The sequence below is a fragment of the Oncorhynchus nerka genome, linkage group LG4, assembly GCF_034236695.1.
Source record: "Oncorhynchus nerka isolate Pitt River linkage group LG4, Oner_Uvic_2.0, whole genome shotgun sequence".
NCBI classification, from domain to species: Eukaryota; Metazoa; Chordata; class Actinopteri; order Salmoniformes; family Salmonidae; genus Oncorhynchus; species Oncorhynchus nerka.
Window position 1 is genome coordinate 61,128,928 of NC_088399.1, and position 141,297 is coordinate 61,270,224.

The 141,297-nt window shown below is 43.5% G+C and overlaps 10 protein-coding genes and 1 pseudogene across 12 annotated transcripts in view; 10 read left to right on the plus strand and 1 right to left on the minus strand.

Annotated features, from left to right (window-relative positions):
* The first annotated feature begins 19,678 nt into the window (after nucleotides 1-19,678).
* LOC115128317 (elongation factor 1-alpha, oocyte form) lies at nucleotides 19,679-23,206 on the plus strand. Its single transcript, XM_029658055.2, has 8 exons — nucleotides 19,679-19,786; nucleotides 20,529-20,690; nucleotides 21,210-21,389; nucleotides 21,481-21,777; nucleotides 21,875-22,025; nucleotides 22,114-22,370; nucleotides 22,458-22,692; nucleotides 22,793-23,206. The coding sequence occupies exons 2-8, from the start codon at nucleotides 20,547-20,549 to the stop codon at nucleotides 22,912-22,914; spliced, it is 1,386 nt and encodes a 461-aa protein (XP_029513915.1). The 5' UTR covers nucleotides 19,679-19,786; nucleotides 20,529-20,546; the 3' UTR covers nucleotides 22,915-23,206.
* Nucleotides 23,207-23,449: 243 nt separating this feature from the next.
* Nucleotides 23,450-27,301, plus strand: LOC115128316 (elongation factor 1-alpha). The gene is made up of 8 exons (XM_029658054.2): nucleotides 23,450-23,558; nucleotides 24,144-24,293; nucleotides 24,815-24,994; nucleotides 25,104-25,400; nucleotides 25,582-25,732; nucleotides 25,833-26,089; nucleotides 26,275-26,509; nucleotides 26,825-27,301. The coding sequence occupies exons 2-8, from the start codon at nucleotides 24,150-24,152 to the stop codon at nucleotides 26,947-26,949; spliced, it is 1,389 nt and encodes a 462-aa protein (XP_029513914.1). The 5' UTR covers nucleotides 23,450-23,558; nucleotides 24,144-24,149; the 3' UTR covers nucleotides 26,950-27,301.
* Nucleotides 27,302-27,724: 423 nt separating this feature from the next.
* On the plus strand, nucleotides 27,725-32,231 carry LOC115128993 (cyclic GMP-AMP synthase-like; annotated as a pseudogene).
* An 875-nt stretch (nucleotides 32,232-33,106) lies between these two features.
* On the plus strand, nucleotides 33,107-35,552 carry LOC115128318 (large ribosomal subunit protein uL5). The gene is made up of 6 exons (XM_029658056.1): nucleotides 33,107-33,169; nucleotides 33,453-33,603; nucleotides 33,736-33,842; nucleotides 34,348-34,479; nucleotides 34,597-34,707; nucleotides 35,475-35,552. Exons 1-6 carry the CDS (start codon nucleotides 33,122-33,124, stop codon nucleotides 35,502-35,504), a joined length of 579 nt encoding a protein of 192 aa, XP_029513916.1. The 5' UTR covers nucleotides 33,107-33,121; the 3' UTR covers nucleotides 35,505-35,552.
* Nucleotides 35,553-38,309: 2,757 nt separating this feature from the next.
* On the minus strand, nucleotides 38,310-55,054 carry LOC115128320 (kelch-like protein 31). The gene is made up of 6 exons (XM_029658061.2): nucleotides 54,895-55,054; nucleotides 41,507-42,280; nucleotides 40,960-41,306; nucleotides 40,305-40,604; nucleotides 39,901-40,076; nucleotides 38,310-39,772 (listed from the first exon to the last, which is right to left on the minus strand). The coding sequence occupies exons 2-6, from the start codon at nucleotides 41,946-41,948 to the stop codon at nucleotides 38,992-38,994; spliced, it is 2,046 nt and encodes a 681-aa protein (XP_029513921.1). The 5' UTR covers nucleotides 41,949-42,280; nucleotides 54,895-55,054; the 3' UTR covers nucleotides 38,310-38,991.
* A 3,300-nt stretch (nucleotides 55,055-58,354) lies between these two features.
* LOC115128319 (elongin-A-like) lies at nucleotides 58,355-67,710 on the plus strand. Its single transcript, XM_029658059.2, is given in 13 exon segments — nucleotides 58,355-59,002; nucleotides 60,273-60,329; nucleotides 60,815-60,930; nucleotides 61,041-61,474; nucleotides 61,477-61,584; nucleotides 61,905-62,236; nucleotides 62,455-62,566; nucleotides 62,813-62,968; nucleotides 63,465-63,562; nucleotides 63,847-64,027; nucleotides 64,173-64,302; nucleotides 65,306-65,451; nucleotides 65,637-67,710. Coding segments are annotated over 13 exon segments (2,067 nt in total). The 5' UTR covers nucleotides 58,355-58,867; the 3' UTR covers nucleotides 65,699-67,710.
* Nucleotides 67,711-68,300: 590 nt separating this feature from the next.
* On the plus strand, nucleotides 68,301-71,391 carry LOC115128321 (PITH (C-terminal proteasome-interacting domain of thioredoxin-like) domain containing 1). The gene is made up of 6 exons (XM_029658062.2): nucleotides 68,301-68,630; nucleotides 69,225-69,268; nucleotides 69,386-69,463; nucleotides 69,914-70,018; nucleotides 70,208-70,316; nucleotides 70,514-71,391. Exons 1-6 carry the CDS (start codon nucleotides 68,439-68,441, stop codon nucleotides 70,613-70,615), a joined length of 630 nt encoding a protein of 209 aa, XP_029513922.1. The 5' UTR covers nucleotides 68,301-68,438; the 3' UTR covers nucleotides 70,616-71,391.
* Nucleotides 71,392-71,570: 179 nt separating this feature from the next.
* On the plus strand, nucleotides 71,571-83,670 carry LOC115128322 (acyl-protein thioesterase 2-like). The gene is made up of 10 exons (XM_029658063.2): nucleotides 71,571-71,665; nucleotides 73,921-74,013; nucleotides 76,386-76,417; nucleotides 77,042-77,107; nucleotides 77,294-77,341; nucleotides 79,081-79,151; nucleotides 80,736-80,809; nucleotides 80,998-81,099; nucleotides 81,348-81,524; nucleotides 81,662-83,670. The coding sequence occupies exons 2-10, from the start codon at nucleotides 73,936-73,938 to the stop codon at nucleotides 81,710-81,712; spliced, it is 699 nt and encodes a 232-aa protein (XP_029513923.1). The 5' UTR covers nucleotides 71,571-71,665; nucleotides 73,921-73,935; the 3' UTR covers nucleotides 81,713-83,670.
* Nucleotides 83,671-92,486: 8,816 nt separating this feature from the next.
* LOC115128323 (splicing factor, proline- and glutamine-rich-like) lies at nucleotides 92,487-121,309 on the plus strand. 3 transcript variants are annotated; one of them, XM_065017696.1, is made up of 12 exons: nucleotides 92,487-93,310; nucleotides 98,448-98,636; nucleotides 98,840-99,141; nucleotides 99,251-99,346; nucleotides 102,202-102,398; nucleotides 102,492-102,576; nucleotides 102,655-102,769; nucleotides 102,850-102,892; nucleotides 103,070-103,164; nucleotides 120,110-120,161; nucleotides 120,447-120,541; nucleotides 121,173-121,309. In XM_065017696.1, exons 1-10 carry the CDS (start codon nucleotides 92,609-92,611, stop codon nucleotides 120,134-120,136), a joined length of 1,851 nt encoding a protein of 616 aa, XP_064873768.1. In that variant the 5' UTR covers nucleotides 92,487-92,608; the 3' UTR covers nucleotides 120,137-120,161; nucleotides 120,447-120,541; nucleotides 121,173-121,309. The 3 variants fall into 3 exon arrangements, with proteins under 3 accessions (XP_064873768.1, XP_029513927.1, XP_029513925.1); XM_029658065.2 differs by having other exon boundaries at nucleotides 92,489-93,310; nucleotides 109,059-120,161; XM_029658067.1 differs by lacking the exons at nucleotides 120,110-120,161; nucleotides 120,447-120,541; nucleotides 121,173-121,309 and adding an exon at nucleotides 105,018-105,503.
* A 1,454-nt stretch (nucleotides 121,310-122,763) lies between these two features.
* Nucleotides 122,764-125,055, plus strand: LOC115128994 (uncharacterized). Its single transcript, XM_029659134.2, has 2 exons — nucleotides 122,764-123,072; nucleotides 123,441-125,055. Exons 1-2 carry the CDS (start codon nucleotides 122,849-122,851, stop codon nucleotides 123,985-123,987), a joined length of 771 nt encoding a protein of 256 aa, XP_029514994.1. The 5' UTR covers nucleotides 122,764-122,848; the 3' UTR covers nucleotides 123,988-125,055.
* A 1,253-nt stretch (nucleotides 125,056-126,308) lies between these two features.
* LOC115128324 (zinc finger MYM-type protein 4) overlaps nucleotides 126,309-141,297 on the plus strand; it is a 25,117-nt gene continuing 10,128 nt past the window's right edge. Inside the window, 19 exon segments of the mRNA XM_065017697.1 lie at nucleotides 126,309-126,736; nucleotides 127,089-128,314; nucleotides 128,316-128,917; nucleotides 129,964-130,113; nucleotides 130,308-130,369; nucleotides 130,559-130,711; nucleotides 132,535-132,586; nucleotides 133,368-133,623; nucleotides 133,816-134,002; nucleotides 134,260-134,463; nucleotides 134,680-134,830; nucleotides 134,979-135,094; nucleotides 135,282-135,452; nucleotides 135,648-135,798; nucleotides 137,002-137,174; nucleotides 137,511-137,661; nucleotides 138,587-138,721; nucleotides 138,978-139,015; nucleotides 141,241-141,297. The exon segment at nucleotides 141,241-141,297 is cut by the window's right edge and continues 79 nt beyond it. Of these exon segments, the coding sequence (XP_064873769.1) occupies nucleotides 126,704-126,736; nucleotides 127,089-128,314; nucleotides 128,316-128,917; nucleotides 129,964-130,113; nucleotides 130,308-130,369; nucleotides 130,559-130,711; nucleotides 132,535-132,586; nucleotides 133,368-133,623; nucleotides 133,816-134,002; nucleotides 134,260-134,463; nucleotides 134,680-134,830; nucleotides 134,979-135,094; nucleotides 135,282-135,452; nucleotides 135,648-135,798; nucleotides 137,002-137,174; nucleotides 137,511-137,661; nucleotides 138,587-138,721; nucleotides 138,978-139,015; nucleotides 141,241-141,297 (4,068 nt within the window). The 5' untranslated portion in view covers nucleotides 126,309-126,703.

The window sequence follows — 141,297 nt, forward strand, 5'->3', positions numbered from 1 at the left end:
AACGAGTGCTTCCTTTACATTTTCAGACTGCAGGGCAATAACATTTTTGTACGTTGTTTTTTTGCGGGGAGGCAGTTTTCGGGAATACTCCAACTACTAAAAAGGCACCACCTTAACCCTGAATAGAGACATTTTAAGAAGGCTATACGAAAACGCGCCGCTGAGGCTCATGAAATGCCCCCAATATTGAAGACGATTTAGATTAAAGCAGTGAATCTGAGCCTGACAGTGATGTATTTTGGACTAAACTTCGTGAATGTTCCACTGGTAGTGAGGACAGTGAGATAGAAGCGCCATTAACCGAGAAACCTCGGCTGAAGAACCCAGTCACTTCAACAGGAAAACAGGTTCCTCCAACAGAAAATGGGGATCATGAGACTGACAAAGATGGTACCGTTCGGCGAGGGTTAAATCCCATTGGAGAGGCAGTGGGCCAGAGAGCAACATGTTTTCATGGTCGCTCCAGGGCCAGCAAAAAGCGACATAGACAGCAGCCCACTCAGCGCCTTTCATTGCCTGTTTGACATCAACATGTTGCTCCACATCAAAGAATGTACAGTTGAAGAAGAGCGCAGATGCACTGATGACAGTTTTTATGATATGTCTTTGGATGAGCTTCAAGCCTTCATTGCGCTCCTTTACGTTCGTGTGGCAATTGCGCGAAGATGGAGAGCTTTTGGAATGACCAGTGTGGGGTGATTCTATTTGGACAAACAATGCCAAGGAACAGATTTAGAGACATCATGCGATATTTATGTTTTGGCCAAAAATAAATAAAGAGTGAAAGTGTTGAAAATGACAAATGTTCCCCCTTGTCACACGTTTTGAACAGTTTTGTCAAAAATAGCATCACCTGCTACAACACAGGGCCGAATATTGCTGTTGATTCGCAGTTGTTTCCTACAAAAGCACAGGGCGTTTTCTCGCACTTCATGGGAAACGAGCTCGACCGTTATGGAATCAAGTTCTGGCTGGCAGTGGATGCTGACTCCAAATACATCGTGAATGGTTTCCCGAACATGGGGAAAGAAGATGACTTCCAGACAACTGGACAGCACCAGTGTGGTGCTGAAGCTGATGGAACCTTATCTTGACAAAGGAAGGAATGTGACCACTTCAGTTCAACTGGCAAATAAATTGCCACATGACGCGAAGCTGTGTACATGTGTAAGCCAATGAAGACCATCAGTGTTCTCAGCACCCTGCACCTGTCTGTTGGCACTAGTACATGCAGAAAGAAAACCCCAGAATCTCTGCCTTTCAACAACTCCACTAAAGTCGGGGTGAATGTGTTGGATAGGCAGGCGCGCACGTAGTGTGAAGGGTGGCTCCCAGTGTTGGCCGAAGGCGGTCTTCTACAACGTCCTGGACTTGGCAGCCATCAATGCCTATGTGCTTTACAAAGAGTGCATGTGGGACACTGCGATATACCCGGAAAGAGTTTATCCTGAACATAGCATCAGCGCTTCGGGCAAACTATGTGATGCTAAAAGGAGCTATAAAGTCAGATCCCGATCCCCGCCCTGCCAACGAGGTAGTGAAAAGAAAGAGTTGTCAAGGGGCTAGTACTCAATGTAGGAACGTAACTCTTGAGGGATGTTCAGAATGCAGGAGATATGTTTGTGGGAAGTGCGCGAAGACTGTAAAGAAAATCATTCTCTGTCACAGATGCTTGTCGCAGGACACTTGACAAAATCCCCAAATTTGCGGCATGTGGTAAAGCGGGCGACCACGAACTGTGAAGACATATGTTAATGCGTTGGCTGCATTTTCATCGACATACTACCTACCTCAACATGACTTCAGCATATACATTTGGCAACGCGTCATGAATATAAAAATACAGTATAGGCTACAGTGTTTGATGGAAGAAGTTATGTGTTCATGGTTTACATTGAATTTACAACCAAGTACTGACTGTAATTTGTAACCAAAACGAGTTAACAAAATGTATTTGATTCCATTAAGGTTACGCATTTAAAATTAAAGGTGTTGTAGATTACTTTTGACTAATGTTCATATTTTAATCTCTCCCCCCCAAAAAAGAGATTAAAGAGCTGACACCAAAAAAATGAAATAGTTGAATCTCTGACGAACTGCACATTATAAAATAAAGATACATTTTTGAGTAATCAAGAAATAAGATATGCTCAAGGTGGGCTGCAAGGCTTCTGTCTTTCCCAATTCAAAAGTGTGTGTAATTTTGAGATGGTTAGTGCTATTCGGGACTCTACCCTAAACCTTAACCATAACCCTTACCTAACAATGTTAAATGTCTACTTCAATGGGGTGACGTCAGAGTTGCGACAGTTGCTAAAACTCAAGAGGGCTATGAATAAATACATTTCTATGGCTGTGCATCAGGCACTTGCCTCAGATTTAGTGTGAATGATCTGGATGTACATTGCGGTAAACTTCACTGAGCTATAATTCAGCAATAAGGCCAGAGGTGTGGTATATACCAATATAACACGGCTAGGGCTATTCTTACGCATGATGCAATGCGGAGTGCCTGGATACAGCCATTAAATGCGCTGCATGGTCAATCCGATGTCTGCAGTGCCCATACAGCATTTTCTGCCATACAACCTCTGCAGAAGTCAGGGCATTCAGACTTGTTGAGTTTCGCATAGCAGAGCTGTTATGAAGGAAGTTGTCAAGGAAGTGAGTTTGTGTTTATACTGGACCCCCGCCCCCACCTACCGTCAACCAATCATGGCAATGCAGAGAGTTATATGGAGCCATCCACATTGTTACAAATAAATTGGGCGGTGCCCATGCAGTACAGAGCTCAATTTGGCCTCTGCATGCCTCCAGAGGCTTCACACCATCCATATGGCACATTCAACCACATTTTGATCAAGCATAAATGGTCTTTTAACCATTGGTATATTGGCCATATACCACAAACCCCAAGGCTCCTTATTGCTATTAGAAACTGGTTACCAACGTAATTAGAAAAGTCAACCATTTTTGTTTTTGTCATACCCCTGGTATATGGTCTGATATACCACTGCTTTCAGCCATTTAGCATTCAGGGCTTAACCCACCCAGTTTATAATCATAAGAAAAAATGCATAAGCTATTCGTATTATATTGACAAGACAGTGGAGTGACCGCTCTAACAATGAAAATACAGTGCCTTTTGAAAGTATTCAAAACCATTGAGTTTTTCCACATTTTGTTACATTACAGCCTTAACATAAAATGTATTAAATAAAACCAAATCATTAGCAATCTATACACAATACCCCATAATTTACAAAGAGAAAACAGGTTTTTAGAAATATTTGTAAATTCATTTTTTTAAATTAAAACAGAAATACCTTTTTTACGTAAGTATTCAGACCCATTGCTCGAAATTGTGCTCAGGTGCATCTTGTTTCCATTGATCATCCTTGAGATGTTTCTACTTGATTGGAGTCCACCTGTGGTAAATTCAATTGATAGGACATGATTTGGAAAGGCACACACCTGTCTATATAAGGTCCCACAGTTGACAATGCATGTCAGAGTATAAACCAAGCCTTGAGGTTGAAGGAATTGTCCGTAGAGCCCCGAGACAGGATTGTGTCGAGGCACAGATCTGGGGAAGGGTACCAAAATATTTCTGCATCATTTAAAAAAAAAAACTTTTAACTAGGCAAGTCAGTTAAGAACAAATTCTTATTTACAACAACTGCCTACACCGGTCAAACCCGGACGACACTGGGTCAGTTGTGTGCCACCCTATGGGACTCCCAATCACGGCCGGTTGTGATAAGCCTGGAAGCAGTAGAGAATGTGAGGTGCTGGTACTCCGCTCCGGTGAGCTCCTGCCCATGTCAAGCACTGCCTGTCACGTATTAAACCAGATTCACACTACAGGCAAATAGTTACATGGATGTCATCAATAATAACGGAGAATGTGACTGCACTTCCTGATTTGGCATGGTTTTAGTTCTGGTCAGAGAGGAAGAGTTGACACACGAGAGAATTTATTCTGCCAAAATTTGTCTGCGTGAGAAAAGCCCTTTTTTTTGTATGGAAGTCGATAAATTAGTGCCGAATTACGTGAGGTTTACTTGATCGAGTATAAGTTTTGTAATGTTTAGGCTGTTACAAATGTACTGTTAAGTGTATGCATGTTGCATTCTGGCATTTTGAGAAATAACTTAGTTGTGCCTGTTATTCACACGCGTATCAACCCTCTCATTGACTAGAAATTGTCCCACCTGACCTCACTTGCTTTTGCTGATTGAGGACATGTATTTCCATTGTTGGAGCGGTCATTCGGCAAGATTGGCAATATAATAGATCATCTTTGATTTGGTTCATTAGGAAATGCTCCTTCATTCCGACATACCATTTTTTCCTATCATCTCACAAATCTCCGCTTTGAACCCAGCCGCAAGCTGCCCAGTGACACGAGCCTACCAGATTAGATAAATGCCCTCTATGCTCGCTTCGAGGAGAGCAACACTGAACCATGCATGAGAGCACCAGCTGTTCCGGATGACTGTTCACACTTTCCTTAGCTGATGTGAGTAAGACCGTTAAACAGGTTAACATTCACAAGGCCGCAGGGCCAGACAGATTGTAGGATGCGTACTCTGACATTTTCTTTTCTTTTTCTCCCCAATTTTGTGGTATCCAATTGTTAGTCTTGTCTGCAACTCGCTGGCACTCCTGTGTGGACTGGGGAGAGAAGGTCGAGAGCTGTGCGTCCTCCGAAACACAACCCTGCCAAGCCGCACTGCGTCATGACACAATGCCCACTTAACCCGGAAGCCAGCCACACCAATGTGTCAGAGGAAACACCGTACACCTGACGACCGTGTAAGCGTGCACTGCGCCCAGTCCACCACAGGAGTCGCTAGTGCGCGATGGGACAAGGACATCCCTGCCGGCCAAACCCTCCCCTAACCCGGATGACGCTGGGCCAATTGTGCGCCGCCCCATGGATCTCCCGGTCGCAGCCGACTGCGACAGAGCCTGGACTCGAACCCAGAATCTTCAGTGGCACAGCTAGCGCTGCGATGCAGTGACATTTTCAACCTCTCCCTTACCCAGTCTGTAATACCTACAGGTTTCAAGTAGACTGCCATATTCCCTGTGCCCTAGAACGCAAAGGTAACCTTAAAACCATAGTGCGTTCAAAGCTCTTTATTAAACTAAGGACTCTGGGATTAAACAGGTCCCTCAGCAGCTGGATCCTGGATTTCCTGATGGGCCGCCTCCAGGGGATGAGGGTAGGCAACAACATCTCCACCACGCCTACACTCAACACAGGGGCCCCTCAGGGGTGCATGCTTAGTCCCCTCCTATATTCTGTGTTCACCCACTCCAACACCATCATTAAGTTTGCTCACAACATAATGGTGGTAGTCCTGATCACCGACGATGATGAGACAGCCTACAGGGAAGAGGTCAGTGACCTGGCAGTGTTGTGCCAGTACAAAAACCTCTCCCCCGATGTAAGCAAGACAAAGGAGCTGATTGTGGACTGCAGGAAATGGAGGCCTGAGCACGCCCACATTCACATTGACGGGGCTGTATTGGAGCGGGTTGAGAGCTTCAAGTTCCTCTGTGTCCACATCACTAAGGACCTATCATGATTCAAACACACCAACACTGTCGTGAAGAAGGCATGACAACGTTTCTTCCCACTCAGGAGGCTGAAAATATTTGGCATGGGCCCTCAGGTCCTCAAAAAGCACACTGACTTGGTACCCGCACTCATTGTTTATAGCCTCATTTAAAAATATACAGTTGAAGTCGGAAGTTGACATCACTTAAGTTGGAGTCATTAACTTGTTTTTCAACCACTCCACACATTTCTTGCGAACAAACTATAGTTTTGGCAAGTCTGTTAGGACATCTACTTTCTGCATGACACAAGTCATTTTTCCAACAATTGTTTACAGACAGATTATTTCACTTATAATTTACTATCAAAATTCCAGTGGTTCAGAAGTTTACATACACTAAGTTGACTGTGCCTTTAAACAGCTTGGAAAATATCTGAAAATTATGTCATGGCTTTAGAAGCTTCTGATAGGCTAATTGACATCATTTGAATGGTTTGCAACTGCACATGGGGACAAAGATCGTACTTTTTGGAGAAATATCCTCTGGTCTGAAACAAAAATAGAACTGTTTGGCCATAATGACCATCGTTATGTTTGGAGGAAAAAGGGGGAGGCTTGCAAGCTGAAGAACACCATCCCAACCGTGAAGCACGGGGTGGCAGCCTCATGTTGTGGGGGTCCTTTGCTGCAGGAGGGACTGGTGCACTTAATAGATGGCATCATGAGGCAGGAAAATTATGTGGATATATTGAAGCAACATCTCAAGACATCAGTCAGGAAGTCTTGGGTCTTCCAAATGGACAATGACCACAAACATACTTCCAAAGTTGTGGCAAAATGGCTTAATGACAACAAAATCAAGGTATTGGAGTGGCCATCACAAAGCCCTGACCTCAATCAAATAGAAAATTTGTGGGCAGAACAAGAGCGTGAAAAAGAGCGTGTGAGCAAGGAGGCCTACAAACCTGACTCAGTTACACTAGCTCTGTCAGGAAGAATGGGCCAAAATTTTCTCAACTTATTGAGCTTGTGGAAGGCTACGCAAAACAATTTAAAGGCAATGCTACCAAATACTAATTAAGTGTATATAGACTTCTGACCCACTGGGAATGTGATGAAAGAAAAAAAAGCTGAAAGAAATCATTCTCTCTACTATTATTCTGACATTTCACATTCTTAAAATAGTGGTGATCCTAACTGAACTAAGACAGTGACATTTTATGAGGATTAAATGTAATAAAAAAAAAATAAGAGTTAAACAAATCAAAATATATTTTAGAATTTATATTCTTCAAAGTAGCCACCCTTTGCCTTGTTGACAGCTTTGCACACTCTTGGCATTCTCTCAACCAGCTTCATGAGGTAGTCACCTCAATCATTTCAATTAACAGGTGTGCCTTCTTAAAATTACATTTGTGGGATTTCTTTCTTTAAAGCATTTGAGGCATTCAATTGTGTTGTGACAAGGTAGAGGTGGTATACAGAAGATAGCCCTATTTGGTAAAATACCAAGTCCAAATTATGGCAAGAACAGCTCAAATAAGCAAAGAGAAACAACAGTCCATCATTACTTAGACATGAAGGTCAGTCAATCTGGAAAATTTCTATAACTTTCAAGTGCAGTCACAAAAACCATCAAGCACTACGATGAAACTGGCTCTCATGAAGACCGCCACAGGAAAAGAAGACCCACAGTTACCTCTGCTGCAGAGGATTAGAGTTACCAGCCTCAGAAAGTGCAGCCTAAGTAAATGCTTCACCGAGTTCAAGTAAGACACATTTCATTAACTGTTCAGAGGAGGCTGCGTGAATCAGGCCTTCATGGTCGAATTGCTGCAAAGAAACCCCCTACTAAAGGACACCAATAATAAGAAGAGACTTGCTTGGGCCAAGAAACATGAGCAATTGACATTAGACCGGTGGAAATCTGTCTTTTGGTCTGATGATTACTAGTTTGACATTTTTGGGTCCAGCCGCTGTGTCTTTTTGAGATGCAGAGTAGGTGAACGGATGATTTCCACATGTGTGTTCCCACCGTGAGGCATGGAGGAGGTGTGGGGGTGCTTTGCTGGTGACGCTGTCAGTGATTTATGTAGAATTCAAGGCACACTTAACCAGCATGGGTACCGCAGCGATACGCCATCTCATCTGGTTTGCACTTAGTCCCAGTATAATTTGTTTTTCAACAGGACAATGACCAAACATACCTCCAAGGCTGTGTAAGGGCTATTTAAATATGCTCCGCATATTTGGGAATTCCTTCAAGACGGATGGAAAAGCATTCCTCATGAAGCTGGTTGAGAGAATGCCAAGAGTGTGCAAAGCTGTCCTCATGGCAAAGAATGGCTACTTTGAAGAATCTAAAAAAAAAAAAAAATTGTATAATTTTGTTTTAATGCTTTTTTTTGGTTACTACATGATTCCATATGTGTTATTTCATAGTTTAGATGTCTTCACTATTATTCTACAATGTAGAAAATAGTAAAAAAATAAAGAAACCCTCGAATGAGTAGTTGTGTCCAAACTTTGTCTACTTTACACAAAAATACTAAAACAAGCGTATACTTACAGACACATGCAAACAATGGCTACATTTCTTCTGCCCAGACCTGCATGCTCACACCCCCATCCCTAGTGCCTGCATTATAGATTGCCACTTGGTCTTAAATTGTAACGTAAAATGTTTAAATAATACATCATTAGATTTTTCCATTGTGTCAATGATGGCGGATTGATTGACTTCCAAGTATTTTGTATACGTTTTTTCGTAATGAGAAAATAATTGTCCAGCCTCCTGGGTATCTCACTCCACCCCCATATGTCATGTCTTGAAATATGCAGACAGACGAACTGAAAGTTTACATTGCAATACTTCTATTTATTGAGTCATTCTTTTTTTACTTGAGAAATGACTGCAGTCATGCTGTGGAATTTGTGAATTTTGTGTCTTGTATAATAAATTCTATACATTTGTTTATACTGGATCAAACATCCTTTTTTTTCTCTTAAAAAAGACAACTAATTTCATTAGTTATGCTCTAACTTTCCCTCCATCTTGTGCCAACATCAGCACAACTCTGCATTGTTGGGAAAGGGCTCGTAAGTAAGCATTTCATGGTTAAGTCTACACCTGATGTATTTGGCGCCTGTGACAAATTTGATTTGACTGACTTCATGACCAAAATATATCCTATTTACACTTTGTAGTCAATTTTGACCTGTTTCGGATGTATACATTTTTCTGACTCATGTCTGTCACGTAGGCCATTTTCAAAACAAGAAGTTGCTTTTTAGGAGCAGTCATTCTAAGAGTACAGTTACATGAAGGCTATGAATGAGTGTCTTTAATGTCCTTTTATTCTTCACTTCTTGTGACAACCTTTTTTATTATGCATAAAATCATAGTGAAAAGATCATAGGCTATTGATTTATTTTCATCAAGAAAGGTATGCAAAACAGGACATTGACATAACTTGTTTAGATAATAGGCCTACCTAATTTGTGGGAGTTTTTTTGCATGTTGATGAAATTATATTCTTCTCTTGGCAGACATCTCATAGTTAGATAATATTCAAATATTTTCTCATGGTCAGTAGATTCATCCTTCTGATACTTTGCTCAGACACTTCCCACTGGACAAAAATGTGTTTTGTGTCATTTCAACAACATGAAATCTAATGTGATGACATTGAATTAATGTGGAAAGCTGTTTGGATTTGCAAAAGGTCCTCAAATTCCTTTTTTTCTCCAACCAATTTGTAACCTAAATCCAATGTCATGGTGACATATAATGTCATGGTGACATATAAAAAAATACATTTATAAAATATTGCATTTACTTGTACACAGTATAGGCCATTTTATACATGTTACCCAGTCATCTTCAACTAGGCAAACTTGACATATTTGCTATTTTAATTGGATATTTAAAAATGGGTATTTGAGACAAATGTCCAGATATGATTTTCTAATAATCCTCACATTTTATTCAGTTCCATTTAAATTCCAATGTGTCCCCCCCCCCTAGTCTTTCACTCACATTTGAAACACATGTGAAGGTGTTCTATTGAGCTCACCTCTTCCCAAATGTGCAATCAAGACATGGGACAACTGGAGCCCAGAGTCATATGCATCTGTTTAGACTTTCCCCCTTTCTCACTTGGCCTGAGGCCAAACCAAAGAAAAGGCTGACCAAAAGGACTTTGTTTACAAGTGTGAACCAACTACTTTAGATTGCCAGAGGGTGACAGGAAATCACTGTCTTGCAAAATATGCTATTTGCATTAGCAACTAGCCCCCTGAAGGTAGAATGACACTGAGTACCTTACACATACAGTATATTTAAGATATCAATCATTTCATTTTGTGGCTTTATCAGTAGGCTATAAAAAGAACATGACTTATTTCACTGACCATTTTGTGCTGACACAATTTTTCACTTTTCATGCCCCAGTTTTGTCATGACTAATGTTTATCTTCCTTTAGAGATTGGAATCTACACTAAACCAAAATATAAACTCAAAATGCAACTATTTCAAAGATTTTACTGAGTTACAGTTCATATAAGGAAATCTATCAATTGAAATAAATAAATTAGGCCCTAATCTATGGATTTCACATGACTGGGAATACAGATATGTGTCTGTTGGTCACAGATACCGAAAAAGTAGGGGCGTGGATCAGAAAACCAGTCAGTATCTGGTGTGGCCACCATTTGCCTCGTGCAGCACAACACATCTCCTTCATATGGTTGATCAGGCTGTTGATTGTGGCCTTTGGAATGTTGTCCCACTCTTTAATGGCTGTGCGAAGTTGCTGGTACCCTCAAAGCTTATCACTAAGCTAAGGATCCTGGGACTAAACACCTCCCTCTGCAACTGGATCCTGGACTTCCTGATGGGCCGCCTCCAGGAGGTGAGGGTTGGTAGCAACACATCTGCCACGCTGATCCTCAACACTGGGGCTCCCCAGGGGTGCGTGCTCAGTCCCCTCCTGTACTCCCTGTTCACCCACGACTGCATGGCCAGGCACGACTCCAACATCATCATTATTATTATTTGCAGACGACACAACAGTGGTAGGCCTGATCAACGACGAGACAGCCTATTGGGAGGAAGTCAGAGACCTTGCCGGGTGGTGCCAGAATAACAACCTATCCCTCAACGTAACCAAAACTATGGAGATTATTGTGGACTATAGGAAAAGGAGGACCGAGCATGCCACCGTTCTCATCGACGGGGCTGTAGTGGAGCAGGTTGAGAGCTTCAAGTTCCTTGGTGTCCACATCAACAACAAACTAGAAGGGTCCAAACACACCAAGACAGTCATGAAGAGGGCATGACAAAGCCTATTCCCCCTCAGGAAACTAAAAATATTTGGCATGGGTCCTGAGATCCTCAAAAGGTTCTACAGCTGCAACATCGAGAGCATTGTATCACTGCCTGGTACGGCAACTGCTCGGCCTCTGACCGCAAGGCACTACAGAGTGTAGTGCGTACGGCCCAGTACATCACTGGGGCTAAGCTGACTGCCATCCAGGACCTCTACAGCAGGCGGTGTCAGAGGAAGACCCTAAAAATTGTCAAAGACCCCATCCACCCAAGTCATAGACTGTTCTCTCTACTACCGCATGGCAAGCGGTACTGGAGTGCCAGGACAAAAAGGCTTCTCAACAGTTTTTACCCCCAAGCCATAAGACTCCTGAACAGATAATCAAATGGCTCCCCGGACTATTTGCATTGCCATCGATAAAATGAAATTGTTTGTTGTCTGTAGCTTATGCCTGCCCATACCATAACCCCGCCGCCTCCATGGGGCACTATGTTCACAACATTGACATGAGCAAACTGCTCACCCATATGATGTCATCTGCCCGGTACAGTTGAAACCGGGATTCATCTGTGAAAAGCACACTTCTCCAGCGTGCCAGTGGCCATTGAAGGGGAGCATTTGCCCACTGAAGACGGTTACAAGGCTGAACTACAGTCAAGATCCTGGTGAGGATTACAAGCTTGCAGATGAGCTTCCCTGAGACTGTTTCTGACAATTTGTGCAGAAATTCTTCAGTTGTGCAAACTCACAGTGCAAACCCAGCTGTCTGGGTGGCTGTTCTCAGACAATCCAGCAGGTGAAGAAGCCTGATGTGGAGGTCCTGGGCTGGCATGGTGACAAAACTGCACATTTTAGTGTCCCCAGCACAAGGTGCACCTGTGTAATGATCATGCTGTTTAATCAGCTTCTTGATATGCCACACCTGTCAGGTGGATGGATTATCTTGACAAAGGTGAAATGCTCATTAACAGGGATGTAAAAAAAAAAAGGTGCACAACATTTTGGGAGAAATACGTTTTTTGTGCATATGGATCATTTTTTATATTTTATATCAGCTCATGAAACATGGGACCATCACTTCACATGTTAGGTTTATATATTTGTTCAGTATATACTGTCTTTTGCTTATTGAGACACACTCATATAAAAACAAGACTGTTGCCGGTGGTCACAATCTTAACTGCCTGTTAAGCCATCAGGAAGATTCAGAACTGATATGAGCGGACAACCAGCACCATGACACTCTGCCAGACACAGCCCACTCTCTCTTCCCGAGTTAGTGTGTGAAATAAGACTTCAGCTGTTGCTTGTTGTAGCTGTGTGTGCTGCTGACATTAAATCAAATCACAACTTCAGCACTGAATGGGAATCACTGTCTGAGGTTGACTTATCTGTCTCTTAGTCTGTGCCGCTCTGACATTGCTCGTCCATATATTCTTATTCATCATTCCTTTACTTAGATTTGTGTGTACTGGGTATATGTTGTGAAATTGTTAGATATTACTGCACTGTCAGAGCTAGAAACAAGTGTTTCGCTACACCCACAGTAACATCTGCTAAACATGTGACCAATCGAATTTGATTTGATGTATAATAGCGCGACCACTGTGAGGCAATCTGAATGTCATGAGATCCTCATCTACAGTGGCTACCGACGGGGAACAAAGGTTGTGTGATATATTTATATGCTGGTGTGAGCCACTCTGGGACATGGTGAGTAATTGGTGAGTGTAAGTATGTGTCTAGGAATGGGGAGGGGTGTGTGGGTTAGATAGCCAGCCACACGGACAGCTGCAGTTATTTCTTTCAACTGCCTCCAATCTCCCTGAGTCAAGTTATCCGCGGCATTTCAGTGTGTGTGAGTGTGTGTCGTTGTAGATGACTGTGTGTTTTATGTACGTGTTCTTTATCTGGGTGTCACTGAGTGAAGAGGTAGGGTTTCAGATGTTTACAGAAGAGGTTGGACTGGGCTGAACGGGAGCTGCCCTCCTGTAGGGCTATAGGAGGGCCAAGAGACCAGAGGTGACAGAACGGAGTGTTTGAGCATAGCCTGAATGTACGGAGGGGCAGTTCTTCTGGCTCCTGTAGGAAAGTACCATGGTCTTGTAGTGGATGCAAGCTTTGACTGGAAGCCAGTGGAGTGTGCAGAAGAGCGGTGTGACATGGAGAACTTGGGACGGTTGAACACCAGGCGGTTGCAGTATTCTGGATAAGTTGCAGGGGTTTGATGGCATAAGCGGGGAGCCCAGCCAACAGCGAGTTGCAGTAGCCCAGACGGGAGATGACAAATGCCTGGATTAGGACCTGTGCCGCATCCTGTGTGAGGTAGGGTTGTACTCTACACATGTTGTAGAGCAACCTTCCCCGGGAGGAAGTGCAGCTCCGTCTTGCAGAGGTTGAGCTTGAGGTGGTGGGCCGACATCCAAGCTGAGGTATTGGCAAGGCACGCAGAGATGCGTGTCACCATCTGGGTGTCAGAAGGGGAGAGGTAGTGGAGTGTCATCCGCATAGCAATGATAGGAGAGACCATGTGAGGATATGACGGAGCCAAGTGACTTGGTGTATAGAGAGACGAGAGGGTCTAGAACCGAGCCCTGTGGGATACCAGTAGTGAGAGCACAGTGCAGACACAGACCCTCTCCACGCCACCTGGTAGGAGCGGCCTGCCAGGTGGATGCAATCCATGAGTGTGCAGAGCCTGAGCCGCCCAGCCCTGAGAGGGTGGAGAGGAGGATCTGATGGTTCAGGGTCGAAGGCAGCGGATAGATCTAGGAGGATGAGAACAGCGGAGAGAGAGTCAGCTTTGGCAGTGCGGAAACAGCACGCTGAAGTGTTTTGCAAAGAAATACCAGGATACCGGTCTGTCGTTTTTGATGTCAGAGGGGTCTTTTTTTTTTACTTAAAAAAAAAGTTTTACCCTGGCCATTTTAAAGTCAGAGGGAACGCAGCCAATGGTCAGGGATGAGGGAAATTAGGAATGGGAGAAGGTCTCCAGTGATGGTCTGGAGGAGGGGATGGGGTTGTCGGGCAGCCGGACATACATTTACATTTACATTTAAGTCATTTAGCAGACGCTCTTATCCAGAGCGACTTACAAATTGGTGCATTCACCTTATGACATCCAGTGGAACAGTAGTGCATCTAAATCTTTTAAGGGGGGGGGGGGGGGGTGAGAGGGATTACTTTATCCTATCCTAGGTATTCCTTAAAGAGGTGGGGTTTCAGGTGTCTCCGGAAGGTGGTGATTGACTCCGCTGTCCTGGCGTCGTGAGGGAGTTTGTTCCACCATTGGGGGGCCAGAGCAGCGAACAGTTTTGACTGGGCTGAGCGGGAACTGTACTTCCTCAGTGGTAGGGAGGCGAGCAGGCCAGAGGTGGATGAACACAGTGCCCTTGTTTGGGTGTAGGGCCTGATCAGAGCCTGGAGGTACTGAGGTGCCGTTCCCCTCACAGCTCCGTAGGCAAGCACCATGGTAACTAGTTGCAGGATTTCATCTGGAGAGAGAGGGGAGAAAGAGATCAAGGCATAGGGTAGTTCTGTGTGAGTGGGATCAGTGGACACAATAGGCTGAGTTAATGAGGAGCAAATGTTGTCAACCTTCTTTTCAAAGTGATTGATAAAGTTGTCCGTAGAGGGAGAGTTTCCTAGGGTTAGAGGCAGAGGCTTGACATTTTGAATGATAGAGGCTGGCTTTAGCAGCAGCCCCAGAGGAACATAAGGTAGAGAGGAAGGACGGAAAGGATGATAGGTCCTCCAGAATTTTTTGCTCAGCTGCCTGTAGCCCTATTCTGTAAGCTTGCAATGAGTCACTCAGACTCGCTCTTGCTGCTGGTGAGTCTCTGATCCACCTCTACGCAGACGACACCATTCTGTATACTTCCGGCCCTTCTTTGGACACTGTGTTAACAACCCTCCAGGCAAGCTTCAATGCCATACAACTCTCCTTCCGTGGCCTCCAATTGCTCTTAAATACAAGTAAAACTAAATGCATGCTCTTCAACCGATCGCTACCTGCACCTACCCGCCTGTCCAACATCACTACTCTGGACGGCTCTGACTTAGAATACGTGGACAACTACAAATACTTAGGTGTCTGGTTAGACTGTAAACTCTCCTTCCAGACCCATATCAAACATCTCCAATCCAAAGTTAAATCTAGAATTGGCTTCCTATTTCGCAACAAAGCATCCTTCACTCATGCTGCCAAACATACCCTTGTAAAACTGACCATCCTACCAATCCTCGACTTTGGCGATGTCATTTACAAAATAGCCTCCAATACCCTATTCAACAAATTGGATGCAGTCTATCACAGTGCAATCCGTTTTGTCACCAAAGCCCCATATACTACCCACCATTGCGACCTGTACGCTCTCGTTGGCTGGCCCTCGCTTCATACTCGTCGCCAAACCCACTGGCTCCATGTCATCTACAAGACCCTGCTAGGTAAAGTCCCCCCTTATCTCAGCTCGCTGGTCACCATAGCATCTCCCACCTGTAGCACACGCTCCAGCAGGTATATCTCTCTAGTCACCCCCAAAACCAATTCTTTCTTTGGCCGCCTCTCCTTCCAGTTCTCTGCTGCCAATGACTGGAACGAACTACAAAAATCTCTGAAACTGGAAACACTAATCTCCCTCACTAGCTTTAAGCACCAACTGTCAGAGCAGCTCACAGATTACTGCACCTGTACATAGCCCACCTATAATTTAGCCCAAACAACTACCTCTTTCCCAACTGTATTTAATTAATTTATTTATTTTGCTCCTTTGCACCCCATTATTTTTATTTCTACTTTGCACATTCTTCCATTGCAAAACTACCATTCCAGTGTTTTACTTGCTATATTGTATTTACTTTGCCACCATGGCCTTTTTTGCCTTTACCTCCCTTCTCACCTCATTTGCTCACATTGTATATATACTTGTTTATACTGTATTATTGACAGTATGTTTGTTTTACTCCATGTGTAACTCTGTGTCGTTGTATCTGTCAAACTGCTTTGCTTTATCTTGGCCAGGTCGCAATTGTAAATGAGAACTTGTTCTCAACTTGCCTACCTGGTTAAATAAAGGTGAACTAAATTTAAAAAAAGACACTGAACAGAAGGGGAGGGGAGTAGGCTCCATGGGGGGAAACCTGTAATTAATGTGGCACTCCAGTCTCCTTTTCACCTCCATTTAACACCTCCTTTACTTAACAAAAGGTGGTACAGGTAAAGTCATCTGCATATGCTTCAGTCCTAACCCGGCTAGCCGAACTGCATACTCCCTTAAAATACCTTCACTTGAAAAACAAGAAAAAAGCGACAATTGTACTGTCTGTCACTTAATAGTCAGAATTAATCTAAGATCACCCAGGAAATCTGTCATAAATTGGAGGGAGGCTGATGACATCGACTTCCCATCAAACCAACTCCTTGATTGCCATACTCATTGAAGTTTGCTGTTGTGTCTGAAAGAAAAGAAAAAAAACGTTCTCAAAACGCTATTTAATTATTTATTTATTTGACCCTTTTGTGTGTGTGCTTTAATGTATTTATACTTGGGATATTGCTTTTCAACAGTAAAAGTTAAAAAGTCACTGGAGGATGTCTTACAGCATAGTTTTCTCCTAGTCCCTCTTTGTCAGTCATACCTGCTCTTATCCCCTTCCCCTTTCTGGTGGACTGCATTTATTCAGTCCTTTAGCCTGTAATCATAGCACTACAGTGAATGCTCAAGCACCTCCTAACTACTTCCCACTTTGTTTCACCTACTTGTAAAATAAACTTAGCTGAATATTCATAACACAACATATGATTGTCATATTTTATATGTCACATTTTAAAGCTGAATGCTTATTGTTGTCACTGCGTCCCTATTCAAAACGGGAATAGATCTAGGAACCGAGAGTGTCTCTTCATAACATTGTTGGGTGTGGTTTAGCAATGGTTTCATTTTTCAAGTTTGGGTAGCATTGGGCGTCAGCAAGCCAACCCAAGGGTGTAGATTCAACAAATTGTCCTTTTGTGAAGACTGTAGTTAAGTTCCATTCGCCTGCTCTTCTGGTTTTAGTGCTGAAACCACCCTTTACTTGTTGGCCTTTTTTACTGTGTTATTCTGTACTAGATCCTTCCTCATTCTTAAAGGAAGACACAGTACTGTATCATCTTTGGGGATTTTTTATTTATTTATTTTTATTTATTTTTTAGGATTTTTTTTTTAGGATTAGGGACAACCAGGGCACATTTCCTGTGATTAGTTCATTTATGACAAATGTGCTAACATTTTTGACATGTAAAACCCAGCCAAATATGTGGGCCAAAGTAATGGAATGGGGAAACGTTAATGGAATAAAACATTTGTCCTGTTTTCTGATATATCAGGCCAACACTTCTTAAAAGATCCTCCTGAACCTTCTGAGGAAGGCGATGGACACGCTGAAATGTAAGCCTATTAGTTTGTCCTGAATAAACCTAAAGATCCATGCAGCTTTCTGAGTGCCCCTCTTTCTTCTTTGGGATTGTCAACTTATAGCTGGCAGGGTAAGATGTTTTTTTTTCTGGTCCCCTGAAATCCTGTTCCTGGCCAATGCATCTGCGCTTCCATTCACCTTTGCTTCCCCCTGTTTTTTTTTTCAACCTCTTCCGGCTTCCCATCCTATGTCTCCTCTCTTCCTCGGACACTATCTGTGCATTCGCCCACTATCTGTAACGTGGTTTGTGAGTACCCTTCTCTCTCGCACTCACTCTCTCACCCACTCTCTCTTTCCCCCTCTCACTTGTGCTGTGAGCTGATTGAAAGCAGCAGCTGAGCTCTGTGACTGTTACCTGAACTGAGGAAAAGATAGTCGGGGAGTGCCGTCACCACGTCAAGGGATGTCAGCTGTTCTATGCCAGGCATTCAACGGTGATGGGGACAGTACGGAGATTGCAGGGCCCTGAGTCGGACCTCTGTGACCTCTCCACAGCACCCAAAACACAGAATGGATTTCCACAGCATCCTTTGGAATAGGCTCAATAGATCAGAATATATTGATCATATATTGGGCAAATGTCAATATCCACATCATCAAATCTTTGTGGTGCTGGGAATGAAATAAATCAATGTTTATATTGTAGTTTGTTTGTTTTTTGGAAAAGGTTGACTGAAATCTAAAAACATGTATTTTCCTCAATAATATGTATCATAAAACACACTCACTGACTAGGCTATGGGGAAAAGGAACTGTAGAATGTAGAACTGCAATCAGGTACATCACCCAACTTTGATCCAGTGTTATAGAATTTAACATTACTTGTGGACTGGGTGGGCAACTCAACAGAGGTTTAACATGGCGAGGTTTAACATGGCTTTTGCTATATTTATTGGAGAATTGGCTTGATATGATCATTATGGAAAGCACTCAGTGTTAGCATTATACTCTGTGAATGTGAGTGGAGAATCTAGCAGGACTCCCTCACACTCATTGATCACTGTAGTCACTCATCTTGGCCTTGTCTGAACGTCTTTAGAATCTGAATGTGTGTGAGATGGGGTGGAGGTGCCCTCCAGGCCATTGAAACAATGAGCCTGGCTTTCCCTTTTCAGTGCACTGTTTGAGCGAAAATCTCTGGATTTGTTATGCTGATTGGGTCACCTAGAGTCAATACAGGTGGATGGTGATAATGAGAAACTCAAGGGCATTTATTTTCTGTCTAGTGTAGCCTGCTCCTGAGGCAATAATCCAAGAAATGTGATTCTCTTCATTGACAGTTTATGGTCCACAGAGGAAAAATGTATCATTTAAATTTGATATGACAATTGTGTAAACACTATGTAATAATGTTGAAAAAAATGTATGAAATAATAGATTTTCCTTTCTAGAAAACAGGCTTTGATCATCTCACTCAGGTTTATGAGACAGAGTGGGGATTGGTTTGTTGAGATAACTAATCACATTCAACATACAGTGGGGAGATTCATTTTCAGATTACAGTTTAACTCTGTCAGTTGAGTTATTGAATGAATCTCTGGTTTATTGTTCATGTTTTTCTAATGCCAATAAAGAGTGTGTTTGAACAGTGTTATAGGGAAAAAGACAGAGACAACATATTAGATTGTATACAAATAATTATAAAATTCAAAACATTTGAGGTGAAGTAGAATGGTTTGTATTGACAATATTTGTTTCGTTGTAGAAGAAAAGCCAGAGTGAGGCTGACAATTAGGATGGTAATGCAGCAATGTATCAAGTAGCCCCTTATGGGAATCATCAATGTTCTCAAACCTCCAGCATCATCATTGAATATGATAGATTTTCAAGAAGAAGCAGACATCCAGAAAATAAAAATATTTGAGGTCCAATGATAAGCAAGTCTTGACCACTTGGGGTTATTTAATCAATTTATCAATTACCAAGCTATGTTCTTTTTAGATTATTTGATTGAATCAGAAAGGATTACTTTCAAAATTGAAAAGATTTTAAATCATGACATATTAAGACAGGCGAGGATCGTTTTTCTGGTTTCGGCTAGAAGGGAGACAGTTTATGTATGATCAGATATTACTTTTGTAGAAGGTTATGAGAATTTACGCAGCAGGTTATGAGAATTAACGTGGTAAATTCTGAGAATTAGGTAAAGGTTCGGAAAGGGGTTAGCGAAGAGCTAAAAAGAAGACAGAAAATCAACTTTTGATGTAAACTTGAAATAACCTGTATTCCCTCTATCCTTGACCAGTTTTTCGCTGAATTGTGTGTGATTTGCGGATTCGAATAGGGAGGGGAAAGGAAGCGGGGGTGCAACCCAATCTGGCCACCTCCCCGTGTATAAAACTCCAACTCAACCATCATTCTTTCTCTTTCTGTTACCTGGTTAAGGGCAACAGCAGTGGTAGTAGCAGTGTGATTTCGTAGTGACACCGGTAAGCGCGTTTATCATCAAGTGCTTTCAAAAAATGGGCCTAATCTGTTCTTGAATTTACAAGTGGTTATGTTTTTACATTTTTTTTTTCATAGCTAACCCGTATTGCGAAAATGTACTATAGCGAATACATTTGTTAGCCTTCTTTCTGTCTGTCGTTTCAATTAACCTGTGGAATTGATGGTGTAACGTCAAGGATACTGTGATTAGTTACTTTATATAAATGGCCATAATGTTGTCTTTACTGAAGTTTTTAGTTTGTCAGAAAATTACACTTTTCGGTTGGGGGAGGGGAAACTGGGGGGGAGAACAAAGGATACTAAAGCAGTGGTCTGTGTGGCTGAGTAGCTAAATGGAATGTCTGTCTTCCATTAGTGAATTGCACGGTAGCCCAGGCGACAGTTGTCGAGTTGTGATAGCTAAATTCCTCTCGGATATTTGGAAATCTTTCTGTAACTTAACACGACGTGGCCCAGAAGTAACACGTGTCTCGTTTGCCCCATGGCGGACTAAGGCCTACGTGGTCATGGCTCATTCACCCTTTGTCAAATGGCATCGGATGAGTTAACATTGTCGAGTGGGGACTTTTTTTAAAAACATTTTTTATGGGGTCCTATTCTTAATGGGATATGTATTATATTTTTGGACCATCGACAAAAGATTGTTAGTGACCTGCGTTTTATTTGCAGCCATATTCCAAGAGGCAATGTGGCTTAGCTAAGTGGTTTCTCATTTTATTTCAGAAACTTAAGTAAGCGACCATGGGAAAGGAAAAGATCCACATCAACATCGTGGTCATTGGCCATGTCGACTCCGGGAAGTCCACCACCACCGGCCATCTGATCTACAAATGCGGAGGTATTGACAAGAGAACCATTGAGAAGTTCGAGAAGGAGGCTGCTGAGGTAAGCATTTCCTAAACTCGTTGGGTACAATACTTTGGATTAAATGGCGACGCCAGCATGGTCTTTGAACGGCGAAGCCGGTAGGGTGTGTAACGAGTACGCGCATGTGGGGTGGCGCTTGCGCGCGGGCCTAGCGTCCGGGTGATGACGATGCACTTTGTGTAATGGTGGCTGAGGCCTTCGTGGCTAGAAGGGTACAACATGTGTGTGTGTGTATATATATTTTTTTTAGCTAATAACTTACTGAACACCGGCTACGGAAAGCCAACTCTAAGAAGTTGTCCGATCTCTAGTTCACAGCCTCTATTTCCACTTCATAAAATGCATAAATTACGTTTCTGAAAGTAGACTGAACAATCCATTTATATATATTTTTTTAGTGTAACTTATTGGCTTAGTTTCCCATAACATTCTAGGCTTGACCCTGAATGTTGTAGTTGCTCACAATGCAATTTAACATGTAGCTTGATCACATTGATGTGATTTAATGTAATAATTATTTTAACTTCCCATTTTTAGATGGGTAAGGGCTCTTTCAAGTATGCCTGGGTGCTGGACAAGCTGAAGGCTGAGCGAGAGCGTGGTATCACCATCGACATTTCCCTGTGGAAGTTCGAGACCGGCAGGTACTACGTCACCATCATTGATGCCCCTGGGCACAGAGACTTCATCAAGAACATGATCACCGGTACATCTCAGGTAAGTGGGGCCCACTGCAATTGGGCTGTACTGTTAATCTACAGCCTATTAGTTTAAAGTGGTGGGCTGACAACCTTAATCCCCCCCCCAGGCTGATTGCGCTGTGCTGGTCGTTGCTGGTGGTGTTGGTGAGTTTGAGGCCGGTATCTCAAAGAACGGGCAGACTCGTGAGCACGCTCTCCTTGCTTTCACTCTGGGAGTGAAGCAGCTCATCGTTGGCGTCAACAAGATGGACTCCACAGAGCCCCCCTACAGCCAGAAGCGTTTTGAGGAGATCCAGAAGGAGGTCAGCACCTACATCAAGAAGATCGGCTATAACCCTGCCACCGTTGCCTTTGTGCCCATCTCTGGATGGCATGGGGACAACATGCTGGAAGCCAGCGCCAACGTGAGTAGTCCATCCCAACAGTACACTACTGTGAAATAGTTTTGCCTGTCATTTGCATACATATTACTGTTTCTAAACGCTTCTTCTCTTATTCCAGATGGGCTGGTTCAAGGGATGGAAGGTCGAGCGCAAGGATGGTAACGCCAATGGTGTGACTCTGCTGGAGGCCCTGGACAGCATCCTGCCCCCATCCCGCCCCACAGACAAGCCCCTTCGTCTGCCCCTCCAGGATGTTTACAAAATCGGTGGTAAGAGTCTGTTAAACTTCATGAAAGTGACTGACACGCAAAGGTTTGGTTCTGCTCGTTGGTTAATCTACTCCCCTGGTTTCCTCAGGTATTGGAACTGTACCTGTGGGCCGTGTGGAGACAGGCACCCTGAAGGCCGGTATGATCGTCACCTTCGCCCCCGCTAACGTCACCACTGAAGTCAAGTCTGTGGAGATGCACCACGAGACCCTGGAATCGGCTATGCCCGGTGACAATGTCGGATTCAACGTCAAGAACGTGTCCGTCAAGGATATCCGTCGTGGCAACGTAGCTGGAGACAGCAAGAATGACCCTCCAATGGAGGCTGGCACTTTCACCGCTCAAGTAGGCATACTGTTTGTAGTTGGGCGGGGCAGGTTACTTCCCATGACAATTGTTCTTGTGCTAATTGACCACGCCTTGTTTTTCCAGGTAATCATCCTGAACCACCCTGGCCAGATCTCCCAGGGCTATGCCCCTGTGCTGGATTGCCATACTGCTCACATCGCCTGCAAGTTCAGTGAGCTCAAGGAGAAGATCGACCGTCGGTCCGGCAAGAAGCTTGAAGATGCCCCCAAGTTCCTGAAGTCTGGAGATGCTGCTATCGTTGACATGATCCCCGGCAAGCCCATGTGTGTGGAGAGTTTCCAGGAATACCCCCCTCTTGGTAAGTTATCCACATGCTCTCATCACCAAAACATTGATAATCCTTAAGGTCCTCTATGCTTCTGGCAAAATAGTAACGCTGCCTTTTCAATCTCCTGCAGGTCGTTTTGCTGTGCGTGACATGAGACAGACAGTCGCTGTCGGTGTCATCAAGGCTGTTGACAAGAAGGCTGCCTCAAGCGGCAAGGTCACAAAGTCTGCCGTTAAGGCCGGTAAAAAGTGAATTCCCCTCCCACAGGACGTCCCTCAGGTAGCGGGGTCTGCTGCCCTACATCCTGCGGCGTCTCAAAACCTAAGCTCTATACTTAAGGACTGGTTAATGCTGATTAAAACTCATCGTAAAAGTTTCCGCAGGAAAGGAACCCAACGTGGAGACACTTGTGGATTCTTCATTACAGGCGGTGCCTCTTTCAGTTAAATTGTGTAAATGGTTGAACGGAACCTGTTATGATTCTATTAAATTGGAAGGAAACTGCTGATAACTAATAAAGGTCTTTAAATGTCTTGACCAAAAATCCTGCTGTCGTTTTCCTTAATCCTTTGTCCTTCGTGTGCTTGTAGTTCAGTAGGAGCTACTCCATAGGGTAGGACAAGTGCAATGCTGTATGTAACTGGTCTTTGCAGCTGTTTTGACACATCCTATCCCTGACAGCTGCAGGGCTGTGCCCAGTGCTGGGTTTTTGCAGTCCAATCACCTTGGTGGGTTACACTGGTGCAGCCAATAGCACCCTATTTTATTGATGACAGCAGTGCTTTAGCATTTGCTGTTCTCCCGCCCCTCACCGCACCAGTATAAATAGAAATGTGAGATCAAATTCTTCCCTTTTTCTCCGGTCTAAAGCAGGGATAACTGTAAACCTATCGCAGGTTAGTGGAACAGAATGCTTATTTCAGGATATACTGGTCGTTAAATGGCTTGTGGCTAAGCTACTCTTAACACTGTTCGCTTAAAATTGTGATAATGGGATGGTCATGAGTCGTGCTAGCCTAACAAGTATCATCTTCACGAGCATGATTAAGGACCGGTCTAATTGTACTAGAGATGGGTGTTTCTAACTGCTCTCTCTCATTTTGATTCATAAATGGTCATGAGTCCACTGCTCGGTCCAACACAGTTGACCGCATCATGTTCAGTGGTTAACTAGCTACCAGCGAACTATTCGCCTGAACTAAAAGGCTAGCTAATGGGTTAGACGTGTGGACTAACTCCACAACTAGGCGGGGTGTATGACTTTGTGGTAACTAGTGACGATCCAACATGGCCGGCTCGCTAGTCCCCCGATTTAACATGGAGGACGATTTGCGGATAGCACATGGTGCATGAGTCAGTGGTGCCGCTGGGCGTCAAAGGCATCAACATTGTATGCATCTCCTGCTACCATGTTATTTGCATGCGTATTTTGTGTAAACGTATTTGTGCATCGGTAGTTACGTCATTTTCCTTTCAATCAGTAAATCATGGGAAAGGAAAAGATCCACATCAACATCGTGGTCATTGGCCATGTCGACTCTGGGAAGTCCACCACCACTGGCCATCTTATCTACAAATGCGGAGGCATTGACAAGCGAACCATTGAGAAGTTCGAGAAGGAGGCTGCTGAGGTAGGTTTGGGCGCCCTGACATTTCTCGATTTTTTTTTTGTTTGTCTGCAGCTATGAATAGCGACATAACGGGCGTGGTTACAGCTGAAAATCATTGGAAAGATTGCTTTGACACAAGCGACACCTACTGTACGAAAGTGTGTATCGCTGTCAGTTGTGGCCAGTCATTCTGCGGTAACTAAATGCAAAAATGCCTTCTAAAAATGGTTTTGAGTCATTGAACTGCAACTCGTTTAGTCAGGGAAAAAGAACTCAAAATGAAGATATGCAAATGATCTGGTGGTCAAACGTATTTGGGCATCGGGAAATTGCTGGGAAAAAACTTGCTCAACTAGCAGAATAATCTTATTAATCTGATTTGGCAGTCATTTTGTGTTATGGATTTAAATGACAAAACTGCCAAAAAATTATATGCATTTGTAGTAGGCCTAATTGGGTAGATATGATCTAAAAAATATTACAACTGTGTAGGCAATAGACTTAAGTGAAATAAACGCAAACTTGATTCTCTGCTTGTGTAGATGGGCAAAGGCTCTTTCAAGTATGCCTGGGTGCTGGACAAGCTGAAGGCTGAGCGAGAGCGTGGTATCACCATCGACATTTCCCTGTGGAAGTTTGAGACCGCCAAGTACTACGTCACAATCATAGATGCCCCCGGACACAGAGACTTCATCAAGAACATGATCACCGGTACCTCTCAGGTAAAGAAAAGCTTTAATAACCATTGCTGGTTTCCTGTTTCCTAATTATGAAATGATCAGTAGTGGCATTTTACCATGACGTTTGAAGTGTGTCATGTCTTTGTCTCAGGCTGATTGCGCTGTGCTGGTCGTTGCTGGTGGTGTTGGTGAGTTTGAGGCCGGTATCTCAAAGAACGGGCAGACTCGTGAGCACGCTCTCCTGGCCTACACTCTGGGAGTGAAGCAGCTCATCGTTGGCGTCAACAAGATGGACTCCACAGAGCCCCCTTACAGCCAGAAGCGTTTTGAGGAGATCCAGAAGGAGGTCAGCACCTACATCAAGAAGATCGGCTATAACCCTGCCACCGTCGCCTTTGTGCCCATCTCTGGATGGCATGGGGACAACATGCTGGAAGCCAGCCCTAACGTGAGTAGTCCATCCCCACAGTCCACTCCTCCGCAGCAGTGTAGTTTTATAGGTGGTCATATGCCTAAATGATTAGGGCTGGAACATTATAGAAGGTAAAGCACTGACAGGTCAGCAAGCCTCATCCGAATTTTGATCCACACAAGAGCAGTAACATTGTTTCTTCTGTTTCCCATTGCAGATGGGCTGGTTCAAGGGATGGAAGGTTGAGCGTAAGGAGGGTGGCGCTAATGGTGTGACCCTTCTGGAGGCTCTGGACTCTATCCTGCCCCCCTCCCGCCCCACCAACAAGCCTCTCCGTCTGCCCCTGCAGGACGTCTACAAAATTGGAGGTAAGAACCAGTTATAGATCAATATGTTTCAATATACTGGTTATTTCCTTTAGACATGACGAGGTTTGGCTCTTGTGGGTAAATACTTGTTTCCCTTTAGGTATTGGAACAGTGCCCGTGGGCCGTGTGGAGACTGGAACCCTGAAGGCCGGTATGATTGTCACCTTCGCCCCCGCTAACGTCACCACTGAAGTCAAGTCTGTGGAGATGCACCACGAGACCCTGGAAGCGGCTCTCCCCGGTGACAACGTCGGATTCAACGTCAAGAACGTGTCCGTCAAGGATATCCGTCGTGGCAACGTGGCTGGAGACAGCAAGAACGACCCTCCAATGGAGGCCGGCAACTTCACCGCTCAGGTGAGAGATGGGACAGATTTTAAATATTTCCAAGTCTACTTTCCTTCATGTCTCGTTTCTTCTGGCCAAACATTTGCACTTTCATTAAACGTTTTTCTAAATTCAGTTTACCCACATTTCAACCCCCTGTCAATGTAGTTGTAGATTCTATCCCATCCTTACCCAACCTTTACCCCAATCCTCAGGTCATCATCCTGAACCACCCGGGAACCATCTCCCAGGGCTATGCCCCCGTGCTGGATTGCCACACCGCTCACATCGCCTGCAAGTTCAGCGAGCTCAAGGAGAAGATCGACCGTCGTTCCGGCAAGAAGCTTGAGGACAACCCCAAGGCCCTGAAGTCTGGAGACGCCGCCATCATCGTCATGGTGCCAGGAAAGCCCATGTGTGTGGAGAGCTTCGCCGCCTACCCTCCCCTCGGTGAGTCACACACCAATTCCTTATGATGACGATTATGGGTCTTATTTATGCAGTGCTATTGAAAAACTGAATGTTTACGTGGGGGGGGGGGTTATCATCACTGTATAGGACCCATCTGGGTAATGTAGCCGTTTGGTGTTGAAAGAACTCGCCAAACATTTACTGTTGATTGCTTGTAAGAAGGTGAAGAGATCTTACTCGCCTCAATACCTTACAACGTGACTTACAAAAACTCTTTAGGAACTACAATGACTTCTGGAATATTCTGACACTCCATTCCAGTAACCATATCTCTTTGTTGCTGCATCGTTGCAGGTCGTTTTGCCGTGCGTGACATGAGGCAGACCGTGGCTGTTGGTGTCATCAAGGCCGTCGACAAGAAGGCTGCCAGCACTGGCAAGGTGACCAAGTCCGCCGTTAAGGCTGCCAAAGCTAAATGAATTCCTGCTCCAGACATCCAGCAACAACAAAGCGTGTCACCGGCATCCCATCCTGCAGTGTCTCAGAACCTGAGCTCTCTACTCAAGGACTGGCTAATGCTAATAAAAACCCATCGCAAAAATTTTCGCAGGAAAGGAAAGCAAATGTTCGAAGAATAATGCTTTAGGGAAAATTATGATAAAATAAAAAACCATGAACATGAACCGCCAAAACGCTGCTGTTTTCTTGATTCTCATAAAGCCAAAACGCTGAATCAGTTACTGTTGGATCCATACTGCTATCTACCATGAAATGATATGTTGTGTTAGAATATTAAAATAAAGTCTGGTTTCTGTTGCTGTGAAACATTGAGCTAATTGTCAAATTTTGGATTGATTTGCTGAATACACTCCATTGGTTTACAATATTGGCTACAAACAGAAAATAATAACAACTTAGATATCATTCACTGCCTCCATTTTAAGCATTCTCTCCTTTGAGTTACATCAGAAATGTACGTGAGAAATGTAAGTGCAGTTGGTCAACATGTCAGTACTGTTGATTCCTATTTTCAGAGAAGAGTGATTTCTCAATAGGGGAAATTGTACCCCGGTAAATGTCAGCTACTGTCAAGGTAAGGGGTTCTGACAGAAGGAGAAACTAATTGCGTGGTTTTTATATTCACAAGCCAGGTAGAGCATAACAAATCTTTATGGAATGGCGTCACACGGGTGAAACCTCTTCCTTACTGTGTCCCTAGCAACACCGCACCTAGAATTCAGTTGTGCAATCCATGATCCACTGCTACAGAGACAGAGGGAGAAACGATCTATTATCTTTAAGTGATATGTGACATCACAGTTTGGAAATAGAAAGGGAATAGTGTCCGGAACCAGAAATACTTCAGCTGACACAGAGAGGAGCAATGGAGACGTTTCAATGTCCCCCTAGCAAGCTGCAATTTGTGTCAACGACTGGGCAATAGGTAAGTCTTAACAACCCCTGTAAAATGTCACAATGGTTGAATGATTCTCTAACAATCAGTCTGGGATTATGAAGAAATGGTTGCAAGCGAAGTTGTCGAGAGTAACATGTAGCCTGGTTTAGGTAAGGTCTAGGAAATCACAATTACATTCATTCCTCTGGGCAGGGCCTCTGCATTTCAGTCATTGTACATTGTATGTACCGTGCTTAAAATGACATAGAACTTAGTAACATGATCTCTGATACTACGTTACTATGAAGCCACTAAAGACTGAGCAAGGTTGTTTTTGTTATTGCGCAGTCCCGTCCCATATACTTTCAACCTAAAAGGAAGAGGATATTCAAATTCCATTTATGTCATTCTCCTTTCTCTGAATCGATTGATGTGTTTGTGTGCGTGTGTTGATCACAGTAGAAAGATGAACAGAACCACACCTCAGAGGAAGTCATCCTCCAGGAGACAGACCTCAGTTCCATCCACACCCCCTAGAGAGCCCCAGACAATTCCTCAATCATGGGCCCTCGCCAGGACCTCGTCCACCCCCGTCGACCTCCAACCTAGCCTGGGCAGAGAGGCAGAGGAGGGTGAGTATCTGGACAGACAAGATGGAGATGGAGGTAGCCCCATAGAGGACTCTCAGACTGGGGCATCGTTGGGTCAGGAGACTGATGGAAACTCCAGTACCCCAGCCACACACAACTCACCCCTCCCTAGGCAGAGACCACACCTGACAGGTAATAGCACGGTCAACCTGCTCGCTTCAATGGTATTGTTGATTGTCCTCATCTGATGTGGGTATCATTGTATGTCAAAGACGCTAAGACAATCAATCAGTAACATGTTACATTCATTCATCTTGCCAGAATCCATATTCTGGGTTGAGTGACTTTTTGCATCTGCAATGTTTTGGAGGCAGGACACCCATGAGGCAGCGCACAATTGGCCCAGTGTCGTTTGCGTTAGGGGGGGTTTGGCCGGCTGGGATGTCCTTGTCAACTAGCGCTCTTGCAACTCCTTGTGGTGGGCCAAGTGCATGCACGCTGACTTCGGTTGCCAGTTGTATAGTGTTTCCTTCCTCCGCGAGCACCGGCTTGGTAGGGTCGTGTTTCGGGGGAACGCGTGGCTCTCGACCTTCAACTCTCCCGAGTTCGTACGGGAGTTGCAGCGATTGGACAAGACTGTAACTACCAATTGGGTTGAAAAGGGGGTACAAAGTACAAAAAAAGATTTGTTTTGGAGATGAAGTTCATGTGTGCATAATCCTGTAAAATGGGGCGAGAATTGCACCATTCATGCTTCTTTTTTATTAGTCAGATTCAGAAAACTTTAATGTCCTCAGAGGCAATTAATCTTGCAGCAGTCATAAAACATACAACATCTAAAAATGTAAAATAAATCCCAAAGGATATTTTACAAACAAATAGGCAGGGCGTTTGCCATATTCTGAATGCCCAACCAGGCCGACCCGAGAGTCTCCCTGTAATATTATCTGTTGCACCTTATTCTTGTACTGGCATCTCACCTTTTTAAAAATCTCTTTGTTCACTCTCTGTGCCTCTTGTCCACTTGTTTCTTCTTATTAAGCACCACTTTCAATTCTTTGGTCACCCATGGTTTGTTGTCAGGAAATATGCTCATCTGAGACAGTCCTGCCAATACTTCGATCTGTCCACAGCCCAGAACCCCACACCAGGGTACGAGCTGGCCCCTATCACCCCAGAGCTGGCCCGCTGGATCAGGCTTCGGTCACAGAACCTCAAGCTCCGCCAGAGTGACCGCCAGTGGGCCGTGGACTTGGTCAACCATCTCCGGGACAGCCTGCTGGTCTTCCTCAAGAACAGTGACGAGCAGCCCTACTTCCAGTCAGCCTCTGTGCTTAACAGTGGTTCATACTACGAGATGGTTAAGGTAACTCACACCATGAGACGGGAATTGTCTCTGGCTGGCGGCTCAATTAAAACCCATGAACACAAAATAATTACTGGCAGCAAATGATCCACATTTTCACTAAAGGTGTGTTTTGATAAACATGGATGAACATTGAGCGACTGATTAGGCAGTATCTATGAGTCAATACTGAAGCTTATCTCTGACATACTGTACATAATAGGAAACATGACATGCAAACATGGAGGTTGTTGTTCTTCTTGTGTTGAATGCTAAGTGTTGCTGTTTGTAAGTCTTCTGGACTTACAAATCTGGGTCTGTCAAACCTGCCTTTAGCATTAAGTGAGTATACTTTACTGTTATTAGAATCCTGTGAACGAAACGAAATAGCATGTAAATAATGCATAGTACCTTTTACCATTGTGTGCCAACAGATACACAACCCAAATGAGTTTGACATGATGCTGAAGCTCCAGTCTCCTTCCCGCCTCAAAATGACTGAGCTGGACCAATACCACGGCCTGTTTTATGAAGTCGCCCTATCCCGACCGACGCGTGCCCACATACGGTCTTTCCTATTGGAAGATGGGCTCACCATCTCAGCCAGCAAGATCATAAGGGAAATGCACCGTCTGGTCCGAAAGTTCATCAGCACCTACAAAGGTGTGGTAACCGGTCTATATTCACCTGATTGTTTGGAAATGCAGTCATACAAGTGCTCACCTACCCATACTGTGTGTTTATATGCTGTATGTTGTCCGACTGGTTTATCTGTGGATGCTATGTTGTTGAGGGGTCAATATGAATCCTTGAGTCCTTGAGAGGTCAGTGGTCGGTGTCCACATCTCCAGCCACCTATATATATATATTAGTAATATAAACTGTTTGTCTAAATATGACGTGGCACATACCTGTAGGCTTTTGTGTGTTCTTTGATCAGCAGTGCCTGGAAATAGCTGGCGTTAGGTTGTGAAGAGGAAGCGTCCAAACTCCCCAGCGGTGACCCTTTCCCTGTTGGAGGTGGATAATGGGAAAGAGGAACTACTTTCTGTGGATGTGGTGCCCGCCTTGGAAGTGCCCTCCTCACAGAGCTGGCCTCTGGCTGCCCGCGCAGGCCCAGATGTGAACAACTGGCTGGGGAAGAAGACCCAGCGCTCTCTCACCCACCAAACTTGCTTCTTTGTGCCCAAGAAACCGCCAGGGCGTAACCTCAGTGACGCAGCTAAAGGTGTGTGTAAAATTACATTGTTCTTGTGCCAGAGCCATAGATGTATGTGGATAGATTTAGTCACGATTGATACAGTGAATGTGAATGCTATTTTTCCTTTTATTGAAAATGATTCCCTTTTATTTGTGGCTGCTTGTCTGCTGCAGAGAGTTGGAGGATTTCCTTTTCTCACATAGAAAAGGAACTAATCAAGACTCACGGGAACAAGAGGACCTGCTGTGAGAGCTCTGAAACCAAGTGCTGCCGGTCAGAATTCACTCTACTACAGCATTTACCAGCACCTGTGACTCATTTATCCCTAATACTGAACAAATACCTTTATCTGAAGTCATCAACATCATGAACAATACCTCTCTTTCTCTCCTCCTCTTCTTTAGTAAGCAGTGCTTTAAGCTCCTCAAGTGTCTGATCGAGGGACTGAAGAAACGCTACCCTCAGGAGCTGGATGATCTGTGCTCCTAACATGGGAAGACAGTCTTTCTACACACTCTTTCCATCAGGGCCCAGGACTCCCTGTGGACACCGCATCATCTGCCTGCCTGCTTCATGCACCTCCTAGGGGCCCTGGAGGGCCACGCAAGGAGTGGCCTGCTACCCCACTTCTTTGTCCCCAGCTCCAACCTCTTCGACCTTCCCACACAAAGCTCTGGTGTTTCTGACTGAGGCTCTGGAGGAGCAGAGGAGACAGGGGCTTCCCCTTTTAATGCCCCCGGCTCCTGCCCCACCACTGGCAGTACACTCCCCCAGTAACTCCCAGTCCCAGCCATCCATTGTTGTATAGCAGACTCATGTTATCCAGTCTACTATTATTCAGCCAGCCAAAGTTATTGAGACAAAAGCTTTAGTGAAAATGTTCAACATTTTAGCTTTGGTTGTGGCTTTGGTCTGTGTTGTTTGTTACCTCTGCCCATCAGTGGTAGGAAGGTAGCAGAGACAGTCCAATCTACAGCAGAGGGCGCTAAAATGTTATGCAGATGTAGAGAATGATAAGCCATTTTTAAACAGATTTTTATTTATCTCTAAATGATGTCTTTGCTCTTAATAATAAACACAATGAAAAAAGTAACATTTCTGTATTTGTATGTAAATGCTAAATATATGCAAATGACCAAGAATATAGTAGCTATACAATGTATTGTTTACTACTTCTGTCCACTACCCCAATGTACCCCAAACTTTTAAATAAAATATATTATTTATCAATGAAATACTTGTCCATCATGTATGATCCTATATGATTTATTATAGTGTGTGTGTGTGCGTGCATGCGTGCGTGCATGTATAAAATCCTTGTGCGTTGCAGTCCTTCTATAACAGAGTTGCTGGTCTGTTTTGAAGTCTTTATTAGGGCAGGACCTTCCAAAATCTGTATGGAAGGAAAGGTGATGGCAATTCTTTAAATCAAAACTAATGTAATGACATAACTGAGATGGATGACTAACTGATGGACGTCCTAACTGATTACATTACAATTTTACATATTTTTTCTTTAATAAAGATTTTGAATTCTTGAATCTAAATATTATTATATAAGCCTAATTTAATACTGATAGATACAGTTTTACTGTACTTTATTATTGACTTTGGGCGCTTATGGAACCGTCCTTCAAATTCAGTATGTTACGTAGGGCCCATTTATTCGAACACTTCCCTATAAATGTGCTGCGCCGGAAACGTCTCGTCCTCTTCTAGTGATTAAACATGGCGGTAAGTACAGCGTTTACACATAAAATGGCGAGATTTCGCGGTTTACATGTTCAATCCACAATCATCAGCGTGATATGGCCAACATCTCAATGTTTTTATAGCCAGATATGAGTAGATTCATGTGCAGCATTGGAATGACGTTGTATTACGGCCAAGATGTTATGGACCACTGATTTAATTGAAGCATCAGTAAGGGCTAGCGACATAGCTGTTGAAGTTGAGGTCTCTCCCCGAATACGTCTTTTCAATGCTTTGTTAGTTAGCGCTAAATAGGTAACTGGAACGTCCGTATGCGAACCGTGCGAAAATATTGTAAATATTCTGTAAGCAGTTGTGACGTTTGATTCCGCAACATTTGAATAGCTGTCTATTAGCAGTCGGGGATATGCACGGGCATGTCCGTGTGGCAGGTTTTAGTGGTTCACTTAGGAAGGTAAATAACACATTGAATCACGTTTTTGAATGGATTTAAGTCGGTGTGAACACGTATGGCTTTTTGGGAACAGCTTAAAGATGGACTGTTGTCTATTGACCAGGATTTATTAGCTAGCTAACTAACGTTAACAGTAGTTAGCAACATGTTGCTAGTTCGGCTGCTAGTTAACTTAACCAGCCTGCATAACAGGCAGCTGATGTATCCAAACAGAAGTTTCATTATTGGCTACAGTGTGTAAATGTCAACCTTCCAGCCTCATGATATCTGTATATTTCAACAGGAACAGGGCGAGAAAAAGGAGAACCCCATGCGTGAGCTTCGCATCCGCAAGCTCTGTATGAACATCTGTGTTGGGGAGAGTGGTGACCGACTGACCCGTGCTGCTAAGGTGCTTGAGCAGCTGACAGGACAGACGCCTGTCTTCTCCAAGGGTAGGTAAAACTGTCTTGATTCTGTGCTTTTAATCAGTGGCAGGGTGTTTGACTGTTAGGTAACAGACTGACACGTTCTGTTTGTCAGTGAAATGTGTTTTGATTACAATTTCTTTCACCTGTCCCCCTCAGCCCGCTACACTGTGCGATCCTTCGGCATCCGCAGAAATGAAAAGATTGCTGTCCACTGTACCGTACGTGGAGCTAAGGCTGAGGAGATCCTGGAGAAGGGACTCAAGGTGCGCTTTCAATATTGCTTATTTATTAGAAACACTATTACATTTTTATGGATGTTTTAATGACCTTGCACGTGTCTTAATCTCCATTAATTTGTCAAGGGAATGTTTCTGACACCTTTGGTTGGGGCTTAGTGTAGTGTGGTAGCCTTCATAACATTGGCTGCTGTTCCATGCGTTATTGAATTATGCATACTTTTAGGGCCTCAGGTAGCCCAGCGGCTAAGGGCGTTGTGCCAGTAAACGTAAGGTAGCTGGTTTGAATCCCAGAGCCGACTAGGAGAGTTTTGTCAATGTGCCCTTGAGCAAGACCCTTAAACCCAATTTGCTCTGGAGAAGTGTCTGCTAAATGACATGTTTTGCACTGTATCACTCATGTTCAACTTCAACCAATGGTGTTTTATCTAGGGTGTGAACTTTGTCCACATGGTTAGGAATGTATTTAGTCAGATTGCTTGAAGTTGCTATATGTTGCCCTTCCTAATTGGTGTAAGGCATCCTTCCAAAGGTGCGTGAGTACGAGTTGAGGAAGAACAACTTCTCTGACACTGGGAACTTCGGCTTTGGCATCCAGGAACACATTGATCTGGGAATCAAGTACGACCCCAGCATCGGTATCTATGGACTGGACTTCTATGTCGTGAGTGGCTTCAAATGCTTTTTAAATAACTTGTCTTTACATGGCTGTTGGTATACAATAGTTTTTTGCATGCCTTCTAATCTCAACCACCCTCTTTCTCTCCTTTCATTCTGTCAGGTCCTTGGCAGACCTGGCTTCAGCATCGCTGACAAGAAGCAGAAAACCGGTCGCATCGGTTTCAGGCACCGTATCCGCAAAGAGGAGGCCATGCGCTGGTTCCAGCAGAAGGTGAGGCTGTTTGAGCTATGATCTGACTGATTTTGTTTGGTTTCTTTAAGGGTGGTCAACGGTACCTGCAAATGGCTGGCGTTGATTTTTATTACAAGTACATCAGAAAGATGAATGTGACATGTGTCTGAAATCTGTAGTATACCAGTAAGATTCAGTCCCCTATTCCTAGGAGCAGTAATGCTTGAGTCTTTTAAAGCTGCAATGTCACTTTGGCAACCTGATGAAATTCACAGAAATTTTAAATCTGTCATTCTCATTGGAAGTCTGAAGTGGTAGATGTGTTCTATTTACAATATTTCTACGCTTCTTGTTAAGTTTATGCAGAATTGACATTTTGTACATCAGCTGAAAATATAATAATTTTTGGTGTCATAAATATTTCACAGCCGTTTAGATGGTACAATGATTCTTTATGCTATACTTGCTTGCTTTGTCACATTAACTGACATAGATGAAATATTAGAATTTTAGCAATCAATAAATGGTGAGCTGTAACTGCATAGCTTGTCAAACAAGCTTTGAGGCAGGTGGTGTTGCCATTTGGCAGGAATGAAAACTGCATTCACACTGCCTATTTGCCTTTAAGATTGCCAATACCTGCTCTAACGCTATTGGAAGAGAACTGTCAGTTGACCCTTCAACATTTCTGTTGCAGGGCTATTGGTTTTGTATTTTGTCTGGATTTTTGACAAGTCTGCCATTTCTCCTGATTTGAGGTGATTTCTTTTCTGAGCATTGTAAGCTAATTGTTCTCTTCTTTACAGTATGATGGGATCATCCTCCCCGGGAAGTAAAGGATCACCATTGGCCTTGTTCATAACAATAAAAATTTAAAAAACAAACTTTGTTCTGTGATTATTAAGTAATGTGTTATGTATCTTATGCTGGCTTTATAGTTAAGTGAATCCAGATTTAGTTTAATCGTTCATTAATGGAAATGTATGTTAATGGGGTTACAGTAATGTGTATTAAATTGGAAGAACGGCGCTTGCTATTTTAAAGGGTAAATATTAATATGCAACATTAGTGTTGTGGTTAAGAGCAGGCTGTATGGGTCTGTATCGCCCATTGTAAAATAAGCTATACATGCAACATTTGCCCAGTTCGAGTACAGGATGGGAAATCTAAATTTTAATTTGTATTTCATAGAATATGAGCTGTAGCAAAGATAAGGCCGCCAATATAGGTTGGTTGAAGTTCTACAGCTGCACCATGGAGGGCATGGTTGAGCCTCTGACCGCAAGGCACTACAGTGTGCAGGGCCCAGTTCATCCCTGGGGCTAAGCTTCCTGCCATCAGGAGCTCTACCAGGTGGTGCCAGAAAGGCCTGAGTCACTAGCAACCCTAGTCAGATGGTTCTCTGCTACTGCACAGCCAGCAGTACAAGAGGCAAGGTCCTAAGGTCACTTTACCTTGACTAATGTGCCCCTGCACATTGACTCTACCAGTACCCCATGTATATAGCCTTGCTACTTTCATTTTATTTGCATTGTTGGTTAATGGCTTGTAATTAAGCATTTGGCGCATGTGACAAATTAGATTTGTTTGCATGCAGTTCATGGTGGGTCAGTCATCTGCCAAATGATTGCATTAATTTATGATGAATGTCAGTATATTGAGTGTCAGAAGTAGATACTAGTTGGTTGTCTAGTTCAACCCCCAGTCTCATCACTTAAGAATGTCATTTGGAGTAAAGAATAGCTGTTTCCTAATGCTGGTCCTGGGGACCCAAAGGGTGTGCACATTTTCTGTTTTTGCCCGAGTCAAAGGTTGGTGTTTTTGCTAGGGCAAAAACTAAAATATGCGCACTTTAGCATCCCCAGGACCAGCATTTGCAAACACTGGTTTTCACCACTTAATCTGAGTTTACCATGGTTGTCTAGCTAAATATGACAAAATGGACAAATGTGGTTATCCTGGTGTGGCAGCTTGTGTATACATTACCTGTGAGGGTTGACGTTAAATAAAGAGACAAACACCATTTAGATCCAATTGGCTTTATTCAGTGAAACCCCAAGGTTAGAGCCTCTGGCACCAGACAACATACTTTACCCCCTGTGCCAGCCTCTGCTCACCTAAAATCAAAATACAGGGATTTCTCCATTCAAATTAGCCTCATTAACATCAAATTGTAATGGTTGAGTCCTCAGCCCGCCACAATGTCTTTGGTAGGTGGGAATTCTGAGATCTATGAATCTGGGCCGTAAATGTAACATACTAGTTTGCCAGGCCATGGTCTTGCTCATACATTCTCTACCTGTTTAAGTCAGTGGATGACATTGTAAAGTTACTTTGCCCTATAAAGTTGTCTCCAGCAGTCATTGCAACTCTTGTATTACATTGCACTTAACATGTTTAAATACTGTTAATTTCACTTTACTTTTATTGAGCTGAACTACTTAAATTTTGCTGGAAATTGTATTGCAATATTTGTCAAAAGCTTATGCCATTTAACACCCAAACACACATTCACTCTAGTATGTACATTTGCGTAATCATATCACAGTAACACCTTGCTAACTGCAATACATATTTCATACATACCGCAAATGGATTGTCATTTTCACATTCATCAACCATAGGTTGATGCCTTCGGAAAGTATTCAGACCCCCCCCCCCCCCCATTTTCTAAAATAGATTAAATAAATCCTCAGCAATCTACACACAACCCATAATTAAAAAGTGAAAACAGGTTTTTAGCAAATGTATTAAAACATACCTTATTTACATAAGTAATCATACCCTTTCCTATTAGACTCGGGAGCTCAGGTGCATCCTGTTTCCATTGATCATCCTTGAGATGTTTCTACAACTTGATTGGAGTCTGCTTGTGGTAAATTAAATTGATTGGACATGATTTGAAAATTTGTCTATATAAGGTCCCACAACTAACAGTGCATGTCAGAGCATAAACAAGGCCATGAAGTCGAAGGAATTGTCCATAGAGCTCCAAGACAGGATTGTGTCGAGGCACAGGTCTGGGGAAGGGTACCAAAAAATGTCTGCAGCATTGAAGGTCCCCAAGAACAGAGTGGCCTCCATCATTCTTTATTGGAAGAAGTTTGGAACCACCAAAACTCTTCCTAGAGCTGGCCAAACTGTGCAATCTGGGGAGAAGGGCCTTGGTCAGGGAGGTGACCAAGAACACGATGGTCACTCTGACAGAGTTCCTCTGTGGAGAAGAAAGAACCTTCCAGAAGGACAATCATCTCTGCAGCATTCCACCAATCATGTCATGCCTGCTCCCGCTCCCCCTCTCTGGCGCTCGAGGGCACACCTGTCACCATTGTTACGCGCAACAGCGCTTCTTGCTTCTCGTCTCCCAGCGTCTGTCCTCACAAATCAGGCCTTCGTGGTAGAGTGGCCAGACAGATTCCACTCCTCAGTAAAAGGCACATGACAGCCAGCTTGGAGTTTGCCAAAAGGTACCTACAGGTGTCTCAGATCATGAGAAACAAGATTCTCTGGTCTGATGAAACCAAGATTGAACTCTTTGGCCTGAATGCCAAGCGTCAAGTCTGGAGGAAACCTGTTACCATCCTTACGGTGAAGCGTGGTGATGGCAGCATCATGCTGTTGGGATGTTTTTCAGCGGCAGGGACTGGGGGACTAGTCAGGATCGGAGCAAAGTACAGAGATACTTGATGAAAACCTGCTCCAGTGCGCTCAGCACCTCAGACTGGGGCGAAGGTTCACCTTCCAACAGGACAACGACCTTAAGCTCACAGCTAAGAAAATAGAGGAGTGGCTTTGGATGTCTCTGAGTCTCTGAATGTCCTTGAGTGGCCCAGACAGAGCCCGATCGAGACCTGAAAATAGCTGTGCAGCAACGCTCCCCATCCAACCAGACAGAGCTTGAGAGGATCTGCAAAGAAGAATGGGAGAAACTCCCCAAATATATGTGCCAAGCTTGTTGCGTCATACCCATGAAGACTCGAGGCTGTAATCGCTGCCAAAGGTGCTTCAACAAAGTACTGAGTAAAGGGTCTGAATACTTATGTAAATGTCATATTTTAGATTTTATTTTTAATAAATTAGCAAAAATGTCTAAAATCCTATTTTTGCTTTGTCATTATGGGGTAGTGTGTGTAGATTGATGATAAAACATGTAATCAATTTTAGAATAAGTGAATAGTTATCCCTTCCATCTTTCCTGTTCTACGGCTCTGCTTCTCTATCGACAGCTCTCTGTTCCTACCTCTCCTCAACTTCTTGCTCTCTGTCACTCCTCCCTTCTATCAACCTCCCTTCGCTCTCTTCACCTCTCTTCTTCTAAATCTCTCAGGCAGTGATGGGCTGTGGGACCACATGGCTCTTTCTCTGTGGCTGCTCCTCCTTGGTTGCTGGAGTGTTGTGGTGCTGTTGCCTGCGGGGGGTGTGGCGGGGTGGGAGGGTCAGTGCGCAGCAGGATACACCCACAGTGGCCTCGGGCAGATCCTCCCCCATGGACCAGCTGTCTGTTGCCGGGGTGTACTTCTGCACGGCCGCCTTGTAGCGCTTCTCGGCCTCGTTCCAGCCACCCATCAGGTAAAGCTGTTCCCCGAGGGGTGACAGGCCTGCCGTGCTCACGCCCAGGGGCAAGGGGGAGGCCCGGCTCCACTCACCGTTCTCTGGGGAGAACACCTCCATGGACAGGACGTCCACGCGGTCTCCGCTGGGGCCCAGCTGGCTACCACCCACCACGTACACCTTCCCTCCCAGGGTGGAGGAGCAGTGCCATCCTCGGGGGCTCGCCAGGCTGGCCTTCTCACTCCAGGTGTCCGTCTCAACGTTGTAGCAGGCCACGGAGCGCGAGTAGGCGCAGTTGATGTAGCCGCCGGTCACCAGGATGTCTCCGGAGGGCAGCACAGCACTGGCGTGGCAGCAACGTGGCACCTCCATGGGCGTCTTGAGCTGCCAGGTGTTGGAGGAGGGCAGGTAGCTCTCGGTGGTGGCCAGCAGGCCCTCCACGTTGCGGCCGCCAATGGCGTACAGGCGCCCGCCAGTGGCCACCAGGCTGAAGTGGGTACGGCGCTGGCGCATGCTAGCCAGATGCAACCAGGTGTTGAAGCGAGGGTCGTACCTGAGGAGCAAGAGATGGACAGTGATTTGTCTAAAGTGAAATTAAATCTACCCATAATCAAGGAACAGTCAAGTATGCCACATAACACTGGCTCATTATATTTACAGTATGATACATTTACAGTGTACCTGCTGAGGGTGCTGACAGCGTGCTTGGCCTGGTTGCGTGCATCGTTCTGGTCCTCTCCTCCGGCCACGTACAGGAAGCCGTCCATCACAGCCACACACTGGTTGAAGCTCTTAGCGGGCAGCTGGGACAGGTGGCGCCAGGTGGCCACACCCTCACGTGGGTCTCTCCATAGCACCTGGAAGGGAACCAACGTCAACAACGTAGCACTTCTCATTTTGGATAATACGGTTGATTCACGGATGATACTGTTGAATCACGGATAATACTGTTGAATCAAGGATAATACTGTTGAATCATGGTGATTGGTGGTGCAGAAGTATTCTAAAATGTAGGTTTACTTCTTCGTCATGCGTTTGACCTCTGCCTAATGTTTAGCCCACCATCAGATCCCCCCCACACTCACCACTCTACTCAGTGCCCGCTCGGTGACGGAGGGACGCCCCCCAACAGTCAGAAGGGTGGCCTGTCCGCCACGCACCTGCGTGCGGCGAGACTGCAGCGTGTTCTGCTGGTAGGGTAGCAGGTGGTAGTTCATGGCGTCCACCAGCAGGCGGTGGCAGTGAGGGTCCATCATCATTCTCGCCACAGGCTGGATCTCGCTGACCAGCTCGCTGGCAGGGATGGTCTCGAAGCGCACGTGGGACAGCAGTTCGGCGGCGTGCACCTGACGCTTGGGGTCGAAGTCCAGCCATTTCATGGCCAACTGTGGTCGAATGAAACCAGTTCTATACTTAGAATTCTGTTTGTTTTATAAATACCGCTCCCTCTCTGCCTCCTTGCTATGTCTCTCATCCCTACTGGTATTGTGTATTAATAACTATACATACAGTGAGTTATACTGACTGAGTATTTCTATTCATAGTAGGATGTCACAGTCTGGCAAGTGTCTGTGTACTAAGGTCATGTGGCTATATCATGTCCTTAACAGCTGGTCTGAGGCTGGATTTAGGTTGAGCTCAAAATGGCTGCATTTGGGGGTAGGGAACGAGGAGACCTGATCCTAGGTCAGTTATTACAGGCAGAAAAAGTAGGGTTAAAGAATGGTGAGCGGAGCTGACCTGGAAGGCGGTGACTTCAGATGGCAGCAGCAGGCTGTCCTCCTGGAGGAAGGCTGTGATCTGTTCCAGGGTCAGCTGGTTGAACAGGGGCGTCTCGGTGAACGCGACAAAGTTCTCCAGCACAAAGCGGCGGGCCGCGTCGCGCACGGGAAACAGGCCGTAGGCGGCGGCGATGTTCCACACGTACACGCACGTCTGCACGTTCATCTCGGCCAGCAGGAAGTCCATGCACATCTGGAGCAACTGGGGGATCTGGAGGGTGGCAGCGGCGGACACAGTGCAGCCGATGGTGTACAGGGACATGTGGACGCGGCCCAGGTAGGCGAAGGTGATCACGTTGGCCAGGCCTGGGAATAAGTGGAAAACATCATCGCTTTATCCATGTGTTTTTGTCTATTGATGCGGACTTTGAGAAATATTTGGACTGAACACAGTCCTTAAGTTCCCAAACAAGACTCTTGCTGCTGCCTCTAATAGATAATAGATAGATAATAGATACCTCTGATAGATAGCAGCTATATGTTAGGCGGGTTAGTTTGAAACCTACCGAGGGGGGAGAGTGAAGGTAACTCTAGACGCTTCATTCCGGGGTCCTTGGCCAGGATCTCCCGGAAGTACCGGCTGACGGAGGAAATGACCAGCTTGTGCACGTCGAAGGCCTTGGTCTTACAGGCCAGCTCCAGGTCGGTGAGGAAGCGCTCCTGGCGCATGCGGCTCACCTCCTCCAGCAGGGCGTTTCCGTGGAGGGGGCGGGTCACTTCACAGCCCAGGCCCAGGCCCTTCTCTCCGGGCTTGATGACGGGAGGGGGCAGGGGGAGGTTGAAATGGTTAAGCTGTACGATGTCCAGTGCGGCCATCTCCTCGATCTTCTTCACACCTTCCACCACCACCACTCCTCCTGCCATCTGTGTGGTGACAGTGGTTACCGGGGGGACGACTGGCTCCGGGGTAATCTTTTTTGTGCGATTGGCCTTCTTCTTGGGGGCCATGGCGACGGTTACTTTGACAGTATGGTTTTAAAGGTTTTGGTTCTTGAGCGCTGACTGAAGCACTGAGGGATGAGGACTCTTACTCACTTGCTGAGGGACCAACTAATCAACAAACTGACAAAACAGACTCTTTACTGACTGTGATAAGGTGGACTTTCTTTACTGATGAACACAACCACTGAAACACTGAAGAACAGTCAGACAGATTAGACTGGCTGGAGGGTTAACTATGTATTCCTACTGCTGACAGAAGGGGTTCGAAGAGGACAGATTGACAGACACGGTGTTTAGGTGGGTTGGTTTGTTTGTTTCAGTGAGACAGCACACAGGACCTGAAAAAAAAGAGAAAAAGCACTGAGTATCACAGAGAAAAAGACCATGGCAACACAATAACATCATACTGTATACTCTTTAAAAAAGAGGGGGATGTGACTGACAGGTGCGGGTGTTTGGGGGGGGGGGGGGCTTCCGGCTTCCAGAAATCCAGTGTCAGGTTCATGGTTTATAGCAGCCCGATGTGCTTGTATTCATACTCACACACCGACTCCCAGTGTATTTCAGCAGCAGAACAAATGGGAATCTAATTAATGTTTTAAATGACCCTATAGAAGAACTTGAGAAATACGAGGGGAGTTTTCCTGAGGTAAGTTTAGCCACACTATGTAAGGCTCTGCTTAAATTAGCCAACTTCCCTTAGAACCGTAGATTGTTGTACTACTAAGCACATTTGAAAAATATGACTCTATTTATATTCCCTTAGTTTCTTCTGACTGTTTTAGTAGTTTTGAATTTGAAATTCTGGATAAAAGTTGTTTATACATGCTGTGTATACATGTTTCTTCCAAAAAAATGTAAACTTAATTTCAAAGTCTCACTCATCACAGCAAATTAAGCAACACATACCTGGAAAAATACACACATCTCGCTAGCTCAAAACATCCAAATCAAATGTATTTAGAAAGCTATTTTTACATCAGCTGATGTCACAAAGTGCTGTACAGAAACCCAGCCTAAAACCCCAAACAGTAAGCAATACAGATGTAGAAGCACGGTGGCTAGGAAAAACTCCCTAGAATGGCCAGAACCTAGGAAGAAACCTAGAGAGGAACCAGGCTATGAGGGGTGGCCAGTCCTCTTCTGGCTGTGCTGGGTGGAGATTATGGCACATTCAGTCACAGACACACAAGATATCTCATGTCACCTAAAAACACACTAAGGGCAAAGCAAGCATGACAGCGTCCCTGTTGCTTGGATTATTACCCAGTATAATACCCACTCTCTGGTTCCTCATCATACCCTCCCAGTGATTTGACTCACTACACCAAAATAACCTTAATTTAGCACTTATCACTTTGTAAACAAACACAGAAGGACAAGCTGTGGCTGTGGCCTTCATCGACATAAAACTCTGATCTCTATGGTGGCCTTGCCTCCCTGTTACAGGATACAGTCCAGGCCCAGTTACCATTGACACTCGAGCAATTCACCCCATTCGCTCTGACAACAGGACAAGCAGGGACAAATACAATCACTTTGTATTCAGAGGCAATACAAAAAGGATCCCAGGCAATTAAAAGGGTCATACGGAGGAACAACGTAATCATGACTCGCCCTTTGATTACAAAAAGGTACGGATCATTATCATCAACATTAAAGGACCAAAGCTTGGAAATGCTCCTGCTACTCTGTTATTTAAAAAATATATATATTATCTATCCTGATGCCTAGTCACATGCCTTACCCTGCCTTCGTGTACATACAGTGCCTTGCGAAAGTATTCGGCCCCCTTGAACTTTGCGACCTTTTGCCACATTTCAGGCTTCAAACATAAAGATATAAAACTGTATTTTTTTGTGAAGAATCAACAACAAGTGGGACACAATCATGAAGTGGAACGACATTTATTGGATATTTCAAACTTTTTTAACAAATCAAAAACTGAAAAATTGGGCGTGCAAAATTATTCAGCCCCCTTAAGTTAATACTTTGTAGCGCCACCTTTTGCTGCGATTACAGATGTAAGTCGCTTGGGGTATGTCTCTATCAGTTTTGCACATCGAGAGACTGAAATTCTTTCCCATTCCTCCTTGCAAAACAGCTCGAGCTCAGTGAGGTTGGATAGAGAGCATTTGTGAACAGCAGTCTTCAGTTATTTCCACAGATTCTCGATTGGATTCAGGTCTGGACTTTGACTTGGTCATTCTAACACCTGGATATGTTTATTTTTGAACCATTCCATTGTAGATTTTGCTTTATGTTTTGGATCATTGTCTTGTTGGAAGACAAATCTCCGTCCCAGTCTCAGGTCTTTTGCAGACTCCATCATGTTTTCTTCCAGAATGGTCCTGTATTTGGCTCCATCCATCTTCCCATCAATTTTAACCATGTTCCCTGTCCCTGCTGAAGAAAAGCAGGCCCAAACCATGATGCTGCCACCACCATGTTTGACAGTGGGGATGGTGTGTTCAGGGTGATGAGCTGTGTTGCTTTTACGCCAAACATAACGTTTTGCATTGTTGCCAAAAAGTTCAATTTGGTTTCATCTGACCAGAGCACCTTCTTCCACATGTTTGGTGTGTCTCCCAGGTGGCTTGTGGCAAACTTTAAACAACACTTTTTATGGATATCTTTAAGAAATGGCTTTCTTCTTGCCACTTCCATAAAGGCCAGATGTGTGCAATATACGACTGATTGTTGTCCTATGGACAGAGTCTCCCACCTCAGCTGTAGATCTCTGCAGTTCATCCAGAGTGATCATGGGCCTCTTGGCTGCATCTATGATCAGTCTTCTCCTTGTATGAGCTGAAAGTTTAGAGGGACGGCCAGGTCTTGGTAGATTTGCAGTGGTCTGATACTCCTTCCATTTCAATATTATCGCTTGCACAGTGCTCCTTGGGATGTTTAAAGCTTGGGAAATCTTTTTGTATCCAAATCCGGCTTTAAACTTCTTCACAACAGTATCTCGGACCTGCCTGGTGTGTTCCTTGTTCTTCATGATGCTCTCTGCGCTTTTAACGGACCTCTGAGACTATCACAGTGCAGGTGCATTTATATGGAGACTTGATTACACACAGGTGGATTGTATTTATCATCATTAGTCATTTAGGTCAACATTGGATCATTCAGAGATCCTCACTGAACTTCTGGAGAGAGTTTGCTGCACTGAAAGTAAAGGGGCTGAATAATTTGCACGCCCAATTTTTCAGTTTTTGATTTGTTAAAATAAATGTTGTTCCACTTCATGATTGTGTCCCACTTGTTGTTGATTCTTCACAAAAAAATACAGTTTTATATCTTTATGTTTGAAGCCTGAAATGTGGCAAAAGGTCGCAAAGTTCAAGGGGGCCGAATACTTTCGCAAGGCACTGTATCTACCTCAAATACCTCGTACTTCTGCACATTGATCTGGTACTGGTACTCCCTGTATAAAACTTAATTCTTGTGTATTTTATTCCCTGTGTTATTATTATTTTTAACTATGCATTGTTGGGAAAGGGGTCGTAAGTTTGTATTTCACAGTAATGTCTACAGCTTTTGTATTCTGCGCATGTGACAAATAAAATTTGACTTAATTTGATTTGTTGTGAAATTGACCCCTGAGTGTTCTACTCTGGGCAAAGAGTCTCATTTTGCTTCATGCCTCAGTTTTTTAAAAATGTATTAATCTGCTGTGAAATATCACTAGGTTTGTAAAAAGCATGTTGAATTTCTGTTTCTATTCGTACATGTTTGTGTGAAAGGACATATTTTACTCTCTCTCAAAAACCAAATCAGATGTTTCACTCCATGCTGCTGATGTTCTCAGTAAACAGAATATATTTCCATGGCTAGAGCGTATAACAGTATGTCAGAGTGCAGGTGCTTTCCACCACGTGCGTTATGAAAACACGAAAAAACGGAAATGAACTCTCAGCCAACGCTATTTATGTCCAGACTGTTGTTTAAAGATCACCTGCAGAAACAGTGGATATATGGGTCACCGATCATCCTTGACCTATCAAAATGGTGTACATCTCCTCAATGTGCTATGATATATTAAGTACCAGTTTTAAGTGACAGGCTTAGGCATTTCATTTAATAAATAGATGTGGTGCTATTGTTGGTTCCCTTGATGACGTCTGATTTTGTGATACTGTTGGGTCTTTGCCATGGGGCGCCCAGTGTGGAGGATGACACAGCAGCTGTGACTCCCACCAACCTTGGTTCCAGATATTTGTGAGGGTTATGTGCCATGTGAAGGTTCTTTTCATTTGATGCCATCCCATCACATTGTTAGCTACACTGGTAGAATTTTGTTGAATATTCTAAGGCCTTTGTAAATGGCTTCCTTTGGTGGTCAGGTTCTTGCACACCAGGAGAGACGATCTAAGAAAGGGATCTCAGATATATCAGGTACTTTCTTAAGCAGCCTAAACTTGCGTTGTTGACGTTTCAAGGTGGATGCTTATCTTCACTTGCACTTTTCTCAATGCCTGGCAGATGAACAATTTAGGTCAGACTCTCAGGGATCTCTTTCCCCCATCATTCCAATAGCTCTCATCTCTGTACCAGCTATAGGTCAGTAACGGTAGGCTATAATTTTGGTACCCAGAACAAATCTTACGTAAGGGGTGGCCTTTCGCCTCTGGCCATCTACTCGATTTTGTAAAGTCTTTTACTACTAGTAGTAGTGGTATAGTACATCACTGGTGACTGCTGTTTCATCTCTTTGGGGGGGATCTGACAGTTCTAATTCCTGATTCTAGGGTTGCGACATCCTCCTAGGTGGCTCCTCACACCCTCCCTTTGGCCTGTAACTAACTCTGTGTCAGCTCTCTTTCATATGACACCAGCAACAGCTGCTATCCTGTCCCCATCTCCATGTGGGGGGAACACAGCTCAGTCACAGGCATCGTTCACTGGACTGACCGGGGCTATTTTAAAACACAAAGTTCAGAGAAAAACTCTACAAGGTAGTTGAGGTCTGAGGCAGAGTTTATTGTTGGGAGGATGGGGTGTCGGCTACTTCTCAAATGTGTATTGGAGTGTGCAGAGCCGGCCCTAGCTACTAAGCAATAGCTTGAGGCCCGACCAAAAGAAATCAGGCAGGGTCTCAACTTACTGTTGAGAGTTAGAATAGTTGAACACACAAGGTGCGATTTCTAAATTTGGTTGTGCATCAGCAGTTTTTCTCTCGTTATGTCAGCAACTGACAGTCACTCAATTGGCCCATGTCAGCCACAATTGCTTAGATTGGTAAAGTAGTCTTGCCAGCTATCTGAACTTGTAGTAATCATGGTTGAATTCCCGACCGGGCACACTAGGGGTCATGTAAAAATTTGCTTCATCTGCCAATCCGGACTTGTGCGTCAAAGTGCTGAGGTTTGATGTGAGGACATTTTTTGAGATTGCAAAGACTTGGCTCTACTTTTTCAATTGAAAGTATTTTTCCCACATTTAGTTACGTAACAGCCTTATTCTAAAATTGATTAAATAAATAAAAATCCTCATCAATCTACACACAATACCCCATAATGACAAAGCGAAAACAGAAATACCTTATTGTCACGAATCCCTCCAGAACATTCATCACGCACACCTGTCGCCTATTCCCACTGATTAGTACTTGTATGTACTGTCTCCTGAATCATTTATACCAGCGTGACACTTATTTACCAGTCAAAAGTTTGAACCCACCTACTCATTAAATTCTTTATTTTTACTATTTTCTACACTGTAGAATAATAGTAACGACATGAAAACTCTGAAATAACACATATGGAATCATAAGGTAACCAAAAAAAAGTGTCAGAAGATTTTAGATTCTTCAAAGTAGCCACCCTTTGCCTTGATTACAGCTTTGCACACCCTTGGTATTCTCTCAATCAGCTTCACCTGGAATGCTTTTCCAACAGTCTTGAAGGAGTTCCCACATATGCTGGGCACTTGTCAGCTGCTTTTCCTTCACTCTCCGGTCCAACTCATCCCAAACATTTCAATTGGGTTGAGGTCAGGTGATTCACGCAGTCTCCTCTGAACAGTTGATGTTGAGATGTGTCTGTTACTTGAACTCTGTGAAGCATTTATTTGGGCTGCAATCATAGGTGCAGTTAACTCTAATGAACTTATCCTCTGCAACAGAGGTAACTCTGGGTCTTCCTTTCCTGTGGCGGTCTTCATGAGAGCCAGTTTCATCGTAGCACTTGATGGTTTTTGCGACTGCACTTGAAGATTTTTTGGGGGATCGAATGACCATGTTTTAATGTAATGATGGACTGTCGTTTCTCTTTGTTTATTTGAGCTGTTCTTGCCGTAATATGGACTTGGTCTTTTACAAAATAGGGCTATCTTCTGTATACCACCCCTACCTTGTCACAACACAACTGATTGGCTTAAACACATTAAGAAGGAACTAAATTCCACAAATTAACTTTTAACAAGGCACACTTGTTAATTGAAATTCATTCCAGGTGACTACCTCATGAAGCTGGTTGAGAGAATGCCAAGGATGTGCAAAACTGTCATCAAGGCAAAGGGTGGCAACTTTGAATAATCTCAAAAATATTTTAATTTGTTTAACACTTTTTTGTTTAATACATGATTCCTTACGTGTTATTTCATAGTTTTGATGTGTTGACTATTATTGTACAATGTAGAAAATAGTTTTAAAAAATAAAGAAAAAACCTTGAATGAGACTTGAAATTGAGTTTAGGTGCATCCTGTTTCAATTGATCATCCTTGAGATGTTTCTACAACTTGTTTGGAGTCTGCTTGTGGTAAATTCAATTGATTGGACATGATTTGGAAAGGGACACACCTGTCTATATAAGGTCCCACAACTAACAGTGCATGTCAGAGCATAAACAAGGCCACGAAGTCGAAGGAATTGTCCATAGAGCTCCAAGACAGGATTGTGTCGAGGCACAGATCTGGGGAAGGGTACCAAAAAATGTCTGCAGCATTGAAGGTCCCCAAGAACACAGTGGCCTCCATCATTCTTTATTGGAAGAAGTTTGGAACCACCAAGACTCTTCCTAGAGCTGGCCGCCTGGCCAAACTGCAATCTGGGGAGAAGGGCCATGGTCAGGGAGGTGACCAAGAACACGATGGTCACTCTGACAGAGTTAATCTGTGGAGAAGAAAGAACCTTCCAGAAGGACAATCATCTCTGCAGCATTCCACCAATCATGTCATGCCTGCTCCCGCTCCCCCTCTCTGGCGCTCGAGGGCACACCTGTCACCATTGTTACGCGCAACAGAGCTTCTTGCTTCTCATCTCCCAGCGTCTGTCCTCACAAATCAGGCCTTCGTGGTAGAGTGGCCAGACAGATTCCACTCCTCAGTAAAAGGCACATGACAGCCAGCTTGGAGTTTGCCAAAAGGTACCTAAAGGTGTCTCAGATCATGAGAAACAAGATTCTCTGGTCTGATGAAACCAAGATTGAACTCTTTGGCCTGAATGCCAAGCGTCAAGTCTGGAGGAAACCTGTTACCATCCTTACGGTGAAGCATGGTGGTGGCAGCATCATGCTGTTGGGATGTTTTTCAGCGGCAGGGACTGGGAGACTAGTCAGGATCGAGGGAGAGATGAACATGAAAAGTACAGAGATCCTTGATGAAAACCTGCTCCAGTGCGCTCAGCACCTCAGACTGGGGCGAAGGTTCACCTTCCAACAGGACAATGACCTTAAGCTCATAGCTAAGAAAATAGAGGAGTGGCTTTGGGACAAGTCTCTGAATGTCCTTGAGTGGCCCAGCCAGAGCCCGGACTTGAACCTGATCAAACATCTCTGGAGAGACCTGAAAATAGCTGTGCAGTGACGCTCCCCATCCAACCAGACAGAGCTTGAGAGGATCTGCGGAGAAGAAGGGGAGAAACTCCCCCAAATACAGGTGTGCCAAGCTTGTAGCGTCATACCCAAAAAGACTTGAGGCTGTAATCACTGCCAAAGATCCTTCAACAAAGTACTGAGTAAAGGATCTGAATACTTATGTAAATGTGATATTTCCGTTTTTTAAATTTTTATAAAAAACAATTTAATCAATTTTAGAACACGGCTGTAACGTAACCAAATGTGGTAATAGGAAATGTGGAAAGAGTCAAGGGGTCTGATTACTTTCTGAATGCACTGTATTCAGGGTCATCACACTGCTGGGGAAGGACTTCTACTTCATGTCAGAAGTTATGTTCTGTGAGGTAATGCAATGTGGTATTGGATGTTTTTGTGTTTTATAAGTGTACATTTTTTCAGTCAATGCACCATCTCTGTGTGCATTCTTATGTTACAGGTCACAGTGTGGATTATGCAGAAGCATGAGGGGTTTAGTTTGGCAAGGCTGTACTTAGTTATCCTTACACATATTGCCCCCCCATAACTTTTTAAAATGTTATTTCACTATTTGGTTGCATCTACATGTTCATTTGAGAGGCTAAGCGGTCCATATCGGAGCTAGCCAACATTCTCTGCCTTGTCCGATGTACTGTACATCGTGTTCAACTGTAATCATCATTAGTGTGGTTAGGTAGGTTCAACCTAAAATGTATTGTTCCTCTATCGTATTGAAGTCCAGGTATCTTGATATTCAATTGTCTTGAAAGGGAAAGATGCACATCCCCATTGACATGTAGGCTTTTTATTTTGTATGTATGCAATGCCATCGTCATATTGAAGCACCAGCACACCAGTCTTACAGTATGTCTCGCTCATCACGTCACGTAAATCTCGTCAATGTGTTATAGTTGCACATAGGATTTCAAAACTGTTTTGTTTTCTTAAAATATAGCCTATATTTCTTATTTTCCTCTTACTGTTTAGGAGTCTGCTTCTTGTTACTTTGTTAGCACTTGGCTCAAAGTAGCCAAAGGGTTTGTTTACTTACATAGTAATAAAGTCAGACACGCAGTGTATACTCTAACCATTTAATGCACATGTATCAAACTCATTCCACGGAGGGCTGAGTGTCTGCGTGTTTTCAGCCTAACCCCTGGCCTAGTGTCTGCGGGTTTTTAGTTTTTTCCTTTCAATTAAGACGTAGACAACCAGGTATAATAAGTACAAGGAAGGAGCGAAACCCCACAGACACTCTGCCTTCCGTGGAATGAGTTTGCCACGTGCTCTAGGGCCTCCATGGAATGAGTTTACCACCTGCTCTACGGCCTCCATGGAATGAGTTTACCACGTGCTCTAGGCCCTCCATGGAATGAGTTTACCACGTGCTCTAGGCCCTCCATGGAATGAGTTTACCACGTGCTCTACGGCCTCCATGGAATGAGTTTACCACGTGCTCTAGGCCCTCCATGGAATGAGTTTACCACGTGCTCCAGGCCCTCCATGGAATGAGTTTACCACATGCTCTAGGCCCTCCATGGAATGAGTTTACCACGTGCTCTAGGCCCTCCATGGAATGAGTTTACCACGTGCTCTACGGCCTCCATGGAATGAGTTTACCACGTGCTCTAGGGCCTCCATGGAATGAGTTTACCACCTGCTCTATGGCCTCCATGGAATGAGTTTACCACGTGCTCTAGGCCCTCCATGGAATGAGTTTGCCACGTGCTCTAGGCCCTCCATGGAATGAGTTTACCACGTGCTCTAGGCCCTCCATGGAATGAGTTTACCACGTGCTCTAGGCCCTCCATGGAATGAGTTTGCCACATGCTCTAGGGCCTCCATGGAATGAGTTTACCACCTGCTCTAGGGCCTCCATGGAATGAGTTTACCACGTGCTCTAGGCCCTCCATGGAATGAGTTTACCACCTGCTCTAGGGCCTCCATGGAATGAGTTTGCCACGTGCTCCAGGCCCTCCATGGAATGAGTTTGACACCCCTGATTGAATGGAAAGAACCTACATTTCAGCACCTTTTTCAGGGAGGGTTGAGGAACCCACATTGGCTGCTTTTACACAGGCAGCCCATTTCTAATTATTTTCCTACTAATTGGTCTTTTGACCAATTATTGTTTATGGCAATAGTTTAGAATTGGGCTTCCTGTGTAAAAACAGCCATAGTGCTGAACCTTGGTTAATTATATTACCCTAAATGGTTGGAAGTATACAGAAATGTATTACTTAATGTTTGTAGGTCAGCATCTCAATTTGGTGTGGGGTGGTGGGGGGCATTTCTACTCATTGTATTTGTTTTCTAAAGTGTCAAACATCTGCTATACGATAGCAGATCACTGAGACGTGACTTGTTTATACAGCTAATTATTTTGGTCTGGTATCTGCCAGGAGGGACGATGATAGTTTTCTTTTGGATAGCCTGTAATGTCTTGTAAAGAAATGCTATTTCTTATGCAGGTGACCAGCCTACTGCTATTACATTTCTATAACTCACAGTAAAGCCTGTGGGGTCCCCTACAGGATAGCTCCCACATTACACACTAACTGCCAAACCAGCGCACACACAGAATCTCCTTTCTAGCCGAACATTGTGTGCACGAAGAGGATTCTACGATGACGGACAGACAACTGAGCCAATGGCGGAAGACTACAGACTACACCCCAGCCTGAACCAATCCAAAGATCCGATCTTCTAGAATCAACCTACTTTCTGTTCCACATATAAGGACTGTGTAAATTGTAAACGCTCTCTTTTCCTGCTGGTTCTGTGCGAGCTAACGGAAGAGCCGTAATTACGCGGTACCAGATATCTTTACTCTGAATAAACTGTCGCTTGTCGTACAATTTACCACTTTGTCTGAATCGATCCTTGACCGGCTCACCCTTCTACATATCCAATTACTAACAGTCTCTTCCCTGTATACAAGGAAATAAAATCTGTTCGCTCAAATATTTCACTGTCATTTTCAGAAATCAACCTACGGATTAAGCATATGGCCATACAGGACATCAAGGACTTGCTTTCTCCTTGGCAATATTCTGGCGACAAACTTCAGTTCCACATTATGACAGTAGAGCTCACCCAAGTGACAAATGACAGCAGAAACCGATGCTTTTGGAGAAATTGCAGTACCACGGGTTAGTTATATACATCTTTGGTAGTTGATTTGGCTTTACCACAAATTAGCATTGCATTTATTTGCAGTGCTGCCAATTACTTTCCGCTCAAGGTTTGCTTCAGCAGAGGCTACTACGGTGCTGTAGGCTTTTGGTAATGTGAGAGGCTGTGGGTACATTTATAAAGCTAGCTAGTTGTAGAGCAAACGAGTTGTGCTAGCTAGCTAGTGCAGCCTATCATGTGATATACGGAATGGCAGATTGCTAGGTCAATACGTTTGTTATCAAAAGTAACTAGTGGAGATGTGAAACAGTTGTTTATACTTTGGCTAAAACCGAGCTTTTATATGAGTTTTTTTTAGCTATACAGACAATCTAAAACCGCACACCTGAAAACAAGCCATCTCGACCAACTAACAGCTAATTATAATAGCTAGCTAGCTAAAACAATGATGAGGGAGGGTGTGAGCTCAGCCATCCACACAGAGACGTTTTTCACACTGTGAGCATTTTTACAACATGTGGTCACAATCACAACGACTGGGAAATATTTCACGCTGGGAAGATTTTTACATGTCACAGGGCACGTGCCCAGGGCCCCTGACCTCCAGGGGGTCCCCATTGATTTTGTTTGTCACTCTTACTCAGATATCATATTAACATAGCATAAGTCGGGGCAAAATGTGTAGAATTTCAGAACATTTTCTTTAAAATGGCTAAATGTTCTCTATGCCCCTTGGCAAAATGTGTAGAATTGCAGGCAATTAGCTGTTAAACTGCAAATAATTTTCTCCGCCCCATGGCACAATGAGTAGAATTCTCTCCACACAATGGGAAAATGTTTAGAATAACAGCAAAAGTGCTTTAAAAACGGCAAAATCTTCTCTATGTTCCATGGAAAAATGTATAGAATTGCAGGAAATTAACTCTAAAGCATAGGGCCTCCAAAAGGCTAGGGCTTGCTCTGGGACTGTGCCAAAACATCACTGAAAATGTGTCTTGAGGATGAGGAGAGTCAGAATTGAAAGACAAGAAAGATCATAATATGAAGGAAAGATTTACTACCAAATCCTATGAAAAATATCAAATGGTTTATTTTTTAAATTTAACTAGGCAAGTCAGTTAAGAACAAATTCTTATTTACAATGACAGCCTTACAGGGGAACAGTGGCTTAACTGCCTTGTTCGGGGATTGGATCTAAAAACCTTTCGGTTACTGGTCGAAAGCTCTAACCACTAGGCTACCTGCCTTCCCTCTGTTAGCAACCTTTCAGTTACTGACGCAATGCTCAAACCACTAGGCTACCTGCCGCCCCCAGACGTTTTGTTTAGGAACAGAGAACAGTTTATAACGCCAAGACAAAAGGAGGAAAGAAATTAAAATGGGGCATGAACGTCTGAAAAATAGCAGAGATGGAATAAAAGTCGGCGGGAATGATATTGGAACATGGCCGAGGTATCTGAGTAGGTGACACCGTGACAAAACACATCTCTGTGCGGTACACAATGCCATCATGTGCCTGACTCCCACCTCCCCAGTGTCAGAATTCCTTTGTGTATCTCCAGAGTCCAGAGATTATTTATAGATGTTGAGGTCAGAGCTGGAATGAGTTACCCCTCCCAAGTAGGCTATCACTTGTATGCATCCTAATATCAATTTGGCCTCGCATTGTGTTTGAGCTGTGAGTGTTTGTGAAAAAAAAATGCAATTTCAGATTCTACATAGTGCCTAGTTGAGGCTAAAATGAATGAGTTTACATCCACTTTTTTTTAGGTGATTAAGTGCTTGAAAGGGGACTTATTTGAGTGTCTGCACACTTTGTATTTTGTGTTACTGGCGATGGTTAAATTGTACAGTTCTGGTGAAATTCAAAAGCTCAGCAGTTCAACTTAAGCATATTACATATAAATGCTTTATGATTAGGCTGTCTAATCAAGTTGGATAAATCATGACTCAAATTAGACATGCAAATTATTTGATGAAAAATTCAGTCAATATGCTTTACCTCTCTCTCTCCACTCACTCTTCTTCCTTATCTTTCCTCGTTTCTCTCTTGGCTTTCTTTCGCTTTGTTGATTTTTGCTTACAGGTTACTCTCTCTTCCTCTTTCCTCCGTCCCTCCGTCCGCTGTCTGTCTGTCAGTGGACTTTGGTTCAGTGTTTGAGTGATTCAGGGTCCAACCAAGTCTATGAAATGAGACACCCTCCCTCCCTAATTTCTAGCTCCCACCACCTACAACTCCAAATACAGGCACCCCCTCCCTCCCCACCAAAAATACTCCATATGTGGCCAGCCCTCTGCTATCCTGCCCCCTTCAGTCACCCTTCAGTCACTCGGCTGGGCAGGCAGGAGAGGGGCTATTTTCTCTCTGTATGCTCAAGTTTCTGTGTTTGAACGGTTGTCTCACAGTCTCTCTCTCTCTGTGTTGTGTGTGTGTGTAAGAGGCTCTGGTGCTATTTTAACAAAGTAGCGGAAAAACTTGGAGTTGTGTTATGTTGACACACCGAACATGGCAGAGATTATATCAACAAGAAAGGATACATGCGCTATGACACTGACAACAATATTATTTTATTTGTATTGATTATGAACACATTATGAATACATCTCAATACCAGTATTGTAAGGGTAATAATTAATGATGGTCAAATTAATTTCACGTTACATTTCTATAGGACCATAACAGTACATTATCACCAATATCATTATGATGACACAAAGATTATTAAAGACCCAATGCAGTAAAAACATGATTTCCTGTGCTTTATATACAGTTGAAGTCGGAAGTTTTCATACACTTAGATTGGAGTCATTAAAACTAGTTTTTCAACCACTCCACAAGTTGCTTGTTAACAAACTATAGTTTTGGCAAGTCGGTTAGGACATCTACTTTCTGCATGACAAGTCATTTTTCCAACAATTGTTTACAGACAGATTATTTCACTGTATCACAAATCCAGTTGGTCAGAAGTTTACATACACTAAGTTCACTGTGCTTTTAAACAGCTTGGAAAATTCCAGAAAATGATGTCATGGCTTTAGAAGCTTCTGATACACTAATTGACATAATTTGAGTCAATTGGAGGTGTACCTGTGGATGTATTTCAAGGCCTACCTTCAAACTCAGTGCCTCTTTGCTTGACACCATGGGAAAATCATAAGAAATCAGCCAAGACCTCAGAAAAAATATGTAGACCTCCACAAGTCTGGTTCATCATGGGAGCAATTTCCAAACGCCTGAAATTACCACGTTCATCTGTACAAACAATAGTATGCAAGTATAAACACCATGGGATCACGCAGCCGTCATTCTGCTCAGGAAGGAGACACGTTCTGTGTCCTAGAGATGAACGTACTTTGGTGTGGAAAGTGCAAATCAATCCCAGAACAACAGCAAAGGACCTTGTGATGGTGCTGGAGGAAACAGGTACAAAAGTATCTATATCCACATTAAAACGAGTCCTATATCGACATAACCTGAAAGGCCGCTCAGCAAGGAAGAAGCCACTGCTCCAAAACTGCCATAAAAAAAGCCAGACTACAGTTTGCAACTGCACATGGGGACAAAGATCATACTTTTTGGAGAAATGTCCTCTGGTCTGATGAAACAAAAATAGAACCGTTTAGCCATAATGACTATAGTTATGTTTGGAGGAAAAAGGGGGCGGCTTGCAAGCCGAAGAACATCATCCCAACCATGAATCAAAGGGGTGGCAGCATCATGTTGTGGGGGTGCTTTGCTGCTGGAGGGACTGGTGCATATCATACAAATAGATGGCAACATGAGGAATTAAAATTATGTGGATATATTGAAGCAACATCTCAAGACATCAGTCAGGAAGTTAAAGCTTGGTCGCAAATGGGTCTTCCAAATGGAATACTTCCAAAGTTGTGGCAAAATGGCTTAAGGAAGCTGTGCCACCAGAGACTCTGGGTTGGAGCCCAGGCTCTGTCACAGCCGGCCGCGACCGGGAGGTCCATGGGGCGACGCACAATTGGCCTAGCATCATCTGGGTTAGGGAGGGTTTGGCAGGTTGGGATATCCTTGTCTCATCGCGCACTAGCGACTCCTGTGGCGGGCCGGGTGCACGCTGACCAGGTTGCTAGGTGTACGGTGTTTCCTCCGACACATTGGTGCGGCTGACTTCCGGGTTGGATGCGTGCTGTGTTAAAAAGCAGTGCGTCTTGGTTGGGTTGTGTTTCGGAAGAGGCATGGCTCTTGACCTTCGTCTCTCCCGAGCCCGTACGGGAGTTGTAGCGATGAGACAACAATTGAATACCACGAAGTTGGGGAGAAAAAGGGGCTTTTTTTAATTTATAATATATATATTTTTTAATGGCTTAAGGACAACAAAGTCAAGGTATTGGAGTGGCTATCACAGAGCCCTGACCTCAATCCCATTGAAAATTTGTGAGCAGAACTGAAAAAGCATGTGCGAGCAAGGAGACATACAAACCCGATTCAGTTACACTAGCTCTGTCAGGAGGAATGGGCCAAAATTCACACAACTTATTGTGGGAAGCTTGTGGAAGGCTACCCAAAATGTTTGACCCAAGTTAAACAATTTAAAGGCAATGCTACCAAATACAAATTGAGTGCATGTAAACTTCTGACACACTGGGAATGTGATGAAAGAAATAATAGCTGAAGTATATCATTCTCTTTACAATTATTCTGACATTTCACATTCTTAAAATAAAGTGGTGATCCTAACAGACATAAGACAGGGAATTTTTACTAGGATTAAATGTCAGGAATTGTGAAAAACTGTGTTTAAATGTATTTGGCTAAGGTGTATATAAACTTCCGACTTCAACTGTATATTTCCATACTATGCGGTTGGAATAATACTGTTTAATTGTGAAAATTATGAAAATGCCCTTTTAGTGTAAGAGCTATTTGAAAAGACTGCCTGAACGTTCAGCCTGTTTTGGTGGGATGGTGTTTGGCCAACCTGGTGACATCACCATGCTGTAAATTAGTTAATCAGATCAAATTTTATTGGTCACATACACATGGTTAGCAGATGTTAATGCGAGTGTAGCGAAATGCTTGTGCATCTAGTTCGGACCGTGCAGTAATATCAAGCAAGTAATCTATTTCACAACAACTACCTTATACACACACAAGTGTAAAGGAATGAATAAGAATATGTACATATAAATATATGGATGAGCGATGGCCGTGCGGCATAGGTAAGATGCAGTAGAGTACAGTATATACATATGAGATGAGTAATGTAGGGTATGTAAACATTATATAAAGTGCCATTGTTTAAAGTGACTAGTGATACATTTATTACATCAACATTTTAATTATTAAAGTGACTAGAGATTTGAGTCAGTGTGTTGGCAGCAGCCACTCAATGTTAGTGATGGCTGTTTAACAGTCTGGCCTTGAGATTAGAAGCCGTTTCTCGGGCCCAGCTTTGATGCACCTGTACTAACCTTGCCTTCTGGATGGTGGCGGTGTGAACAGGCAGTGGCTCGGGTAGTTGTTGTCCTTGATGATCTTTTGGGCTTCCTGTGACATCGGGTGGTGTCGGTGTCCTGGATAGCATGTAGTTTGCCCCCGGTGATGCTTTGTGCAGACCGCACCACCCTCTGGAGAGCCTTACGATTGTTGGCGGAGCAGATGCCGTACCAGGCGGTGATACAGCCCGACAACTGTGCATCTGTAAAAGTTTGTGAGTGTTTTCGGTGACAAGCCAAATATGTTCAGCCTCCTGAGGTTCACCACGCTGTCCGTGTGGGTGGACCATTTCAGTTTGTCCGTGATGTGTACGCCGAGGAATTAAAACCTTCCACATTCTCTACGAATAATTGTTTGGCCGAAATGATTTGATATTGAGATGAAAACGTCTGCATTGGATCTTTAATCCTCAAAGAGGTGTCTGGTTAATACTTTGTCAGCTGTTTTATTACGTAGTTCCGCCAATCTCCAAGTCAACTGTAGGCTGAGTGAAGCTGTGGAGAGGATGGCACTGACCCTATTCTGCTGTAATGAAGCAGCTTCCGGGCACAGGGCGCCAGCAGTAAACATGGCGGAGGAGCTGTTGGAAGCGGTGGAGAGACTTCAGTCTCGGCTCTGCGAGAACTTAGAGCCTCGCAAGGTAATAATCGAAAGGCCCAGAATGAAATGGCAAGGTTGAAGCGGATGACTTGCGCCCACTAAAATGTTTTGAAATATTGTCGCATGGGAGGTAGTTCCGCTAATGTAGGTAGTTGCTGCTTTTTCTAAGAGCACGTCACGATATGTAGCCTAGCCAACTAACTGGGTTTCTTAACCATAGTTCATGTTAAGTTTAACCTAGTCCTCGAGCTACCTGCCGAGTCCGCAGAACTGTACTTTATGCCATGGAGTTATTGTAGCTAACGGACATTGCCACTGCTAATAAAGTGCTAATAATGTAGCCAGCTAGCTAGTGTTAAAGAAACAACCACAAAAAGCGAAAGCGAAGAGCGGGCATGGCTAAAAGGGATCCAGCTTTTGTCAAATTAACGTCAGATTTGATTTTTCGTAGCAGGTTATGAGAATTTACGCAGCAGGTTAGAATTGACGTAGTAGGTTAGGCGGATTATGTCGTTTGGGAAAGGGGTTTAGAGTGAGTTTAAATGTAAAACATTTAAACTTTTGAATGTTTGACAAAAGATGGATTATTTCTAGACATGACCCCACAGCGATTGTATAAACTCCACAATCGAGCAACAGCAGCACGGGCCTAGTTATTAGATTGTTGCACTTCACTCAATGGATCAGTCCAAGTTTAAGGACAACAACAATACATTTGGTCGTAGTGCCTTACTGTGATATCGGCTGTGTCTCATTGAACAAAGCAATCCCTGCACACACTTCCATGTCGTGGTGGGTTTTTGTCAGCTGATCAACTTTAGTAAACACAACCACCTCTCCATATATGTGTAGTTAGCCTACCCCCACAACCCCCTTCAAATAGGCCACGGCAAATCCTGATGACTCCATGACTGTGCAATTTAGGCAAAATTGGACTACACAAATATGAATCAAGCAAAGTCTGAAAGTACTACACAGTTTGACAGCCTACAAAGTCAAACTACCCGTAAGCCTACACTTTTACACATACAGCGCACACTTTTACACAGTAGACAAATGTCATCAATACTGTGATTATGTAAATATTGTTATGTGTCTTTATATTTCCATTCATTCAATGATCAACAACCTTGAATTAACCTGACCCGTTACCTTTCACAAACTATATCCTTCCCTTTGGCATACCTGAATTGTGTACACTTTGCTAATGTGCAGACTGTTTGGCTCTTCTCAGAATCAGGCAAGCTAGGTCGATCAGTGCAGAGGATGTAGTAAGCACTCTGTAAATCTTCTGTATTGGTGCTATCTAGCTCCAGAAGACCCTCAAAAGGCTGGGGGAGCTGCCTATGACTGTGGATATCCTTGTGGTAAGATTTTGGAAACAGTGTATGCTCATGTCATGCTTATTCTTTCGTTAGTGCAAAAGTGATCGTATCTCTTTCTTTAGTCTCCAAGACTGCACACATCGAATGCATTCCACCATAGTTCTTCACTCACTGCAGTGTTATTTAGAAGAGGAATCCAAGTACAGGCTCTGGTTTTGCAGCAGGATGATGTGACCCTCTGCTCTACAGGAGTTGATTGTGCTGTTCAATATTGTCACGCAACCTTCAGAGCATGCTCACTTCCTTTTTATGATGGGCAATAGCGCTTATATGGTCTGTTTTATGTGCACTACTAAGTGTACAGGCCTGCTCACGTAACCATTAGAGTGCCTGAATCTATACAAACCACCCACGTTGCTCTCCAAACATGACCCACACGACACCAGTGTCAAAAACATAATGTACTGATAATGAGGACACCCGACTACTATCTATGGCATGCTTATATTTTATTCTCGCCGGTGCAGGAAACTGGAGTAGGAAAAACTGTGAATTCGTTCCGGAAACATGATCTTGCTGGAGATCTTGCGAAGAGCCTTGTGGCCAAGTGGAAGAAACTGGTTCCCACCCCGTCTGCTGAAAGGTACGTTATTACTGAGGGATTGGGGGACTTCTTCTGATTTGTCTTTTTCTCAGCGTATCGTCATCTGAATTCTACTGAAGTGTAGCTTTGTTTTTTGTTCTTCCTCACAGACCCGGCAACGCCAAGGACGTACGGACACATGCGCACTCTCACAGCTCTGAGGGAAGGGACGTAAGCCACAAACGTGTCCGGGAACTATCCCCAGAGGAGCCTCCTCATGTAGAGGAGGAGGATGAAGAGGAGGAGGAGATGATGATAGAGGAGGAAGAGGAAAGAGGCTACCGCACCAACTACTCCCCCTCCCCCCCCCAGCACCACTACAGCCCCCCACAGCTCAGCCACGGTGGCCAACGAGTGGGATACCAGTCTGAGGGCTACGAGAGCCCCATGGAGGAAGAGCCAGAGCCCGCGCCCAGCCTCCTTCACAAAGAGGTCCGACACACCAAACCACACAAAGAGCCTGGCAGGGAGCATCACGGTTCCCATGGCGACCGGGACGAGGAGAGGCGGCGACGTCATGTCCAGGCGAGCGGTGGTGGCGAAGGAAGAAGCGCAGCGCGGAGAGGGAACCGCAGCACACTGGCAAGGCCTCCAAGCACAGTCGGCACTCCACCCCACACGAGAGCAAGAAGGACAAGAGAGGTGGAAGTGATGGTGAGTGTGCTGCCAACTGAGTTGGCTGAGAATTTCGCTGTGACTTCTGTGTCATTATGACATTTACAGAGAGGGTGGTTCTCAAATGACAGCCTATTCCATAGATGCCTCTTTCAAGCTTTGAGTCAGTGTTGGGTTGCTGGCTTGTTAATAGATGGTTTTCCAGTCATGTATTATTTATTTAACCATGTTGGATAATGAGAACCATTTTCCCATTGACCTGTTCCCTAAAGATGTGGGTTGTCTCTCACCCACTTCTCTCTTTAAAAAAAACTACATCCCATTAACATCATTCCCTCCTTGTTCTCCTTAATCTCTAGGGAGGTCACGTGAGCCTAGGGACTCCCCTGTATTAGTCCAAGTGACTGAGGAGCAGGCAGAAGAGGCATTTGATACCCCCACCATGTCGTTTGAATCATTCCTCACATATGACGCCCCTACGCCCACTAAGAAGAAGAAGAAGCCCGGCAGCAGTAGTCGGCCCTCCTCCCACCACCACACACCTCCTCGTCCGCCTCTCCAGCCCTCGCCTGCTGCTCCTTCCTCCTCCAAGGAGTCCAAGCCCAGCAAGGCGAACGGGAGCCGCAGCAAAAGGGCTGATCCAGCCCAGAACCCGACAGCAACGACTCCGGTGCCTGAGAAACGCCGGAAGGTAAGAACAGACCTACATTGACCTTTTCTTCGCGCAAGATGCGTATGTTCAATTGGAGAATGTTATATTTGCTGTCATATTTTTGGGCTGCGGGACAGTTAAGTCCTTACAATCCACCTTCCTGTATGTTTTTATTAACCAGGTGCCCTGACCCTGATGTTCTCATTATGAGAGTCCTTGTTCTCAGGTTCTTGACTGAACTCTTTCTTTTACCTCAGGTGGTCGAGGTTGTGTCCACGCTTCCTGATATCTCTCTGCCGGCCATCCAGCCTTTCTACAGACCTCTGCCTTCCATTGATCTCACACCATTGTCTCCTCAGCGGCGTAAAGGTACTTATTGGTTTTTAATGTTGGTTCTTTCGCACTGTGTGGGTGCGTTCTAATGTCCATACAAGTGTACAACTGAGAATGCATTGGTTCATTCTATGTAGTATGCTAGAGTGTAAGTACAGTTTGTGTTGGACTTGTCTGCACTTTGGGGACATTTGTACATTTGCGTTTATTCTCTAGGCCTAATAAATTTAGTTGTGATTGTCAGCAATTTTTCATGTTTAACTTTTGGCTTCTTTCCTGCAGGTCCTGTGTCAAATGACGCCGAGGAGGACACCGGCTTCACTGGGAGACGCTTTAACTCTAAAATGACGGTCTACTCGGGTTCAAAGACGTCCTATCTGCCTAAGATGATGAGTCTGCATGAGCAGTGCATCCGGGTGCTTCAAAACAACATTGACTGTGAGTGTTGTCTCCTAGCGACACTGAATGCCATGTAATGGCGTCGTTATCATAATGCTTAGGTTTTATTTCAGTTTCTGTTACCACATTTGGTTAGTTTAGTCAAGTGTACATTTTTTGTTAATGTAGTACACCTAACATCTCTCAAAAGAGAGAAGGCAAAGGCATGGATCACTGAACCCATTTTATAATGGGCTGTTGTTCAAACACCACCAACTTAATTGTCTTGTTGATTCTTGTGGCTGCTGGTCCACTTCGATCCACTTTCTCACGGTTTTAAAATAATTTAAACCAAAACTAAGAGCAACACGTGACTTCCTCTTTAACATTACACCCACATTGAACACTGACTGTTAGTGTGACTGTTATGTATTCTAACCACAGTGCTGTCCATGCTATATCCACGCTTTCATTCTTTATCTGCGAGATACTTAACACCCTGCTGATTGTGTGAGTCTCTGTATAATGAGATGCTTACTGTATGTTTTTTTCCCAGCAATTGATGAGGTGGGAGGTGTGCCATTTGAGATTCTGGAACCAGTACTAGAGCGATGCACCCCAGAACAGCTTTACCGCATTGAGCAGTGCAATCAGGTAACACACACACACACACACACAATCAAAGTAGCATCTCACACATGAACGCACAAACCGTCACCCAGTACGAGATGGTCAGTGAGCATGTAGTACACAAGCTGTCATACTCTGCCAAGACACACTGTATACCAGGAACAACCTAGGTGAAGTGTACAAACAAAAACGTGACTCCCAACTGTTAGGCTTTGAACAATGAATGGTGTTTACTCTCCCTACTAAATTGGCGGATATATTTCATGTAAAAACGTGATCAATTTGAACCCTTTTTCTTTTCCCCTCAGTGTTTTATGGAGGACTCTGATGAGCTTTGGCATCGCCACTGCCAGCGGGACTTCAAGCGTGAGACGCCCCAGGAGTACGAGTCGTGGCGGGAGATGTACCTGCGGAAGCATGACGAGCGGGAGGAGCGCCTTCGCAAGCTCACCCAGAACATCAGTTCGGCCCATGCCAACAAGCCCAAAGGTTCTTTCCCTACATCCTATCTATGAGCTGAATTCTACTATAACGTAGTTATTACTAGGAGTTATTGTTATCATCAATGAAAGTGTACAGAGGGTGTTGATTTTGAGTGAGCATGTGTTTTATGTGTGTGTATTTTTCCTGGCAGGTCGACAGGTTAAAATGGCATTTGTGAACTCCGTCGCCAAACCTCCGCGTGATGTCCGCCGGCGACAGGAGAAGTTTGGCACCACAAGCACCTCCACTGCCAGCTCCACCGCAGCTGCAGCTCCGATCAAGTATGTGGACACTAGTGTGCATATCACTATCACACACTGCATAGTAGTGCGCACTCTTCATGTTGGCACTTCCATGTTTATTTTTTCCTACTTACATTTCCATATACGAAGACATGATTGGCTGAGTGGTAACTTTATTTGCTAACACGTAATTCAGACTCTCAAACTTATTCTCAAAGGTCCACTAAATCATATTTTAATCTACAAATTGACCGTTCTGATTCTATGTGAATTGTTGCAATGTCATCATGGGGAACCAAGTTCACGCAGAGGGGTTACGATTCCTAACGTACATTGAATTAAAATGCGAAACTCGCCCTGACGTGTTCTGGACTATCCGACCTTGCAGGATGACTCATAGCTTCAGGGATGCCAGAGTAGCCAGAGATTTTGTTAAACAGAAAGGGCAAGAGAGAGAAGCCACAGATTTTCCGTTGTTCAATCCGACAACGGGGTGAGGCTAGAAGAGCACATACAAACATTCTGGAATTTCTTTCATGTCCCCACCACCATCAAACACTTTGTTATATTGCCACTTACAATTTCATATACGCAGAAATGCTTGGCTGATTGCTAATTTAAGATGATATGCACTACATCATATTTGTATCAAATTTGATCCAAATATGTTTTGTTTGAGGAATGAACCGTCATAAGATATTAAAAAGGTTCAACACAATGGAGGATGAAATGGAAGAGACATTCTGACGTGTTCTGGACGTTCCGTCCTTGCAGGATGACATTGTGAAAGCTAGGTGGGGAAAATAAAACGAGACAGTTGTTCAATCTGAGGATATAGCAGCTATGCTACATGAGTAAAAAAGAGCGCAAAGAAACTTTCTTGAAATGTTCCTCGCATTGCTTACTAGTTTTCTGAGTATTCAGAGATGGCGCATATAATGCCCCCCAGATTTGAAAAACACTATTAAAACTATACTGTTTTTTATTTTATTTTTCTGTATACTGATTGGATTTACCTTCCTGTTTTTATTTTATTTTTTAGAATAAGGCCAGCCTTGTCGTATAGCTCTCACTCGGATGAGCCCAGCCACTCCTCCTCTCACGACAGTCCCCCTGAGACTTCTCGCTCCTCAGGCCCCAGCGGTGGGGGTGGCCCCAGCGCCAGAGACAACAAACCACAGGTCAAAAGTTAGTATCGTGCGTGTGTGTGTGTGTGTGTGAGAAAATAGGTTCAGATATTTCTATTAGACCCAACATGCATGTAAAACAAAAGTACTTTCCTGATTTAAAACGTGTTGACTTTAATCTCTGAGAGGACATGTCTGCGTGGTTAACTTTTCTGTTTTAAAATGTCACGTTTGTTTGTCTTGCAGAAATCGCCCCCATGATGGCCAAAACTATCAAAGCTTTCAAGAACAGATTCTCCCGCCGATAGAGCTAGAGAGAGATGAATGTATGACGTGATTGAGAGGAGAGGAAGAGATTGTAGGAGCTAAGATCTTTTTAATTCAATGAATTATGGGTAATCTACAAATGCCCACCAGACATGTGCACACACATACAGTCGTGGCCAAAAGTTTTGAAAATGAATATACATTTTCAAAGTTTGCTGCTTCAGTGTCTTTAGATATTTTTGTCAGATGTTACTATGGAATACTGAAGTATAATTACAATAATTTCATAAGTGTCAAAGGCATTTATTGACAATTACATGAAGTTGATGCAATGAGTCAATATTTGCAGTGTTGACCCTTCTTTTTCAAGACCTCTGCAATCCGCCCTGGCATGCTGTCAATTATCTTCTGGGACACATCCTGACTGATGGCAGCCCATTCTTGCATAATCAATGCTTGGAGTTTGTCAGAATTCGTGGGGTTTTGTTTGTCCACCCGCCTCTTTAGGATTGACCACAAGTTCTCAATGGGATTAATAAGGTCTGGGGAGTATCCTGGCCATGGACCCAAAATATCGATGTTTTGTTCCCCGGGCCACTTAGTTATCACTTTTACCTTATGGCAAGGTGCTCCATCATGCTGGAAAAGGCCTTGTTTGTCACCAAACTGCTCCTTGATGGTTGGGAGAAGTTGCTCTCAGAGGATGTGTTGGTACCATTCTTTATTCATGGCTATGTTCTTAGGCAAAATTGTGAGTGAGCCCACTCCCTTGGTTGAGAAGCATCCCCACGCATGAATGGTCTCAGGATGCTTTACTGTTGGCATGACACAGGACTGATGTTAGCGCTCACATTGTCTTCTCCAGACAAGCTTTTTTCGGGATGCCCCAAAAAATCGAAAAGGGGATTCATCAGAGAAAATGACTTTGCCTCAGTCCTCAGCAGTCCAATCCCTGTACCTTTTGCAGAATATCAGTCTGTTCCTGATGTTTTTCCTGGAGAGAAGTGGCTTCATTGCTGCCCTTCTTGACACCAGGCCATCCTCCAAAAGTCTTCGCCTCACTGCGTGCAGATGCACTCACACCTGCCTGCTGCCATTCCTGAGCAAGCTCTGTACTGGTGGTGCCCTGATCCCGCAGCTGAATCAACTTTAGGAGACGGTCCTGGCTCTTGCTGGACTTTCTTGGGCGTCCTGAAGCCTTCTTCACAACAATTGAAGTTCTTGATGATCTGATAAATGGTTGATTTAGGTGCAATCTTACTGGTAGCAATATCCTTGCCTGTGAAGCCCATTTTGTGCAAAGCAATGATGATGGCACATGTTTCCTTGCTGGTAACCATGGTTGACAGAGCAAGAACAATGATTCCAAGCACCACCCTCCTTTTGAAGCTAAGGCAGCAGACTTTGTGAAAAATAATATTTGTGTCATTCTCAAAACTTTTGGCCATGACTGTACACACACACACACACACAGATTTTCTCCATTATTTTAGCGTTTCTTAAATACACACACAATTATGTCCTCCATTTTTAAATGTTCCCGGATAGACCCTGGCAAACAAACACACAGACAAAATATTTCAAATGCGAAACTAGTCATTTGTTACAAGTTCATACACTACAGAGGAACTCTGACACAGACAGAACTATGCTTTATTATGGTACGCATAAGTTAAGACATCAAATGACAGTGCTGTTACAGGCAGTATGTTTTTACGTACAATTGAATAGACCCATTTTATTCCAGTGCATCCACACCTTGTTTTCTTACTGTGTTCAGTGTTGAACCACATGTGCATCCCTACTTTTATCTGGTTCACTGTGAGGAATGAAGTGAGTGCGGAAAGAGGAAAACACAAAAAGGGAGAAAGAGGAGAGAGGAAGTGATAGGACCCTGCAGCTTCACTCTTATGTATTTATTTTCATCTCTGGGACCCCTGGCTCCCCCTGAACCTGGATCCAAATGGACGTGGATGAAATAGTAATTTTAATAGATTTTAATAAATGTAATATGGACATTTTCAATAAAATTGACGTTTTGCCCTCAAATGTATTCATGTTCTATTGTGTCTTGTGTTGATGTTGAAATGAAAGAGAAAAACACTGCTCAAATCTAGCAAGGGAGCCTGTCCACAGTGCACTGAATAAGTTGCTGTATGTAGTAGGGTACATTCTGTATTCCCAGCACTATTGAGAACATAGAGAATATGTAATTGTTCAACTTAATATTGTATCACTGACTGTAATAATGACTACTGAATGAAACATGCGATGGATGTTGGGTGCAAAACAAGTGAGAGCAGCTTTCCACTAGACAAGGATCAAATATCAGTTATGAGTTTTACAGGTTTGTGTGCTTGGGTCATGGCATAAACCCTGTCAATTTCTACAATCTTAAAATGTGATTTTTAAACATAACCTTAACCACACTGCTAACCTTATGCCTAACCTTAAATATCAAAAAGCACATTTTTGTAGCCAATTTTGACTGGAATCTGATTTTTGGGGTGTGAAAGCTAGTAAAACAAATAGCTAGTGGAAACCCTGTGCTTGTTCATTGGTGTTGGCAGGGCCAATCAGAGAGCACGTTGATGTTCTGCATCTATACGTCCATCTTGATTGGCTATTAACGTACATGTGGTTTTGAAAGGTTTCCTCTCCAGAATGTTGTGGTGAAACCAGCCAGGTCAGTCTGAAACAAACAACTTAGCTAGTTCGACAGCTCCTATCATCACCAGCTAGGACGTACATTTCTCTAAAGTGCGATATTTAGTACCTGTGATGTCTGGTCACGGCCATGGTGGGCACAGCCACGGCTGCTGTGAAGACGAGCATGAGCCAGCGGAACGGGGCCTGGAGTATGCACTGTATCAGCGCATTGACATCGAGAAACTGCAGTGTCTCAACGAAACAAGAGAAGGCGATGGGAAACTCGTGTTTAAACCATGGGATCAACGGACTGACAGGGAGAAGGTAATGTTGTCGACTCCTTGCGTGTATAGTACATCTCAATGTAACCATTTTTGAGGGTGTAGAAGCCCTGAATTATCATCTGAAATTATGAAACTCAGCTGTGGCAGCTGCCATTTTGGCTCCTCGGTAAAACAAAACGTTGCAAAAATGTATCGCGTAATTGTCAAGAGAAATTGGTATGCAGCGATACTGCAGTTGTCAGTAAAGGCTAGACTGGATGATATGATGCGCCCTTCCAGAAGTCCATGATACACATTCACTTGTAATATTAAAAACCCATGTTGACTTGTTTTGTACACTGAACGAAATATGTAACTTACACAGGTGGTGGAACATTTTGGTGTCAGTGAACTTTTCTTTAGAGCTGATCTGGACCTCTTCCATTAGTGAAAGCCAATTTCTCATAACCTTTCTAATGTGATGGGTTTAGGCTGGGTTTCTGTACAGCACTTTGATATATCAGCTGATGCAATAAGGGCAATATAAATGCATTTTATTTTAGATTTGATGAAGGCCCACTTAACTTTCTCATACCTGTTATGTGAAACGTTTTCTCTCATTTAATTCTCTGGAAATGGTCTCTAACCTCTGTAGTTTGTTGAGAGTGATGCTGATGAAGAGCTCCTGTTCAACATCCCGTAAGAACCCCACCCCTCAACCCCCTTTTCACCCTTTCTAATCTTGTAATATTAACTTAAAACTTGTTTCATCATATTGTGTTTTATGCATTCTGTCACAAATCATATTTTTCTCAGGTTCACTGGAAGTGTCAAGCTGAAAGGGATAATCATCGCCGGTGAAGACGATGAATCGCATCCTGCTGAAATGAGACTGTGAGTACTGTTTCTGCCTTTCAGAAACACCTCGGGTCCTGACTGTGGGATTGCATTGAGCCAGTGTAGCATGTATCAACTCACACTGAGATTTGATATGATGCTTATTACTCACGACTCAACCAGGGGAGTATTCATTTTTTGCAAAACAGGTCACAACAGAATGTTTTGCAATGAGTTTTTATTGGACAGATTCAGGTCGTTTTGTTCTGTTTGCTTTTGTTTGGTTCATAGTGAATACACCCCCAGCTCTGGGCAAACTGAAAGAGCAAGTAGCTAACATATTGCTCTGTCAGTGACATTTGACTCACTCTTCACACGGTGAGACAAGACAGCTAGTGACAATTAGCTATGTTCCGCTACATTGGCATGGAAATACATGTATATATTGTCACCATGCGTGGTTTTGATAACTGTTTGTCACTTTGTGTTGTTGCATTGTCCGTGTAGGTACAAGAACATACCCCAAATGTCCTTTGATGACACAGGCAGAGAACCTGAACAAGCCTTCCGTCTCAATAGAGATCCACTGGCTCAGCTGGAATACCCAACTAAGTAAGAGCAATAGTATTGTTTTCCCAGAAAAATATGTGGTTTGGTCACTGCTCACCCATAGACTATTTCTGAGGCAAGATAACAAAACCTTTGTTAAAAAAAAATCACATTTCAGTTTACTGTGCTTAAGTACCCACCCAACCTAAGAACCCACTAAACGAATCAACCCTAAATTATCATTCTTTCCAGGATTGCCCGTTTCTCCAACGTTAATCACTTGTCCATTCACATATCACGGAACTTTGGGACAGAGTCCACACGGGTCTACTACATTGGGCTGAGAGGGGAGTACTCCCAGGTGAGAACAAATTAGACCCACCTCCAGTAAATTATCTGAGGCGCTGAATGTTTTATTTGTTTCTTATCGTTTTATTGATTTGCAGAATTATGTTTCACTTTTGTATCAGTCTTTACTTTGACTGTTCCATGTTGTCCATTTGTGAAATGGCAAAACACCTCACCTCTGTCTCATCTGTTTTGCTTTCTTCCTCCCAGGCTCACAGACATGAAGTGACTATCTGCAACTACGAGGCGTCCGCTAACCCTGCAGACCATAAAGTCGACAGCATCATCCCACAAACAAATTTCATCTCCTGAGAGAATGGAGGGGTGGGAAAGTTACATTGACAGATATGGGTCAAAAGGAAGTGGTGATGGATACTTAGGCCTGGTGGGTGAACTTTCTTATTGGAGTTCAGGTATGACTAATACTGAATATCAGTGTCTAATCTGGATTTGCTCAGTTGTTGCACTTATTGTACCACAAACAGTGGAGGCTGAAAGGAGTGAGTCAGTTTTCATTTGGGTAATGACTACATTTAACGCCACTCACTGGCAACCCTGTGATAAAAGCACTGAAGCTTTTGATGCTTTATCTAAAATATATCTGGATACTGTGCCACCTAGTGGTTTGTTGTAATATGACAACTTGTCTCAGCAAAACTGGAACGACTCCAATGTCACCTGCAGTGGGAGATTCTTTATATTCATACACTCATATTCTTTCTCATCCAAGCTCTGAATGGTTTAGCAATAATGTGAACATTTTGACACAACCAAAGTAGATCAGCATAAGGTTTTCATTTGAATAGATTAGATTTGACCCATATACCCAAGTGACTTGCTCACTATACCACACAGCTTCCTTTGACACTCACCAAACACAAAAGCTGTTTAACTCTGATTTCATTGCATTATTAATGAGCTGTCACATTGCTGCCAGTGGCTGAATGTGATTGCTTTGTGCGACATGTTGGAGTTGGGAATTTGAGGAAAATGCTGTATGCCTAGTCTAAGGAATAGAAAATGCCCTCTGCTGTTGTGTGTGTGATGTAATTATTTGAAGAATAAAGATGTTATACATAAGAGAATAATAGTATTTGATTTTTTTATTGTGAGAATAGAATCGTATTGAAATGTAGATTTTGGAGTGATAAAAGGCTACAGTATTGTTATTTGTATTGAAAAGATGCTCTGGATTTGGTAGTGCAATTTGCAATAAGCAAGTATTTTATATCAATGGATCAATTGATGGCGGGGTGTACAGCGCAAGCAGAAGAAAGGGTGTGGACATGACGTCACTAAAAAATAATCCCGCCCTTCTACACCAGTAGCGGAAGTTCCGTTGAGATTCTGGGACAGCAAGTGGTGAGTGTATGAATTTGTATTAGCGGGCCGCGGTTTTACAATACTCCTTTACCCCATCCGAACCGAACCCATATGGGCCTTTTGGTTACCGCTTTGGTTGAAGGGCATGGGGAATGTGATGTATTCAAATACCTGGTCGAATTTAGCCCACATATCAATCGAACCAAGCTCGAAAGATACCGGAGGGCATTGTACTACAGATTGCTGCTGTGTGATTAGCTTGCTGGTCATCTTTGAGGATGTGTAGCTAGTTAAACAGGATTAAGCTGACTGCTTGGATGTAGATGGCAACGTTTTGAAACAATCTAGCTAGCGGATTTGCACTTAACCTCTCCTGAATTTCCCCACCGGGTTGCACAACGCAACGGCTGTTAGCTAGCAGCGAGCTAAATTGCATCTCTCAGCCCCCATTGTTTCTTCCTACCCACCCCCTTCCTTTAGCTAGATACAGTAGCTAATTAACAACATATCCGTACCCTCGATCGCTAGTTGTCAATGTATTGCCACATATGTCTACGTCAAATAATTTAACCAAACTAGCTAAAATATAAAAAATATAACTGACGTGTTGCAGGTAGCCACGCCAGCTAGCGTTAGTTAGCATGCGTAACTTGGCTTACTAATAAAATCAGGTGTGTAAACTCATTAATCCAAATGGTTTAATTTGGCAACTAAAACGATATTTTATATTGGAAAATTCCAGGTATGTCCCTCCCCGATTCGTTACGTTTTTAAGAAACATTTAGCAACAGAATCAGCGGAATTAATACAACCCAGTGTTGCTGGTGCTAGCTGGCTATACTGACTGCCGCATATTACTCGATGCTTGCCTGGTGGCTAGAATTTACGCACGGGGTAAACCTTACAAGGTTTTTATTCCCAGTAACAATTGCGCTTGACTACTGAGAAAATGGAGCCACTATCTGCTGTGAATGCAAGTAAATAAAGGCGGCACATAGTTTTTACGCCATCCACTGAACCAGTCAAAGTTTGGGTTCTCAGTTTAATACCAGTCAGATGCGAACTCGTGATGTTGTAGCAGTGCATGGACGGCATTGTTTGTGTCGTTAATAGAAGGCTTGCTGATAAGAGCTGACCGTGAAATCGGTGCATTTCCTTCCGTCCATGCATAGCTATTTAACAACTGCTGACAGGGTTGTGCAGGACAAGCAGCGATTTTGCCTTTATATTTGAAGGGACTGAGGATTTTTGCCTTGCAAATACAATTACAGGCAGGCTAACGTTAAGTGACGGCATAACGTCAAAGATTATACAGGCATGCAGGAACAAAGCCTTCACTTTGTCATTGAAACTAGTATCCAATTCACCAGCGAGGGTTAGTGCTATCCGGGATACTTGGGACGTCCCTAACCTTTACATAGCCCAAGCCTAACCCTTACTTGAACCATTTTAAATGTTAACTTCAATGGGGTCGGGATGTCCCAAGGATCCCAGGTTGCAAAGACAGAGTGCTGTAGGCTATCCTGCATGGGGGAATCATATAGCTTGGTTGTTTTGGAGTGGGCCACAATTAACTAAACAATTATTAGCTATTCATCACCTCTTGAAGGTACAACCTTTTTTAAAGGTAGGCACTAAGCCTATTAAAGTGTACAGTAGCTGACAGTGACAAGGAAATGAGGCAAAGGCATAATGAGCATGCGTGTCATTGCAGTGCAGAAAGTTATTGTGATGCGTGACCCCACGGTCCTGTTCTTTCTCCCTATTGAGCCTGTCATTATCATTCCCCTGATTTGGCTCTTTCTCTGTCTCCCTTTGCTTTCACTAACTACAGGTCATTAGGTGGGTGGAATTGTAACTAACTCTGTGTTTAATCTCCCTGAAGGTTTATACATTAACCTCCTCACTTTTCCTTTTCATTTCTCCTCTCATTGTTTTTTTGTCTTTTGCTTGCCTCAATCTTTTTTCATATGTCGTTCAACCTGACGCTATGAGGGTATTAAATGTTGTCTATGAAAACAATATGCTCTAGCTAGCCGATATCCGTTTTCAGTGTATAGGCAGTGGCGCTGATACTAGCTTATTTGCATTTTGGTTAATAACAGATTTGCAGTTAGGAGTGCATTTATTTGATGAGTTTCGGTACTCTCTCAGTACTCAGCCTGTCTCATTGGTTCATAGCAGTCATAAACTGCGGCATGTTCAGGTCTTTAGTCATCATGTCTGTCCCTGTGATGAATAGCAGCATTGATAACCAGCCACATCATTGATATGCCCTTCCCCCTCCTCTCTAGCACTCCTTACAGTGTATGTGTGGCAACAACATGTCTGTGCCGCTGCTCGCCGAGGCTGTGACGGTGTCTGGGACAGAGAAGGAGACCGCTGCGGTGAGAGAGCACACCAACACCATAGTGTAACTTAGGGCATCCATCAGCAAATTTGGCCACTTCTTGCAAAGCTTGCCATACTGAAGCTAATTTGTTGTTCAGAGGTTCTGTGAACTAGGGCAGGAATGATACCAGTATCACAATAGTCCTATAAAAACCTGCTGTATATAAAATATTGTCTGCTTTGAATTGGAAAATAAATGTGACTCTGGATGACATCGTAAGGATGTTTGTTTCTAACATTAGGGCATTTTCTTTAAGTTATATCTGCTTTGTTTTATTTACTTGCCACGATACGAACTAATATTTTTCACTCCACTTTTTACCTATGTCCAACGAAAGGCTGGTAATGGCTCACATCAACACCATTATCCCAGAAACCCTAGACACACTCCAATTTTCATACCGCCCAAACAGATCCACAGATTACGTAATCTCTATTGCACTGCCCTTTCCCACCTGGACAAAAGGAACACCTATGTGAGAATGCTATTCATTGACCACAGCTCAGCGTTCAACAGCATAGTACCCTCCAAAGCTCATCACTAAGCTAAGGTACCTGGGACTAAACACCTCCCTCTGCAACTGGATCCTGGACTTCCTGACGGGCCGCCCCCAGGTGGTGAGGGTAGGTAGCAACACATCTGCCACGCTGATCCTCAACACTGGAGCTCCCCAGGGGTGCTTGCTCAGTCCCCTCCTGTACTCCCTGTTTACCTACGACTGCATGGCCAGGCACGACTCCAACACCATCATTAAGTTTGCAGATGACAACCGTGGTAGGCCTGATCAATGACGAGACAGCCTATAGGGAGGAAGTCGGAGTCCTAGCTGGGTGGTGCCAGAATAACAACCTATCCCTCAACGTAACCAAGACTAAGGAGATGATTGTGGTCTACAGGAAAAGGAACACCGAGCACGCCCCCATGCTCAACGGCGGGGCTGTAGTGGAGCAGGTTGAGAGCTTCAAGTTCCTTGGTGTCCACATCAACAACAAACTAGAATGGTCCAAACACACCAAGACAGTCGTGAAGAGGGCACACGACAAAGCCTATTCCCTCTCAGGAAACTGAAAAGATTTGGCATTGGTCCTGAGATCCTCAAAAGGTTCTACAGCTGCAACATCGAGAGCATCCTGACTGTTTGCATCACAGCCTGGTACGGCCATTGCTCAGCCTCCGACAGCAAGGCACTTCAGAGGGTAGTGCGTACGGCCCAGTACATCACTGGGGCTAAGCTGCCTGCCACCCAGGACCTCGACACCAGGCGGTGTCAGAGGAAGGCCCTAAATATTGTCGAAGACCCCAGCCACCCCAGTCATAGAATGTTCTCTCTACTACCGCATGGCATGCGGTACCGGAGTGCCAAGTCTAGGACAAAAAGGCTTCAACAGTTTTTACCCCCTAGCCGTAAGACTCCTGAACAAGTAACCAAATGGTTACCCAGACTATTTACATTGTGTGCCCCCCTCTTATGCTGCTGCTACTCTCTGTTTATCATATGCGTAGTCACTTTAACTATACATTCATGTACATACTACCTCAATTGGCCCGACCAACCAGTGGTCCCGCACATTGGCTAACCGGGCTATCTGCATTGTGTCCCACCACCCGCCAACCCCCTTTTTTTTTACGCTACTGCTACTCTCTGTTCATCATATATGCATAGTCACTTTAACCATACCTACATGTACATACTACCTCAATAAGCCTGACTAACCGGTGTCTGTATATAGCCTTGCTACTGTTATTTTCAAATGTCTTTTTACTGTTTTATTTCTTTACTTACACACACACACCTTTTTTTTCCCGCACCATTGGTTAGAGCCTGTAAGTAAGCATTTCACTAAGGTATTAGGCGCACGTGACAAACTTTGATTTGATGACGTGATATTTTCGTTGATTTCACATTGAATTCACGTTAGTTGACAACTCCACCAAATGTAAATAAAAAACCTTGAACTGTGCTTGGTTAAAATGTTGTCCCTGAAAGGGATAACAAACCGGTTACACCAAAGTTGTGGGTCTGCAAGCACTTGTTAGGTCAAACCCAACTCCATTCATTTGAAGGTGTGTGTTCGATGTTTACGTAGTGTACAAAAAATCTATATGGCTCACCAAATTCAGATGTTCTCTTATGATGCCTCTGATAAATGCTATTCTTTAGAGTTGACAAGCAGTAATATAAACTGAGAGTCGTCTTGGCAACAGCAGGAATTTTCCCTTTTTTTGCTGTTGGGCATGATTCACTAGAGCCTGGTGTTCATATGCAAATACAGTGCAGTAGCCAGTAAACTGGCATGCTCTTTGATGTTCATAATTTACCATTACCCAATGTAGAACTGTCAATCTCCCTCCCTATCTCTACCACAGGTGATCTTCCTTCATGGTTTGGGTGACTCAGGGTGAGTTTCCTGTCTTAAGCCTGTCTCAGGCTTCCCAGCATTTCACACTTTTTTTCCTGAGGCAATTCGAAGTTCAGTAGCTGAAGTCGAAGCTCCTTCGTCGGTGATTTGACAACAGTACTACTCCTATTAGGTTTGGGAACCATGGACGGGATTCTTTAATGAACTGTTTGTCATTCAACAAAAAACTGTTAGTTTTCATGCAAATGTTTTCACTAGAGAAATACTGCACCAAACATTTTAGTTAGATGTAAAATGGCGTGACTAAGACCTCACCGGCAAAAGCGTCAAAATGAATTGCAGATTTCCTGATTTATTTTAGACTAATTCAGACTTTTGGGGAATTGTATATCAACACTTCTATGGTCATTTATGTATACTGCCTATGTTGCTACAGCGTCTCAAGGGGGACAAACAGTAAAATTTCATTTAAAAAAGAATTGCCTTTCAAGCGAAGGTCTTTTAACGGAGTATGCGATGCACAGACGTTCGCATCGCTTAGCCAAGTTCTGCTCGGAGCAAGCCCAACCTAGTATGCTGCACCTTTATTCTCTGTATAAATCGAATGGCCTAATCTGTACGGAGTACCACTTTCTCTCTCTAAATTGCTCTTCCTCTTTTCAGACATGGCTGGGCAGACACCATGACTGCTATCCGACTGCCACATGTAAAGTATATCTGCCCCCACGCGTAAGTCTTTGTATTCTTTTTCATATTTTCTTGCATGTTTATTCCTCTTCTCGAGTGCCTCAGTTTCTGGAGTGTTGCAGTCAGAGTCGAAATCTTGTCTTTGGTCGTCTCTTATCTTTCTACACAACCATTTAGTCCTCTAACCTAGTATAGCATGTGTCCATTGATGAATTTGTTTCTCCACAGGCCCAGAATCCCTGTCACTCTTAATATGAAGATGACCATGCCTTCATGGTGAGTCATGTTTGCACTGATCTAAAACATTTGCCATTGGCCAATGGCTTGACTATAAACTACACTTCAGTGGAAAAGAGATTTCCTTTTGGTAAGAGATTTTGTGAACATGAAATTCCTTCAAGGACACGCACACTACCAGGATACCAGGGGCACATAAGATGTACAGTGAGCGCCAAACATATTGGGACAGTGACATTTTTGTTGTTTTGGCTCTGTACTCCAGCACTTTAGATTTGAAATTATACTATGACTATGAGATTAAAGCTGACAGTGCACTTTAATTTGAGGGTATTTTCATCCATATCGGGTGAAACGTTTCGAAATTACAGCACTTTTTGTACATGGTCCCCCCATTTTAGGGGACCCAAGGTATTGGGACAAATTCACTTATGTGTATTAAAGTAGTCAAGTTAAGTATTTGGTCCCATATTCCTAACACATAATGATTACATGAAGATTGTGACTCTACAAACTTGTTGGATGCATTTGCTGTTTGTTTTGGTGGTTTCAGATTATTTTGTGCCCAATAGAAATGAATGGTAAATCATGTATTGTCATTTTGGAGTAACTTTTATTGTAAATAAGATTAAAACAAGTTTCTAAACACTTCTACATTCATGTGGATTCTACCATGATTACGGATGTTCCTGAATAAGTTGTGAATAATGATGAGTATGATATTAATCAAATCAAATCAAATTGATTTATATAGCCCTTCGTACATCAGCTGATATCTCAAAGTGCTGTACAGAAACCCAGCCTAAAACCCCAAACAGCAAACAATGCAGGTGTAAAAGCACGGTGGCTAGGAAAAACTCCCTAGAAAGGCCAAAACCTAGGAAGAAACCTAGAGAGGAACCAGGCTATGTGGGGTGGCCAGTCCTCTTCTGGCTGTGCCGGGTAGAGATTATAACAGAACATGACCAAGATGTTCAAATGTTCATAAATGACCAGCATGGTCGAATAATAATAAGGCAGAACAGTTGAAACTGGAGCAGCAGCACAGTCCGGTGGACTGGGGACAGCAAGGAGTCATCATGTCAGGTAGTCCTGGGGCACGGTCCTAGGGCTCAGGTCCTCCGAGAGAGAGAAAGAAAGAGAGAATTAGAGAGAGCATATGTGGGGTGGCCAGTCCTCTTCTGGCTGTGCCGGGTGGAGATTATAACAGAACGTGGCCAAGATGTTCAAATGTTCATAAATGACCAGCATGGTTGAATAATAGTAAGGCAGAACAGTTGAAACTGGAGCAGCAGCATGGCCAGGTGGACTGGGGACAGCAAGGAGTCATCATGTCAGGTAGTCCTGGGACATGGTCCTAGGGCCCAGGCCAGTTGAAACTGGAGCAGCAGCATGGCCAGGTGGACTGGGGACAGCAAGGAGTCATCATGTCAGGTAGTCCTGGGGCATGGTCCTAGGGCTCAGGTCCTCCGAGAGAGAGAAAAAGAGAGAAGGAGAGAATTAGAGAACGCACACTTAGATTCACACAGGACACCGAATAGGACAGGAGAAGTACTCCAGATATAACAAACTGACCCTAGCCCCCCGACACATAAACTACTGCAGCATAAATACTGGAGGCTGAGACAGGAGGGCGTCTAACTTTCACTCATTTCAAATCCAAAGTGCTCGAGGACAAAGCCAAAATGACGACAAATGTCACTGTTCCAATATATTTGGAGCTCACGGTTTGAGATGAGTATTACATCGTCTGAACATGGATCTGTGTGTTTCTGTAGGTTTGACCTGATGGGTCTCAGCCCAGATTCTCCAGAGGACGAGGCTGGCATCAAGAGGGCAGCGGAGAACAGTAAGTCATTCAGTGTGGCACAAGTATTATGCATGTTATAACGACTGTGTTCAGACCCCTTGAATTTTTCCACGTTTCTTTACAGCCTTTATTTTTAAATGGATTAACTCATTTTCTCCCTCTTCATTCTACTTACAATACCCCATACTGACACAACAAAAACAGGTATTTAGAAATATTTGCCAATGTATAATTAAAAAAAAAAAAAAAAAGTTTAAGCCTTGAGTCTTAATGGGTATGACGCTAGAAGCTCGGCGCACCACTATTAGGGGAGTTTCTCCCATTCTTCTCTGCAGATCCTCTCAAGCTCTGTTAGGTTGGATGGGGTGTGTCACTGCACTGCTATTTTCAGGTCTTTCCAGAGATGTTGAATCGGGTTTAAGCCTGGGCCCTGGCAGGGCCAATCAAGCACATTGAGAGACTTAAGCCACTCCTGCATTGTCTTGGCTGTTTTCTTAGGGTCGTTGTCCTGTTTTGAAGGTGAATCTTCACCCCAGTCTGAGGTCCTGAGTGCTCTGGAACAGGTTTTCATCAAGGATCTCTCTGTTTATCTGTGCCTCGATACTGACCGGTCTCCCTGCATGCTGCCACCACCATGCTTCACCGTAGGGATGGTATTGGCCAGGTGATGAGCAGTGCCTGGTTTCCTCCAGGTGTGACGCTTGGCATTCCGGCCAAAGAGTTCAATCTTGGTTTCATCAGAGCAGAGAATCTTGTTTCTCATGGTCTGAAAATCCTTTAGGTGCCTTTTGTCAAACTCCAAGTGGGCTGTCATGTGCCTTTTACTGAGAAGTTGCTTCTGTCTGGCCACTCTACCATAAAGGCCTGATTGGTGGAGTGCTGCAGAGATGGTTGTCCTTCTAGATCTGTCAGTGACCATCGGGTACTTGGTCACCTCCCTGACCAATAGCCCTTCTCCCTTGATTGCTCAGTCTGGCCGGGTGGCCAGCTCTAGGAAGATTCTTGGTGCTTCCAAACTTCTTCCATTTAAGAATGATGGAGGCCACTGTGTTCTTGGGGACCTGCAATGCTGCAGCCATCTTTTGGTACCCTTCCCCAGATCTGTGCCTCGACACAATCCTGTCTCGGAGCTCTACGGACTGTTACTTCAACCCCATGGCCTGGTTTATGCTCTGACATGCGCTGTCAACTGTGGGACCTTATATAGACAGGTGTGTGCCTTTCCAAACCATGTACAATCAATTTAATTTAGAGTAAGTGGACTTCAATCAAGTTCTAGAAACATCTCATTGATGATTAAAGTCTCATAGGGTCTGAATACTTATGTAAATAAGGTTTCAAAAATATATATTTTTAAAGTAAACATTGTAAATAAATAAAACTATTTTCGCTTTGTCATTATGTGGTATTGTGTGTAGATTGAGAGTTAATTTAATTAATTTTAGAATAAGGCTGTTCGGTAACAATGTGGGAAAGGGTCTGAATACTTTTCGAATGCACTGTAGATGCACATAGATATCATGCCAAGATCTATTAACATAACCATGATAGCTAAAACTGTGCCCATCATAACTAGACATTGGGTATATGTTCAGCCTCTGATTTCACCCTACTTCTCCACAGTCAAAGCCATAATCGACCATGAGGTGAAGAATGGGATACCCGCCAATCGTGTGATGCTTGGAGGGTTCTCTCAGGTGAGGTTACTCAATGTCAATCGCTCTGAAGGTGTTGTGCAAAAAGAAGATTTTTCCATTTCCTGATTGTCAGGGACTTTTCAACATTTGCTGTTGAAACTGTGTAAACTATGTGAACCATGAACATCTCCATAGGTCTAAACACATTCTACCTTTTTACTTTCCCTCTATTTTTCCCTGTCTCCCAGGGTGGGGCTCTGTCCTTGTATACCGCCCTCACCTGTCAACAGCAATTGGCAGGTGTGGTTGCCCTCAGTTGCTGGCTGCCGCTTCACAAGAGTTTCCCACAGGTACATTTACACAGCTTAATTGTTTCTCTACAATTTCCGGACTCAGTCCCCTGAACATTCCCCAGAGCTGTTTCTTTTTATTACTGGGCTGGATTCCAAACTGGGAAACGTTCTTCTCTCCATTGCTCTTAATGATTTTGCTGTATAGATATGAATAAACTGAATAGGTTATTTGACGTTAGAACCTGGTCTTGGTCTTCACATTTTGCTTTTAATAATTGAATGTAATGGTCTGTTGTGCCCATTAGGCGGCGAGCACCAGTGGGAATAGGGACATGCCAATACTACAGTGTCATGGGGAGATGGACCCCATGATCCCAGTGCAGTTTGGGGCCATGACAGCCGAGAAGCTCAAGGTCATCGTCAACCCTCAGAAAATCACCTTCCGGACCTACCCGGGACTCATGCACAGCTCTTGTCCTCAGGTAAAAAGTTTTTTTTGATTGTAACATGCATGAGTATCCATGTTGTTCTATGTGTGCTAATGGTTTTCTATGAGTATCAGCGTGGAAGTATTCACGATGTTCGGTTTCTTATATGCTTCTTTATTTTGATCTTACAGGAGATGGCAGCAGTGAAGGAATTCATTGAGAAGCAGTTGCCCCGAATCTGACCTCACCTCAACCCCACTGTGACTCTTAGACGCTGACCTCTCACCTCTGACCTGCCATTCTCTCACAGGAAACAGCCATGAGCACCTCCCCCTCCACACAAACACAGTAACACGTACTTTCACATAACATCATAATACATGCCTCATTCCATAAAAATCCAACACACATCATACTGGACACACCTTTTTATAAACGCACAGTTTTGAACACACTGAAGTGGGCAAACAAGTCTTCGCTTTGAGGGAGAATCACTGATAAACACAGTACATACCCCTGGGATTCTTTTATCTTACCCAACCCACCATTATCCCCTCTTTCTTTCTCTGAACCGCCACTCCTGTTTCCCTCCATTGCTGTGTGTGTCAGTGAGTGAAGCAGTAAGTGGGCAGGGGGGCTCCTCCTGTTCTTAGATGCCACCCAGTGTCAGAGCCTGACCCAGGCTGAGGAGAGTGCGGGTTCAGCAGCCTGTGGTTCTGGACCTCAGGCCCTGAAGTCTGGTGCCGTCTGGAGTGACTCTGGTGCCATGCTGCTGTGTATGCTGTTCCCAACGGGTTCACGGCCACTGGTGGGGTTGTGGTCATGCCACAGCTACCCATGGGTTCCCGTACTTGTGCTGATTCAATTATCTGACGTTATAAAAACCCAATTGAAATAAAGGAAACCAATGGATCATTACTTTTGCCACAATGTTCTATTCTTTACCAAAATTTCGGGTTATTGATAATGTGTACATTTATGTGATTTATTTTGTTTGCCATAAATGGGCCATGATAAAACTAAATGTATAAAATCAAACATTTCCATTGCTTGAATCCAAAATGATTGTGGCGAGATTGAATTAAATGTATTGACTGAAATATTGAAATGATTAATTTCATATACCTTAAAGGGTTTAGGGCTTAAAATCATAATTGTTTTTGCTACAAGTATTTGTCTATTGCACAAAAGAGATGGTCAGCAAAGATAAAATAGATAATGTGTTGCTCCAGATGGTACCAGAACCAGACCAGAACATAAAATGTAGTTCACACAACTTGACTCATTTGACTGTAGCTCTTCCTAGCATCTGGCATTTGACCAGTGAGCCATGTTCTATTCCATCCACGTGCGGCACAAATACGTTTCCGCTCTCTCACTGACCAAGGTCATTTTTACTGTCAAAGCAAAACTATTCACTCATTTGACAACTTACCTTCACCCACTAATACAGTGTGAAAGGTCAGAGTTAACTTTAACCAGGTCTTGTTATTTGACTCTTAAAATTGGTATGCGGTGGGAAGGCTGAGGGGAAAAAAAGCTGTTCCTTTTATTAATTGAAGGGTGATTAAAAAACAAAAAAAAGCATTAGTCTTGAACAACTTGCGGAGCTTGGGCGTAGGACTTTAACTGAGTCGTTGTGCTAAAATCAGGTGTTCTGTATTTTTCCTTTTGTCAATGTTTTCTCTTTATGATGACCTATTCTGTATTACTGAAACCTAATTTAAAATGGTAGACATTGGAGAATAAAACAACTGTATTAATTGTTCCGCTATTTAATGAATGTCTCTTACTCCCTCTTTGTCTTATTACATCTTTCCCCCATGTCATCTTCCTTGACCCAGCACGTTTACTTTTCACTTGTATTAGTGGACGACATTTTGTATGCTTTTCTCTCTTCCATCCCTTTTTTTATTTTGCCTTCTAGTCCCATCCTGTCACCTAATTCCCTGTGGGACAAGGTTGAATAAAGTGTCTCATGTCTGTTCTCTTGAGTTGTACTTTGTCATTGTTAGAATTTTTTTACAGTTGTGGCTCATTTAGATTTTTCATTTGCTCTCAATGTGTATTGTCACTTTGTCATCTCATCATTGTGTCTGTTAATCTGATTGGCTAAAATATGTTGAGCGACTGCTGGTCCCTCAGGTTATTTTACTTTCTAAGACACCTGTATGTGGAATAAATGATGCAAATAACCGTGCATTTGAACAGTTTTTGTTTTTGTCGAACATGATCACAGTATTAATGTGTCTGGTCTGTGAACTGTACACCATATTGTTCAAGAAAATACAGACAGACAAAGGGTGCAATTCTTTGTTGCGGACATCTGCAGACCATAGAGAATGATAGAGGCCTCTAGTGGACGTTTTAGAATGGGCAGAGCCATTGAGGTCTTCCATTATTCAAATGGAGATCTATTCCTCTTTAAGGAATACCTAGGATAGGATAATGTAATCCTTCTCACCCCCCCCCCTTAAAAGATTTAGATGCACTATTGTAAAGTGGCTGTTCCACTGGATGTCATAAGGTGAATGCACCAATTTGTAAGTCGCTCTGGATAAGAGCGTCTGCTAAATGACTTAAATGTAATGTAAATGTAATGCTTCTGCCCCTCTTAAAGTCATCAAAGTAGTCACCTGGGTGGGGATTCCTATGAGTTGTAGCCTCAATGGCGCTGTCACAGATATTACATTAGGACAGATATAAAGATGAGTCCTCTATCTCTATGGTGCAGACACTGAAATATGTATGAATTCGGGTGGTTTAACCTCTACAGGATTGGTGCCCCCCCTGCGGGACGGTTGAGCTAACGCAAGCTAATGTGATTAGCCTGAGGTTGTAAGTAAACAAGAACATTTCCCAGGACAAAGACATATCTGATATGAGCAGGACGCTTAATTTCTGCACCCTTCTAATTTATAGTAGCTATTAGTGAAAGAATACCATGCTATTGTTTGAGGAGAGTGCACAGTTATGAACTTGAAGATGTATCAATAAACCAATAAGGCACATTTGGGCAGACTTGATACAACATTTTGAACAGAAATGCAAATGTTCATTGGGTCAGTCTAAAACTTTGCACCTACACTGCTGCCATCTAGAGACGAAATCGAACCTAACCTGGAATAATACATTGTGACCTTTCTCTTGCATTTCAAAGATAATATTTTTTTGTTGTATTATCTTGTATAATCTTTTTTTTCTATTATCTTTTACCAGATCTAATGTGTTCTATTCTCCTACATTAATTACACATTTCCACAAACTTCAGTGTTTCCTTTCAAATGGTATCAATAATACGCATATCCTTGTTTCAGGTCCTGAGCTACAGGCAGTTAGATTTGGGTATGTCAAATTAGTTGTGTTTGATAGTCTGTCACTGAAGTGTAGCATAATGACATGCATGAATAGATCTAATACTACAACGTCATCATCAAGGTAAACATGATGTTTATTGAGACATTTTTGCAAAATAACAGTTTCTCATTCGCCTTCTCTCTAATGTAAACCTTTTTATTTGCCTTTGAGTTGTGTTTCAGAAAGTTTTTAAAAAGTAGAGCTGTCCTCAAGAGGAGTGAGGTGATTTCAGAAACTCTGGTAATGGCATCCGTCTGCAGCACTGCATTGTCGACAATTGTTTTATAATTCAACACATTTCACAAGCCTATTTTGGTAAAAAATGCACTTTTAGTTAATTAACCTGTGCAGCCGTCTTCATCGACCTTGCCAAGGCTTTCGACTCTGTCAATCACCATATTCTTATCGGCAGACTCAGTAGCCTCGGTTTTTCTGATGACTGCCTTGCCTGGTTCACCAACTACTTTGCAGACAGAGTTCAGTGTGTCAAATCGGAGGGCATGCTGTCCGGTCCTCTGGCAGTCTCTATGGGGGTGCCACAGGGTTCAATTCTCGGGCAGACTCTTTTCTCTGTATATATCAATGATGTTGCTCTTGCTGCGGGCGATTCCCTGATCCACCTCTACGCAGACGACACCATTCTGTATACTTCCGGCCCGTCCTTGGACACTGTGCTATCTAACCTCCAAACAAGCTTCAATGCCATACAACACTCCTTCCGTGGCCTCCAACTGCTCTTAAACGCTAGTAAAACCAAATGCATGCTTTTCAACCGTTCGCTGCCTACACCCGCACGCCCGACTAGCATCACCACCCTGGATGGTTCCGACCTAGAATATGTGGACATCTATAAGTACCTAGGTGTCTGGCTAGACTGTAAACTCTCCTTCCAGACTCATATCAAACATCTCCAATCTAAAATAAAATCTAGAGTCGGCTTTCTATTCCGCAACAAAGCCTCCTTCACTCACGCCGCCAAACTTACAGGACAAAAGAAACACCTATGTGAGAATGTTGTTCATTGACTACAGCTCAACGTTCAAAACAATAGTGCCCACAAATCTCATCACTAAGCTAAGGACCCTGGGACTAAACACCTCCCTCAGCAACTGGATCCTGGACATCCTGACAGGCCGCCCCCAGGTGATAAGGGTAGGCAACAACACATCTGCCACACTGATCCTCAACACTGGGGCCCCTTAGGGTTGCGTACTTAGTTCCCTCCTGTACTCCCTGTTCAACCACGACTGCGTGGCCAAACACGACTCCAACACCATCATTAAGTTTGCCGATGACACAACAGTGGTAGGCCTGATAGCCGACAACAATGAGACAGCTTTTGGGAGGAGGTCAGAGAACTGGCAGTGTGGTGCCAGGACAACAACCTCTCCCTCAACGTAGCAAGACAAAGGAGATCGTGGACTACAGATCGTGGACTACAGGAAATGGCGGACTACAGTCTTCTGTCTGAGGTTGTTCTCAGTTTCCTCTTTAAGTTGAGTGGAATCTTTGATCTGTCTCTGCATCTCAGCCTCCACCAGTTTTTTGGGGGGCTGTCTGTATCTCAGCTCTGATCTGTTCTTCTCTCTATCTATTTCCACCATGTTGTTTTCAATCTCCTTTCTCTGTTTGTCTACTTCAGCCATCAGTAGAGCAAGCTCATTCTCCTCATCCTCCTTTGTCAACTGTCCTACTTCCTCAATTGATTCTCTCTCCATCTTCTCTGTTGAGGTTTGTGTTGCAGAATTCACCTGCTCCAGACCTTTGTGTGCTTTTTCAATCTCTTCTGAATGCGTTTGTGTCACAGCATTCGTATAGCTCCTTTTGTCTTTACGATTGCTTTTGCTTACATCTTTTTCTGTTCCTTGCTTTACCAGTTTGACTTCCTCCATGTCTCCCCTTTCTTGTTTTGTCTCTGCCGTAGGTCATATTTCTTTCTCCCCGTCCATCTCTCTACTGCTTACTGCCATTATATTGTCTGCTCCTGAGCTAAGGGTGTCTGTCTCTGCTGAAGACCACTCCAGGGTTTCCATTTTCCTCCCCTTCTATTCTTTAAGTTGAGTAATCCAGTAACCTTCTGTATCCTTTTCTCTCTGAACCTCAACCCTTATCTTTTCCATTTGATCCTTCTCCCTCTTTAATATGTCTTGCTTGTTTTGTATGTCATTCATAATCTCATCTAGCTCTTCTCTCTCTTTCTGTAACTGGTGCCTCAAGATTTCCATGCTGGTATAGTAGTAGCTGTCTTTACTCCAACCCATACATTGCCCTATCGCCCAAACAGGGTCAACTACTCCACCAACACCACGACCAGCTGGCGCAACTGGGTATGGCCATGGAGGAGGTCCTCAGCGTCCTCCACTGTCTCGACACCACCAGCGAGGCTCTCCATACCTCTATCAGAGGGTCTCCTACCACAGGTTGTCACAGTGAGCCAGTCCCCCAGCTTATCCAGCCGTCTGCCCAGGTCAGCGATGCCCGACTGTCCCTTCCGGAGAAGTATGATGGTACTCCATCGAAATGCTGTGGCTTTCTACTCCAGTGCTCCCTCCATACCCTATCAGACGGGAGCCCCCACCATTGAGAGGTCCAAGGTTGCCACGGTTATTACCCTGCTGACCCGACGGGCGTTGGAGTGGGCTACGGCCGTCATGGAGAGAGGAGAGGAGGAGCTTGGTTCCTATGAGCGGTTCATGGTTCTGTTCAGGGTGGTCTTCGACTATCCTCCAGAGGTCAGACAGGGAGGTGAGCAACTTCTCCAACTCCAGCAGGGTGCCCGTACCGCTGCGGAGTACGCCCTCACCTTTCAGACTGTGGCAGCCTCCAGCGGATGGAATGAGCCGGCGCTCCACACTCTATTCTGGGGAGGACTGTGCAAAGAGGTCCAAACGGAGTTGGCGTGTCGGGATGACATCCCATCCTTCGACGCACTCAACACGATGGCCATCCGTCTGGATAACTTTATTCGGGAGCGGCGGTCCCCACCTCGCCACTCGCCTCCCTCCTTTGGCTGTCCTGAGGCAGAATCTGGGAATTTCATCGACCAGGCCCTTGCCTCCTCCGCCCATCAATCTGTCCCCCATATCGTTAGCCCCGTGTTTTGGGACGTAGGTGTGGACATCCGCCAGGCTCTGGAGAGGGAACCCGCTCCTGCTACCTGCCCTCCAGAACGCATCTACATCCCTACGGGGTAAGAGATTGGCTGTTTACCTAGGCAGACATTCCTCGCCACTGGACACCCAGGTATCACCCTCACTATCCAATCGCTCTCCGATAAGCACTGGTGGCCTACCTTGGCGCAGGACGTTGCCCACTATGTCAACTCTTGCTCTGTATGTGCCCAAACCAAATCTCCCGGCATGGTCCAGCAGGGAAACTACTGATAGTTTTACCACTGTTATGGTTGTCGTTGACAGATTCTCAAAATCCTGACATTTAATCCCTCTCTCTGGTCTACCTACCACTCTCCAGGTTGCTGGGGCACTATTCCAGCAGGTCTTCCGGCACTAGGGCAGCCTCACATCTGGGTACCGGCCTCAGTCCAACGGGCAGGTGTAGAGGACCAACCAGGAGCTGGGGAGTTTCCTAAGAAGTCCCTGCCAGGACCGGCAGGGGGAGTGGGCCCAGTTCCTGCCGAATACACCCAGAACTCACTTCGTCACTGCTCCAACCGGCTGACTCCCTTCCAGTGCGTCCTGGGATATCAGCCGGCCCTGGTTCTGTGGACTCCGAGCCAGACCAAGGCCCCTGCAGTGGACTAGTGGTTCAGAGGAGGTGTGGAACGCCGCCCACATCAAGGATCAAGGATCTCTCTGTACACATGAGGCTCCAGTGCGCCGTCAGAAGGAACAGGCGGACCACCACCGCAGTGAGGCTCCTGTGTGCCATCCTGGTGATCGCTTCTGGCTCTCCACCAGGAACCTCCCACTCCACCTACACTGACGGAAGCAGAGCCCCCGGTTTGTGGGGCCCTTCAAGGTCCTCCGGATGGTCAATGAAGTAACCTATTGTCTAAAACTCCCCACCAACTGCCGGATCTTACCCTCCTTTCATGTTTTCCTCCTCAGGCCGACAATTCCTGGTTCTCTGGCTGATGCTGTTCCCCGCGACACTCGTCCGCCTCCCTGGACATCGATGGGACTGCCGCCTATGCCGTTAGGTCCATCCTGGACTCCTGACGTCGTGGGGGTCGGCTCCGGTACCTGGTGGACTGGGAGGGAAACGGTCCTGAGGAGCGTTCTTTGGTCCTAGTGGTGGACATCCTGGAACCCAACATCAACCCGGAATTTCCATCTCCGCCGTCCGTACCGGCCTGCTCCTCACCCTCGGGCCGACCTCCTGGCCAGCGGGGTACTTTCACGCCTACTCCTGCTCCCTCCTTCCGGTGTCCGACGTCACCGGTCTACTAACCACTGGCCCTGGCACCTATCATTACATACATCTGCTCCCCATCATTACGCACACCTGGTTATCATTTTCTCCTTGATTACTCCCCCTTTATTTAGCCCTCAGTAGACAGCAGCCACTAGGTAGTATTGTTTTCTCTCAGATTCTGTACGCTTCTCATGTTTTTGTTCATCTGCATCGATTCATTATTAAACTCATCTTCTGCACCTGCTTCCTGAATCCCAGCGTATTCGTTGACCTATTCCTCTGTGCTGGCACAGATCGACTACTCGCAGGGATCCTCTCAGGGTCCCGTGCCCTTAACCCACCCTCCTCTACTTCCTTCACTGCCTGACACCTTATGACACCTTCTGTACTACTCTGATCCTGGCCACCTCAACCTGCCTCTCTCACACCGAACACTTTCGATCCCCAGCAACATGGGCACCCCTACAGTTGACACAAAACTTCTTCCACATAAACTACACATTCCTCTGTCCCATGCCCTCCTGCACACTTCCCACGTCTTGGAATTTCCCTCCTACACACTGCTGCAACATGACCATACATGTGACACCTGAAAGACCGCAGTGGGTTCTGCACAAAGCTCTAACAGAATAACTGATATTTCCTAACATGACTTTGACGTAAAGACAATGATTCAAAATTCAAAATGACAGATAGTGACTCCTCTACTTCCCCATGCTCACCACCAGGCCTGCGACACACTAAACGACAGGCGTCACAAACACTGGGAATCTTGACCTTCAATTGCTCCACCTTCGCACTTAATGCTACCCCAGAAATCACTCCTTCAATGGTGCCGTGTTCCTCAGAGCAAAGTAAGAAACCGATCTTGCCCCGAGTTGCATGACACGGAGCGCCCACTCCTGCCTGGCAAAATAAACACACACAAATATCACAAGTCCACTACGGGTTACCTTCACTGACTCAACTGTCCACAACTCCTTTCCCACCCACACTGAAACCACAAATGGATCCTCCAAAAGGCAAGGATTCACTTTCTCCAAAAATGTCACTCCTACTGGACCAGATTTTTCTATATCATATCCATTGATGCAAGATTCGGGCTCCGAGCTATTCACCACACCTTCCTTCCACTTTGCTTAACGCCCACTCATTCACTTCCATTTCACCTCCAGAATTTGACCTGCTGTACTGCTCACTCTGTTTGTACTTGCCACCAGTCTTCTTCGCCCCTGATCTCGCACACTATCGCCATCTTCATATACAGTGCATTCGGAAAGTATTTAGACCCCTTTACTTTTTCCACATTTTGTTACGTTACAGCCTTATTCTAAAAATGATTAAATAGTTTCCCCCCTCATCAATCTACAGAAAGTACCCCATAATGACATAGCAAAAACAGGTTTTTATAAATGTTTGCAAATGTATACAATTTTTAAAACTGAAATATCACATTTACCTAAGTATTCAAACCCTTTACTCAGTACTATGTTGAAGAACCTTTGACAGCGATTACAGCCTTGACTATTCTTGGGTATGATACTATACGCTTGTCAGACCTGTATTTGGGGAGTTTCTCCTATTCTTCTCTGCAGATCCGCTCAAGCTCTGTCAGGAAGGATGGGAAGCATCGCTGCACAGCTCTTTTCAGGTCTCTCCAGAGATGTTTGATCGGGTTCAAGTCCGGGCTCTGGCTGGGCCACTCAAGGACATTCAGAGACTTTTCCCGAAGCCACTCGTTGTCCTGTTGGACCCCAGGCTGAAGTCTTGAGCACTCTGGAGCAGGTTTTCATCAAGGATCTCTCTGTACTTTGCTCCATTCATCTTTCCATCAATCCTGAGTAGTTTACCAGTCCTTGCCGCTGAAAAACATCCCCATGCCACCACCATGCTTCACCGTAGAGATGGTGCCAGGTTTCCTCCAGACATGACGCTTGGCATTCAGGCCAAAGGGTTGTTTCTCATGGTCTGAGAGTCCTTTAAGTGCCTTTTGTCGAACTCCAAGTTGGCTGTCATGTACCTTTTACTGAGGAGTAGCTTTCGTCTGGCCACTCTTCTATAAAAGCCTGATTGGCGGAGTGCTGCAGAGATGGTTTTTCTTCTGGAAGGTTCTCCCATCTCCACAGAGATACTCTGGAGCTCTTTCAGAGTGACCATCGGGTTTTTGGGCACCTCCCTGACCAAGGCTTTTTTTTTTTTTTTCTCTCCCGATTGCTCAGATTGACCGAATGGCCAGCGGCCAGCTTCTTCCATTTAAGAATGATGGATGCCAGCTTATTCCATTTAAGAATGATGGATGCCACTGTATTCTTCGGGACCTACAATGCTGCAGAATTGTTTTGGCTTGGTTTTTGCTCTGACATGCACTGTCAACTCTGGGACTTTATATAGACAGGAGTCTGCCTTTCCAAATCATGTTCAATCAATTGAATTTACCACAGGTGGACTCCAATCAAGTTGTAGAAACATCTGAAGGATGATGAATGGAAACAGGATGCACCTGAGCTCAAATTCGAGTCTCATAGAAAAGGGTCTGAATACTTGTGCAAATAATGTATTTCTGTTTTTTATTTTTATACATTTGCTAAAATTTCTAAACTTATTTTCACTTTGTCGTTATGGGTTATTGTGTGTAGGTTGATGAGGATTTTAAAAAAAGGAATACATTTTAGAATAAGGCTGTAAAGTAACAAATTGTAGAAAAAGGGAAGGGGTCTGAATACTTTCCGAATGCACTGTATATACAAGGAGTACCAGTACTGTGTAAATGTGCAGGGGTACGAGGTAATTGAGGTAGTTCAGCATGTACATGTGGCATTGGCAGCTGGTGGGGGAAACTGTAGGAGGATGGGCTCATTGTAATGGCTGGAATTTAAGAAATGGAATGGAGTCCAGTGAGTGTGATGCCAGTGCAAAAACAATTAAGATAATGAAATAAATAATAAAGTGGGTAGGCAGTCTCATGGCTTGGGGGTAGAAGCTGTTCAGGTGCCTTTTGGTCAGGGACACATTTTTTAAACCTTAATGTGCCTTAGACTGCAGCACTACTCAGGAGCCCAATATTCAATTTGAATGAGTGTATGAGATTATTAGACTGATAAGGGTTACACGGACCGTTAATGTGAAATGACTATGACTTACATAAAAAAAAATAGTTTAAAAAAAACACAAAGAAATGCTTGTTTACAAAAAAATCACATCCGGAGATTCCCGATATGTAAATACTTCTGGGCGGAGATACGCATGCGCAGGTGCTATTCCTGTCTAAATCGGGAGATACGTCGACGTTATTGAATCGCCATTTTAGAAAGAAGGAGAGCTGTTTGGAACAACATCAGTCAGTTAGCTACGTGCTTCAACGTTATAGTACATCTTTTTATTTTATCCAGTGATCCTACAACGCAGAAATGTCTCGGGACAGATTTAACCTTAACGTTAGAGGAAATAATCGTGGAGTTGGATTTCAACGCCGGGGAGGTGCTGGCCCGATGCGAGGTGGAATGGGTAACATGAATAATTTCAGACAAAACCAACACCCTTTTCAAAGAGGGCCTCATCCCGGTAACTTTGGAAAACCACCCAACCAGATACCTCAGATAACACCTCAGATAACCCCTCAGAAGCCACCCGCGCCAACTCTTTCCCAGCCAGGCGCTCAAGCGATTCGGCCACCACCTACTCCTGGCCCTGCGCTAACCATGAAGGGCCCCATACAGCAACAGCAGGCCGCTGCCACAGTAGCTCCGGCCACCGCAGCAGCAGCAACTCCGACGGCCGCAGCAGCAGCAGCAACTCCGAAGGCCGCAGCAGCAGCAACTCCGATGGCCGCACCTCCCGCGGCCGCAGCAACAGCGCCTGCGGCTCAACCAAAAATGCAGTCCCCACCTCCGAAGCCTGTTCCTCCGAAACCCGCACTTTCATCTCCCCCACCAAACCAAATGAAAAAACCCGCTCTCTCATCTCCCCCACCAAACCAGATGAATAGGAACCAGCAAAGACCAGGACCCGGCAACGCCAATGGGAATAAATCTGGGCCCGCGAACAAAAAACCTGAACCTCAAACGCAGAAGAACACTTCAAATGAGGCCGAGGAAGCCCACCCCCCCAATGTGAGTAACCACGTTAGCCAGCCATGCTAGCTAACTTTCCGTAATTAGTATTTTAGCTACTTAGCTAAAAGACAGGTTATTATATTTAACGTTAGATATGCATATGTATTATGTGAAATAAAAGTGGGTCCATGGCATTGGGCTACTTAAGCGTTCCATTCACACGCTGCGGAGTTAGCCTGCTAACGTAACTAGGCTAGTTGGCTACATGGGAGGCACGTCGGCCATTTTGTGAGAAGCGGGTACATTTCCACAATGTTACTGAAAGCGGATTAATAGATATACATCCACACACACTACGTAAAGTTTCTAGGAAAGCCACCGTGGAGACACAAATGTAACATATTTGTGGTGCCGCGGGGAATCATTTGTTTGCAACAAAATTACACATCAATACATGGCCATTGCTGTTACACGGTGAACCGGTGGAAAAAACAAAGGAATAAGAAACAAGGCGATGAGACATTAATTAACAGACATTCAGAAACATTACTTATAATAATTAAAGTTGAACAAGTTTGAGGGATTTATATAATTGTTGCAGTTCAATACGGGAAAAACGCTCATGTTATTTTCCAAGCCCATTTTCATTCGTTAGTATATTTGGCCAGGAAAATAATTATGTTAATATGCTAGTTGTGAATGACAAGGATGGGCATAATGCCATTTAATATCATCAAAGGTGAAGATAGATATGTTGGGAGTATTTATATACGACCATTCATGACATTCAAGTCATAGTTTCCTAGAATGGTGGCATAAATGCTCAATAGATTCTCAATCATAATGTTTTTTAACCTTTTGTGCAAGAAATCGTAAACTGCGCAGGTGGAGGAAACTGATCAAATTGAGCTCTTTATCATTTGGGTAAACTGGACAATTGGGGTGAAGGGTGTCTCTTTTGACTACTTTTTAACCATTTAATCTTAAAACTACCCACTAACAACTCAATCAATAGCCTATAAACTTTCATGATCATAGTCTTTTCACTAATTGAGGTTTCTGAATATAATGCGTTTTATTCCTCAATATAAATATAACAGAATTTACCTTTTTGATTTTAGAAGATGAAAGGGGACTGACTTGGGTAAATGGTTCCAGTTAAAATTCCAGCTGACTTAAATAAAAACAAGATAAAAAACATTCAGATAGGAAGGTGGGGACAATTTCGGTGAAAAACATAAGAGGGCAACAGTACAACAGTGCAGATGAAGTCACCCAAGGTGTCCCACACAAGTGGCCAAATTGGCGAAGGTATACATTTTGAAACAAATAACTATATACAAAATACCAAAATGGTATTCTAACACCCCCAAAAAAAAAACAACTATGAAAAAATATATATACATTTACACACTTTCAATATTTGGAAGACCCTCAGTCCTCTATAAAATCAAATTTATTTATATAGCCCTTCGTACATCAGCTAATATCTCAAAGTGCTGTACAGAAACCCAGCCTAAAACCCCAAACAGCAAGCAATGCAGGTGTAGAAGCACGGTGGCTAGGAAAAACTCCATAGAAAGGCCAAAACCTAGGAAGAAACCATAGCCGCAGGCAGAACAGTTGAGACTGATACAGCAGTTTCAACTGGTGGACTGGGGACAGCAAGAAGTCATCATGCCAGGTAGTCCTGACGCATGTTCCTAGGGCTCAGGTCCTTTGAGAGAGAGAGAAAGGAGAGAATTGGAGAGCGCATACTTAAATTCACACAGGACACCGGATAAGACAGGAGAAGTACTCCAGATATAACAAACTGACCCTAGCCCCCCGACACATACACTACTGCAGCATAAATTCTGGAGGCTGAGACCGGAGGGGCCAGGAGACACTGTGGCCCCATCCGATGAGACCCCCAGACAGGGCCAAACAGGAAGGATATAACCCCACCCACTTTGCCAAAGCTCTATTGTGCTGCTGATGCCAGGTGCCATAGCAGTCTCTTTCTGCTGTAAAGCAGAGGGTCACCAAGCATGTGGTGCAGGTGATGGGGGACTTCATCTTGCAAACAATACAGCGTCTCCATGCTGGGCCCCTTTGGCAAATCCATGCCTGCAGAAATAAATTTGGGCAGATGAACACTTGTGGCAGGAGCAGAAGGGACTTAGGTAGAGTGGTCAGAATGTGGTGCTGTAGCCAGCAAGCTCCTTGATGAGCAGCTCTCTGAAGGCTTTCTGTGAGGGGAAGAGCTTTCCACAGCTCTTAGCCATTTCCTTGTGTAGGATCAATGCATTCACCACAGCAATGTCGATGAAATGATAGAAGAAAGTCTTGTACCATTTCATTGTCTTATGCAGAACATTGTAATAGCCTATCAGCGCATATGATAGGTCCACACATCCCATGCTCTTGTTGTAATCTTTTACTGCAGTTGGACTGGGGTCATTTTTGGTGGCCCATGCCCCGGCACCGTCCTTCACAAGTCTGACGACATGATCCCCACTGAAGGACTTGTGGATTGTTGTGCACATCACCACCTCTCTGGTATCCATCCACTTTACAAACAGCAGGCCATCTTCACCGATCCATTGCATGGTCCCCCACTCAGCCCGCTTAGGCATGTCGTTCACCTTCGTCTTCGGAAAGCCAACCCTGTTGGTACAAATGGTGCCACAAGCCCACACTTCCTACGGTCTGCAAACAGGGTAGGGCTTGTGTAGATGTTCTCCACAAACAGTTTGTAGCCCTTCCCTGGCAGTTGAAAATCCAATAACTCCATTACAGAGTCAAAGCTAAAGTCCCTTACCGGTAGCAAAACTGTTCTTCCCCTCATAGACAAAAGAATTGCATATGTAGGCACACACAGAATCAGCCAACACATACAGCTTGTAACCCCACTTGATTGGTTTGTTCCTCATGTATTGTTTGAGGCCAATTCTGGCCTTTGAGGCTACCATCCTCAACATTCTGGGCTGGCTGAAAGTAGGTTTTGCAGGCCTCAACAATGCTGTAGTAGTAAGGTTTTATTTTGCACAGTCTATCAAATGTTGCTGTGCCTCTCTTCTTGTCATTCGCTTCATCAACCTTTGGGTCACTGATGTGAAGCGCCTGTGAGAGAACCAGAAACTTTTTGCAGGATGTAAGTCATGGGGAAAGGCAGTTGGTAGAGAGATGTTTTCTGGTAGTCCCTCAGGCTTTTCAGCTTCACCAGCCCCATGTAGACAACAAGTGAAAGGTAGCAGAAAAAGTCTGACATGGATATGGACTTCCATGCTACCTTTTTGCCTGCTTGCTTCTCAAAAGCCCTTAAAAACAGTATAACTCCATCTTCTATTAACTGTCCTAATTTATTTATTTAAATTGACTTATTAACTAAGTGAAATTGTTCAATTGTTGCATGTTTATTTTCGTTCACTATCAAAATCTTAACCTGTTGCGACGAGCAATCCCGTATCCGGGAGCGTAATTATAGCCTCAAGCTCATTACCATAACGCAACGTTAACTATTCATGAAAATCGCAAATGAAATGAAATAAATATATTGGCTCACAAGCTTAGCCTTTTGTTAACAACACTGTCATCTCAGATTTTCAAAAAATGTTTTTCAACCATAGCTACACAAGCATTTGTGTAAGAGTATTGATAGCTACCATAGCATTAAGCCTAGCATTCAGCAGGCAACATTTTCACAAAAACAAGAAAAGCATTCAAATAAAATCATTTCCCTTTGAAGAACTTCAGATGTTTTCAATGAGGAGACTCTCAGTTAGATAGCAAATGTTCAGTTTTTACAAAAATATTATTTGTGTAGGAGAAATCGCTCCGTTACGTTTGGCTGAGAAAAAACCCGGAAAATTCAGTCATTAAAACGCTAACTTTTTTCCAAATTAACTCCATAATATCGACAAACATGGCAAACGTTGTTTAGAATCAATCCTCAAGGTGTTTTTCACATATCTATTTGATGATAAGTCACTCGTGGCAGTTTGGTTTCTCCTCTGTTCAAAATGGAAACATGCATGCACCTGGAGATTATGCAATAGTTTCGACGGAGGACACTGAGCGGACATCTGGTAAATGTAGTCTCTTGCGGTCAATTTTCCAATGATATGCCTACAAATACGTCACAATGCTGCAAACACCTTGGGGAAACGACAGAAAGTGTAGGCTCTCTCCTTGCGCATTCACAGCCATATAAGGAGACATTGGAACACAGCGCCTCAAATCTGGCTCACTTCCTGTATGAAATTTCATCCTTCATCTTGGTTTCGCCTGTAGCATTAGTTCTGTGTCACTCACAGACAATATCTTTGCAGTTTTGGAAACGTCAGTGTTTTCTTTCCAAAGCTGTCAATTATATGCATAGTCAAGCATCTTTTCGTGACAAAATATCTTGTTTAAAACGGGAACGTTTTTCATCCAAAAATGAAATACTGCCCCCAGAGGTTCAAGAGGTTAACCCTGCTCTAGGCTTAACAGAGTTTTATCAAAAAAGGAATCGAAGTCGCCTTCTGATAGATGAGGTTGATATAGTGAAAGTGTATTTAGTTATTAATATTAATTAGTTATTATTGAACTTAACTCAATTTTCTAGAGTTTTTCCCTGTTAACACTATCAACGTTTCCCTTTACTGTGGCAATTGTGATCGAATCAAAACTATTAGACACTTTCTTAATGCAACAGACCAAAACAAACTATGTAATAGATTTTGTTGTAGGCAGAACACGTCGTAGTAGGATTCTATTGTATTGACACGCACTACTCGGGCCATTCTCGACCCAGACCTGTGTAGCGTAACCAATCAGAGCTGCTGTAGGCCTGTATGCAAATAGACCATTGCCATTTACTTTGAACTGGACTGTGTTTACACCTGTGGTCGTGAGTAGATAAACTTGTTTTGAGATCAAAGCAAGAGCTGTATATAGCCATGTGCACATTTTGTGCATATCCTTTGCTAGTTAGTGAGTTATTAGCCCAGTTATAGATCATTGATAGTCAGCAATAGGGGAGTGATTGCTTCCAACGAGCACAAAATGTGTACATTTCTAGACATTTGAAAAGCGAGTCATCAGGAGCGATATAATCACCTAATTAATGTTAACCATAGTTATGTTCTAGTAACAGAATATCAAGGGCATTTGTCAGGCTAAACATTGTAGTATTGGAATCTGAACTGAACGTTGTATCTGTCTGTAGGAGTTGAGAGCGACATTGTCCTCGTTGCGCAGACCTGGCGAGAAGACATACACTCAACGATGCCGCCTTTTCATTGGAAACCTTCCCAACGATATCTCAGATGACACATTCAAGAAGCTGTTTGCAAAGTATGGCGAGCCCAGTGAGATTTTCATCAACAAAAACAAAGGCTTTGGCTTCATACGCCTTGTAAGTGCACTACACTAGTTAACATAAACATTGTCCTTTTGGTAGTTATAAATGTTGTAATTTTTGGTCTTTAAAGCCTTGTCTAGGGTGAACCGGACAATTAGGGTGAAGGTTGTCGCTTTTGACTACTTTTTCACCATTTAATCTTAAAACTACCCACTAACAACTCAATCAAATTAAAAGCCAAATTTCTACCATTCCAGGAATCCCGTGCATTGGCTGAGATAGCTAAAGCTGAGCTGGATGATGTACCCATGAAAGGCAGACCGCTTCGGGTGCGCTTTGCAACTCACTCGGCTGCACTGTCTGTGAAGAATTTATCACCTTTTGTTTCCAATGAGCTACTGGAGGAGGCCTTTTCCCAGTTTGGAGTGGTGGAGAGGGCTGTGGTAATTGTAGATGATCGCGGGCGCTCCACTGGCAAGGGCATTGTCGAATTTGCCTCTAAACCTGCTGCACGAAAGGCCCTGGATCGTTGCAATGATGGAGTCTTCTTGCTCACCACGTAAGTGATTTACATGAATTTGGTACCATTCAGTAGAACATGAAATGCAAATGAATCTTTCTCCTAAAGGCTCACATGCTGTAATGAATTGGTACTTTTGATGTCTTAGGTCACCTCGTCCAATCGTCGTTGAGCCCCTTGAACAATACGATGATGAAGATGGTCTGCCAGAGAAACTGGCACAGAAGAACCACAACTATCATAAGTAACCCTCACCTCATATAACTAAATAGCCTTAAATCAATAGCATATGGCTTTTTGTGTTTTCTTATTACCCCCCCACAGCATTCCTTTGATGTTCATATTGAGGTATTTCTTTTTTACATTTAAAAAAAATGTACTTAACCTTTATTTCACTAGCAAGTCAGTTAAGAACAAATTCTTATTTACAATGGAACAGTGGGTGAACTGCCTTGTTCAGGAGCAGAACGGCATATTTGTACCTTGTCACCTCGGGGGATTCGATCTTTTGGTCACTGGCCCAACGCTCTTAACCACTAGACTACCTTCCACCCTGCCCCCAAAGGTATGGAACTTTAGCTATTGTAGCTAGGTGCTTTCCACAGGGCATGAAAATTACACTAACAACATCAGTCCCGAGATCCCAGCAAAAATCTGCTAACTTTCATTTATATACATGTAGCATCAAAATGAAGTGGGGCGGCAGGGTAGCCTAGTGGTTAGAGCGTTGGACTAGTAACCGGAAGGTTGCGAGTTCAAACCCCTGAGCTGTCGTTCTGCCCCTGAACAGGCAGTTAACCCACTGTTAGGCCGTCATTGAAAATAAGAATTTGTTCTTAACTGACTTGCCTGGTTAAATAAAGGTTCAATTATTTTTTTTTTAAGTGTTTTACCATTTCATTTGCAGAACAACCAGGGCTACAAGTTGATTTCATGAGTTTAATTGATGAATGTCAAAAAAAAATGAGGTCCGCCAAAGCAAAAACCTGACAAATTCATTATTTAATGTGAATGTTCACTGGGAAACTAATATCCAACTAGTCAGTGACAACTGTTTGGCATTTGTGATAGCAACTATGTGTGCTTATACAGTGCATTCGGAAAGTATTTAGACCCCTTGACCTTATCAACATTTTGCTACGTTACAGCCTTATTCTAAAATGGATGAAATAATTTATCTTCCACCTAAACACAATACTCCATAATGACAAAGCGAAGACAGTTTAAGAATCAGGAGGATGGAATTGTCAGATTTGCATAGCTCTGAGACAGGATTGTGTCTGCAGCATTGAAGGTCCCCAAGAACACAATGGCCTCCATCATTCTTAAGTGGAATAAGTTTGGAACCACCAAGACTCTTCCTAGAGCAGGCTGCATGGCCAAACTGAGCTATTGGGGGAGAAGGGCCTTAGTCGGCGAGGTGACCAAGAACCCTATGGTCACTGACACAGCTCTGGAGTTCCTCTGTGGAGATGGGATAACCTTCCAGAAGGACAAGCATTTCTGTAGCATTCCACCAATCAGGCCTTTATGGTAGTGGCCTGAAGGATGCCACTCCTTAGTAAAAAGCACATGACAGCCAGCTTGGAGTTTGCCAAAGGGCAACTAAAAGACTCAGAAACAAGATCTTCTGGTATGATTACACCAAGATTGAACGCTTTGGCCTAAATGACAAGCGTCACTTCAGGAGGAAACCTAGCACCATCCCTACGGTGAAGTATGGTGGAATGTCCTTGAGTGGCCCAGCCAGAGCCCGCACTTGAACCCGATCAAACATCTCTGGAGCGACCTGAAGATAGCGGTGCAGCGACGCTCCTCATCCAACCTGACAGATCTTGAGAGGATCTGCAGAGAACTGTGGTGTGCCAAGCTAAGGTGTCAAGCTTGTAACATCATACCCAATGAAGACTCAAGGCTGTAAGCACTGCCAGAGGTGCTTCAACAAAGTACTGAGTAAAGGGTCTGAATACTTAAAATGTGTGATCATTTTTATACTTGCAAAAATGTCTTAACCTGTTTATGCTTTGTCAATATGGGATATTGTGTGTAGATTGAGGGGGACATAACTATTTAATACATTTTAGAATAAGGCTGTAATTTAACAAAGTGGAAAAAGTGAAGGTGTCTGAATACTTTACGAATGCACTGTATATTATGGACACAATGTCTTCCAATTATCTTCTATGTAGAAAAAAAACATAACTTCAAACAACTCTTTTGTAGTTTGTGAGCGCCATAGAGCAAAACATCTTACATGTTTGTAAGAGTGTCTGCTTTTCATAGATTCCTTTTCGAGATCCGCCCTTGTCTCACCAACACCACTCTAGCTCAGCCCCCCGTTAATTACGCATGCCTACTATCCATGGATTCAGAAGAAATGGACGAATCCAAAAGTCTGTAGCTCAAACACACGATGTTTAATGGGGGTTAAAGTCAAAGCACTCCTCCCGAGTGGCACAGCAGTCTAAGGGACTGCATCCCAGTGCTTGAGGCGTCATTACAGATCCCGGTTCAAAGCCGGGCTGTTTTGCAGCCGGCCCTCGACTGGGAGACCCATGAGGCGGCGCACAATTGGCCCAGCGTCGTCCGAGTTAGGGGAGGGTTTGGCTGGCCGGGATGTCCTTGTCCCATTGCTGTAGCGACTCCTGTGGCGGGCTGGGTGCATGCACGCTGACACGGTTGCCAGATGCATAGCGTTTTCTTCCGACACATTGATGCGGCTGCCTTCCAGATTAAGCGAAGAAGAAGCAGTGCTGTTTGGCAGGGTCGTGTTTTGGAGGACCCATGGCTCTCTAGCTTCACCTCTCTCCAGTCTGTACGGGAGTTGCAGCAACAGGACACGACTAAGTGCCGAAGTTGGGGAGAGAGTGGGGTAAAAAGTATCCACCCCAAAAAAGTCCAAATGTGCCTGCAGTACAGTGGGTACTCATTGGGCTAAAGTCACTGGGTAGTGTTTACCAGAGGTCGGGGGTTGGGTTAGCAGATACCACAGTTAAAGACTCATTGCGGTTGATTTTTCAGAGAATGATTACCCCTCTTGAGTACCACTTTTTGTTGTATGTCTTGATTACAAGTCGGTTTCTATTCTAACACCTGCAGGGAGCGGGAGGAGCCTCCCAGGTTTGCCCGTCCTGGCACTTTTGAGTTTGAGTACTCTAAGCGTTGGAAGTCCCTGGACGACATGGAGAAGCAGCAGCGCCAGCAAGTGGAGAAGAACATCCGCGAAGCCCGTGAGAAACTGGAGGGCGAGATGGACGATGCTTTCCATGTGCACCAGGCCAACATGATCCGCCAAGGCAAGCTTAACTGGACCAGAAACAACCCCTTCTCAAAATGGAAGGCTAGTTAGATGTTGCTGTGTCTTACATGTATGTTCGTACACTGTTTAGATCTGCTGAGGCGTGAGGAGGAGCTACGACGCATGGAGGAGATGCACAGTGCGGAGATGCAGAAGAGGAAAGAGATGCAGCTCAGGTATTGAAACTGGTTTGAATAACTGTTTAACACACAATTTATTGGAGTGTTACTAAAACGTGGCAGTGTGCTTTACAGGCAGGAGGAGGAACGTCGCATGCGTGAGGAGGAGACGCTCCGCCAGAGGGAGATTGAGGAGCAAATCCGGCGCAAGCGGGAGGAGGCCTACAGAAGCGGGAACTTCATGGACAATGTAAGCTGAGCAGAGTACCGTATCACCTTTACATTTGCATTTGAGGAAAAATGCGTGTTCTTACGATATTGATTTTACAGAGGGATATGAGATTGACTCAGGGTGGCGCCATGGGCATGGCTGGTGAGTAGTGAATCTTTATATTTTTAAGGATTTGTCAAATAAAAAATAGATTTATTTTCAGCTTGTTGTTTTGAAATGAGTAAGAAGTTTGAGACTGCTTTATAAACATATATGACAACATTGCCCCCTAAGGGCTGCCATGACTCATTGTAATGTTTGACATGTTGTCCCAACTAGACAATCAATTTGGCTCACCCAACCAGAAGTTCCCCATGGGACTCCAAGGCATGGGTGGACCTAACGCTGGGGGAGCCATGATGCCCAACGAAATGGTAATGTATTCCAAATGGAGTAGAAGACTAATTGGGGGTGGTTTCCTCCACTGGTTGCTGTAGTTGTCATCTGGAAGAGTGAAGTGGATGGTTTTGCTCCGGTCGGCCCAGGTTCGAAGCTTGTGTGCTGACAGTGTCTTCATAGGCGTCTGTACCATGTCGATATTAAATTTGTGCGTAGCAGCTTTCAGCAGCAGCATGTCCCCTCAGTTCCTCCACTCTTACAGCCTGTTTTTCAGCTGAAAATAATCAACCTGTACTAAACCCAGTGAATTGCTTTCTTAAAGCTCCTACTTCGTGTAATATACCTATTGCAAGCCCTGTCTTGTGTGAGCCAGACAGGCACATTTTCTTGGCAAGTGGAAAGATGTCATCTAACAGCATTTTTTTGTTGGAAAACCTTTTTAGTTGAAACACTTTACCATATTGTCATTGAACTTCAAGCGATCACATGAAATGGTGTCTCGGTGTAACCTGGAAGTATTTTTTTAGGGGCTCCAGTGTGAAAAGTGAACTTCCTGCAATGTTCTCTTGTGGCATGGCAGTTGTTTTAACATTTTCCCGGCCACCACCATGTCCAAGCAATTCAAATGATGGGTTTTTTAGTGCAGGTTGCTTTTTGAAGCAAACATGTCTTTTGACATAACATTACGCTAATGAGTTAGCTCTTTTAGTGCAACTTGCAAAACACAATACGAAGAACTGATGGTGACAGGCATTGCCCTGGGACTGCTTGCTGGATACCTGTACTATTTGTACCCTGTGGGTGAAATAATGCCCAGAATGTGATTAAGGCATCCACATTAGGCCTATGGCAGGCAGGTGTATTAATGTCCTTTTGTGTTATAGGTTACATACAATTAGTAAGTTGACCAGTTAGATGTCTGGTTGGTAACTTAGAAATGGTCTGACGCGAAGCTGTTCAAGTCCATTAAAATGGATACAGCTTGTGCTTTGTATAAGTTGTTATACTGTCAAGGATATATCAATTAATGTAATGGAACACAGCTATTTTGACGTAAGGGTGGCAAACGATCTGATAGAAAAACACAGCTGGTCGGCTGTTTTTGCAATGGGTGAGCAGTTATTGGTATTCAATAATGGATTGTACAGTTCGACAACGTTTCTAGTGTATTTCTTACTGATAGCACCATGTCCGTTTTTCTGTTCTTCACTGCAAGCAATGCAGTATGAACCTAACTTTTAGTGCAGTGATCGCAGAGATCCTCTTACCCAGAATGTAAGATGGCTAGTAGACATGTTACTGGCTTGACTAGCTGTTCTTGCCGCTACACACATGGAAGCTATGACAAATCAGGATCCATTTAGTCAAGTTCACAGTAGAACTACCATTAATCGGCCAAGTATTTATTAGTTTGAACAAAAGGGCTGATACGGCTACGACTACCTTCCAAATAGAATGAACAATTAATACATACACGTTTTACACCATGTGCCTAGACCAACATACCTGTATGTGATAACTCATTTTGAGTTTTGGCATTTTAAAGTGTGGAGGGCTCTTGTCTACAAATTTGTAGAACACCTGAAAGGAGGATTTTCCTATTTCTAAAGTCAATCTCTATTTCTGATGTAAATGGAATGTTCTAGAAGGGTCCAGACACCTTTTTTTATTTTGTGCATTTTGGCTTGTTTTTGACACTTACCCAAGCTGCGACACACTTCTTGATTGCTCGTTGTGCCATATCGGGTCGCACAAAAGATGGTAACAAAAGTATTCAAATGTGTGTTTTAAGAAATGGACATGCTCTCAGTGTAGTTGTATAGGTCTTCAGATGTGTACACATGAAATTGTGTTATTCTGAACTTTTTTCCACAACATTCTATTCCAGGTTTGGAATCGGTTCAGGGAACAGACTGCAAACTGGAACCAAATGTGATCTAAACTGTTCCGGAACAGAACCATTATTCTAAAAGCATGGGAACCGGTTAATAATGTAATTTTACGTCCTGGGCAACAAACAAAAAAATCAGTCCCGTAATAATTAGAACAAAGCTCCTTATGCAAAGCCTTCACTGAAACTTATTCCAGCCTCTGCCTTCCAGCTGGAAATCTGTGCGTGTGTGTTTCCCCTCTGAAGAATAGGTTAGTTACTGTAGCCTACTGATGCATGATTTGGAAATTAGGGAGATGTTTAAAAGAATGGATTCACTTTTTCAATGCTAGTTAAGTTCGATACTATATGATGTTTCACATTGTATTTATTAAAGCTGCAGTAATTAACCATTTGGGCGACATTACCAAATTAACATAGAAATGTGTTGTAGAGTTGTCATTCTCATTGAAAGTTCGTCTAAGAAGCGGTAGATCTGTTCTATGTGCACTTTCTATGCTTCTCGTTCTTAAGTTATGTTTTTGCGTCTTTTACTTTTGGGTTTGTACACCAGCTTGAATACAATATTTTTGCTTCTAGAGCATTTTTCGCAGCGGTTTAGATGCAATGGTTAGCTGTACTTGCTTGTTTTGTCACAAACTGAAATTAGGCTTTTAGCAACCAGGAAATGGTGGAGCGTAGGGTGTCTTTAACTACAGTAAGGTAAGATGTGTTTTTATAGTGCTGCACTGCGCACAGAAGCTTGCGAGCTAATGTTTGCTCTTGTCCAACGTTAAACCAACTCAGAAGTTCAGACATTCAAAGTCCCTCCATAGAAGTATGTATAATTGTGAGATTAATTCAGATCCTCCATGTGATAAGATGCCCAGCGCTTAAAGGCACGCTTTCTCATTTAAGTTGCATCTCGCACCCTGACTGTGACTGGCACAGTGTGTTTCTTTAATTACGATTAAATCATGCTGTTTACGGCAAAATAGAATTAGATCTTAATGACTTTACTATACAGATTAACTCGCTGACCCGTTCAATAGCACGCTGCTCTATCCGCACTGATTGGTGAAGTAGTTTGTCGCACTAAATGTAAAACATTCCAGGGGTTAACCAATTAAGTGTAATCAATGTGATTCAAATTAAAACAATAACTAGTAATGCTACATACTCAAAGGTTTAAATCTCACCTTTTAAAATTTACGTTCACAGATTGATTAATAAGCGTAAACGATTTTGTCGGTACCAGAACCTTGTAAAGTCCCCTGTTTAGGGGACCTGCATCTGAAGGTTTCAAAAAGGAACAAAAAATAAGTAAATGAACCTGCAATTGTTTATAGTTTTGCTGGTTGGAGCAGTGAAATAGAACAAAGAGAGAAAATGATATATTCAGAAGGAAACGATTGGGGAAATAATTTGGGTTCCAACTAGAGGTCGACCGATTATGATTTTTCAACAGCGATGCCGATTATTAATCGGCTTATTTTATTTGTAATAATGACAATTACAACAATACTGAATGAACACTTATTTTAACTTTATATAATACATCAATAAAATCAATTTAGCCTCAAATAGTGAAACATATTCAATTTGGTTTAAATAATGCAAAAACAAGGTGTTGGAGAAGAAAGTAAAAGTGCAATATGTGCTATGTAAGAAAGCTAACGTTTCAGTTCCTTGCTCAGAACATGAGAACATATGAAAGCTGGTGGTTCCTTTAAACATGAGTCTTCAATATTCCCAGGTAAGAAGTTTTAGGTTGTAGTTATTATAGGAATTATAGGACTATTTCCCTCTATACCATTTGTATTTCATATACCTTTGACTATTGGATGTTCTTATAGGCACTTTAGTATTGCCAGTGTAACAGTATAGCTTCCGTCCCTCTCCTCGCCCCTACCTGGGCTCGAACCAGCAACACAACGACAACAGCCACCATCGAAGCAGTGTTACCCATGCAGAGCAAGGGGAACAACTACTAGAAGGCTCAGAGCGAGTGACGTTTGAAACTCTATTAGCGCGCGCTAACTAGCTAGCCATTTCATTTTGGTTACACCAGCCTCATCTCGGGAGTTGATAGGCTTGAAGTCATAAACAGCGCAATGCTTGACGCACAACGAAGAGCTGCTGGCAAAACGCACAAAAGTGCTGTTTGAATGAATGTTTACGCACCTGCTTCTGCCTACCACTGCTCAGTCAGATACTTAGATGCTTGTATGCTCAGTCAGATTATATGCAACGCAGGACACGCTAGATAATATCATCAACCATGTGTAGTTAACTTGTGATTATGATTGATTGGTAAGTTTAATGCTAGCTAGCAACTTACCTTGGCTTACTGAATTTGCGTAACAGGCAGTCTCCTTGTGGAGTGCAACGAGAGAGAGGCAGGTCGTTATTGTGTTAGACTAGTTAACTGTAAGGTTGCAAGATTGGATCCCCCGAGCTGACAAGGTGAAAATCTGTCATTCTGCCCCTGAACGAGGCAGTTAACCCACCATTCCTAGGCCGTTTTTTAAAACGATTTCCGATTGTTATGAAAACTTGAAATCGGCCCTAATTAATCTGCCATTCCGATTAATCGGTCAACCTCTAGTTCCAACCTATGGTTTCTAATCCATTTTGGTTTAGTTCCCCATGCAGCTGTGCAATGCCGAGCGTGTCCCTGTAGTACATGGGCATAGACAGCGCAGCACCGCTGGTAGGTCTTGAATCCCCCAAAAAAGTAATATAAAGTTGGGAATGATACCATGTCATGTGTACAACATCTAAATACCTATATCCCTATACTTGGAGTGTCTGTTTCTAAAAGGACATTTGGGGTAATTTATTTTGTTTTTGTTCGTGCCTTTTGCATGCCCTGAGACTGAGCAATGAGGAAGTGAATTGCGGCTGCTGCACTATTCTCAAAAACAGGCCAAATCACTAAAGTGTGTAGACCCTATAACATGCCATTTACATAAAAAATGTAGCACTTAAGAATGATAAGATTGTGTTGTGCAGGAGCAGGGTGACTGTTTTGTGTGTGTATACAAAATGATCCAAGGTCTTTTTGGTCCAGGAACTTAGATCAGGATTTGCCACAAACGCTGTGGAACTTCAGTGAAAAGAGTCTTAACCAGTGTTGGCATCATTTGCCCAACTGACGGCATATTTACACATATGTGATGCATAGTAAATTGTAGAAGGTATGGTTGGAGAAATGGCACTATAAAGCATTGACCAACTGAATAACATGGCAGGATTAGGCCAATGAACAGCTATTTGAATTAAACCTAGTCTATGGTGAGCCAGTAGACTCAAGATTGTAGTTTGTAATGTGAAATTCATTCCTGCCTTAAGTTCCTTCCTGCGTTTTTTTACTAAGGCTATGAAAGTTAAGTTTCACAACTGGGCAAGACTTGATGTAGGCTCATTGATTAAAATCATATATTTCCCATTTTTATTGCTGTTTGGCAGGCCAGCAATACTGTAGTTGTTCAGTATTACTTGTGTAATTAAGCAATAGAGGCAAGACCAGCAACAATGGGGTTACAGCTATATCTGAAAATAGGCCTGATATAAGTATTTTTTTTTTTTTATCGTTTAAGTGGAAGTATAGCACTGAAGTGCATTTATCAACAGACCAGTCTGGCCAACCTGTACATTTTGGCATTATACTTAATCTTTGAGCCTTCGGGCCATAGCAAACTGGCAGGCTTCCCATCAATGCTCCATATGATGCCAGTAGTGAGTGATGTAGCCCAGCCTTTGGCATGCACAGCAGACTATGGTAGGACCTAACTAACGAAAACATTACCCTTTCTTCCTTCTCCGTATGTTACCTGTGGCACCTGTGGATCTACATATTGGAACTATTTCAACGAACGTTTCCCTTGGACATGTCTTCTGCTGTTTATTTTGTCGTGGCTCTCAAACAAAACCAACTCTCTTTCTACCCCCCTCCCTTACTTCTCCCCTGAATATGGACTTGAACTGCGTGCCATTGCACTGCCTTCCCCTCACCCCCTCAATCTGCTTCCTTGGTATGGTTGTTGATCCCTATAGCGCAACGAGCGGAACTTCCCTCAGGGAGGCCGGGGGGCAATGGGTCCTAACAACCAAGGGTTTGGCAGGGTCCGTGAGGAGTTTGATGGGCCTGCCAAGAAGCCCCGCTTTTAAATCTTTTCAGTGTCCCTCATAGCAGTGTTTTTGTGTAGGTTCTCTGAACATCTTCACATTGAGTCATTGTTATATTTAAGTTGAAAGTGTTCTTGCACTTTAGCCTGAGGACTCATTCATTTTATGGCAAGTTAGGTTTTTCTTTTTTTCTTTTGTATTTGTAGTGTGAAATTGATGAATTGGTCACCCTCAGTAATCACATAGCGCTATCCCACCTATGTATAACTTTCTTTCCAGTTGTATCCGTGCCCGTGTCGTAAATGGTGATAAGTGTCAACTTTTCTCACCTTTCTATGGCTGTGTTTTGTGCCATTTAAGATTTGAACTAAAACATGTAACTTTACAATAAAGACCTAATTTGGTTCTTTCCAAACCTTCTTAAAGTTTATTTTAACCCAATTTTGAGTCGTTATCCTAAATAAGCCCAGCAAGAGTTGACAAGCCTTTTTCCCTAGATGTTTATGTTGGGCGCCGGGGGTGAACAGCAACTTTATAATGTAAATGATCACCATGTGAACTAAATGGAACAACATATGCATACTGGACAGTATTGATAAAGAAAGTTGATGTTTTAGAGCACAATTAGGTCTAGTAGAAATTGTACTTTTGGGGCCCGATTTTGACAATGGAAATGAGCAGTGCTGGTGTCAAATGCGATTAATGCTACTAGAATAGTTTGTTTATAAAAAATACCAGATTTTTAAAAATTCCCTTTGACTTTTGCGACTTAAATTAAGATTTGTTTTAAAAGTATAATTTTTGTCTAGCTCTAAATGAAGTGTTATGGTTTTTGACAACTGTGCTGCTGCTTTTGCGTTGACAAAAAGGTAGTATGTTTGGCTCGTGTATTGTTCCCAAGTCGGCTACATATTATTGAACAGAGGTTGAAAGTCCTCTTTGACCACATTTAACATCTCAAAGCAGCACTTGATTCATCCACTGTCTCTTGATATTGCATCATTCAATCTGTATAATTGGAATGTATATCATACACGGGAATGTATGAAAACGATTTAAGAATGTTACCCTAAATAATTCCAGTTTCAGCCACTGTGACAGATGTTCTTAGGTCATAATTCAAATGGCCATGTTATTATGAGAAACGGGAACTGTGAGAGAAGTGGTACCCTTCAAGCTACCGTAGAACTTTTCAGCCTTCCACTTTGTCCATTTTATTTATGGCTCCTTCGCTGAATTTCTTTAGTGTCTTTCATAGCCTAAGTACTGATAAACCAACAGGGATGTGAACTGATTCATTCCAGTGACTATAGTCACTTTGAAGTTTCACATGAACAGATTGGACAGCTAGGTCTGAAACATCATTAAAGGGTCAGCTTGGGGTTTTAGCAATGAAGACCTTTATCAACTTCCCCAGGGTCTGATTAATTTCTGCCTACCATTTTACTTCCATTAAGAATAAAGTTAGAGGTAGTTTTGTGAGCCAGTGCTAGCTTAGTGCAAAGACGAATTCTTGAGGATGCTAGCTGTACCTGGACTTCCAGTCCTTGCGCTAAGCTAGTTAGCATTTCCTCCCAAAATGACCTCTTATACTGGACGCAGAGACTAACTTGTGACCACCATTTTACGTCTCACTGGGGAAGTATTAATTGCTAAAACCCCAATCTATCTCTTTTAGGATTAGGGCACATTGTTTAAAAACGGTCAACATTATCTTTCACGCATTTATGAAGATGTTGAGATATGAAAACACCAGCCCCTTGCAATACATTTTCTTGGTTTTTAAGACTGCTCGATTAGACCTCTAAATCTGTGAGACTTAAGACACAGCACACCAAAGGGTAGATATGTCAGCGATGTAAGCAACAACAACAAAAATTGATATATAATTACAAAGAAAGCTAGAGAATGGAGAACATTGTCCGTGTAGTTACATTTTTATTTATTGATCAAACTTGTGCTCCTATGAGATGTTTAAAAATAATCTCATCCATATTTTTTACATCGCTGTTGAAATTGCACTAGTCACTGTACTTGAACTCAATAGGCTCTTAGAATTTTGACAATTTCAAACAATTACAGCACAAAGATTGATTGTGGTTGTGCTCAATGTTACTCAAATGACTACAAACAGTTGTTTATCAAAACAGTTGTCTAAACAAATCTGATTGGATACCTTAACACAAGTAATGTATACCATAAAACATTCAATGTTATTCCTGTATGTTTGTTTTGTGTACATTTCTTCTTTGACAGGTTTGGCCACTTTAAAGGTTGCAGTGTGTAAGGAGACATTTCTAAAACAAGAAGTCCTAGGCCTAACTGAGTCGCACTTAATACAGTTTACTCCCGTGACTTGTCTTACACAGACCGACCTGATGAAGAGTCTTGCCTTAGTGAAGAGTTTTCAGCAGTTTTCAGTAATGTAACAGGGATTCCAGTTGGTGAAATGGTTGTTTGATTAACAGAACAGTAAATAGCAACAACCTGTGACTGAAATCGGAACTGACACCCCATCTAAAATTCTAACTGGGTGTTGTCAACATGTCTAGGTGATTTGGAATACAATGAATGAAGCCAGTTTGCCAGAATGGCTGAATAACAAGAAGACTGGATCTGGCTGTGTTTCATAGGGTGTATGTTTCTAGGTGAACTCTTAGTCAGCTCTTCCTGGACTACTCACCATGTTGGTCAACTTGCTATAGTAATGTTGACCTACAGTCAACTCGGTGGGATGTAGGCCTAGAAGTAGCAATGTACTGGGAAAGAAAGATCAGACTCATTTTAAAATTAAATTTCAACTCCAAGGCAATGACCACGGTTGCTTTTTTTTCAGCCTGTTGGGCTGTTTTTACGGGCAGCCCAATTCTGATATTTTCCCCACTAATTGCTCTTTCGACCAATCACATCAGATCTTTTCAGAGCTGATCTGATTGGTCAGAAGACTAATTAGTGGATGATAAAGTTTAAGAATTGAGCTGCCTGCCTAAACTCAGCCATGTCATACTGTTTGCAGATGGAATCACAGATCAGGACACAAACTAATGGTTAAAATAAATGTAGCTAGCTTTGTTTATGCACCTGTAGTGGGAATGTAGATCACCCCTTAGTTAGTTTTATATATATATATATTTGTTGTCCTGGCTTTATATGGATTATTGAAGTACTCTGAAATAGTTGCCAGACTTGTATAACCGATGGAAGTCTATAGTAGAACTTCCCCTTATTCCCCGTCACCCTTCGGCAGGCTGAGGAGACCTGCGTACCTATAAGGAGCGAGAAGCTTGTCTTTGTCAAGTGTCTTGAGTGCATGGGCGTGCAGTAGCTGTGCAATAAAATCCAACAGCCAGCCTGCCCCATTCCACAGTAGAGGCTCCAAGTAAAGGCTCCGGCAGTTGGTTACGTTGAGGATGAGTAGTTCTGCAGAAGTCAGTGGACAGTAGAGCCTGGACTTGTGTGCAGCGAGAGGTATGCTTACAGAGCCACTGAAAAGGTAAGTGTTCCTGTTCATGATTTGTTTAAATGCCAAACATGTACTGCTCTAACTTCCTCTGTCACCTGACGTGATGTGACAGTACAGGGGTTCTGGCATCACACTTCTGAAAAATGGAATCACAGTGCAGTACTCATTCCTCCCTCCGTATGTGAACGTGTGGCAATGTGTTTTTAGCCTGTGCAGTATCTGGTATTTTTCCTTCATTTCTGACTGAAGCTGGTCTCTGTATGAAACAAACTGTATATGGACTGCTGTGTCACTGGCTCAACAAATAGTGTGTGATGGTGTATACCCACAACTTGACTTTGGTTCAATCAACAAAACTCCTTTTGTTGAGACTTCTTTCAAGCTGTAATGACAAGTGCAATGGGGGGGGGTGTTACTGGCAATAGTTTTTTTGACATTGAATTATCTGGTTCCTTGGCCCTGTAGAAGGGTCTTTTGGTTGTTGGTGGGGATCTTTATTGTTGATCTTGACCTCCTGTTTAATCAAGTAATAGAGGAAGCAATTTGTGAAGCCTGTCCATTGTCCAATGTTTGCCTAATATTAGAACATAATTTATTTTGCCTTTATTGCAAACCTTCGTAAATCATGTAGACCAAGGCCAAAATGTAGCCGCTAAGGTGTATCGTAGTACTCGAGCACAGGACTCTGACTCAAGTCGGACTAGTTATTTTCAATACAGAAACGATAGCTTTGACTCAAGCAATATTCAGCACTAGACTTTTTGTGTGTGTCTAGGGATGTGAGAATCAACCTGGTGACCATGTTCATTTCGACTTGACGTGTGCTCTAAGTGGACTGGCTTTTTTTGGACGTCTACAGTGCAACACTGGCAAGTGATATTTGCCCAGTCGATTCAATGTTATGGCAAAGAAACTCCTTAAAGACCCCTAACGAGTAATTGTCAATGTATTTTATCAGCGGTTCAGACTTACTATGTCCGAATACCCATACTAGCGTACTCTGCTTAAACTGCATACTATTTAGCACGTACCTTTTAGTAATAAGTATGCCACAGTCGCAACGCAATAGTGGCTCGTGGCTGGCTGAGTAGGTGGGACGGGGCCGAGTGCGGGTGGGTTTTTCCAGCCTGATAATAGCACATTTTTGATACATTGCTCTAATCTCTGAATAGGAATGGCGTTTAAATGCCTACTCAGGATGGTTATAGGCAGACTGCCACATTAGACCTATACTATAAACCTATTCATAAGCCTATACCATAAGCCATAACATATTTTATAGTGAAACCAAAGGGCCGTGAGATCTATCTATATACATGCAACAATTTAAATGATTTTACTGAGTTACATTTCATATAAGGAAATATTCCATTGATATAAATTCATTCTGCAATAATCTATGGATTTCACATGACTTGGCAGGGGTGCAGCCATGGGTGGCCCTGGGAGGACATAAACCCACCCACTGGAGAGCCAGTCCCAGCCAATAACCCCCTAAAAAAATAAGCCCCCAACAAAAGGGCTTATTACAGAGAAATACTCCTGAGTTTTCTGCTCTCCGTGTGGCTGGTCTTAAACAATCCTGCATTAGAAGCCGGATGTGGAGGTCCTGGGCTGGTGTGGTTACACATGGTCTGCGGTTGTGAGACCGGTTGGACGTACTGCAAGTTTTTGACAACTACTTTGGAGGCAGTTTATGGTAAAGAAATGAACATTCAATTCTCTGGTGGACATCCCTGCAGTCATCAGCATGCCAATTCCACACTATCAGGTGTACCCGTGTAAGGATCATGCTGTTTAATCATCTTGATATGCCACACCTGTCAGGTGGATGGATTATCTTGGCAAAGGATAAATGCTCTCGAACAAGGATGTAAACAAATCTGTGCACAAAATACTCAAATTTTAAGGAGAACAAAAACGGCTTTGCCTACATTTGAACACTGTTGAGTCTTCCCAATTTAAGTAGCCTAGTTTTGTTTGACTACTTGACAAGAACTAGAGCCCATCACCCCCTGTTTCAATATGCATTCTGGAAGTGTGCATTGAATTCGACTAGATGAAGGGCAGAAAATGAGCGTAGTGTCCTGGCATTTAAACAATACTTGATTTTTGAAAATGAACACGCTGTACCATTTTTGCGTACTGGGAATGCGACATGTGAGATTGCGTTTGCTATTTGTTTATTTTCGGTAGCTCATTCGCATCGAATTGACCAGTTAATGTCAAAGCCAAAATGAGTATGACACCCTGGATTTAAAGTGCTCGATTTTCGAAATGTTACATACTATTCAACTTTATTTTTCCGCGTACTCGTGCGGCCTACTGTTTAGGATGAAAGTATAGGTATTCGGTCATGTGGAGCAGTGAATTGTACTAGTATTTGGGCTCTTTCAGTCCTCTTTCCTGCCTGTCTTGTCACACACCAGTAGCCCAGTTTTTTTTTTTTGGGGGGGGGGGGGGGCGGTATATGTGATCGGCAACCTCCAATTTCCAGATTTTCTTGGTTGTGTGGTTCATCATTATGGGTTCTTACACTTTTTCAGTTGCTCCCCTAGGTCATTTAGGAAGGTTTTAGTTTGACTTTTGTTAGACCCAGCTTTCTTTTATTTACTCTAAGATTGTAATAGAAATGGCAAACATGAGCTTGTTGACAACTGAGTAAGCTGGGAACAGCCTCTACTTTTGTAGAATGTGACTTTGGTGTATTGCTAAGATCAACTAGACGATCAACTAACGTGTCATTTTCAGCGTTAATCCACTGGGCTATTCTTGGGCGGCGGGACAGTTGTGGGACTGGGTTTGGGTCTATCTGGGTCATTCACAGCCTAGCTATTCATAAAGGTCACTTGGTCACTTCACTTGATACTATAGTGTGGCAACTACCATACACAAGAAGGCACTGTTTCTCTTTCTCTCTCCTGTACTTTGGAAAGACCTGTGACTCTGTCCAAAAATGGCAGCATGTTCCCCCTGTCTGGTTCCTGCCTGTCTAAGTGGACAAATCCATTATGGAGGCCCCGTGGGGATGGCCCAGTCCATCACTCTCAGACATGTTCTACTGAAATTGTGTACTGTTAAGGACAATGGTGCAACACTAAAATTATATTTTTTAACATGCGCTTTCTCCCTCGTTTGCAAGCGGTCGCTGTCAGCGGTTTTGAAATTTCAGTCCATTTTTTAATTTTTTATTTCACCTTTATTTAACCAGGTAGGCCAGTTGAGAACAAGTTCTCATTTGCAATTGCAACCTGGCCAAGATAAAGCAAAGTGGTGCGACACACAAACAGTTACACATGGAATAAACAAACGTACAGTCAATAACACAACAAAGTCTATATACGGTGTGTGCAAATGTTGAATTGCCACCTTTTCCCAGACCATGTTGCTATGTGCATAATAGAAATGTTAAACGCATTGGTGTTGAGAGAAATGCAGTGGAGGCAGCAGCGGAGTTAGGTGACAAAACAGCCCTTGCCATAATTGTCTAGGAAAAGTGAGAGGAAATCCCAACTTAATTAGGTCTTTAATCAATAGCCTAAATGTGCTATATATACATTCTCTAAGCGGCCTCAAACGGTAGTGTTGTTGCCTGTTTTGAATAATAGCCTACTTATTCCCATGCAACCATGTGGAATAAACAACTTCACAAATTCGTCTTTTTTTATTCTTTGCTATATGCTGTAATAAAGGCGTTACAGATTTTGTTAGAACAGCCTCTGGTATTATTTATTTAGTGTGTACACTGTTCCAAATGATCAGAAAGGATGTATAATAATGGCCAGTCAGATCTTGATATTATTATGATCATTATAATAAGTGATGTCATTATCATTAGGCTTAGTATAACAGCCTTGTATAACCAACATTGAGCTGTAAGGCCTAAGAGCGCATCCTGTTTAGTCTTAATACTGTAATTTACTTGGGCCTGTATTTCTATATATATATATATATATATATATTTGCCACTGTAGCAATAATTTATTTGTTCATGTCATCACACAGCGTACGAGTCATTCGGATTTTAAATGCAATGAAGTGTACAAAAAATATATTATAATAATAAAGCAACCGTTGAATAATTAGCCTAAACAGTAAATAAACCGCTCTATTTCTGCAATTGCATTCACAAATGCATGCGACTGTTTTTAGTCTTGCTGTAAAAGGCTTTACAAAAAAAAACTTTCTGGTATGCATATTTGGTTAGTGTTTACATTTTTCCAAACGGTCAGAAATGTTTGGAATCTAACCGCACCAGTTTGGCACATAATATGCATATATATTCCTTTTCTTGATCTCCAAGATTTTCCACAACTTTTCAGTTATTCCACATATCTGACTTCCCCTTTTTACCTGAGCAACCAGTAAACATTCATGTTTTGACTTAATTTGTCACATGCTCTGCATCCATTTTGCTGTCACATTACGGAGTTAGTAGTTTCTAACCAATTTATTGATGTGATTATGATATTGTATAGGTCATGCCCCATTGATCACGTGCATGCGATGCATAGGCCTACATGTGTCACGTAAAGAGAGCAAGGGTTTAGGGATTGTTGTAACCTAAACATTTGGGTAACTGAACTTTTCATTCAGAAATGGCTCTAATTATGTTGCTGCTTCAGCAACACGGACGATAAACTGTTCTGTGGTGGTCGCTGCAGCAGGGAGGAGGACACAACGGGTGCAATTCTAACAAACACGGTCTTATATTTTATTTTTTTAGTGCGCAGCAGGTCTGAGCCCTGCCCGGCACAAATCAATTGTGGTCGGAGTCCTAAGTCATTTGTCGGAATTATTTCATCCAACAGTGTGCTTAAAGCATCAGACAAGCTCAGTGCATATAGTTGATTTGATTAAAACACACAATGTCTATATATGGGAAAATACACATTTTTTCCCCCCATTTTGACCTTTTGATTAGTCGAAAGAACAGACTACTCTCGGTCGACCTATATATATATATATATATATATATATATATATATATTTTTTTTTTTGTTGTTGGGGACAGCCGTTTTTTTTTTTCATGCTTCAAGGTATCATCAATCCTCCTGTCTTATATCAGTGACATTCTCAAGCCAGTGACCAGCCAGCCAATTATAAAGGGTTCAGTTCACAAGGACTGTGCCAACCTCCTTGGTGTAGCAGTTTGTATGTAAACGGTGTCTCATGCAGCAAACTTAGTGTTGGTTATCTTGGACTGTAAGCGTCTTGTGTAGAGAACTACCATGAGCAGTGAAATCAGCCCTAGGGCTGTCTAGTGTGTCTGTCTGCACTGTGATCCATTTCCCCTCGGGAGTCTCCTCTTTGAGTGGCCAGTCTGCTTCTCCGTATCCCCTTCAGAGTGTGATTCCAGAACTACCCTCCAGGGCCTCAGGGCCTCTACTGGAAAGGGCAATGCCTTTTCCAAACTCGTTCTGCAAGATCGACGTCGCAAATGCCCATCATGATGTATAAGGTGAAAGCGTCTTCATAGGTGCAACTCCTGACGTTTTGGGGGGTTTGCTATAACAATACTTTTCCAGTGTCAACCAAGTCAAGCTTACCTTGCTTTGTAACTGTTTTCAGTCCTCATGTTTTTGCATGATTGGTGTCATGGCTCTTATGCATTTGCCTGTTCCCTCTGGAGTTAATAAATGTTGCTATAAAGTGACGTAGCCTACATACCTAACTACAGTGGGGAGAACAAGTATTTGATACACTGCCGATTCTGCAGGTTTTCCTACTTACAAAGCATGTAGAGTTCTGTAATTTTTATCATACGTACACTTCAACTGTGAGAGACGGAATCTAAAACAAAAATCCAGAAAATCACATTTGTATGATTAAGTAATTAATTAGCATTTTATTGCATGACATAAGTATTTTATACATCAGAAAAGCAGAACTTAATATTTGGTACAGAAACCTTTGTTTGCAATTACAGAGATCATACGTTTCCTGTAGTTCTTGACCAGGTTTGCACACACTGCAGCAGGGATTTTGGTCCACTCCGCCATACAGACCTTCTCCAGATCCTTCGGGTTTCGGGGCTGTCGCTGGGCAATACGGACTTTCAGCTCCCTCCCAAAGATTTTCTATTGGGTTCAGGTCTGGAGACTGGCTAGGCATCTCCAGGACCTTGAGATGCTTCTTACCGAGCCACTCCTTAGTTGCCCTGGCTGTGTGTTTCGCTTCCACGACCCATCTTCAATGCTCTTACTGAGGGAGGGAGGTTGTTGGCCAAGATCTCGCAATACATGGCCCCATCCATCCTCCCCTCAATACGGTGCAGTCGTCCTGTCCCCTTTGCAGAAAAGCATCCCCAAAGAACGATGTTTCCACCTCCATGCTTCACGGTTGGGATGGTGCTCTTGGTTGTACTCATCCTTCTTCCTCCAAACACGGCGAGTGAGTTTAGACCCAAGAGCTCTATTTTTGTCTCATCAGACCACATGACCTTCTCAAATTCTTCCTCTGGATCATCCAGGTGGTCATTGGCAAACTTCAGCCGGGACTGGACATGCGCTGGCTTGAGCAGGGGGACCTTGCGTGCGCTGCAGTATTTTAATCCATGACGGCGTAGTGTGTTACTAATGGTTTTCTTTGAGACTGTGGTCCCAGCTCTCTTCAGGTCATTGACCAGGTCCTGCCGTGTAGTTCTGGGCTGATCCCTCACCTTCCTCATGATCATTGATGCCCCACGAGGTGAGATCTTGCATGGAGCCCCAGACTGAGGGTGATTGACTGTCATCTTGAACATCTTCCATTTTCTAATAATTGCGCCAACAGTTGTTGCCTTCTCACCAAGCTGCTTGCCTATTGTCCTGTAGCCCATCCCAGCCTTGTGCAGGTCTACAATTTTATCCCTGATGTCCTTACACAACTCTCTGGTCTTGGCCATTGTGGAGAGTTTGGAGTCTGTTTGAGTGTGTGGACAGGCGTCTTTTATACAGGAAGCGAGTTCCAACAGGTGCAGTTAATACAGGTAATGAGTGGAGAACAGGAGGGCTTCTTAAAGAAAAACTAACAGGTCTGTGCGAGCCGGAATTCTTACTGGTTGGTAGGTGATCAAATACTTATGTCATGCAATAAAATGCAAATTAATTGCTTAAAAATCATACAATGTGATTTTCTGGATTTTTGTTTTAGATTCCGTCTCTCACAGTTGAAGTGTACCTATGGTAAAAATTACAGACCTACATGCTTTGTAAGTAGGAAACACTGCCAATTTTGCAGGTTATCAAATACTTGTTCTCCCCACTGTATGTCAAAATTTACTTAAAAAAAAATTGTAATGTCTGACATTAATTGGCACAAGTTCTTTTAACATTTTAAACAATCTGTCATTTACATCTAGTGCATGCATGTACTGTAGTTTTTGTAATTTAAATTCCAAAAAGCCTAATCCACTTTCAAGTCCTCTACATCCCTGTAGTTTAGCACTCATATCTACAGTTATTTGTGTACTAGTGTCTTAGGATACATTTTCGAAATTCATAGCTTTGAGCTCATTGTTTCTCTCTTACTGCAGGGGCCTCGAGTGATTGTAGGAGGCTGAGGAGCTGCTCCTGGTTTAACATATGGTAAGCTACCTGCAGAGGGGCTAGATGGAAGCATTTTAGTCATTGCACCAAAGGGCACTAGTCTGATGTAATTGATGTAATGTTGCGAAGACATTGTTTACCTTTTTGAAGACTTAAATCTCTTAAGTCTTCATATTAAACAAATGGAAATGTTTTTGTGGGGATTGTCAAGATTTCATTTTTGGGGGGAGGGAGAGCATGCAATCCTAGACCCCCCCCTGATTTTTGACAATGTTGCTTCATTCTTAGTGGAAGTTGTTGACTTATGTTTTTCTTTTGTTGCAGGTTAACTGAATAGACTGATACCTGTGCAGGGGCGCCTCTGGTCCATCCTAAAACAAGGATGTGGTCTATCCTAAAGCAAGGAAATGGATCTGCAGGTTGGTTGAACTATTCTCACACATTAGTTTAAATAGTGTGGTTGCTTGTTCCTGAATGGCGCAGTGGTCAAAAGCACTGCACCGCAGTGCTGAGGCACCACTACAGCCTGAGGATCGATCACATCCTGTGTCACAACCGGCTGTGACCGGGAGCCCCATAGGACTGCGCACAATTGGCCCAGCGCCGTCCGTGGTAGGGGAGGGTTTGGATGGTGGGGTTCTCCTTGACTCATCGTGCTCTAGTGACAAGCTGACTCTGGTTTTCAGTCTAACAGTTTTTCCTCCCACACATTGAGGCTGACATCTGGGTTAAGCGAGCAGTGTGGTAAGTAGGGGGCCGGGCGGGTCATGTCTCGGAGGATGCATGACTCGACCTTTGCCTCCGAGCCCATTGAGAAGTTGCAGAGATGAGCCAAGGGAGGTAATTCGGGGAGAAAAATGGGTTAAACATTTTCTATTTTATTTTTGCTTGTGGCCATGGACGGGCCTGGTTAGTGCTGGGACGGGAGACAGCCTGGGAAAACTGGGTGGTTGCGCTGTTATTGCTTGATTTGATGTTTGTCGATCATTTCCAATGGATGACGTTATTTGTATCGACTCAATAAATGTTTCATCTTTTTTCTCCCATAAGACCCAGGCGGAAGTGAAGTGTGACGCCGTGTCAATGCCCCAGCATCCAACCAGCAGAAAAGCTAGAAGTTCAACAGGAGACTTTTATTTTTTTTATGTATTTTTCTACACAAAATTGCAATAAAAGGTTCAACTTGGGAGATTTGTCCAGTTTTTTTTGTTTTGATTAAACCTGTAATTGTCCTAGTGAATCTCTAGAGATCTGACAACTATCCACAGGGATGTTATGGCTATCTAATAGCACTGGTAACACTTCATTTTATGGCACGGTTTCCACTGGAGGTTACCACACAAATTCAATATTCTTACAATTCAACACAATTGGTACTAAATTGTGCCTAGTGGCGTTTGTTAAATTACCATAATTCAGGTGCCATTGAGTGTCAATGTAAAATAAAGTACTGCCTCTGGTATTCCCCTTGCCTCATTCAACAGTTGAATAGAACTGATTGAACTTAAATGTGCAGGTTTAACATGGAAATCCTCCTACCATTATCAACAAGTATGAAAGTTAACATGTTTATTGTTCTGCCATGAATATATTTTGGTATACCTATTTAGATTGTTCTAAAGTGTGTGTGTGTCTCAAAGCTTTTAAACTCGCTGAGACACTCCTATTCTGACCTGTCTCGGAAGCCTCTTGTCCGGTTACAATTAAGGGCAAGGTACAATGTTTCCCTGTGCTGGATCACGCTTGTATCCTGTGGGTTGGCTGTCACTGCTGGAGATGGTCCAGCGAAAGGGGCACCGTGCTGGAAGCTGAAACCGAGGAAACAGAAGGCATGGAGAATGTGTGCCTGAAATTTCCTCAAAGCCCATGCGCTAGAAATGATTTGAACGTTATCATTTATAGTAGACATTTCAAGATGATCGAAGAAATGTTCTCGGTATATCTCACGAAGACCTGTTCTGATGTAGTTGTTGCTTTCGTAAAGATCAACTACACTAAGAGCAGGAAATACTAATAATTATTACATGGGGCGTTTAGAAAGTATTCAGAACTCTTTTTTTCCACATTTTAGAATACGGCTAATGTATTTAAATTATGTAAATAAGGTATTACTGTATTTTTAATACATTTGCTAAATAAACCTGTTCACTTTCATGGGGTTTTGTGTGTCGATTGAGGATTGCTTTTTTTTATTTAATACATTTTAGAATAAGGCTTTAACGTAACAATGTGGAAAAAGAGGTGTCTGATTACTTCCTGAATGCGCTGCATAACCATTTAATTTAAAGAACCTAAAAGCAGTGGTTTAGGACTCTGCTTCATGTTGAATCGGAATAAGACTTCATTTGTCAATGCTCCGACTTGAATGCTTTAAAGTTTCTCAAATCTGAACAAAAACATTTTTATCACGCTGCCCTACCATTTTTGACTACTTTCAAGTTTGAATAGCGATGAAGTATGGCGCACACATACACTTTTTTTTGTTGCTTAATATGCACAAAGTTATGAGTGGATCATCAGATCCTTCTGCAGCCCAGTACCCAGTTTCACAATAGACTATTTAATGTTATGAATATATAAAGTAGGTGGCGTCCACCTGGGCTGCCTCATCGATGCATCTTTAATGGGCATGAATTATTGATCAGCCTCACCTGGCTGCATGCACCCCCGGGTGCGCCAGTGCGCACACAGATGGGCTTGTGCAGTCTGCTGTTTCTGGGGGAGACATGAGCACCGCAGGAGCCGGTCCTGGCCTCAGCCTGGACAGCGGTAGGCTGTGGCACTGGAGAGCCATGCAAAGGAGCAGAGCTCTTGTCCGAACCTACCTCAAGTCCAACTCTGTGCTCGCACTGCCTCAGCCCAATGGAACACGACAAAGGGACAGTGTCCGACTGCCTTCCCTAGCTGCCTTTAAAGCCTCGCACAGGCAGACAACCACGACTCCACTCAGGTAAGCTGATACTCATTCTAGGACCAGCCTGGGGCCCATGCAACCAGCAGCTTGGCTGCTGAATGCATTATTGTTATTAGAGGACTTAATTGCGTAAGTGTTTGCAAACCAGATATAATGGAGGACCTCTATAAATTAGTTTTGTGCTGTATTCTTATTGGTGCAATTTTCAAAAGATACATTGTGTAAGAATCCTTCGTAATAAACTGTTGCCTATGTATCTGAAATATATCCTGATATTGATTCATAATCTAGTTTCATCATACAGTGAATTAATTAGATAATGAGGAAAGGAAATATTATTTCCTGAATTGTCTGGAAATTGTATTTAATTGCCCAGATTTAACTTCTGATTCCTCTCCACACAGCATTAGCGAGCCCTCCCTCTTCACCCCGGGAGAACGAGCCGTGTTCGAGGGTTTTTCCCCTAACCGCCGCCCTCTGCGGAAACGACCACTGCCTCTCTGCAAGTCCTGTGACACAATAGTAGGAAAGAACCTGAACCAGAGCAACAGACCAGTGTACAGCCACTTCTCCTACCCCATCAGACCCAACCCAAAGCTGGGGAAGCCCAGATCACAAAGTCTGACCCTGGCCAAGGAGCAAGGCGAGCTCCGTCCTCCGGTGATGCAGCACTGCCAGTCGTCACACTGGGAGGGTCTAACAGTGAGAGGAAAGCCCTGCCTGAGCCTCCCCAGCCAATCTTCGCCTCCCGCCGCTTCTATGCCAGCACGCACACAGCTTCACGTATTCTTGCCCACGGAAGGAGTTGAAGGGAGGGAGGAGGGGGACAGTGAATCTGTGGATGAAGGGTTTATGGACGAGCTGGATAGTAAGATCACTTCCCTAAAACTCCAGCAGGGGAAGGCCAAGATTCACACACACCCTGATAAGGTCCCTGGAAAAATAAAGTGACTTTCCACAACCCACTGAGCAAGTTGACTGGGTTTCACGTTTTAGGAACAACAGGTCTTAAATGATGACTGCTCAGTTATCTGTAGGTTTAAAAGGCTCCAACGTATTGTGATGGGAACACTAGTCCTTTTTTTGTGAAATGTGTCAGCTCAGAATAGAGGGATTCTAAAAATGCATGAAGCCCTCCACTGGTATTTTGTCACAGAAGAATAAATAAATCCAACAACTTCTACATTTTTTTATGTGCAGTACCTGTAAATACTTGTTAGTTATGCATATTCCTTCAATGAATCTATTGTATTAGAATATTAAAAGGTACAATATGTAAGGTTTCATGTTGTTCAATAGCAGTTTCAATACATGATATATGCAGTTGTTCTTGGGGAATATTACAGTGCCTATAGAAAGTCTACACTTCATTGAACTTGCTTTTTGCTACATTAAAATTCAATCTAAAAGGGGATTTAATTCAATGTTTTTACCACAGAGCAAAACAACATACTCCACATTTTCAAAGTGAAAGCAATTTGTAGAAAAAAAACTGTAAAGATCAAAATAAATATTAATGGAAAAGGAAATATGTTAGAGGAAAACCTGCCTCAACCTAACCATGCGATATAGTTTTATTTTTCAGCGAGACAATTGCAAAATTTCAATGCCAAACACACACCAGAATGGCTTTCCTAGAGGTGTTGAGTGGTCTAGTCTCAGTCCTGACTTAAATTTGCTTGATAATCAGAGACAAGGTTTGAATATTGTTGTCCATCAATGATTCCCAACTAAATTGAATGAACTTGAGCAATTTTGACAAACATTTTCAAAATGTAAACAGGTTTTTGGAAATGTATTTACAGGAAATGAATAGAGGGAAATAGTCCTATAATTCATATAACTACAACCTAAAACTTCTTACCTGGGAATATTTAAGACTCATGTTAAAAGGAACCACCAGCTTTCATATGTTCTCATGTTCTGAGCAAGGAACTTAAACGTTAGCTTTCTTACATAGCACATATTGCACTTTTACTTTCTTCTCCAACACTTTGTTTTTGCATTATTTAAACCAAATTGAACACGTTTCATTATTTATTTGAGGCTAAATGGATTTTATTGATGTATTATATTAAGTTAAAATAAGTGTTCATTCAGTAATGTTGTAATTGTCATTATTACAAATAAATAATGTTAAAAAATTGGCAGATTAATGGTATTGGCTTTTTGGTCCTCCAATAATCGGTATCGGTATCAGCGTTGAAAAATCATAATGGTCGACCTCTAGCCTAGATCATGGAAAAGAAAGACAGACCGACCTCTCCACACTTTGAAAAGAGGGTCAAATTATGTAGCAGAGCATGGGAAGTCAATCAGATCGGTTGTATGGCATATGTCGCTATGCATATTATGTAACGCGAGAAAGAAGCTACTGGAGAAGGGGTTGAGAGAGCTTCCTCATGTTGGCTAACGTTTGTGGAAACAGGGTTTTCATTAATGAGCAGGAGCAGAAGTTGTCAGAATATCTCTTGAGGGTACCTGATTTATATTATGGATTGTCTCCCCGTGAGGTAAGCACTTGATAGGAATTAGTGAGTAGTAAGTCATTGCTAAATTAGCAGTTAATGTTGGTGGCAATTAAGGTCAAGGGAGGGAGTACTCATGTAAATTATTAATGTAAAGTATTAACTGGGGGAAGGGCGAAATTTGAAAAAAAGTGGCTAATTCCTAAATTAAACTTGATCTGAAAATGTGGTCGGAGGGTGTGACGCAATTTTCAGAGCCTCCGGAGGTATGCAGAGGCCAAATCAGCTCTATACCACATCGCAGTGCTCCTCTCAAATGTTGTAATAATGTGGAGAGCTCCGCATTGACATGACTGGCGTGGTACATCCGTATAAACGCAAGTATGAAAGGTCTGACGTCTGCTAAGGCACCATCAACAGTGAATGCTGTACCACCACTTCAAATTTCAGAATGACCATGCAAAGGATACTGGTGTATCAGGCAGTGGAGCGATCTAATGTGCTGTGAAAAAGCGGATAGGCGGGCAGGCAGACCCTGTACTCCTGTTAGCAGCTCTGATTGGCTGCAACTGGGACGTTGGGTGATATTGATTGACAGCAGTTAATGGGCGGGACTACAGGAAAACAAATTCTCCCATTGGATAATATTAACAACGGCTCCTTTTGGCACTAAACATCGGGTTTTTGCGGGGAAGTGATCAACGTGCCTTTTTAAATTGATAAACGGAACAGTTTAATAGCCCTGCAGTACAGTATGGTTTAGAAACTCTGTTGTAGCTTGCTAGATGTCAAACAGGAAATGACATAGCCAGGTCTGCCATGTTTACTCAGGCGACGGGGCGTGTGTTGTGCGAGTTTCTTTGATGAGCTCTGCAGAGTGAAAATGCAAAGGACTTGACTTCTGTAAAGTTATAACTCACCGGCATTGGTATAATCGAAGTTAATGTCTTATGCATGGCAAAGCTTAAGAACCTTATTCGGTAATTCAAATTAAGAGTCGTTTTAGCTGGCTACATATCGTTGCTATTTAGCTCGCTAGTTTTCTCCACAACAAGGAGGCGGGCGGAAGTAGCTAATGCATGGTAGCTAGCTGGAAAGCCTCAGTTCCGTTTTTAGTATAGTTTGGTGGACATTGGTTAACCTATATTGTGAGTGAGTGACAATAAGAGCTAGTCGACTTTCGCCGTTACAAGCAAGCCATGGCTGAATCCCAGAAAGCTGACCATTCAGAGGTAATTTACGTTTTTGAATGAATACTAACGTTAGCTAGCGATGACCTATTCTGCTAGTTAACAAGCTAGCTAATTATGTCGACCCTCCCCTTCATTTCCCGCGCAGATTTAGTTAGCGTGAGCAAATCAACAATCTAAAACAAACACTGCACGCTCCAACTTGGTTCTATTTGGTTCTCCCAAAGTTGGTATTTGATTGCAAGCATGAGTCAGACTTTTCCCTCAATAGCCATGACACTTGATCAATCTGTAAACTGGGGTCTTTACTTTTTCCTGGTCAGGTCACGTAGTAAGGAAAAACTCAGGACACTACTTGTAGGACTATTACTAATAGAATATTGACTTTCCTCAGCATAAAGGCGAGCCAGACAAAGAGACAGAGCAGCCATCTCAGGCTGGAGCATCAATGGATTCAGTGGACCCTGGAGCCTCACACAGCAATACAGCCTCGGCAGATGGGGACAATGGGGATGATGCTACCAATGCAGTCAGTGCATGTTCCTCCTCAATTATAGACGGGGCAGGGGATGCTGGTAATTCAGGACATGTGAGGGAAACCGATGCAGAGGATTCACAGATGGTGGAAGAAACTGTAAAAACAGATGCCTTGCTGACTGTGGTAGAAATGGACAGTAAAGAGTATTCACAGACTGAAAGAGAAACAGCCAGTGTGGATGTTCCACAGACGGAAAGAGAAACAGCCGGTGTGGATGTTCCACAGACGGAAAGAGAAACAGCCAGTGCGGATGCCTCACAGACGGCCAGAGAAACAGTCAGTGTGGATGCCTCACAGACGGCCAGAGAAACAGTCAGTACGGATGCCTCACAGACGGAAAGAGAAACAGTCAGTGCGGATGCCTCACAGACGGAAATAGAAACAGTCAGTGTGGATGCCTCACAGACGGCCAGAGAAACAGTCAGTACGGATGCCTCACAGACGGAAAGAGAAACAGTCAGTGCGGCTGTTCCACAGACGGAAATAGAAACAGCCTGTGCGGATGCCTCACAGACGGAAATAAAAACAGCCTGTGCGGATGCCTCACAGACGGACAGAGAAACAGCCCGTGCGGATGCCTCACAGACGGAAAGAGAAACAGCCCGTGCGGATGCCTCACAGACGGAAAGAGAAACAGCCTGTGCGGATGCCTCACAGACGGCTAGAGAAACAGTCAGTGCGGATGCCTCACAGACTGAAAGAGAAACAGGCAGTGCGGATGCCTCACAGACGGAAAGAGAAACAGGCAGTGCGGATGCCTCACAGGCGGAAAGAGAAACAGGCAGTGCGGATGCCTCACAGACGGAAAGAGAAACAGGCAGTGCGGATGCCTCACAGACGGACAGAGAAACAGGCAGTGCGGATGCCTCACAGACGGACAGAGAAACAGCCCTTGCGGATGCCTCACAGACGGACAGCGAAACAGCCCGTGCGGATGCCTCACAGACGGACAGCGAAACAGCCCGTGCGGATGCCTCACAGACGGACAGAGAAACAGCCCGTGCGGATGCCTCACAGACGGACAGCGAAACAGCCCGTGCGGATGCCTCACAGACGGACAGAGAAACAGCCCGTGCGGATGCCTCAGACGGACAGAGAAACAGCCCGTGCGGATGCCTCACAGACGGACAGAGAAACAGCCCGTGCGGATGCCTCACAGACGGACAGAGAAACAGCCCGTGCGGATGCCTCACAGACGGACAGAGAAACAGCCCGTGCGGATGCCTCACAGACGGACAGAGAAACAGCCCGTGCGGATGCCTCACAGACGGACAGAGAAACAGCCCGTGCGGATGCCTCACAGACGGACAGAGAAACAGCCCGTGCGGATGCACCCCAGACTGTGGAAGAAATAGGCAGTACAAGTGGTTCACAGACTAATGGAGAAACAGACATACCCCTGGACATGGGAGTAGTGGATGCTGACGATGAGATGGAGGTCAATGCTATCAAAGTGGAGGATGACCAGATGCAGGAGGAAGACAACTTGGAGGGGATGCCTGTGATAACAGCTGTGGAAGAGGGAGGCAACATGGTTGCTTTTAGCAGCAACTCCCTGGATCATGGGGATGAGGTGGAGAAGATGGACACGGGGACAGACTCACTGACAGAGAATGAGGTAGAGGAGCCCAGCAAGACCGGGCAAGTGGAGAAGACTAATTCCATTCCTTCTATCATGGATACAGGTAAGAAGAGACTGCTGCCTGCAGCTTTTTGTTGGCTATATGACCTTAGGATCAGGATTGTCAATTGTTTCCATAGTTTGCTGAATTCAATTCTTCAGGTTGGATTTGTTTGTGTTTTATGTGTGTTGCTACCCTAAACACTTTTTTGTCTTGCTTGGCACTCTACTCCAGGGGTTCTTAAACTTATTCAGCCTGGGACCCAAATTAGAAATGTTGTGTTTTCCTGGAACCCAAGCATATGAAAACTATACATAAATATTGGTTCCTTTCATTGCCGTTATGCCAAAAACAAAAGAAATATAGACAAAAACAAATAACAATGAAATGAAATATCCATATAAATATCTGATTATTTCCACCTATTAAAAACACTCACGTATCTGTCTAGGTTGGAACGGTTGCTATTAAAAATACAATAAATAAGCCTCCCGGGTGGCGCAGTGGTCTAACGGACCTGCAGTGCTAGCTGTGCCACCAGAGATTCGAGCCCAGGCACTGCCGCAGCCGGCCGCGACCGGGAGGCTCATGGGGCGAAACACAATTGGCCCAGCGTCGTCCAGGTTACGGAGGGTTTGGCCGGCAGGGATATCCTTGTCTCATTGCGCACTAGAGACTCCTGTGGCAGGTCGGGCGCAGTGCAAACTGACCAGGTCGCTAGGTGTACAGTGTTTCCTCCGACACGTTGGTGCGGCTGGCTTCCGGGTTGGATGTGCGTTGTGTCAAGAAGCAGTGCGGCTTGGTTGGGTTGTGTTCCGGAGGACGTATGGCTCTCGACCTTCGTCTCTCCCATCCCAGAGTCTCTGGTGGCACAGCCAGCACTGTGATGCAGTGCCTTAGACCACTGCGCCAGCCGGGAGTCAAATAATTATACATTTACTCTGACACGTCGCGATTCACCATTAACAGGTGGGTCGCAACCCATAATTTAAGAGAGGCTGCTCTACTCCGTTGCTACTGGAATGCCCCAGTGTCGAAAGTCCTCAGAGTTGAAAGATGTCATCTTACACACACTATCCCACCTCTCAAACATGAAGTCTCCATGACAGGAGACACAGAGCAACCTGCTGAGGAGACCAGCTTTGTGAAGGCTAGCAGCTCGTCTCTGCCTATGGAGGAGGACCAATCTGAAGATGTCAAACCGTTTCACCCCAGTCCCACCACCTCTAGCGAAGCTATTCACCCACAGAACAGTGAAGGTGAGAGGCCACAAGGGTCTGTCTTTGGAATATACGGTCTTTGGCTACATAATGTTCCCACATGACCCGAATACCTGAATGTTAGTGTGGTCTTTCACAATATTCAGATGCTAATGAGTGCACTTCCTCAGTAATGGTTTTACAGTTTGTTTTGGTTTTTAAATTCACACGCTGAATGACCTATTGTTTTGCAGGCATCAACTGTCCTGCAGGGCTGGAGAATGGAGTGGCAGGACAGCCAGTCAAAGTTGTGGCTGTGAGTATCCTCTCTCCGTCACAAACGATAGTGAATTAATTTCCGCCCAAGAGACTAGACGAGCTTAAGCGTGGCAGAAATCTGGTCACTGCTTATGAGTGTTAAAGGTTTCCAGGTGTTGTGAAGGCTTTGTCAGAATACCTCGGTCATTTGTCGTCTGTTGTTGAATATTCTCTGCGGTCGACCCAGTCTGCCCAGTTGGCAGCTGAGCCTGTGTCCACCAGCGCGGAAACCATCTCCATGGTCAAGGTGAAGGATGAGCCCGTGGACGAGGAGTATGATCAGGCCCTGGCTCCAGCGGTCCTCTCAGAGGGCGTCAAGGATGAACCAGACGCAGCAGAGGTACGGCATCTCTAAACTCACTGGTCCTAACTGGACATTTCTGTTGTGAGTTACATGAAAGTCGTCCGTTGAAATTAGAGGTCGACCGATTATGATTTTTCAACGCCGATACCGATTATTGGAGGACCAAAAAAGCCGATACTGATTAATTGGCTGATTTAAATAAAACAATTTTTTTTTATATATATTTTAAATTTTTGTAATTTAATTATAAAAAAATAAAAAAAATTGTAATCATGACAATTACAACAATACTGAATTAACACTTATTTTAACTTAATATAAAACATCAATCAAAATCCATTTAGCCTCAAATAAATAATGAATGTTCAATTTTTGTTTAAATAATGCAAAAACAAAGTGTTGGAGAAGAAAGTAATATGTGCCATGTAAAAATATGTGCCATGTAAAAAAGCTAACGTTTAAGTTCCTTGCTCAGAACATGAGAACATATGAAAGTTGGTGGTTCCTTTTAACATGAGACTTCAATATTCCAAGGTAAGAGGTTTTAGGTTGTAGTTAATATAGTCCTATAAATACTATTTCTATACCATTTGTATTTCATATACCTTTGACTATTGGATGTCTTATTCCTATTCTTATAGGCACTATAGTATTGCCAGTGTAACAGTATAGCTTCCGTCCCCCTCCTCGCCCCTACCTGGGCTCGAACCAGGAACACATTGACAACAGCCACACTCGAAGCATCGTTACCCATCGCTCCACAAAAGCCGCGGCGCAAGGGGAATAACTACTCCAAATCTAAAAGCGAGTGACGTTTGAAACAATATTAGCGCACACCCAGCAAACTAGCTAGCCATTTCACATTGGTTACACCAGCCATTAGGCTGATAGGCTTGAAGTCATAAACAGCGCTGTGCTTGCAAAGAGCTGCTGGCAAAATGCACGAAAGTGCTGTTTGAATGAATGATTACGGGCCTGCTGCTGCTCAGTCAGACTGCTCTATCAAATCAGACTTAATTATACCATAATAACACACAGAAATACGACCCTTTGGTCATTAAATGATCGAATCCGGAAACTATAATTTCGAAAACAAAACGTAAATTATTTCAGTGAAATACGGAACCGTTCAGTATTTTATCTAACGGGTGGCATCCCTAAGTCTAAATATTCTTGTTACATTGCACAACCTTCAATGTATGTCATAATTATGTAAAATTCTGGCAAATTAGTTCGCAATGAGCCAGGCAGCCCAAACGGTTGCATATACCCTGACTCTGCGTGCAATGAACGCAAGAGAAATTACACAATTTCACCTGGTTAATATTGCCTGCTAAACTGGATTAGTAGTTATAACTAGTGATTATGATTGATTGTTTTATATAAGATAAGTTTAATGCTAGCTAGCAATTTACCTTGGCTTCTACTGCATTCGCGTAACAGGCAGGCTACTCGTGGAGTGCAGTGGTTAGAGCATTGGACTAGTTAACTATGCGGTTGCAAGATTGGAACCCCTGAGCTGTCAAGGTGAAAATCTGTCGTTCTGCCCCTGAACAAGGCAGTTAACCCACAGTTCCTAGGCAGTCATTGAAAATAAGAATGTGTTCTTAACTGACTTGCCTAGTTAAATAAAGGTATAAAAAATAATAATAATTACAAAAACCGATAATCGGCGCCCAAAAATACAGATTTCCGATTGTTATGAAAACTTGAAATCGGCCCTAATTAATCGTCCATTCCGATTAATCGGTCGACCTCTAGTTGATATCAATGCGTATAGTTCAAGCTGTGTGTGCGTGTGTGTTTTAATCCCAAATCCTGTGTGCATGTTAAATGTATGTCACCGTTGTTATTTACAGGAGTTGAAAATCAGCAACGTCTTCTCTGTGGGCGGCTGCCCAACTACGAACGGTGAGCAGGGGACTTTAATATTTGTACACAACAGGACCCATTAGTGGTCGGTCAAGCCCTAAGCTATGTCTTAACCTAGCTCCAGATTTATTTTCTGAATCAGAAAGGGGTTTAGGTGGTGGGCGTGGCAGGGGGCGTGCCAATGGGTGAGGTCGGCCTGTAGGCGCAGCTGAATTTTGGAGAACATTTTAAAGGCCATTATCTTGGCGGTGTAGAGTGTTTAATTTTTAATTACATTTCCTGCAATTCTACCATTTTCTCCATGGAGAAAGCTAATTTCTTGTGATTATACATATTCTGCCATGGATGTGAGAACTTTGCAGTTTTAAATCTAATTTCCTACAATTCTATGCATTTTGCCATGGCTAATGCTGTGTTCTTTTGCTCAAACATAATAACAACAATGAATACTGCTAAATAAATTGTATTTGTTATTTGAAATTCTCCTTCACTTTCTAGCTCTTATTTTGGTAATTGTTCTCAAAGATTATATAAAAAATATATAGGGTTATTATCTTTTCTACATGCTTTTATTTCTGGTATTAGTCGTTTACACTGAAAGCGTTTTTAACATCCCCAATATGTATAAAAAAAAAAAGATTATGCAAGCACGCCCAATTATTTCCAATGCCAGAAATGTCTCTGGGCTTTGGAGTGTATTTTTATAGTCTACCGCAAGCTCTCTAGGAGCAAAAGATGACCGACTACCACCTTACAGGTTATGCATCCCCCCCTTCCCTCAATCTCCACCCATCCTCGCCATCCCTCTCTCCACTATTAGCCGTATCCACGCCAGTGGCTGCCCTGCCTAAGACTGTAATACCTGCCCCAGCCTCTTCCTCCATCCCCCCGCTGATCCCCATGGCTATGCGGGTGGCCTGCTCGGCCTGTAAGAAGGTGCTGCTGAAGGGCCAGACGGCCTACCAGAGGAAGGGCTCCTCGGACCTCTTCTGCTCCACGTCCTGCCTCACCTCCTACAGCCCCCCGCCCGTCAAGATGACTGGCCCAGCCAAGAAACCCTGCCACTACTGCCTCAAGTGAGTCCTGCTGTTGTCCTGCTGTTGTCGTGCCGATGGCGTATGTAGATAATGAATAAAGATAAGATACAAGACTGTAAAATAAGAAGCCTTCTGACATTGCTAAGCTTTAATGTATTGTTCTCCTGGGAATATATTCCAAACTATTTACAAAGGTAAATTATGTTTTTATGAGCTTAACACCCCCCCCAGGGAGATTGCTAACCCCAAGGACGTGATCACAGCTCCTGTGGACACCATGGGCACGGTGAAGGACTTCTGTAGCCAGACCTGCCTCTCCTCCAACTTCAAGAGGAACTCTGCCGTCTCCACTCTCTCCTCCTCCCTGTCCACCATGACAGGGGCCGTCAAGTGCAGCATGTGCAAGAAGGCCTGCGTTGTAAGGGGCTTAAGATCTTTGCGCATTTCAGTGTGGTAGTCGCCTGAAGTATCAAAATTGGCAATATAAAATTGGTGATGTCAGAGCTGACAAGGAAGTGAACATTTTGGATGAATTACACTTTTATAGTGGGCCGACGCCACAGAGACATACTTGACATAATTAAGTATAAAACTGTACTTTTGCCTTTCGTCTTTTTCCTGCACATCTTCCATTGGCGTCTCGTCTCATCTGCTCCTTGTTCTTTTCCCCCACAGAGTAAACACGAGGTGATCTTCCAGGGCAGTATGCATAAGCTGTGCAGTGAGGTGTGCTTCACGCGCTTCCGCTCCACCAACAAGCTGTCCATGAACAGCTGCCAGAGCTGCAACAACTACTGCTACGGCAAGGTCACCGTGCTGGTCGTGCAGGGGGTCAATAAGACCTTTTGCAGCGACGGCTGTGTCGCCACCTTCAAACAGGTAAGAATGGGATCCCTGAGATGCAGTTCACACAGTCAGAAGAAGCCTTGCTTTCCACCTCTCTTGTTTTCTCAATTGCTCTCAAAACTCTCAGAGGAGGTCCGAGGGAGGGACCTTGGATCTTCTCCTCCAGTACGTAAGAACCATCTACCTGTAAGTTGAAGCAAGCAAAAGCAGTCACCCTCACTCCCTTTTGTGTTCGGTCTGGTTTTTCAGAAAGCTAAGAAGCCTGTGGCATGTACTATGTGCCGCAACTTCCGCTCACCGGTGGAGATGATCGACAGCGCGGACTCTGACGGCAAGCTGGAGATGTTCTGCTCTACTGGCTGTGTTACAGCCCACAAAGTACAGACTGTCAGCTCCTCAGGTATAGTTAGGCTAACCACCTCAGCAACATACCTCACTGTCACAAACACACACTCATTCACTCTCTCTATCATTTATTCACTCACTTACACACTCTTTGTTTCACACACTCATTCATAACTCACTCTCCTTCCTTCATTTCAACCCAGGTGCTCGGGTAGAATGCAACACCTGTGGTCAAAAGACGGTGCCCTCCTTCCACCTGGCCATGTCGGACGGCTCCATCCGGAACTTCTGCACCATGAACTGTGTCGTCACCTTTCAGGTAACACCACCTCTGGGTTAATCCATTAGCTCAGTTGAATTAGAATATAAATATTGAAAAGATGGCAACTTAATGATTCACTGCGGCTCGAACACTTACTTTTGATATTTTACACCTCTTTTACCCTTCACTCTACTCTTTGTTGTCCTGCACTGACACCATAATTTTATGTTTCTGGGACCTGTAGGATCAGTTCAATAAGAGCAACTCCCAGAGCCAGATTAATGTGGCCCCCAGCACAGGGTCCACAGCTCCGCCCGCGGCCCAGACCAGGGACAAGGTATCCCAAGGGACCCGACTGCCCTGCTTCCATTGCCACCGCCTCTTCTCCTCCAAGCCCGAGCTCATTCAGTTCAAGGTACTTAAATGGTGTTTTCTTTCTCTGCCTCTATCCCATCTCTCATTCTGACTCTCTCTTTTCTCATTGCCTTTCCCTCCTGGTTCATTTTGTTGAACTCCCTCACAAACTCACCTCCCCTCTATTTAGGTAGACACAACTCCCTGTTAAAACTGCTATAGAATTGATTGAATGTGTGTCTGCGCAACCCTACAGGATAAGATGGTATTCCTCTGTTCGGTAAATTGCTCTGAGGAGTACAAGAAGATCAACTGCGAGATGGCGCGCTGTGAGTACTGCAAGATTGAGAAGCCAGCCAAGGAGGTCAAGAGAATCAACAAGAGGGACTACACCTTCTGCAGCGAAGGTTAGGAGGGTGATTGAAAAAATGGTCTTTAACCTTTTACTGCAGTGGGCTAAGTCAGTGTCACACAGTGTTTCTTGGTAGTCTTAAACAAGTCTACGTTGAAACAAAAGCGTACACCTCACACACATGGGCTTATGGGCTTAAAAAAAGGAGACACCTGTACCATGTCAGATAAAGAGTTAAAATATATTCCATTTTGAGTTTGCATCCCAATATTACACTTTATATACATCACAGAAGACTGAAATATAACAAACCCGTTTGACATTGAAACACCAGATTTTCTGCAGGTGTAAAATAAATAATTTAAAAATCAAACGTTTTTGAAGCCACTAGAGGGCGATTTGTTAATTTGACAGCAGGACATGGTTTTAATAGGTCTCCTGCCTCAAGGTATACATTTGTATTTATTTATTGGTTTCCTTTGCCATCATAACACGAAATAAGTTGACAGCCCCAACAAATCACTTTTTTCCTACTTTTATCATCACGACTTATGTCTGTCAGAAATGGGTAGTATTTATTTGGAAGACTATTACCCCCTTGAGGTGTTGCAGTCTGACTGTGTTGAACCTGTGTCATGAAGCGGAGCGCGACAAGGCGAGCAGAGAGTGAGGACCTAGAGCGGTGGGCGCGTCGACTGGTTGATAGCACCGACAGATGGCAAAAAAAGACCATACCGATCATAATAGAGTTGTATTTATATATATTATTTTTTCCCCCAAGTAGCGTTAGCTAGCACTAGTCGGCTGTACCTGCGCCAAAACTGTTTTTCATCCTATAGCTCGTTCTCCATCTTTTTAAGTTGAGCCAACGTGTTTTCAACACTTTCTTCTTTTTTTCTTCTCCGTGACTGATCAAAACAAATGTTCTCATGCTTTCTCTGGTCTCTCTGCAGCAGACATAGTATAGTGAGCAATATATTTGGAACATCGAATCGCAATGAAATCACAGTATCAAATCGCAATACATACAGAATCGTGAGAATCGCAATGCATATCGTATCTGCACCTAAGTATCATGATAATATCGTATTGTGAGGTCCCTGGCGATTCCCTAGTCATGTCATGGCTATCAGTAATAAGCATGACTTTTTTCATTTGAAAGACTATTCTGATCATCATAGTCGAACTGATAAGAATTTTGACTTGGTGTACAAAGCTCAACTTCCCTGTCTTTCTCCCTTCTCTCCTCCATACCCAGGCTGTAAGCTGCTCTACAAGCACGACCTGACCAAGCGCTGGGGGAAACACTGCAAAATCTGTGCCTACTGCGCCTCCACTGCGCAGAAGGCCGTCACAGGCCAGTACGGGGGAAAGCTGGAGGACTTCTGCTCGGACGAGTGCAAGTCCCACTACACCCTGCTCTTCTGCCAGGTAAGAGAAGGAACCACGCTAAGGAAATGAGCAAGACACCTAGGGCTCAATGAGGCTCAATACTTAGGACTCGTCTCCTGTGCATGTCTTTTTCGTCTTTAACACTGATCTGAAAATACTTACTTTTCTAGAAAATACATTCTGCTTTGATTACTGTACAGTTCTCTCATATTAGTGCAGGAGAGAGAAAGGTGGGGATAGGAAACCACGTTCATTTTATGAGTGAATTAAATGTTACATCCAGTGTGGCAAGTGGAATAGCTGTTATGTGAGTTCTTATTCTACGAGGTACGCTCTTATCTGGTATTTCTACATCATGCTTGTCTCCTCACTCAGGTGGCTAAGTGTGACGCGTGCGAGCGCCAGGGGAAGCTGATTGAGACCCTGCCGATGCTGGGCGAGGTGAAGCACTTCTGCAACCTCCAGTGTCTGCTCCAGTTCTGCAGCCTGCAGACCCAGAACCAGGGCAAACCCCAGGGACAAAAGGGTAGGATTTATGTAGTATGTTATAGGACATTGTAATGTGTCATCATGGGTTATTACATGTCATTATGTTGCCTGTCAAAGCTCATGCTTGAGAGGTACACAAATTGTCATAAAGACTTGGAGTCCCACCCCCCCCTTTAACAATTTGTGGTAAAATAATAATTACTTGAGATTGTGTAAGAAGATAATTTCCTTGTTTTATCACAACTATGTAAAAGTATCAAATTAAACTCAACTGCAACTTTCTGTTCTGACTAGTCTACATCCGCTGTATATCACAGTAAAGCCAGTCTACACCCCCTTGAATTTTTATCACGTTTTGTTGCATTAAAGTGTTAATGAAATATTTTTAATTGTAATTTTTCGTCATTGATCTACACAAAATACTCCATAATGTCAAAGTGAAAACATTTTATTTTTAAAATAATAAATATTAAATAACTCATATATAGTTGTTGCATAAGTATTCACCCTCTTTGTTTAGTCAAGCCTAAATTTGTTCAGAAGTCAAATTTGGCTTAACAATTGACATAAGTTATAAGGACTCACTCTGTGAAATTATAGGGGTTGACTACCCCTTCCTCTGTCCCCCCAAGAAGACTCACAGCTGTAATCTTAGCCAAAGGTGTTTCTAACACGTATTTACTCAGGGAGGCCAATACTTGTCTAATCAAGGTATATCAGTGTTTTATTTTTCATTAAATTATTTTCTTAAAAATTTTAGAATTTTTCTTTCGCTTTGACAGTGTTCTGTGTAGATCGCTGACAAAAAATGACAATGAAATACATTTTAATCCTACTTTGTAACTAAATGTAATAAAATGTGAGGAAATCCAATTGGCGTGTAGACTTTCCATAGGCACGGTATAATAATGACTGCAACATTTATCTCATTCTCTTTCTTTCTCTTCCACACATCCTTCCAGTGGCCATCTCAATCGCTCCATCCCCCTCCAATACTACCACTGCTACGAGTGTGTCTGATCCGGTCATCGCCAATGTAATCTCACTAGCCAGCTCTCCCACTGGCCAGCCCAACTACACCAACACTTCCCTGCAAGGTATACACACACACAGTTATCAGTTACTCAATACACACAAGGCCTTAAACACTCAAGTTCAACCACAGAGGGGTTAAACCATCCTTAATCATCTCTTTGAGTAGGTTTGAGTTGTCGTTGCTAATAGCATAGCCTGTTGACGTCCATTAAGCTGCAGGTTAAGTACAGCTGATTTAGATTGAAAAATGATCTACTTAGCAGGCCTGACTGGCTGTGGTGTTTTTCTACTGACTCATGCTCTGTTGCTTCATGACAGGGACTGTTCCCAGCAGACATGTGAAGTATGTTGGAAATGTAAGTTGTGCATATGTGTTCTTTTGTCTATATGTTTATGCGTATGGGGCTGAATTGTAACTTCCACTTAATTTGACTTTAATGCAGGGGAACTGAAATCTATTTGACCTCACGGGATTCCGGCAGGGATGGGAGTGAAGTTCTAGAATCAAGTTCAGGACAGGATCGACAGTCCACAGGAGCGGGCAGTACCGGAATAGTTATAAACATAGGTTGTAGAAATATGGAATGTGTGGAGCATTCTGTTAAAAAAAAAACTGTCTAGGCTAATATAGTTAAGAAAATAAAATAAAAATCTATATATGTTACAAGGTCATTTCCCCCTGCATCGGCTCAGTCTTCTGCGCCTTGCTCCAGTTGCAGCTAGTCACTACTTTACCCATTGACTTCCGATGCACGTGGAGACAGACACAAATGTCCATATCATAAGTTCATCCGACTCTGGCTAAGTAGAAGGGCTGCCTTGATTACCAAATTCTCGTAATGTGGTTGTCATCAGCTGTGTGTGGCACTGTGCAGGCAGCTGTCTCGTGAGCGCTGAGCAGCAGCCAAACGGAGCAGTTGCTTTGGCTACTCGCACGCAGAGCGCACTATCGAGGTTGTGGATACTCAGACTGCTCACATGGCAGGTCTGCCAGTTTGGATGAGCAAAAGTGACTTTTCATTCAAAGTTAGGAGAATTACATTGGCAGGTCAGGATAATTAGGTTAAGGTTAGGAAAAGGGTTAGCTAAAATGCAACAATTGTCCCTGACGTGACTCAAACATATCTAGCTACAACCAGGCCTGTCTTGAGAGTGGTCTTGGATTCCTCTTATGCACTTATCCACTTATGTCGCTCTAAACCGCCAGATTTACAGTATCAGTCAAAAGTTGAAACACCTACTCATGACAGGTTTTTCTTTATTTTTACTATTTCTATTTTCTACATTGTAGAATAATAGTGATGACATCAAAACAAAATATTTTAGATTCTTCAAAGTAGCCACCCTTTGCCTTGAGTTTTTTTAAATACGTTTTAGCCAATCAGTTGTGTTTTGACAAGGTAGGGGTGGTATACAGAAGATAGCCCTATTTGGTAAAATACCAAGTCCATATTTTGGCAAGAACAGCTCAAATAAGCAAAGGGAAACGACAGTCCATCATTACTTTAAGACATGGTCAGTCAATCTGTAAAATTTCAAGAATTCTTAGTTTCTTCAAGTGCAATCACAAAAACCATCAAGTGCTATGATGACTGGCTCTCATGAGGACCGCCACACTAAAGGAGTTAGAGTTACCAGACTCAGAATTTTCATCCCAAATAAATGCTTCACGGAGTTGAAGTAAGACACATCTCAACATCAACTGTTCAGAGGAGACTGCGTGAATCAGGCCTTCATGGTCGAATTACTGCAAAGAAACCACTCCTACAGGACACCAATAAGAAGAGGAGACTTGCTTGTGCCAAGAAACAGGAGCAATGGACATTAGACCGGTGGAAATCATTCCTTTTGGAATAATTTTTTGCTTCCAACCGCCGTGTCGTTGTGAGACGCAGAGTAGGTGGATGGATGATCTCTGCAAGTGTGGTTCCCACTGTGAAGCATGGAGGTGGTGTTGTGATGGTGCTTTGCTGGGGACACTGTCGGATTTATTTAGAATTCAAGGCACACTTAACCAGCATGGCTAGCACAGCATTCTGCAGCGATACGCCATTCCATCTGGTTTGTGCTTAGTGGGACTATATTTGTTTTTCAACAGGACAATGACCCAACACATCTCCAGGCTGTGTAAGGGCCATTTGACCAAGAAGGAGAGTGATTGAGTGCTGCATCAGATGACCTGGCCTCTACAATCACCCGACCACAACCCAATTGAGATGGTTTGGGATGAGTTGGACCGCAGAGTGAAGGAAAAGCAGCCAACAAGTGCTCAGCATATGTGGGAACTCCTTCTAGACTGTTGGAAAAGCATTCCAGGTGAAGCTGGTTGAGAGAATGCCAAGAGTGTGCAAAGCTTTTGACAAGGCAAAGGGTGGCTAATTTTAAGAATCTGAAATATATTTTGATTTGTTGATCACTTTTTTTGGTTAATACATTACTCCATGTGTTATTTCATAGTTTTGATGTCTTCACTATTATTCTACAATGTAGAAAATAGTAAAAAAATAATGAAAAACCCTTGAATGAGCGTAAATTAGATTTGGCCTAAGGTTACTAACGGTCTGTCTTCATTGTGTGGCAGGCCAGCACCCAGACACAGGCCCCCCGGGCACCTCCACCCAGGGCTCAGAAGAATAAG

Coding starts and splice junctions, on each gene's coding strand:
- LOC115128317 (XM_029658055.2), top strand. CDS start 20,547: ATGGGAAAGGAAAAGATCCACATCAACATCGTGGTCATTGGCCATGTC. Junction 22,026..22,113: donor GGATGTTTACAAAATCGGTG/GTAAGAGTCTGT, acceptor TGGTTTCCTCAG/GTATTGGAACTGTACCTGTG. Junction 22,371..22,457: donor CTGGCACTTTCACCGCTCAA/GTAGGCATACTG, acceptor TTGTTTTTCCAG/GTAATCATCCTGAACCACCC.
- LOC115128316 (XM_029658054.2), top strand. CDS start 24,150: ATGGGAAAGGAAAAGATCCACATCAACATCGTGGTCATTGGCCATGTC. Junction 24,995..25,103: donor TGATCACCGGTACCTCTCAG/GTAAAGAAAAGC, acceptor TCTTTGTCTCAG/GCTGATTGCGCTGTGCTGGT. Junction 25,733..25,832: donor GGACGTCTACAAAATTGGAG/GTAAGAACCAGT, acceptor GTTTCCCTTTAG/GTATTGGAACAGTGCCCGTG.
- LOC115128318 (XM_029658056.1), top strand. CDS start 33,122: ATGCACGGGCATGTCCGTGTGGCAGGTTTTAGTGGTTCACTTAGGAAG. Junction 33,170..33,452: donor TTAGTGGTTCACTTAGGAAG/GTAAATAACACA, acceptor ATATTTCAACAG/GAACAGGGCGAGAAAAAGGA. Junction 34,480..34,596: donor ATGGACTGGACTTCTATGTC/GTGAGTGGCTTC, acceptor TCATTCTGTCAG/GTCCTTGGCAGACCTGGCTT.
- LOC115128320 (XM_029658061.2), bottom strand. CDS start 41,948: ATGGCCCCCAAGAAGAAGGCCAATCGCACAAAAAAGATTACCCCGGAG. Junction 40,605..40,959: donor CTGAAGTCACCGCCTTCCAG/GTCAGCTCCGCT, acceptor ATTCGACCACAG/TTGGCCATGAAATGGCTGGA. Junction 39,773..39,900: donor GCTGTCAGCACCCTCAGCAG/GTACACTGTAAA, acceptor CTTGCTCCTCAG/GTACGACCCTCGCTTCAACA.
- LOC115128321 (XM_029658062.2), top strand. CDS start 68,439: ATGTCTGGTCACGGCCATGGTGGGCACAGCCACGGCTGCTGTGAAGAC. Junction 68,631..69,224: donor AACGGACTGACAGGGAGAAG/GTAATGTTGTCG, acceptor TAACCTCTGTAG/TTTGTTGAGAGTGATGCTGA. Junction 69,269..69,385: donor GAGCTCCTGTTCAACATCCC/GTAAGAACCCCA, acceptor TATTTTTCTCAG/GTTCACTGGAAGTGTCAAGC.
- LOC115128322 (XM_029658063.2), top strand. CDS start 73,936: ATGTGTGGCAACAACATGTCTGTGCCGCTGCTCGCCGAGGCTGTGACG. Junction 77,108..77,293: donor AAGTATATCTGCCCCCACGC/GTAAGTCTTTGT, acceptor GTTTCTCCACAG/GCCCAGAATCCCTGTCACTC. Junction 81,100..81,347: donor TTCACAAGAGTTTCCCACAG/GTACATTTACAC, acceptor TGTGCCCATTAG/GCGGCGAGCACCAGTGGGAA.
- LOC115128323 (XM_029658065.2), top strand. CDS start 92,609: ATGTCTCGGGACAGATTTAACCTTAACGTTAGAGGAAATAATCGTGGA. Junction 102,577..102,654: donor AGGAAAGAGATGCAGCTCAG/GTATTGAAACTG, acceptor TGTGCTTTACAG/GCAGGAGGAGGAACGTCGCA. Junction 103,165..109,058: donor CCATGATGCCCAACGAAATG/GTAATGTATTCC, acceptor TGATCCCTATAG/CGCAACGAGCGGAACTTCCC.
- LOC115128994 (XM_029659134.2), top strand. CDS start 122,849: ATGAGCACCGCAGGAGCCGGTCCTGGCCTCAGCCTGGACAGCGGTAGG. Junction 123,073..123,440: donor ACAACCACGACTCCACTCAG/GTAAGCTGATAC, acceptor CTCTCCACACAG/CATTAGCGAGCCCTCCCTCT.